The 144179-nt window shown below is 37.6% G+C and overlaps 7 protein-coding genes, 1 non-coding gene and 1 pseudogene across 13 annotated transcripts in view; 2 read left to right on the top strand and 7 right to left on the bottom strand.

Annotated features, from left to right (window-relative positions):
- The window catches only part of LOC131326580 (laccase-7-like), a 7455-nt gene extending 3934 nt beyond the window's left edge, over positions 1–3521 (bottom strand). The window contains exons 1-3 of one of the 2 annotated variants that reach the window (XM_058359411.1): positions 3116–3521; positions 2161–2312; positions 297–541 (exon numbers count right to left, since the gene is read on the bottom strand). In XM_058359411.1, coding sequence (XP_058215394.1) covers positions 297–541; positions 2161–2312; positions 3116–3214 — 496 coding nt within the window. In that variant the 5' untranslated portion in view covers positions 3215–3521. The remainder of the gene's footprint in view (positions 1–296; positions 542–2160; positions 2313–3115) is intronic. The other variant, XM_058359412.1, reaches the window with a different exon arrangement.
- Positions 3522–13917: 10396 nt separating this feature from the next.
- Positions 13918–24263, bottom strand: LOC131326581 (laccase-7-like). Its single transcript, XM_058359413.1, has 6 exons — positions 24098–24263; positions 23758–23909; positions 21929–22173; positions 17199–17327; positions 15993–16943; positions 13918–14241 (listed from the first exon to the last, which is right to left on the bottom strand). The coding sequence occupies exons 1-6, from the start codon at positions 24194–24196 to the stop codon at positions 13922–13924; spliced, it is 1896 nt and encodes a 631-aa protein (XP_058215396.1). The 5' UTR covers positions 24197–24263; the 3' UTR covers positions 13918–13921.
- Positions 24264–40476: 16213 nt separating this feature from the next.
- On the bottom strand, positions 40477–53425 carry LOC131326582 (laccase-7-like). Its single transcript, XM_058359414.1, has 6 exons — positions 53037–53425; positions 49387–49538; positions 43525–43769; positions 42955–43083; positions 41848–42798; positions 40477–40855 (listed from the first exon to the last, which is right to left on the bottom strand). Exons 1-6 carry the CDS (start codon positions 53127–53129, stop codon positions 40536–40538), a joined length of 1890 nt encoding a protein of 629 aa, XP_058215397.1. The 5' UTR covers positions 53130–53425; the 3' UTR covers positions 40477–40535.
- Positions 53426–57396: 3971 nt separating this feature from the next.
- Positions 57397–65644, bottom strand: LOC131327901 (laccase-7-like; annotated as a pseudogene).
- Positions 65645–70418: 4774 nt separating this feature from the next.
- On the bottom strand, positions 70419–119603 carry LOC131326583 (laccase-7-like). 2 transcript variants are annotated; one of them, XM_058359416.1, is made up of 6 exons: positions 119477–119603; positions 118921–119072; positions 73806–74050; positions 73213–73341; positions 71843–72790; positions 70419–71235 (listed from the first exon to the last, which is right to left on the bottom strand). In XM_058359416.1, exons 1-6 carry the CDS (start codon positions 119567–119569, stop codon positions 70997–70999), a joined length of 1806 nt encoding a protein of 601 aa, XP_058215399.1. In that variant the 5' UTR covers positions 119570–119603; the 3' UTR covers positions 70419–70996. The 2 variants fall into 2 exon arrangements, with proteins under 2 accessions (XP_058215399.1, XP_058215398.1); XM_058359415.1 differs by lacking the exons at positions 118921–119072; positions 119477–119603 and adding exons at positions 77033–77184; positions 77442–77551.
- On the bottom strand, positions 84388–119566 carry LOC131326586 (laccase-7-like). Of its 2 annotated transcripts, XM_058359419.1 has the most exons (7): positions 119549–119566; positions 89488–89556; positions 88329–88480; positions 86581–86825; positions 86043–86168; positions 84880–85833; positions 84388–84750 (listed from the first exon to the last, which is right to left on the bottom strand). In XM_058359419.1, exons 1-7 carry the CDS (start codon positions 119555–119557, stop codon positions 84620–84622), a joined length of 1686 nt encoding a protein of 561 aa, XP_058215402.1. In that variant the 5' UTR covers positions 119558–119566; the 3' UTR covers positions 84388–84619. The 2 variants fall into 2 exon arrangements, with proteins under 2 accessions (XP_058215402.1, XP_058215401.1); XM_058359418.1 differs by lacking the exon at positions 119549–119566 and having other exon boundaries at positions 89488–89631.
- On the top strand, positions 113107–113213 carry LOC131328099 (small nucleolar RNA R71). The gene has a single exon (XR_009200381.1). It is a non-coding gene; the product is annotated as a small nucleolar RNA R71 (small nucleolar RNA).
- Positions 119604–126270: 6667 nt separating the features above from the next.
- LOC131326593 (uncharacterized) lies at positions 126271–128023 on the bottom strand. The gene is made up of 2 exons (XM_058359427.1): positions 127309–128023; positions 126271–126486 (listed from the first exon to the last, which is right to left on the bottom strand). Exons 1-2 carry the CDS (start codon positions 127546–127548, stop codon positions 126385–126387), a joined length of 342 nt encoding a protein of 113 aa, XP_058215410.1. The 5' UTR covers positions 127549–128023; the 3' UTR covers positions 126271–126384.
- Positions 128024–132670: 4647 nt separating this feature from the next.
- On the top strand, positions 132671–140407 carry LOC131326589 (transcription factor MYB1). Of its 3 annotated transcripts, XR_009200057.1 has the most exons (5): positions 132671–133106; positions 134591–135469; positions 135560–135660; positions 139389–139462; positions 140262–140407. XR_009200057.1 is itself a non-coding variant. In XM_058359423.1 (3 exons), the coding sequence occupies exons 1-3, from the start codon at positions 132752–132754 to the stop codon at positions 135568–135570; spliced, it is 1245 nt and encodes a 414-aa protein (XP_058215406.1). In that variant the 5' UTR covers positions 132671–132751; the 3' UTR covers positions 135571–135791. The 3 variants fall into 3 exon arrangements, 2 of the variants coding, with proteins under 2 accessions (XP_058215406.1, XP_058215405.1); XM_058359423.1 differs by lacking the exons at positions 139389–139462; positions 140262–140407 and having other exon boundaries at positions 135560–135791; XM_058359422.1 differs by lacking the exons at positions 139389–139462; positions 140262–140407 and having other exon boundaries at positions 134591–135791.
- The last annotated feature ends 3772 nt before the right edge of the window (positions 140408–144179 follow it).

Raw genomic sequence — 144179 nt, 5'->3', positions numbered from 1 at the left:
GCCCACTCCTTTTATTTGTCTTCATTCCGGCATTGTTCATCTGTGGGGACTACTTTATTAATATTTAATCGAAAAAAGAGTCAAATTAAAAAGCCTAATACAGTAGATATTTTAAAAGTGAATAACTTAAATAATAAATTCATTTTTTAATATGTAAATTTGTCCAAAATATAAATAGTCTAATGCGGAAGCTCTAATAGACTAGTTAATTACTACTGTATGTGAACTTTCATGGATATATACCATGAAGTTTGATAACTTTTGGCTGGAAATAAATAGAAGGGTTTGGAATGTACCCAAAAGAATTGGGAATTCTTCGACGGGTTTTGGGAACGGGTACAAGTGACCCTTTCTCGGTTGGATGATCAACGCCCCATGTACAGTTGCGCGAAGCCAATTGGAGTGAGCATGCCACCAAAGAGTCCCTTCTTGACCTGTAATGGTAAATCTGTATGTGTAATTATTTCCAGGGACTATTGGGCATTGAGTTACAAATTCAGGTCCATCGGCCCATCCACTCTGTAGCTGGAAAACCCCGTGCCTACAAAGATTATCAGGATAAGAAATATAGACCACAGTCGAAAAAAAGTTCATATAAGATGACAAAAAGACCCTTCTAGAGTTCCACTTCTTAAATTTTACTTTTTAGTGAGACATCATCATTACACTCTAAAAGTTACAACTCTTCGTATTTACCCTCTATAAAAATATCATCATAATACTTTTATCCAATAGTAACTTTCAAAATGAAATCTACTTTTAATTAGAAATAAAATAGAAATGCATCAACTTTTACTCACTAACTTTAAAAAATGGACTCTTAATACTGGACTTTTAAAAGAGGATGGAGGGAGCAAGAATTAAGAGAAATCAGAAAAAACAGCTTGATGGCTACTTTTAGCATTTTTCTTCCCAATCATTATAAGCATTTTCTATATATATAGATGGGTCTGTTCGTGAATGGGGGAGACTTATTAAAGCCGGAGCAAAGTCTAGACTGATTCTACAAGTTTTCATAGCACCTATGAAGTTACGAAACTAGAAAGAAAAACAAATACTGCACTTGGGCTTAAGCCCAAATTAGGACAAAATTGATATATATATTTTTTTTTTGGGTGCTTATTTTGACCTATGTAAAGTTGTAAACTTTTGTAAGTGAAGAACGTTCTAATCCTTCTTTTTATTTTCTATTACTCTTTTATATGTAACTGGAGACTTTCATGTACAGGAGCACTTCTCTCATCCTAAAATTGAACCGTTCCTTACACGACCGAATCCATCACACCTGTGAGTCACAACAGATCCTCTTTTAAATAAGGGTGAACAAAATTATTCTACTCACAACTGGTCTAGTTGAAATGGACATGAACATTACTCTTTGGAATTGTTTCATTTACCAATGTGCCCTTGACAAAACTTTTTACGTTTAGGCGTACGTAGCAAGTAAGGGGGTGTTTCTGGTAGTAAATAGTTTGTAGATTTTTATTTGTGGTTGAGAAGTTACGTATTTCTGGTAGTGAATAAGTTATTGAGAAATGTCAAGTTGTTTTCAGTAATTAATAAGTTGTTGATGTGTTTGTGAGTAGATTTATTGTAATAAAAAAAGTTGTTAACTAAATGGTAAAATACTAAAAAAAATTTGTTATTAAAAACGAGATGATAAAATACGTTAAATTTTTAGTATTTTTTTTAATGGAAACACCCCTGAATATAGTCGAGATCTCTTGAGTGGTTCGCTTGCCGAGGCAAAACATCTTTAGAAAAGTGGAAAGGATTTGTGTTGATACCGGTAAAGGTTTGCTAATTGAAGGGAAATTTCAGTCACAAAATAATAAACAGAAGAAATCATTACAAATATTTTGAATAAGTGGGAAACTGGATTTATTTCGAACTTTGATTTTGAAATCAATAATGCTACTCACATAATAATCCAAACACAACAATTCATACAATCTCTCACATGCATGTGGGGTCCATACATAATAGTGTGTGTGGAGCCCATATGTATGTGAGATGTTGTGTTTGAATTATTGTGTGAATATCATTTTTATTTTGAAATATTGGGCAATCACTCGCGTGCGCATTGAACGCGATCTAATCGCTAGTAACAGAAACATGTGGTAGCTAGTGTATATATAGTCGTAGTATAGTAATACTCACCAATGAATCGTAAGGTTGTAAGGAGATTTATTAAAGACATGAACAATCAGTGTGTCCCCCTCATGAACCTGTATAGTTGGGCCGGGAAGGCTTCCATTCGCGGCGGTGATAACTTGTTGCTTGCATAACGGGCTGATAGTTAGATTTTGCACCTGGAAGAAAATATAAATTTATAAGAAAAATACTTATTATTGAACATTACATGAACACTACATTTCCAAAATATGCATACGTGCATGCTAGGCACGTAAGTGTATGTACTTGTGGGTGTTTATAGTTGGGCGGGGAAGGTTTCTGATCCTTTTTTTTTTTTTTTTTTGAACTTGTATTTTCTTGAATAAAAAAGTGTATTTCATGGCTAATTTGTCAAAAAATTGGAACAAGTTGAACTAGTTTAATAAAAATTAATTTCCAATTTATGGGAAAAAAAGTAAAAAGATTCAAGAAAATATATTATCCATAAACTCCTTAAAAAAATGCATTAACAACAGACATAAGATTATAAATATATTGGATTAGTGACATAAGATTTCTTGTGATGTAAAACACAGTTCACTTCATATAAGGTGGCCTCAAGATGCAGATGCAATAGACGGATTTACACCAAATCAATGCATGCATCCCAGAATTTGATGTTTTTCTATATTACCCAAAAAAAAAAAACACGAAGAATTTGGCAATGAGAAATAGATCCGGCTTTTATGCAGTTAACTGTAGAGAAGAATGTGCAGTTTAATTTAAACTATTCATATTGATAATCAATTGTTCAAATTTGTTGAATTTTTTTTTACCAATAAAAGTTTTTTGTTACCAGTAAATGATTGAAAACAAATATGAACCATTAAAAATACTATCCGACAGTTGCGATCACTTCGACCGCACATGGATTGCAGACAAGCCAGATTCATGAGAAATTACGAAAACTGAAAGCCACAAGTGATTCAAATTCGTTTACATGAAGAGAGTGCTCCACGATTTCGGCGGAGGCCACCAAAGAATAAGCAAACAGGGCCAAAGCAAATGCCAACAACAACAACAACATAGGATGAGCCATATGGCAAATAAATATGAAGTACGCAGAAGAACAATCTTCTATGGCCAAATCAGAACAAGAGAGGCATTCTCTTAATAGAGGTTGTAGCTGTTACGCCAAACACGCAATCACACACGACACAAAGATATATGTGGTTTTCCGACTTCGGGTACGGAGGAAATACAGATTAATCGCACAATCTCAGGCTCGCTATCTCACTCTGTAGTTGCTTAACGGTTTTCCAACACTTCACAAAGGAGCCAGAGGCTCAATTTATAGGGAGGATTGAGAATGAGATGAATTCCTCACAAAGAAAGGGACATTAATTCGGGTTGTGCCAGAGTATAATTTTTTTTTTTAAAGGGTAAATTAACTTTCCAAATTTGGGAAAATGGTAGGGATAGAGAAGGGAAGTGGTCCTGACGAGGGTTTAACTTGCCAAACATGTGGAGAGAGAGAGAGGCGGTAGTCCGGTTGGTTGGTGAGTTTGTTCCGCACGTGATTGACGAGGGTTTAATTCTTGAGATCAGGTAGCAAGAAAATAATTTCTCATGAATTCTTAATCCAAACATAGATGATCTGCTTTTGACCGGACTGAAAAGAGAATTAATTGAGGTGCACATAAGCTGACTCATACATCCATTACCATCGAGAAGAGAGAGAATTAAACAGAGTACCATTCAAATGTGATTAACTTCTCACAATGATTTATAGCCAAATATAGCCAAGTATAATTTTTTTTTTTTAAAGGGTAAATTAACTTTCCAAATTTGGGAAAATGGTAGGGATAGAGAAGGGAAGTGGTCCTGACGAGGGTTTAACTTGCCAAACATGTGGAGAGAGAGAGAGAGGCGGTAGTCCGGTTGGTTGGTGAGTTTGCTCCGCACGTGATTGACGAGGGTTTAATTCTTGAGATCAGGTGGCAAGAAAATAATTTCTCATGAATTCTTAATCCAGACATAGATGATCTGCTTTTGATCGGACTGAAAAAAAAATTAATTGAGGTGCACATAAGCCGACTCAGACACTCATTACCATCGAAAAGAGAGAGAATTAAACAGAGTACCATTCAAATGTGATTGACTTCTTACAATGATTTATAGCCAAATATAGCCAATTTCTTTGTTTGCTTCTGTAGCTAGCAGGAGCTCCGTTCATAAGCCATTCCAGACCGGAAGATGATAGCACAATGAAAGCTCAATCTGTGACTCTGTGAGTAGTGGATTGGCAGCCGCAAAGGCCCCAAAGCTAACCCAAGAAGCAAAGCATCTTCAATGAGAGATGTCAATTCTTACGTGGACATTCTAACGGTAAAAATTGACACCAAAATTCAATCCAACTTAACAGCCTTTTTTTATGCCAATTCCTACGTGGATTTGAAGGCAAGTCTTCTCATACCAATTTTGACAACCTCCCTCCTCCATGCCAAATTTCAAAAAATGACCATTTGTATTTTGACCCTCAAAATCCAAACTGAACAGGGTCAGTTCCAAACTTGGCAACTTCTTGGAAACACGTCATAAGAGAGAAATCTTTTGTAAATCTTCCTCGCGTGGATCGTTTGTCTTTGACCGAATTGGTGAGGGAAATAATTAAGGTGCACGTAAAGCTAGCTCTGGCGTGCATGGGACCCCAAAGTGGGCCCTACAATCGGTAAATTTTAAAATATTTTTTCAATTGGCCTCACATAAAATCAGTTTAATTAAATATATGTAAGTACTTAATCTAATCATCTAACTTTTTATTAAGAAATTAGGCCAACTTTTCATTTACAAGTTACGCCTAATTTCTGAAAGAAAAGTTAAAAGATTCAATTAAATACTTACACATTTAATGGAGCTGATTTTTGCAAAGGGCCACTTGAATTTAAAAAACAAAAAAATTATCAACGGTTCCGCAGTGGATTCCACAATACCCAATTGGTCGGTACCCTCCGCATTTTCGGATGGTGAAACGTGGGGTGCATGGGTAGTTGTGGTCCTTGTGGATTGTCTGGTTTTGTAACTGCCGCGTACTTGACCTCAAAGTCTCAAACACGTGCTCGCCCTATTCATGCATCCAGGCTTAGACTTTATCCTGCACCGCTCATCTAAACTATCCAAAACTTAGTTAATATAATATAGAGACTACCACATCTAACCAATTGGTTATTGGAATCTTACCAGAAATCTAACAGATATCAATAATTTGAATTCTTTGATTATTGTGAAATATATTTGTTGTATTCGGAGCTACTACTCCCTCTGTCCTAATTCTATAGTCATTTTTAAAAGTTCGTGTCACTTTTCAATTGATTATATTTTGCAATTTATAATCTTTTAGATGATTTTGAAAATATCGTTTAGAAGAATTCATTGAGATCTATCAAACAAGATCTATATTGCACATAAACAATATTACCAATTCAAAGTTATAATTAATTTTTTATCCGATTGAGATAGGACGAGTGATAAAAGAATAGAGACGGTGGAGCATTAATATTATTCATAAGGTTCAATAGTCATTATGGAAAATGTACTCCAACATCATTTATGGGCCTTCAAAGGGTAATTGAACCAGGGTTTGCAAAAGCGGATCAAAAAAAAAAAAAAACCAGGGTTTGCGAAAAAGAAGGGTAGTTGAGCCACGAAATGCATTTTGAATTCAAACCTGGTTAGGAGAGTGTCCTTCTGATCAGTAGGAGAGTGTCCTTTTCTATTGGTAATTTCCAGGGGCAAATCTCTTTGCGCGTCCCCTGACACGCGCACCCCCCCGGACCCCACCCCCCCTTGACCAAAATACGTTGAGCCACGAAATGCATTTTGAATTCAAACCTGGTTAGGAGAGTGTCCTTCTGATCAGTAGGAGAGTGTCCTTTTCTATTGGTAATTTCCAGGGGCAAATCTCTTTGCGCGTCCCCTGACACGCGCACCCCCCCGGACCCCACCCCCCCTTGACCAAAATACCCCCGCCAATAATTCAACCCACGGCAATAATTCACTAATTTTCTTATTTCTCATTTTTTACTTAATAACTTTTATATCTTTTTTCATTTTTATTTATTTAATATTATTTAAGTGTTCCAATTTTCAATCCGGTTGAATCGATGCAAAGATCTTTTTTTTTATCATTTTATCTTCAATGGTCATAATGAATTTTTGGCTCGAAGGCCGTTCAACAAGTATCCTAAGGTTCCTTATTTAGTTTCAGGTCTTTCTTAAGGTGCTCATTGAAAGACCTTAGAGCCAAAAATTCATTACGACCAATTAGGATGAAATTATAAGAAAAATAAGATCTTCGCACCGGTTCAAACGAATTAAAAATCGGAACATTTATTTTTTTACTCTTTATATGTATTTTTAAATTATTTAATATTATATACATGAGTAATCAACCAATTTTTTATTTCTCATTTATTTACTTAATAACTTTTATATTTTTTTCATTTTTATTAATTTAATATTATTTAAGTGTTCCAATTTTCAATCCGGTTGAATCGGTGCAAAGATATTATTTTTTTTTATCATTTTATCTTTAATGGTCGTAATGAATTTTTGGTTCGAAAGCCGTTCAACAAGTATTTTAAGGTTCCTTATTTAGTTTCAGATTTCTCTTATGGTACTCGTTGAAAGGTCTTAGAACCAAAAATTCATTACGATCATTTAGGATGAAATGATAAGAAAAATAAGATTTTCGCACCGGTTCCAACGAATTAAAAATCGGAACACTTATTTTTTTACTCTTTATATGTATTTTTAAATTATTTAATATTATATACGTGAATAAATTTCTTTATGTTATTGAAATTTTACTCTTATTTTTTTACTCTTATTAAAATTTTATAATTCTTTTATGTTATTGAATTTATTAATTTTGTATTTATTTATATCTTTTATCTATTTTATTTCTAACCACTTGTTCAGATTTTTTCTTATCTTCAACTATAACCACTCATTTAAATTTTTTTTTATCTTCAATTACAACCACACATTCAGTAAAACAAAAAACTACTAAAAGTAAAACAAAAAAAAACTAGTAAAAGTTAAAAGTTAAAAAAAACAAAAACAAAAACAAAAACAGTAATTAAAGTTTTTAAAAGAAAAAAACTAGTAAAAGTTAAAAAAAATAAAACGGTAATTAAAGTACTTTAAAAGTATAAAAAAAATTAGTAAAAGTAAAAAAAAAAACAGTAATTATTTACTTTTGAAAAATAAAAAAAATTAGACAAAGTAAAAAGAAAAAAAATCGAAAAAGGAGGGGAGGAGGGGCAAGGGGGAAAGGTGGTGGGACCGGGGGGAGGGGGTGTGTCAGGGGGTGCGAGAAGAGGCTCTCTTTCCAAGGGCCTGTGGTGACTCAGGTCATTATTGATATATTCTTCTTGGGGGCGGTCCCTACTCCCTACCCCTCCCTCAATCCATTCATCTTGCCCGGCGGAAAGGCTTATCTACGTTTATGTTTTCCCGTTACAGAATCATTACTATTGGTAAAGATTTTGATTCATAAACTCCATCTTGTTTGTTTTTTGTTTTTTGTTTTGAATTTTTTTGGATTGAACTCCCTTATTATAAATTTAGTTACAATAATATTACACACACACACACACACACACACACACATATTTGTAAAGTAACTTATTGGTTTGTATCTATTTACAAAAAAAAAAAAATTGTATTTGGTACTTTTGAGCCAACCTTTTATGAATTATTAATTCGTCTCGACAGAAGAAATCAAAAAAATAAAAAATTATGATCGAAACTCATTTTATTTTTATTTTTATCTTTATTTAAAAAAATCAAAATTTGATGATAATTTTTTATTTTTTCGATTTCTTTCGCTGAGAAGAAACAATAATCCACAAAAATTTGATGCAAAACTAACAAATACGAATCTTTTTTGAACAAAGACAAACTAACATGTCACTTTGACTTATTGGTTCAAAGCGACCTTTTGTTATCCATACATTACTAGAAAGTAGGAACCAAGGGCCAATGAATTTGAGGCATAGTCGCGTGATGCCCTAAAATTATTATTATCCACTACACATTTTATAAGGTACGCACAATTAATAATGGGTTTCAAAAAAATGTATAGTGGATAAAGTTACCGGGGCAAGACCACCATGTAATTTTTCCCAGTTCTGTCTCAAGATATAGCACGACATTGTGCCCATTACACAAAGGGACATAGCTACTTGGAGAGGGGAGTGTCACGTGTCATTTCTGGTTTCAATAAAAAAGTTATATCTACATAAATGGATTAGGCCCTTATTGATATTCTGACAACTTATTTTCCCACAATTAAGGAAAAGATAGCTATTTAAAAGATAAATGATTTGGATCACCGAACAAGTATCTCGAAGGCTTTCATTTCAAGACCACCGTAGAATAGTACTCTTTCCGTCTCTAAATAAGTGTCCGACACGCAAAATTAGGATTTACAAAATATGCATATTTTTCATTAAAATTTTTAATTTTTTTCACAATCTAATAGAACTCATTGCTATCTATTGATTTGTAAAAAAAAATTGATTCTTTTAACCAAACAAATGCATTTTTTTGAAGACCTAAGTTTGCGCGTCGGACACTTATTTAGGGACGGAAGGAATAGTAAGCATATATTTTTTATTAACAAAAAATCACTGGACAAAAGCCTGACTTTACATTTAGTTCATTCCTCTCCATATTTTTATGAAAAATATATATATATACCAATACAAATGGACAACCATTAACTAGTGCCATCCATGCTCCACAACTGATTACACGGACACAGTCTCTCGAGTCTCAAAACGTAATCAGACTTTGTAGAACTTGATGCATAGAATAGACCTCCAACGAATCAAATCAATCGGATCTTAGTAGGCCAGGGTTCGATCAAAACTCATTTACTATGTATGTCCCACTATATTGCCAATTATATGGACTGAACATAAGGCCCCACATTTTATCATATTTAATCGTAATGCCCCTAATTTTATGGGATTTATTTAAGTTCTTTGGATTTTTATAATTTCAACTTGCACATTAACCGAATAGGATTTGTTGGGCCCGGACTTGTAAGGCTGTAAACGAGCCGAGTCGAGTTTTGTTGAGTTCGAGCTCAGTTTGAGCCTTAACGAGTTGAGTCCTTATCGAGCCAAGCTGAGTTATTTACTAATCGAGCCGAGTCACTCTTAACGAGCCGAACCGAACTGAGCCTTAACGAGCTGAGTCGAGCTCGCGAGCTGCTCGGTTCATTTGTAGCCCTAGCCCGAAATGCCTCATAGATTTTGTTACATAATGTCACTCTCTGTGACCGCTCTAAAAACAGACTTACGGGTACATGAAATGTTTGTACCACTGATTAATCAATAGAATGTTTGTAGTAAGGAGGGAGTAAAAGAAAAAGAATGAACAGTAAAAGAAAACGAATGAACAGTGTGTCAAACAGTAACACAACCTAGGCACGAAAGACAAATGATAACTAATTGCAAAGCATTTATCAAGTACTCCCTCCGTCTCATTTTCATTGTCTATTATTGTGTTCGTCTTTTTTATGTCTTTTGCTTATATTTTTTAGTGTGAATCTTGACAAATATGTAATATGAATTTTGTTTGATATATCTTGATTAGTTCTACAATGTAAAGTTTTCAAAATTATAAAAAATATTATAAAAGGAAAGATATAAGTAATTAAAAAATGGCAAGCAATTCAAAAATTAATGGACAATAAAAATGAGATGGAGGGAGTATTAAGCAGGATTCATCAAAGTGGGAAAAGGTGTTACACGATCTCGAATTGTATATTTGGGGTTTCGCTTTTTAGATAACACACAAAATTATTTTACGGATAATTAAGTTATTATGTGAGAACTGTTTCCATTGCGAGGATTTTAATTTGTGAAGGATTTTATTTCTGGTGGATTTATTTGTTTTGAAAGATTTAATTCCTTAGGCCTATTCAGTTGCATAGTGTAGACACTCTATTTTGGACTGTCCAAAACAGCTTATTTACGATCTTTTGATGCCCCAATGATGATTAAAAATCGAGAACATTACAAGGTCGATGGCAGGTCTTGAGCTTTGAGTTTTAGACATTGCTCATTTTAACCTTTTCGAATTTCATCCTCAAACCCTTCGAGCCAGATGGGCCCAGCAAAACCCTACTTGCTTACGCCAGTATTCTCTTGGCGTGCGCTACTGAACTGCCACGTGTCAGTCATCGGCCGTTGACTCTATTATCACTGGCGCACGCAGGTCAAAACATGGCGTACGCTGGTCAAAGCCAATCAAATCACCACTTTTCAACCACGTGCTCGAGACTTTGGTAGCCACCCTGACGTAGGCTACAGTTCCCCTGATGATTGTATTCTGTAAGGACGTTCCCCTCTCTCTCCTACACACCCCATCACCTAGTCACATGCATTAAATGCATGAGAGACTCCTCTCCCTAACCCAACCAACCCTTAACCCCAGCTGACTGCTCTCTCTCAGTCCACTCTTGTGCTATAAATACCCCCCCTTGCATTCATTTGCAAATGGGTTAACCACATTAAAGAGAAAAAGCCTTTTCTTCTTTCCCTTTCTCTCTCTTCTCCTCTATTGAAAGAGGAAAGAAAGGAGCTTTTCAGTCATACACTCCACTGATATACACCCCACATTGTCATCATCCATTATCTACCTCCCCAAGCCAAAGCTCAAGTCATCCTTTCATCCCAACCAAAGGTATACCACCTTTGTGGCCCTTTCTGTTTTCGACCCCTAAGGGGAACCAGTAAGGTCCAGGCCAGTAGTCAATACTATTCCTGGCCTTAAACTAGTAAAATGTAACAATCGTGTGAAATGAGAAATGACGCACGCCAGTACTATCATGCCGTACGCCGGTCACGGTAGTATGTGCACTACTGGCGTGGGGATCATTGATCATCGCTTTTACTTACTCACATTTCTGTCATCACCTTAGCATGCTAATAACTGGTCGTATAGCTTTCTATATTCTAGAACTGTTTAGATATAGTGTTCAATATTTGCTTTTACCTGCTTTGGGAGGCTCTTGGGATCTCTCTGGTCATATTCCAGAACCTAGATGATGCAAAGCCAAACACTGGGTAAGAAGAATAACTGGCGTACGGTCATATTTGGCTGGCGTACGACAGTTATAGCAAGATCCAGTGGCTGGCCCTTGCATCTCAGCTTAGTCTTGGCCTCTTTTATGTTCCCACACTGTTTTATGGGGTATTCTATTTGTTTTGATGGCTTAAAGCCATCTCATTTGTCTGTAACTGTATATAAGTTGCTCTATAAACCGTGTGGTTTGTCCTGGGTGTGCACTGGTCCATTCCAGAGCCCAGAGGGTTACAAACAAAGACTATGAGTTCATGGTAAGTGGAGTACGCCAGTGATGAGGTGGCGTGCGCAGGTTGTGTTAGTACGCAGTGACCTGGCCGGTGCATACTGGTGCAATACCTGCTCACATCCCTTCAGAGCAGCGTACTCCACCTTACTCAAACTACTCTCGGTGTTTGTTCTCAATCTATGTTTATTAATTGCAAGCAAATCATCCATAAACATTTTGTCACATAACTGCAGTTTGTCACAGTTTTAATCCCCATTAACTGTTCCCCCGCCCTAATTGGCTGAAAAATGATCAATGAGAGAAAAATACAAAAGTTTTATAAAATGCCTGAGTAGAGACCGATCTCCGGATTGGGCGAGAGGGGTGCCATAAAACCCTTCTCCTCTCGTAACATGGCTCCCGAACCCTAGATATCGAAGGTGACGACGGACCAGTCTACGCCTTTTTCAAAATCAAACAAACATGGCAAACGTTTTTTGAGTTCGGTTCCTTGGGTGTTTCACCGCTAAAACCCGAGTGGCGACTCTAAATCGAAGCATTTCGCCGTGCTTTTCCAAGGAGGGCCACACCCTACCTTAAGACCAAAATTGAGAATTTTCGGGGCGCGTGTCCACACATAGAAATAATGAAAAACGGATGGGAAATCAATTTTCTTGTAAATTTCTATGTGTTTAGTTATCAGGAAAGTTGCAGGACCCATAACTTCAACTTTCTCATTGAGAAACATTTCACTACAAAATAGGTCTTGCAAAAAAAAAAAAGGAATTCTAGTTTTCTTGCACAATTCTTTTCAAGAGAACACACATGAAAAAATAAATTTTATTTTCTTTCTACTTTTCCTCACTTCATTTTTCTCTTAAATGTATTTTTAACACAACATTTCCGACAGCTTAACAGAGACTTAGTGTCGAACCACTCCGGGCCCAACACTTACATTTGTTTTGGGTGAACATATTTGGCAATGTATGGCGGTGACATAACCATGGCTGCATCAGACTTTTCATGTGGTCAACGCCTCACATATCAGAGTTTGCTTCCTTTTAAGGTTTTATGTTCGAAATCTCTAAGGTGTTATCAATTCCTATGGGACTGGTTAATACTGAGCATTTGTACCGGCTTTAAGAGGGGCACGTACTAGTAGATAGTGGGTTTATGATTTCCAAAATTAATCGATCGAGGTACGCATAAGTTGTCCGGACAACTTTTTTTATCAAAGAAAGGGAAAAAAAGTTTGGTGCAAGGAAATTTAATGGAAAAACACAACAGGAGCTACTACCAGCAGCACAACACGAAACACGAGGGAAGCTACCACCAACTACTCCCATCTCGGTAGCTGAAAGTCTGAAACCATGGAGAGAAGAAAATAACAAGGTAATGCTTGGAAAAAAGATCTGATCAGAAAAGAAAAAAAAATGTTTGGAAAAAAGAAAAACCTATGGGTACACCATTCGGTGTACATTGGATTTTGCAAGGCCTATCTCGATGCTTCACACAAATTGTCGGAGACGTTCAATCTGTTTAGAACATATTTTTTCAAGGAGTAATTATTGAGTGGTTTTGGGGCATCGCCATGTGGTGTCCCGACTTTTCTCTACCACACATTCATGTGGAATCCATACATTTTGTACTGGAGCCACAAGAATGCGTGGTACCCCAAGACCATTGAATTTTATTTTTTTTCGTTTTTACGAGGCACTAAAATCAGTTTATTAGGACATCGGTAGGAGATGATTTATTTTCGCTCCTGATTTCGCAAGGACAAAAATTAAATAAACTAATCAAGTTCTTATCGATATTCGAATAAACAATTTTTTTTTTTGTGTTGCACGGGTCCTTAAAATAATATTTTTCAACAAATTAAATAGCTTTGGTCATTTGCATCGAACTTAAAAATGAGTCTCACGCAATTTGATGTAAATTTTAGTATACACCAAATGATGTAGTACTATTTTGGTTTGTAGTTGGGCATTTACAAACCAAATGGTAGTTTCGTATTCTGTTACCCGTTCAAGTGAGTGAGGAAATGCCTATAATGTGGGCTCGACATTATAGGCCCAAGACATGCAGCAGTTACCATTCTAGTGTTGGGCCTCTTCTTGTCTGCATTCCAAGTGTTTGACAAAATGCCCAACCTGAGCTTGTGGTGGTGGCAACTGAAGTTGTGACAGTACGAGGGAAACACTGGGTAATTAATTGTTGCTGGGTAGAACGATGAGAATAATTCTCAGAATTCGCTTAACATGAAACTATGCACCCTTGTTGGATAAAACGGCTTTGGCAACCTCAGCCCAGGAGGTAGTGGATAATCCAAATTTAGAGTTTCAATCTACTTTTCACAGACATAACACATTTTCTCGGATATCTATACACGTATCATTGAACCTTTTGCACATCAACATTGCTCCTAGACTGAGGTTAACATTTTCCTTGATAAAAGTGTTGTACTTTGCACATGGTACAAGAAAACCACACAAATACAATAAAACATGGTACAAGAAAAGCAGACAAGGAGCCAAACCTATGCACTAAGGTTTTGACCTTATCAAAAACAGTTTTGGCGTTATCACCACCCGTGGTAAAAAATCTTGTTTGGTTAGCATACAACGAACAACGGGGTAGATCTGGCGGAGGAATAGGCAAAGAAGTTGATGGGTTGAGTCCGTCCTCGACAACAAAAGCAGTTGCTAGCCCCCACGACAAGTGCGTATCGAAGTGACAATGAATCAACCATACACCTGCTCTTGCCATCAAAATTTCAAAACTTATGAACAAGAGTATCTGTTTTGCAATCCACACACGCTATTCTAATAGTTTGTAAGGGCCAATTTATTTCACATCGATCAATTTATTTCTTACAACCGATTAACTAAAAATAGTTAAAATTATAAATAATTGGAATCGGTGGATCGTGAATTACCTACTTTTAATTAGACAGTCCATAACTAAATTAAGTCTCACAGAGTCGCTTAAACAAAAAATAGTTAGCTAGGGAATTCAGTTATTGAGATAGGAGGTAGGTGATATCTGTATTTATCACCGCGTAATTGTAATTAGTAACAAAGATCATTAGAGGGGGATGAGTGCTTACGAGAATTGTCCCCTAAGATAGAGTATATTAGGTTTAACGAGTGGCAAAAAAAAATCAGTAGAAAAATTAAATTCTTTTCTTCCATTTCTTATCTTCTTCACTTATTAGTAATTATTATTTGAAAGAGATAATCAATGAAATATAAACACTCTGCTACCTTTGGTACGAACTCTGCTACCTTTGGTACGAATTTATTAAGTTACTCTTTCTTAGAGCATCTCCAATGGATGTAAAGGGTGTTAATGGTATCTGTAAAGAATGAACAAATAAAAATGAGTTTTAGGTGCTCCAATTATTGTGTTATCTTATACTGTATGAGCTAGAGGGTTAAAGCTTAGGATGTGTGGCAATTTTGGCCTTGTAGCTGCCAAACAATAAATGGGCCTACTTGTTTAAGTCCCAAGTGGTTTGTTTTTTTTTTTTTAACGAAAGAAGCATACCTATGTATAAAAGTCATACGATATCTACAGATTATCACCTGAATACAGATCAAGCCATATGACAGTAACAGATTCCCATCTGAATACAGAGATACAGAGACATAGCCAAACTCTAAAGCTAACGATATACAAGAAAAACAATGAGACGAAACTGATGTCTAACGCCTAAGCAAGAGTCATCACTCATTCCACACCATTATCAACAAAGATCGACATAAGTGGAGCTATAGTACCGAGACACTAGATGCTTCGGGATAGCAGATCTCCATATCAAAGACATCATAAAAAACTGATGGAAATCAACAACCCACCGGATTAAATCCGGATAGAAATCAGACTAAATTCGGATAGAAACCAGACTGAATCCGGACAAAATAATAAAATGTTGTTTTTCTTCTTGACATTTGTTGTACGGGATTTTGGAATTTTTTTTTGTACAGAGATAACAATCTTTACAAATAACCCATTGGAGTACTCACCTACACAATAAACCAATACTGTCTTAACAAATAAATGTGGAATCTGGGTACACTATTTACCATGTATTTTAACAGAGAGTGGCCCATTGGAGCTGCTCGTATTACTTAATTAAGCTTCTTTTTTTGGAGTGGACTAGTGCTTATCGATCGCTTATTCTCCTTATAAAGGAAGCTCAATAAAATCATTAATAAACAGTAACCAAGTAAGTACGTGTTAGGTAGCCAAACGGTTTTATTTGTTTATCTCATTACAGGCTACTTTTTTCGTCCCATTTTGTTTGCTCTATAGCCACGGGAAATTCAACCTCGTAACAAGACATGCAATTTACTCTTTGATCTCTATCTTTTCAAAGAGAACGTTTTGTGACATCCTAAAATTTAAAACCAAGTCAACGATATGGGACGGAGAGAGTATTCTATATAAAATATAAATAAACTAATAAGTCAACGGGCTAAAAGATACAAGAGTGAAAACATACCAGGATTATTTGCCGTGAATCTGATGACGGTCCATCCTCCAATGGGCACTCCAACAGTATTGCGTATTTGTGGATTAACGAGATTGAACATTTTTGGCCTTGTCACGGGGTCATAATTGCCAAATCCTTGGGCCAAAACATAAAAGTTAAACCCGTGCAAATGTATCGGGTGACTTTGTTGACCCACCAATGCCGTGTTCTGAAATACAATCTGAACCGTAGAATTATACTTCAATTTCGTAACCTTTGTTGACCTTGATGTCATCACGAGCGCCTTATTCAAGTTGTTGCTTAGACTCGTGTAGTCGAATACCACTGGCGGATATTTAGGAAAATCGGTGGTGTAGATCCCAGCCGTCAGATTGTAGTAAAACGCTTCTAACATAGATAACTTGGTAGGGAGCTCGAAAGATTCGTTGTTCATGCTCGCAGCAAATTGTAGTCCTAAAGGAGCCCCACAAGTATTGTTTGCTCCGCAAGGGACCAGCCCCAAGCCTTCCGTCACAAGCATGTGTTCATCGATTTCGAGTGGGACTGGTGCCCAGTGAGGCCCGTTCACAAGACTCGTCAGGCTGGAAAAGAATTCGAAGGCCGCAGAAGTGTCGTCAACGGCGGGTAGGTTCGGCATCAGTGGGGATGATGGTGTGGCATTTTCATACGTAATGATCCCGGTGGTGGTGGTTGCATCATAAGCATCTCCCAAGCTGTCGTAGCAATGTGCCGCCATGTAATAGGAGGCTAATGGTTGGTCGGCGGTGAGTAGCACGTCTATGGTCTGGCCCGGGGATATGACAATGACGTCAGTGACCATTGGATTGGTGTAACAAGCATCGACGGCGACGATCGTCATGTTATGGCTTGCTATCTTAAAGAAGAGCTCACTATAGAGCGCAACGTTGATGATGCGCAAGAGATACGTTTCTCCTTGTACAACCTTCAGCTTATACGTGCCTAACCACAGGAAAATGCGAATATGTTCAAAATGTGAAGGGTTCTTAATCTAGATAGATGATAACTAACCAATTTGATTCCCACCTTTGAGTATAAACGTCATATGTAATGGTACATTTACGTTTTGTTTACATGTTAGTTTCCCTCTTTGGAGTATTTTCTCACTCTCTCACTTTGCAATTTCAAATATGTGATTAGCATATCAATGTGAATAAAATATCTGTCTGTTAATCAATTTTTGTTGATATCACTCACCGGTTGATGAGCAATTATACAAATCACCAGGCCAACCGTTGATGGTGAAAGCATTAGAAATGTTAGGCCCATGCCCATCAGCTAGTGCTTGCTCCTCGATCTCGATAATATTAGCATTCCACCACTCTCCTGCAATTGCAATTTAATTGATCATTACTGTTAAAATTTAAATGTTTTCTTGCAATCTCAAGGTGTTTATTTCAGATAGAAACCTTTTATTCTGTTAAAACTAGACTGGTTAATTTCAACCGTGCGAAAATACAGATTTTATACTTAATTGGAGCAATGCTAAAAAGACTTATGCACACGGATGTATTCGGAATCATCCGATTCACGTCTCCAATTATTTCATCAACCAGTCAGAGGTATTGTGTTTTTGGTTGGGGCTGTGTCGGGTCTGCCTTGTGTCTTGCTCTTTCAACTCTAATTTTTGGAGGGCTAAGAGCAGTGGTTAGGCCTCTTGTTTCTTGGTTGGAGGCCTGTTGATGGTTCAGTGGTGCTGATGTCGTCATTATATGGAGGCCCTGCTTGATTGCTGTGAGGTGGCTATATATCTTGTTTCCTCTTTTCAACTCCCTCATGGAGGGCTAAGAGGTCATATGGATACTTTTTTTGTTTGTTTTCTATTTGCTGAATCCTACCTAGTGTTAATTTTGGCCTGCAGTTTCTCAACTCTTAAGTAGTACTGGAGGGTTTCTGTTGCTGTCTTGAACTGTCTAGCTGTAAAGACCTCAAGGAGTTTGTTGAATTCTCTTTTCCTGATGCTAACCCTGCTGATTCCTCAAGCATGAAGAGAACTCAATCTAAGTGGTTCCTTATATGTTGATAGCTATGTTTCAATACTCTTTCAACTCCAGATCGAATTCGGAGGGCTAATTAAGAGCTATGTTTTCAGCCTATCTGTTCGATCTTGCTATGAAGGTTTTGATGTCAGTCCAATGCTGAGACTGTCAGAGGACAACTTTGGTTCTTTCTACTACGATCGAGGATGTGCTGTCAAGCCATTGTTATGGATGTCAAAGGTCAAAAGCTGGGGCTGTGATGATTCATGGTGCCTATTTGGGCGTATTTGATCAATGGAGGGCTAAGAGATCTAGTAACTGGATGGGTCTTGTAGTTTTTGGGCTGGCTTCTCGTTGAACTCTTTCAATTTTCATTGAAACTTCGTTTGTTTTGATATAAAATATTTTTCCAGAAAACTAACTTTCAACTTTTATTTTCTAGTGTTTGGTTGACACATGAAAAATATTTTCCAAAACAATCGTTTTCCGTCTTTTGGTTGTCAAAATGATTTTCCACTCAAATTGTTCTGCAAATATTGCACCAATAATACTTGTGTATTTTCCGATTGAAATGCTCAAGTTCCATAAAATTCATGACCCAAAACACACTAGGCCAAGTTTTGGCTTTAGCGGCATTATATTATATAACCGCCGGTAAAAGCCCCAAAACCGTTCCATAAAAGTATTTTCAACGGTAATAACATCAGAATCGGAACCAACAAAAGTATTTCCGGAGGTAATAATTAACGTCAGAATTCAAACCGACATCGAATTAGGCTCTGTTTCTAACCTCCTTATACCCGACACCCTTATCTATCACACATATCTGTGAGACTTGGTACTAAGTGTATGAATACCCCAAAATATATGGTGAAAAAAAAGTATTGGGACTCCATGTGGCGCTACCCAAAGATCACTGAATAATTACTGCTTTTATTTCTATTGATCATGGAGCCAATAATGCCACTCTTCTTCTGATTTTGTGTAAAGTGTTTATACTTCACATATAGTGGAGGTTCTCTCCTTTTTGCTTCAAACTCTCGTTTCTCTGGCATTGCTTTTGAGGTTTTCATTTTTCTTTTCAGGCACGAGTCATATTTGATGTCCTTTGGGTTATGTTTTGGGTCATGGATTGGAAGAGGAAAATGGTAGGAGAAATTTTTCAGTGTCGGGTGGGTACGGCTGATGTGGTGTCTAACACCTCGGCGTATTTAGGCAGTCCAAAATTTTTTTGGACGATCTAGATTAAAAACCGTTAATAGATGATTTTTAATGCAGATTGTCCAAAAAACTTTTGAACGGCCCGAATACGTCGAGCGGCACCACGTGGTATCCATGCGGCACTGAAAAATTCCTCAAACGGTAGGGAAGAATAACTTTCTTTCTTGTTGGGATTGCACGCATACAGAAGCGCCCAAGCACTGAGATTGAAACACAACCGTAATGTTAACAATGAAAGAGAGACATGGTCCTTGAGGAAATCTAATTTTCAGCGCTACTCACGGACTTTTTTGAACTAGTTATTTATTTCTATCGAATCACATATGGGAGAAGGGGATGGGTACACCTGTTTTGAGAAGGGGGACGGGATACGTCATACGTGGAGTAAGACCATCGGGCACCAAAAACAAAAACAACTTACCGAGAGAAGAAGAGAGTAAAACATTTTCACCCCTTTCATGCAAAATATTTTACCTGGAAAATATTTTCCTCTTCTTTCTATCAGCCAAACAGCGGAAAATCGGTAAAATATTCTACCCCAAAATATTTTACGTCCAAATAAAAGAAGCCTGAATGTTTTTTGTTTCTCTTTTTTTTTTCCTTTTTTTGTAGGCCTCTTATGGTACCTCAATCTCTGTTGTCTATAATTGGTCTTCCCTCCATGTACCATTTGTCGAGTTTGTAATAAAATTTTGTTGCCTATAAAAAATAAAAAAAAAACCCCTCTTTATTTTGTGAGACCAACGTAGATCGAATTGTTAGGGACACGAGGTCCAAATCTATGGACACAAATATGTGCGTGCAGACTTTTTCATTTTTAAATTCGAAACTTGAGTTACATGCTATAACTATTTAGTACACTAATGCTAACTGCACAGACAATGGAGTACATACTCCATGCACAGATCGTTTTGGGACCCATTTTGGGTTTCACAAGCATGATCGGAGCTGCTCATTTTGTTCAAAATATTTTGTTTAGGGCCTACGTAAAAAATCATTTCAACCGAATACTGGTAGGGGCCTTTACGAAACAACCAACTTTGTCTCAGAATTCAGGCCAAATTCTGGGACAAAGTTGGATGTTTTGTAAAGGCTTTTACCGGTATCTGGTAAAACTTATTTTTTGCAGGACTGTAAACCAAATATTTTAAGCAAAATGAGTGACTCCGATCATGCTTGTGGGACCCGAAATGGGTCCCAAAACGATCTGTGCATGGAGTATGTACTCCATTGTCTGTGCAGCTAGCGGATAGTTTAGTCAAGGGAATTGATTTTCTCACTTTTCAAATTGATAGCTGCACTATGTACCCAGGAGATTGCCAAAATCAATTCCATATAGGGATTGATTTTGGCACTTTGCCGAATTGATTTTGACTCTCTATTTTGGGAGTGCGATAATCAATTTGGAGATTGCCAAAATCAATTCCATATAGGGATTGATTTAGACCATCCACAGTAGTATAACCAAAAGATAATTGTTGTTAAAGTTAACAATATTTGTGCAAAAAATGGCTCACAATGGTATAATCAAACTTAGCAACATTCTTAGAAATAATCAAATTTTGGACTTTGGATAACCAAAACTAGCAATCTTTTTCAATAATCAAAATTTGTGAGCCCCACACTACATAAGTTAACTAGTTCCAAAATTTATATACACACATATTTCAACTACTATTTTATTCTTCTCTTCTTCACTTGCTTTATATCTTCTTCACTTTAACCACAAACTGTTTCTCTTTCTTTTCCTCCAAAAGTGAAGCTCATATTGCTCGATCATCTATAATTTAACTCATCGTTGCTAGATTAAGGTATTTTACTCTTCTTTTACGTTTCTATTTTAGGCTGTATTCTTATGAATTTAACTTAAATCTGAAAATTGTCTTTATTTGAATTTTTTTCGCATTTTTTAGTTTTGCGCCAAACTTTTATAGGTTATTGATCTCAACGAGAGGAATCCGGAAAAGTTTTTTTTTTTTTTTTTTACTTTTACCCAAGTATTTTGATAAATAATCACTTTTTAGCAAAAAAAATTGATTTTTTCGACTAAAAAGTGGTTATTCAATTTTTTGTTCCTCTCCCTATGGTTGAGTAAACAAAGAACCTTGCAAAAAAAGAAGGAAGAACCTTGCATTCTTTTCCAACTTTAAGAACACATTTGATTTTTTTTTGAAAGATTAAGAGAGTGGTGGATTTGTGATATAGGCTATAGGGATAGGAAGAAAAAAAAATCGGTGTTGTTTTGATAGATAACACTAGGAAGAACACCATATATTCGATATATTTTTGCCCAAAAAAAAAAACGTAATGGAAAGAAGTGAATGGCGGGAAACAAAAGAGGAGAGAGAGATTGTGTGAAATTGTAGTGGACCCCTTATTTTGGTTGTGGACTAGAAGTGACCATTGTGAACCTCAACATTGTTAAGCTTAGCAATCTCTTAAGTGAATAATCAAAAGCTGATATGTTAACTTTTGATTATCCATTTTTGATTATACCATTGTAGATGGCCTTAGGCACTCCCCAAATTGATTTTGACACTCCATTTTAATTGGGAGTGCGATAATTAATTTGAAGAGTGCCAAAATCACTCCCCTTAGTTAATTACTATCTGTGAACTATCATGGATTCATGAAATATGAAGCTTGATAAAATTTATAATAATAATAATAAAAAAGGCTTGATAAAATTTGACTGAGAATAAATTAATAGAAGGATTTGGAATGTACCCAAAAGAATTGGGAATTCTTCAAAGGGTTTCCGGAAAGGATAAGAGTAACCTTTTCTTGGTCGGATGATCAGCGCGCCATAAACAGTTGCACGAAGCCACTGGGCGTGGGCATGCCACCAAAGGGTCCCTTCTTGACCTGTGATGGCGAATCTGTATGTGTATTTATTTCCAGGGAGTATTGGGCATTGAGTTACATATTCAGGTCCATCCGCCCATGCACTGTGTAACTGGAAAATCCCGTGCCTACAAGAATATCAGGACATTGAAGTTGTTAGGCCCTCCCTGGCCTAATTTTTTCAAGACGCCGTCCTTTCTGTTGTTTTCCTTCAATTCTTAGTAGATTTAGATCAAATCTATATATCACATTAGTGGTCTTTATGAAATGAAATAAACAAAATACAAATTTATAAAAATCCCTCCAAAAAAGGCTGATGTAAAAATCTGACTGAAATTAAGTACTACAGATTTAGAGAAAAAAATAAGCTCAATCCGGTATCGGTAAGGGCGTTTACAAATCATCCAACTTTGTTTCAGAATTCAGGTAAGAATTCTGAAACAAAGTTGGATAATTTGTGAATGCACTTACCGATACCAGATTGAGCTTGTTTTTTATAAAGACCATAAGCAAATTATTTTAAACAAAATGAGTGATTCCGATCATTTTTTTACACCTGAAATGGAGGTTTGTACGCGCTGGTACAAATTCAATATCTGTACCAGTAGCACCAGTGCTATGTTAATGCTACTAAACATGCTTTGGAATAACAAATAGAAAAATAAAAGCAAGGGCCGTTAGTTAGGAGTGGCAGCTGATTTTCAGTTAAGAAATTTTGTTAGGTGGTAAACTGTTCTATAAACATACTTTTGGTCTATATGAACAGTTTGATGGCTACTTTTAGCACCTTTTCTTCCCAACTATTATAAGCATTTTGTTTTAAAATAGAATGTTTGAGTCAGATTACGCGCACATCGATTTATCCTATACAATCAATCATGTTGTCTGTAAATGGGGGGTCGATTTAAAAATCGAGCAAAATCCTATATTAGACTGGCCCTATAAGAATTCATAACATGCACCTGAGAGGTTGCAATCCAAGACCTAAAAAGAAAGCAAATCCTCAAGTCTCAAGCCTTGCAGTAGTACTAAAATTAATATAATAGTTACAAGGACGATGCGTGCACTTGTGGTTAAGCCTATGTTATGACTAAATTCAATTTATGCTTATTTTTTCCCTTGTTCGATTCATCTTGTCTGCAAAATCTACAAAGTACACTATATGATCGAAAGCTAGACTAAGTTTACAAAAACGAAAAAAAAATTTTCAAATCAAATTGATTTTTAAATATGAGAAATAGGGAATGGAAAATGATTTTGCCACTCCCTTTTTTGTTAACGCCACTCCCTTGCAAGTGTATTTTTGCACCAAAAATAAACTTACAGGAAGTGGCGTTAACAAAAAAAGGAGTGACAAAATCAGTAGCCTCATAGTGAATTTATAAATATAAGTTACTTTTGGCTCATTTAGCACGTGCTCAGCTAGAAAATTGTTGATTGGTGGGCTTGGTGAAACGCACGTAGAAACCACAAGAGATTCATTAATTTCTATTTCTCATACATGAAGGGAATATCTGTCATATAGGTAGACCTTAGCATAGTCAATGAAATTTACCCATTATTAAAACTTACAAAAATGTACTATCAAATATTCAAAGAACCAAATAACTATAATTATTCAAATACCAGCTGGAAATATATGCTACGTTATATTATATACAGACAAGGGAGTTCTAGTAATTGATCAAAAATGTGGTAGTAGTAATACTTACCAATGAATTGTAAGGTTATAAGGAGATTTATTGAAGACATGAATGATCAGTGCGTCACCCTCATGAACTTGTATAGTTGGGCCGGGAAGGCTTCCATTCACGACGGTGATAACTTGTTGTTTGCACAACCGGCTCATGGTTAAATCTTGCACCTAACAAAAAAATTAACTTCATCAGAAACAAGCTGTATTGAACATTGCATTTCCAAACATGCATAAATGCCTAGTAGGCATGTATGTTTATGTATTTGTATTGAACATTACATTTCCAAACATGCATGAACGAAGATCGAAAACTAAAAACCAAGTGCTCCAAATTAATTCGTTTAGGAAAGACTTACCTGAAAAGAATGCTCCACGATTTCGGCGGAGGCCACCGAAGAATAAACCAAAAGGGCTAAAGCAGATGCCAACAAGTACAACAACATAGGGCGAGCCATGTATGGAAAATTAGAAACAACCTTCTATGGCAAAATCAAACCAAGATATACGCGGAGCCGATACTGATACTTTACAAATGAGCCAGCTGAGGCTCAATTTATAGGGAGGATTGAGAATGAGAATAAGTTTTAAGAAAGATCATGACGTTTTTCTGGGTACGTGGTTGTGTTAGGATATTTTTCTTTTTGTATTTTTTAAGGTACAACAACTTGCCCACTGAGCAAGTTTTGTGGGGTTGGGTGGCAATTATATATTTGAAGACGAAAAATGCTAGGGATAGGGAGGGGAAGTGGTCCTGATTCTAAGAAAGACGGCTCTCTATTGGACGTACCACTCTATGCGACCTGGACTACTACTGGACTAAAATTTGTTCTCAATAGAACCACTTTTTTTTTGTCATACTTTATACATTAGCTAGTTGGCGAGGTGTTAATATATTAGTCAAGAGAGGGTTCAGAGGCTATTCATAGTCCTGAATTCCAACCACGCCCCTCGTGGGGCTCAAACTCCTGCCTCCACTGAAGGAGAGGGTAGGGCAAACCAACCGCGCGGGCTTGGTTTCCTTATTAGAACCACACAATTAATAACATAACCATTTAGTGTGGTCCCTGCACACATTAGATGGGTAGTGTGTTGTGATAAGTGCCAAAATATACATATTTTGGCCCTCCAAACTTCATTTGTTATTCATTTATTTATGTTAATTGATATTTATTTTGTTCTTTTGTTGTTTAATTATAGGTTGTTCGAGCTCGTCGTTCGAGATTTTGGATTAAAGCGAAAGATACAAAAAACTTGGGGTCTAAATGAAAAGTGTTTAAAAAAGGATTATTGGTTTATTATTTCATGAAGTCCAAAAATCTTTGTGTGATTAAACTTTTCAATCCATATAAAAACAAATTACCCTACCGACTTTCAGAAGCTTTGGATTAAAGCTGCGCATCTCTTCATAGCATCACTGTTTCCCACGGACGACAGTGGACAAAAGGACAGAGCTGTGCACATCATCAGTACCCATTTCGAAACATTAGAAGCAGTTTTTTTTACTTGCGAGATTTAAATTTTTCTTTCAGAGCTTTTTAGGGTTCGTTCTATTATTTGCATCCCGATAACTTGTTTTAATTTATGTTCTTTATAAAAGTTGTTCTTTATTTCTTGTCTAACTTAAATGTTTTATTTATTTTTCATCTCACGTATTAAAAAGCATGATTAATTCTAGGGTTTTATTCCTTTTATTTCTAATAATGAGTGAGTAGTTTTTCTGAGGTTTGATCGTTGGGTAAAGACGCGTCGCGACCCATTTAGGATTTGTCTCGCAATTTTTTTCGTACATTAATTTAATTAAATAATTTTAGTTGGTGAAAACTACGTCTGTTGAACGAATCCGAGGCATTATCGGGACTCATGTGAGCGGGAACGGGAGACCAAAACTTGTTCGCCGCTGTGTACGGGACCGGCAACCTTAGGATTCGCATTCATCGGAGTTTCCAATTTTCCCTAAAATTTAACCGTTTTTAGAACCTTGAAAAGCGAGTAGATTCTGATTGGGTAGCGAGCGCTGAATTTCCTACGACCATGCCTCTTTTTTTTATCATTTGAGCAAGTTATCTGTTAGTATTAGTTAATTAATCAACTAAAAGACAAGAGGTGGTTACCTAAGAGCTAATTTTAATACTACAACCCGAGGATCCACAGCACACACTTCACCGTCCTTAGTAGATTCGACTCCGGTCTTACCGGGTATTGTGCTACATCGGTCTCAACCCTACGCTTGGGGCAACCCATTATTTTAGGTCTAGGAATCGGTCAAGCATGTTGAGCCCACATACTTATGGGTGTGACTATATAAAGAGATTAAATTTTTTCACCGCGGTGGAAAACTCTACTTTTCTACCACCACCTTTTTGGTCCTACCATGTATTTATTGTTAATCTAAACCGTTCATTTTGTAAACCCACATAGTAGTGTATTCATTCAAAAAATAAACTTGATCGGACATCGATAGGAGTATAAAAATTGAATTTTGCTTTGTAAAATAAATAATTTATCTTTATTATTATTGACAGAAATTAGATCGTCCATTTTATAAATCAAAATTCAAATTTTGATATATCTATTGACATCCGATCAAGCTGATTTTTTACATAGCAATATATTACGAGTCTTAAAATATGAACTGTTAGACCACAACATTAAACACTCGGTGGGACCTATAATAGGCAATGGTGAAAATGTTGGGTTTAACATCGGAAGTAAATAGAGTTTATTCTCCTATATAAATGGGTGTGTGATTCAGGTTAATGTGTAGAGCCCAAACACATGTAAATGAATGTATAAATGGCCAGTCGTGCTACAGGTATAGAAAACGCTGTATAGTAGCTACACACATACCGATTTTGGGACCATCTTGGGTCACGTAGAAAGATGATGGAAGCCAAATTCTGATATCGGATTGAGATGATTTTTTTTTTTTTTTGAAAATGGGATTGAGATAATTTTTTACCGGGACCTTAAACAAAACGAGCAATTTCGATCATTTTTATGAGATCCAGAACGGACACAAAGTCAATCTGTGCCCCGATGCTGTACAGCCTAAATGGCTGTCTAGAGCTTATTCATTTGACACTGTTTTTCAAACGAGAGAGAGAGAGAGTTACGTTGCCCCGTTCCGCTAAATAAGCCACTTTGGATTATTTTTTTGTCCTTATTCAATTTTTTTCGAATTTGTTAGTTTCTTGTCAATTTTTTAGGAATTATTGCATCATCATGACGAGCAGAATCTAAAAAGTAAAAAAATTTGATCGAAATCTAATTTTTTTTAATAAAGACAAAAATAAGCTATTAAGTCAATTTTTTCGTCTTTATTCAAAAAAAAATTGGATTTCGATCATAATTTTTAATTTTTAGATTCCTCTCGTCATGATGATGCAATAATCCGCAAAAAAATGACGAGAAACTAACAAATACGAAAAAAATTTAAATAAAGACAAAAAATAAGCCAAAGTGATCTGTTCAGCTAATTAAGCCAACTAACTTATTTTTTTGTCCTTATTCAATTTTTTTTCGTATTTGTTAGTTTTCGTCAATTTTTTGAAGATTATTGTATAGTCATGATGGAAGGAATCTAAAAGGTAAAAAATTACGATCGAAACCTAATTTTTTTTAATAAAGACAAAAATAAGCCAATAAGCCAATTTTTTCGTCTTTATTTAAAAAAAATTAGATTGCAATCATAATTTTTTACCTTTTAGATTCCTCTTATTTTGATGATGCAATAATCTCTAAAAAATTGATGAAAAACTAATAAATACAAATTTTTTTTGTATAAAAATAAAAAAATAAGCCAATTGACTTATTTAACTGAACGGAGCAGCGAACGGTCATGCCGCGCCTTATGGGCAACAAATTAACCTTTGACAAAGACCACGTGGCGCCTGGATTACAGCGCAATGGGGGCTTTATTTTTCAACGGAGTAGGAGTTCAGCTGAAGTAAGAATCTGTGAGTGGTGGACTGGGAGCATTTTTTACAGCAGTGCTACAGACACCGACCGGGGGTCGGTGACCGGCAACTGACCACATGTGAGGTCCACTCCGGGCCCCTCACGAATGATCCGAGCCGCTCAATAATTTTAAAAAAAAAACTGAGTGGGCTGCGCGAGAAATAAGCTCAATCCGATGTGTGTACATGCTCGTTCCAAACTTTTATTTTTGAACGGCTCGGATCATCTGATTTTAGAACAGCTCGGATCGAGCACGTACACACATCGGATTGAGCTTATTTCCTAAGTGGCCCACTCAGTTTTTTTTTTAAAATTATTGAACGGCTCGGATCATTCGTGCGGAGCCCGGAGTGGACCCCACACGGGGTTGGTGACTGTAGCGTTTCTGCATTTTTTATACTAGAATTGGCTGCCCATATCTGTGACGGTTGCGTGAGAATATGCACCAAAGTGGTGGTCAGGGTGAGGACCAAAGTGGTGGGTTTTTTAAGAATATTTGCCCATTTTTCTTCGTCGTGTACCTTTCCAACATTCAAATCAATGTTTACAATTTTTTTTTTCTATGAAGGAAATCGAAAAAATATAAAAATATAAGCCAGAGTAGAAAAAAATTCACATAAAGACTTATATAATTTTTTTTTCAACTTTTCCTATACACGTTTTTATATCTTTTTGATGTCTCTTGTCGAGACGAAAATATGATGCAATAATTAGCCCGAATATTTAAACATTAAGAGAAAACAATCAAAAAAAATCATGAAAAAAAAAACCCATAAAAATTAAGTTAAGTCAAGCTCGCTGTTAATTACGGCCGGGCTTACCCTATTGTCTAAACGGAAATCCTATGTGTACCGACCAAAAGTGTAGAGAAACCGTACCGATCGCCGCGCGCGGCCGTCTCCGGCCACCGGATGGCCGATCCGAGCCGTCCAAAATTTTTTTTAAAAAAACCGAGAGGCCTAACTCGGGAATCAACGGCATCCGATGTGTGTAGGGTGCTTGATCTAAATGACCTAATCAACCTAAAGGCTAAAGCCCACGATAACATGGATTTTGGGACAGGTTATTCTTGTCAAATACATCAACTAAGATCATGTTCAGTTTGGATTTTTGGAAGTAATGAGTAAAGACAGATAGAGAAAATTTAGTGGGGACCATGCACAAAGGTTTTGAGAACCAACTTGTCTAAAGTCCTTAGACAAACTTTTAGGTGAAACTCACCATAGTTATCTAATACTCTCTTCGTCCCAATTTGTTCGTCCCCTTTTTGACTCATACGTGTCCCAAATTGACTGTCTAATTTCAAAATCAATGGATCAGATTATATAAATTTTCGAATCAATAGATAAATTTTGGTTTTCTTAATAAGTTAAAAATTTGAGTTTGGACAAACAAAACGGGACGGAGGGAGTATATAGCAAGGGTTTGGATTGGGGAGTTGATAGGCGCGGATATTGCATATATTAGCATCTTGTTAGGGCATACTAGCGCATTAGATGCGCGGTTTATCTCATTTTCCACTTGATGCCATTGTTTCCTTGTTTTTTTTTGGGTTAATTTCAGGAAATAAGGCGGTTTTGTCGCCAAGTTTGGTTGGCGAGGTGTGGGAATCATTGGACAAGCATGCAAGGGCTTGGAATCCCACGAAAAGAACGCGTATCGATACAAGGAATGTTAGTATCGATACGGTTGAGCTTAAAATTGGTCCGAAACAAATCAGAGGAATTCATATCGATACAGTACTTGTTGGTATCGATACTGTTGTTAGCATATGCGTATCATTACAGAGTTTGTTAGTATCGATACGTGTCTATTAACTCCGGAGTTTCCTTTATCCATTTCTTTATTTTGGAATTACTTTGTTTTTAGGAAAGATTAGTATAAATACTTTAAAGTTTTAGTTTATTAGGGTTACGAATTTTACTTAGCACTGTTTAGTTTTTGGAGATTCTGGATTCGAAGTTTTGTTCTTGAGCTTTCTCGTTCTTCCGTTCAGAATACATCATTCGGAGATTCGTTTAAGGTTTTCTTATTTATTAAAGTCTTTTGTTTTCTTTAATTTGTTTTGAATCTTTGGTTCCCTTTATTTAATTTTATAAATTTTAAAAAGCATGATTAATTCTAGGATTTTATTCCTTTTATTTTTAATAATGAGTGAGTAGTTTTTTTGAGGTTGGTCGCTGGATAAAGGCGAGCCACGACCCAATTAGGATTCGTCTCGCAATTTTTCCATACATTAATTTAATTAAATAATTTTAGTTGGTGAAAACTACGTCCGTTGGACGAATCCGAGGCATTGCCGGAACTCATGTGAGCGTGAACGGGGGACCAAACCCTGTTTGTCGTTTTGTATGGGACCGGCAACCTTAGGATTCGCATCCTTCGGAGTTTCTATTTCTCCCTAAATTTAACTGTTATTAGAACCTTGAAAAGTGAGCAGATTCTGATTGGGTAGCGAGCGCCAGATTCTCTACGACCGTGCCTCTCTTTTTAATTATTTGAGCAAATTTTCTGTTAGTATTAGTTAATTAATCAACTAAAAGACAAGAGGTGGTTACCTAAGAGCAAATTTTAATACTATAATCCGAGGTTCCACAACACACACTTCATCGTTCTTAGTGGATTCGACTCCGGTCTTACCGGGTATTGTGCTACATCGTTCTCAGCCCTACGCTTGGGACAACCCATTATTTTAGGACTAGAAAACCGTCAAGCAGGAGTCTATTGTGATTGGTGATTAACCGCTAGCTTGGCTTTAAAATTGGAGATGCCAAAGTTTTTGAAAGTTTTTTGGCATCTCAAAATTTGACGTTAACAAACCTTCATCTCCAATCTTGATGGCAAATTCTAGATGTTAAAGTACAAAACACCTCCAACAAAAAAAAGTACAAAACACCAACTTCTTAAATTCAAAAATGCCCAAACTTTTTGATGGCAAATGGTGTTGAGCCAAATTCATGTTCGATCCATTTGACATCAGAGTTAGATCAAATGAGGATTCCAAAAGTTATCATTTCTACACCACGTAGGATTTGAAATCATGGGTTAAAGATCGGTGCTTTGTAACTAATTAAGAGCAATTTTGGTTTTTCGTTGGATATCATCATTTGCCAAGGCCTGCATTGATTTAATTGCAAGTCGGTTTTTTAAAACTTTTTAACTACTGTATAACACAGGTGCGTACACGCGACTCAATTAATTTTGAAAACTAATATCACCATCTACTTGCTGGGTCCCAATTAAACCATGTATGAATTGGTAGAACATGTTTGTCAAAAAAATGAATTGGACGTTGTCAACTGCTGTCAGTATCTTAAATTTGTCCTTTGTTATCTCTAAAGCTTTAAATAAAGGGAGCAACAGCTGATGGGAACGCTTGCCAAAAATTGAACGCTTGCAAAATTGGAACGCTTGCCATTTTTTGGCCAATTTTTCCAATTGTGCCCCTCAATTGGGGACCCACTGGTTTTGGTGCCGAGGGTAGTTTCGTCCATTCACCTATGCCACGAACGTGGCCCAAATCAAGCCATGTCTCCCCTATTCCTTTTTCCTTTCCTTCGTCTGGTTTGGAGCAGAGAGAGAGAGGAGGCAGTCTTGGACGCCGGCAAAATGGTGACTACTCGCATCTCCTCCGTCTCTGCCGACTTCCACCGCATCTCTCTGTAGACCATGTCCACGGTTAATTAGTACCGAGGGTGAAGTCTAATGGAAAACGACGCAACAGAATGATCGAGTTTTGTAATCGATTTGATTGAGAATAGAGCTAAGGACCGTAAGGAGGTACCCCTCTCTCTCTCTCTCTCTCTCTCTCTCTTTCTCTCTATACACACGCATAAAAATATTTGTGCGCTCGTGCTCGCCTTAATTCTTTGCTCCGTACGGGGCTCAAATCTACGGTTCCTGTTCCTACTCGCAAGATTTTGGTTCTATCTTGGGTGGATTTGTATGATTTAGGTTCATCGGGTTTGAGTTTTGTTTGGTTTGACTAATGTACCTGCAAAATGGTCATTCCCACGGTTTATTGCTTAACGATCCAAGATTTAGGTGGTTTTGGGGTGCTTATTTGCCTCTCGTGTGTAGTTTTTTAAACTTGCTCTCGTGTTTGAGGAATCCCACGGTTTGCGATCATTATGTTATTCATTGCAACGCTGTGGCTGGACCTGTTTTGTTTGGGCTTTTGCGCTTTCCTATGAATTTTTTGTGCCAGACCTGTGTGTTTGTCGAGTAATAGTCATACATGTGTACTTTGTTCCGACTATAGATTAGGTGTATTTGGAGTTCTTTTTCCATGAAAATTGTTGGCTAGAGTTTTTCCCTCTATTGAGAGAATCGGAGTTCTTAGGCATCCTATTTCAGGAGCATCATGTTTAATCTTGCTACCCTTCTTATGGATGACTTGCATTCAGTTAAAAGTAATTAGTAGATCCGTTTAAGGAATGTTTCTTAAAGGAAAGAGTGCAGTACTTCGTGTCCTAGCCATTGTGGTTTTACGTTGCTGATTTGCTTCCTCATGGTTTTGACCTAAAATGCTACGTGACCGTCAAAACTAGAATGCACATGCTCTCACTCACACACACACACACACTCTTAAATATGCATTGCTGGATGTCCTTCATGACTCAGATGAACCGTTCAAAACATACAAGGGCTCATATTTATGGTCTCTTACTTCTGGCAAATGTTGATCATAACTTGTAATCACTCTTCAGGACCTTGAGAAGTATGCAAGTCTTAATGCTGTTCAAGAATGGAGAGAACTTCTTGTGAGTATCATACATACCTCTGAATATCCATATGTATTTGCTTTTCATTGTCTTTCGTATCTTTATTCTTTCTTCTTTATATGCGCTGAAGTAACATTAGTAAAAGATTACTTGGAAAAAAAGGAAAATGGTGCTATGATTTTTTTACTCTCAAAATTACAATGAGCCTAAACACTTGCTACATTTTTAATTCATCGCAAATGAGAAGTATGGTTGACTAATTGAACTAAAAAGGTACAGTTGGATGTACTATATCTGTTTAAGTATGTCTTCGGAATTGAACGAATACTAAAGGAGTTTCTTGTGACACTTTGTTTGTCTTGTCACTTGTGCCATGTATAGGAATGTAGAAGTTATTTTTGTTTGTTCCAAATTCTTCATTTTCGATGTCAAAACCAAGATATTTTATGAAAAGAGTGGTTTTGGAGGCTAATCAAAACACAATTCTTCATTCCGTAGTTTGAAAATAGATTATCCGTTGGAGGAACTTCGTCCCCATCTGGAGAAATAGAGAATTGTTGCAGGTACTTGTACCTTGCTTCTGTGGAACTATTTTTCAGCTTGAGTTTTCTGCTTCAGAATCGACTCAGTTTTCTGCTTCAGAATCGACTCAGTTTTCTGCTTCAGAATCGACTCAATTTCCTTTGCATTGACTTGTCTACTACTTGCTCTCATCTTGAATCTGAAGCCCTCTAACAACTTTGAAGGTGAATGTTAGCCCAAATAATTTTTATACATATAAGTGGGCCGTCTGGACAAATCACTTCAATTCGAGGACTGAAATGTGTTGAAGGAAGGAAGATGACTGAAATTGTTGACAATAGGTTTTCCATGCTTAACTACAATCTTGTGTTGCAGTTTCCTTCAATGAGGGGACGATAATAAGAATGCTATGTTATTATATCCCTGATAATTGCTTGTGTCCAATGAATTCTGTAAAACACTAATAGCACTATGGGACAATTTATTTTATGAAATACTTCTTTTTATTTTCCAGCTTGCAGATAGACATATAAGAAGGCCATAAAAGATGAAACGAGCCTTAGAATAGCTTAGTATAGTGTTTTCTTGCTTGTCACTTCAGTTAGTGCTCCACTTGGTGTGCACAATTTGCTTTCTAAATACTTTTGCTTTATCTAACGTCCATAAACTTTATAAAAATGGCAAAGTCTTTTGAACTTGTACATATAAGCCTGTATACTTTGCACCAGACCAACTGCAACAAACGAACTTCTATGACTATTTCTGTATTTGCAATCCGCTTACATTACTTCCAACTGTACATAAAGACAATTGTTATTCCTGAATGCGAATGTTATGAGCACATGAGATTGGACATAAAGAGTATTGTTATCATTGACATGTAGCATTAGGTTTTTGAATTTCGTTTACTACTTCATCTATTATCTCAAGGAGTCTTAATTTTGTTCCCTTCCTAATTATTTTCTTGATTTTTTTTATAATGATTTTGACAAATTTTGCTTAGTTTTATCACTCTCCTATTTCTAAAAATCTATTTACCTGTGTTATTAAATTAGCTAATTTTATAACCATTGCATATAAGAACAACTTTGATAAAAACCACTTTAGATAGGTGAGCCATTTTCAATTTTGCAAACTGCTACACTCGTTCCTAACTACTTAGATTGATTTAAACTAATAAATGGAAAATGTACTTGCTTCTGCTGTTTCTCTTTGGCAGTATTGAACACTAAAAATAAAATGCATTCAACATGATCATAGAAGACATTGTGAGGTTTCTGGACTACCAAATACAATTTTTCATCCATATAATATATGAAAGATGCCATTGACAGAGTCAAGATTTGGTTTTATAATTGGTAATACTCCCTACAACTACTGAAAAGAAAAATTGGCAAGTGACATTATCTTCCCATGCTTATTAATTCTTTTTGAACATTTGCAAATTTGCCAGTGTAGTTCCCAATGGTTTTCCTCCATATTTGTTCGTTCTACTTTTTCCTTCTTTTTCAAAAAATGGAATTTTTTTCGTTTGTTATCTTTGCTTTATCATGATTGGGGGATTGGATCATCAAGTTGCAGACGAGAAATTGAGAATCATACAAGGAGACAGATTGAGCCATTGAATGGATGTGGGTCGCGAAAAGCTAAACACCTTTGTTAGGTATGGGAATATGGCTACAGATACTAATTATGAGGATACACCGCATTAAATTCTTGATACTAGCATTTTGCAACAATATGTTGGAGGTACTAAACTTAATATTATCAACTAAGTCTAATAAAATCTAAGAACTACAGCTAGATGGGCACACTAAAGAGTTAAATCATTCCCATGTTTGTTAATAAGATAATTAACTTCTTGAGGTCTCAAGGGTATCTGTTTTTTCGGTAAATCCAATATTTGTGTGCCTTTTTCTGTAAATGTCTCTTCTGTTCTACGTAGCCCTTCGTGTTATAGCTCTTATTGCTCTATTAGCATCTAACAGGTACATTTTGATAGATATATCATACCATCAATAACGATCTTAAGATTTTACTAGCATTTGGAGATTTCTCATCCCATTTCTCTTTGTTTGCTCTTATTCCGTAGTTGCTATGCTACTAATTATTTTTTGTGCTTTTTGTTCTAAGAATCAACAGAAAATAAATGGAGAGCAAAGTTTGGAAAAGAATGAATGAGACAAGACGAGACAAATAAAATAAGAACTTGGGGACAAGTTGTTTGCACATACAAGGTAAATTAATGGGCAAGAGCAATTATACTTTATTTTTGCCTACTATTTTTAGCCATAAAATTGGGACGACATACTGCTGAATTTCACTTTTGGATAATGTGCTGAATTTCATCGGCTGTTATAATGTGCTGATGTCGTGCACGCGTGTAGATATTTGGTTTCTCTCTGTCTCTTAAAGCGTAGATGGTTCCAGATGAGACCAAGAGCTGTTCAGGGTTTCTTGGCGGTCAAAATTCTGATTGGCTATTGTACGTTCCTGTTTTCTTCTTCCTTTCCAGTGTCGTCGGCAACTGTGACCTATTGCGCGAGGTTGGATTTTTCCCTTTCTTTGAGTTTCCTTTTTTTGGGGGTTCTTGTTTCTTCCTCTCAGCTTGTTTGACTTATCCGATTAGTGTTTTGCGTATTTTATTGCTTGAATGGTGTTTTCTAGAGTCTGGTTTGGTTGTGTGGATATCACTGATTGAGTTCCTGAATTGAAGTTTCTGTGTTGATGATGAAATTCCAGCCAATATGTATAGAGTAATAGTGCTGATCTTGAGAAACATATTTGGTAGTTTGTAATAATTAATGATAGACCATACTTTGGAATGGAAGGTACCTAGAAGCATTTTGTTTTTGCAAATTCAGTAATGTGACTATATTTGTAGCTATAGTTACAGTTTTAGTTGTTCCATTGCTTTCAAAAATTATGCTCGCTTCTTTCATTAGTTTTGCCGCCTTTTGTTTTATAATTACAAATAAATTCCATTAGTATTGAGATTGTAGTCAAACCTCAATTTACAATACGAATGCTCCAAACACAAAAATACCAGGCATGAGGCACCTCGTGCTGGCACGGGCCGCTCACCTAGGAAGAATTTAAGTTGTCACTATCTAATTTGGTCATGTCCCAAATAGTCGGAAGCTATCATTATAACAGGGAAACACCGCAACAGAGAAATGGAAAAGAGTAATGTCAGGTAAAAAAAAAATTTACCTGGAATGTATAAGAAAAACAATTATTGATTGAGATTTACTTTGATCTGTGGGACCCAATCATCAATTCTAAGATTCCAACCCATAAGATCCTGAAAATGCCCCGAAAAAAGCTATCATTACGAGGGGATCTACCAGCACAATAGAAATTGTGATACACCTTACGGGGTTGGCCTGGTGAACTAGGCCGTTACGGGTTTGTACCCTTTTAAAGTCTCGGTTTCAAAATTTTCACAAGTGTTATTAACTCTTTTGGGATTAGTCCATAAAAACTTAATTAACTCCAGTTATAGATTATAGTTCTTGTTTAAACCAACTAATGACCAATCCCTCCTCCATGTTACAGATTACAGTTCTTGTTTTATTGGGTTCCATTAAACACGAAAGAATAGCTAACTCCATATAGATTAGGTTTGTTACTATTACTGATATATAGGTTAGATTTGTTACTAACTGTTCGGTATATCTACGAAATTTCCATCTGCTTAATTTTTTTTTTTCAAAAGTATTTGTTTATGTTGTGATAGTTTTCTGGAAAATTGGTTTGAGCTGAAAAATATTCATCTAGGTTTGAGTTGGTTTGATTAGGTATTGAATAAATCAGTTTTGCATAGGGGCAAAAATGAAAATTTATACTATCAATCAAATCTTATCCCATGTAAAACAAATATGATATTAATAATCCTATTATCTAATCTCATCTCAAATAAAAATACTCATTATCAATCCATTCTCATTATCAAATCCAATCATAATCTCATCTCATTGTACAAATATCTTAACCACCCGAGGGAGGACCCAACTCCTCATATAGCATTATACGTCATAACCCATCATAATGAGAAAACATGCATTATCGGACCAGACTAGGTGTAACTGTGTAAGTACATCATACAAACGTAACAAACCAATCATCTATTGGTCATAGAAGTATGCACATGGCCATTCACCATCTAGGCCTAGGTCTTTTGGGATTGTTCCCTTTTACATTCTCGGGTTCAAAACCTCCGGTGTAATCAAGTCTTTTGAGGCAGTTCATACAAAACTTAATTGGGAAAATGACGGTCAAGGACATGTTTGATAATTAATACCCTCTAAGGATATTTTTAGCATTAAAAAATGTTTTCAGCATTTTCTTGGCGGGTATTAATTATCAAAACATGTTATGGGCCGTCATTTTCCCAACTTAATTTGCTCCGATTTTCATTGGGTTCTCCATCACTCCATGAGTGGGCAGTTGGATTGAGCTTCTAGAATTAATCGAAGTGTGCATGAACTAGCTGATTCGGACACCTAAATTATCCACACGCACAAAAAAATACTAGAAATTGTGACTTGGTTTGAAGTCGAAACATCAGCACATCCACGAGGGAAGCTACCAGCAACTACTACCCGCCAACGGTTTTATGTTTACTACTCTCATCTAGGTAGGTGAAACCACGGACAATTAATAAAACAAGGTTCTACTTACAAGTCAATCCCCACCCAAAAAAAAAAAAAAAGAATTAAAAAAAACTTTACAACGGAGCTACTAAGGCCCTCCAAATATCTTTCCTTTTTTTTTTTCAACGTAAGAACATCTGCAATGGATTTTATATACATTTGTGTATCAAAATGTTCATTAAAATATGAATTAGGATAAAAATGGGTCCCACAAGTGTGTTAAATATTGCAAACTCAAGAGTGTGTTAAGAGCATTCCATAATGGGTTTGATATATTTGTGTGTTAAAATGTGTATTAGGATACAAATGGGTCCTACAAGTGTTTTTTTGAGCGGCGAAAAAATTTCATTAATCTTGAAATTGTTACAAGATTAATAGGAGTAAGGAAATAGCATCATGCTCAAAGAACAATCATTTGCCGAATTCGAGACCAAAAACCTATAATTGGCAAGAAGCCAATCAAGGCCACTCATTTGGCCAAAACCCGCCTAAAAAGGCTAAAGCCCAAACCCTTGTGGGTCTAAGAAATCCAGATATTACAATCAGCACAAACAAAACAGCCCTAACATCCCCTGTAGTCCGAAAGACGTGTCCCTGCCACCACCGCGACCCGAGAAACCAGCCCCTGTTGCTGCCTGGAGGGGCACGGACGCCAACACACCTCAGACCGCACACCATCGCCGCTGCACCAAGCCGCTGCCTTTGCCGAGAAACCCCTGATCGCCGTCAAAGAGCCCAACACCTAGAAGGGAAAAAAAAAAAACCTAATACAAAATCACTGCCTTGCTGATCCAGCCTCCGCGCAGACGCCTCATGGCTGTTGAAACAGCAACCCATAGAACCCAGCCACCATCAACCCACAAGTGTGTATTAAGTGTCTGTTTGGGCGCCTATTTTTCACCTTTTCAATTTTTCCTTTTTGTAGTTTTGGGTGTTTGGCTGATGGAAGAAAATGAGTTTTGGCAAAGTGATTTTTCCAATTTTGAAGATCTAGAGCAAAAGTCAAAAAGAAGGCCGGAGGCCCTTTTCCACTTTTGATGAGCTAAGAAAAGACCAAATTATCTTCTATATTTGGTTCTAAAACCATTTAGAATAAAATGATTAGAAAAATAAAATCTTCCCATCGATTTCAAATGGATTGAAAATTTGAGTAATTAATTTTTTAATCATATTTTTTAATATATAAAGGGTGTAAAAGGTTTTTTTTTTTTTAGGAGAAAGGTATAAAAAGTTTTGTGTGTGCTGATACAATTAAAAATGAAAAAAATTTAAAAAAATTGATTAAACCATTATTTATACACAGTATATCCCATAATAAATAAACAAAGGCAATATGGTAAAAAATCAGGTCATAATTCATTTTCATCACATATCTCTTAAACACTATCAAGTTGCAAAATGCATTTTGCACATATCATCCAAACACTCTACTAGATTGAAACTACATTCTGACCAAAAAGCCAAAAAACCAAAAATTTGAAAATGAAAAGCCAAAAAGTAGGCTCCCAAACACTCCCTAAGAGTAGTGAGCATTTATGTTTTATGGTCGACTGTTGTATTTATAGAGATGAGACCCACTTATTATTTGCTAGCTTCTTTGCTAAACTTAATATACATACTAGCACATTATTAGATTTACCACACTTTAGTACACAAACTAATACAAGTATTGTGGCGCAAAAAAAAAAAATTTTTGTTTGCTAATTGTCTTAATACACATAATTAAAACACGAGGTATTAAATTCTCCTTCCTGATTGGGTCGAGGGCATGCCATCCACATTGGGATTAGGGAATTCACAAGAAATCCCTCTTGCGGCCTAGCCCCAAATTAATATTTATCTTCTTGTATTTCTGGACTAATCTTTCTTATTCATATACATTTTATATTTCATGTGGATCAATTAATTATTGAGGAGGCTTTGAACACCAACATTTTATAGGTCAACTATGTAAAATTTTGAATACCAGCATTTTGCATTCTAAGAATCATAAACTTTTGTTAGAGTTTAAACTTCATTTTTTCATAGCTCTATAAATTAACAAATGCTAATCCATAGGTTTGCATAGTTTAATAGTTTGTTAGAATCAGGAGTTACCAACTGGACTACAAGCCCATTGTTGTTTGAGAGTTAGTTAGGGAATAGTTTAATGATGCTAAGCGTGTATGTGTTACCATGTGCGCAATTGTACACAGTAAGAAAGAACATTAATGACAGAATCAGATTCTTTTCATCTTCACTTAGTAGTAATTTCATTTTTTTTTTTTTACCACTATTGTATACATTAGTGAAGGTAAGCAGAGGAGTTAGTTAGTTAGTCAATAGGGGATTCAGAAGTTGTCAATAGACCTAAACTCCGAACGCCTGTGGCGAGACTCGAACCCTAATCTCCCCTGTGGGATTACCAGGAGGTAACCGCTGGGCTAAGTTAGAGTCACCTATAAGTACTAGGAAAATCGGTGGTTTAGATCCCACTAGAAAGTACTCGAACCCTGATCTCCCTTATTGGATAAAACAGTTTTGGCAACCTCAGCCCAGTAGGTAGTGGATAATCCACACTTAATACCAAACAAATTAGAGTTTCAATCTACTTCCCACAGACATCAACACATTTTTTCGGATATCTATACACATTTCATAAATATCATTGAACTTTTCGCACATTAATTACCATTGTCACTAGACCTAGGTTAACATTTTCCTTGATAAATAGTAAAACAAAACTCTTAACAATAGGGTACGTAGATCTTTTAGTACCCTTGTTCCCCTTTTTTGTGGGGGAGTAATTGATTTTATACGAAACACTCGAACCACAATCTCACAAAGAAGAGCCAAAGCAAAACAAGAAAAGCCAACAGAGCCATACCTCACGGAAAATACTTGGAAATTTGTTTTCATTGATTAAGAAAAGGAAAATGATAATAGGCAAATTGCTTCTATTTATACCAAAACTTTTGAGCATAAGAGTGTTGTACCTTGTACATGGTACAAGAAAACCACACAAATACAATAAAACATGGTATAAGAAAAGCAGGCCAAGAGCCAAAAACAATTTTGACATCATCAAAAATAGTTTTGGCGTTATCACCATCCTTAATAAAAGATCTTGTTTGCTCAGCATAAAACGAACAACGGGGTAGATCTGGTGGAGGAAGAGGCAAAGAAGTCGATGGCGTGGGCCCGTCCTCAACAAGAAAAGCAGTCGCTAGTCCCCACGTTAAGTGCGTATCGAAGTGACAATGAATCAACCATACACCTGCTCTTGTCATCAAATTTTCAAAACTTACGAATAAGCATCCATTTTGCAATCCACACACACTATTCTCATAATTTAAGGGCCAATTTATTTCACATCACTTTTTTTTTTCTTTCTAACCGATTAACTAAAAATAGTTAAAATTATAGGAGTAAATAATTGGTATCAGTTAAAAAATAAGTTTTAGGTGCTCCATTTATTGTGTTATCTTATGAGCTAGAGGGTTATAGCTTAGGATGTGTGCCAATTTTGGCCTTGTAGCTGCCAAACAATAAATGGCCCACTTATTTAAGTCCCAAGTTCAGCCTATGAGAAAATGAAATGACCGACTGTTTTTCTTTTTGACATTTATTGTAAGGGATTTTGAATTTTTTTTTTTTTATAGAGATAACAATCTTTTCAAAGAACCCATTGGAGTAGTAACCTATATATACAATAAACCAAAAATTGACTTAACATACAAATGTGGAACCTATTGTTATCTTGATACACTATTTTACACATATTTTAACACACAAATAGAGAGAATCCCATTGGAGATACTCTTAGTACTTAATTAAGCTCTTTTTGTATGTGTATGTGAGGATTGGTGCTTATCGACCGGTTATTCATCTTATTAAGGAAGCTAAATCATTAATAAACAGTAAGTAAGTGTTACGTAGCCAAACAGTTTTATTTGTTTATCTCATTATTAGCTACTCTTTTTGTCCCATTTTGTTTGCTTCACGGAAGAACTTAACTTTGTAATAAGGCATGCAATTAACTTTTTGATCCCCATCTTTAAAACTACTTTTAATCATTTATAAGTGTAAATTTGTGGAAATTACACATGTTTTTCTTTGACTTTTCAAAGAGCAAACGTTTTGTGAAATCCTAAAAAAGAAAACCAAGTAAACGAAATGGGACAAACAGATTATTCTATAGAAAATATAAATAAAAAATATAAGTCATAGAAATTAAATCGGTCTAAAGATACGATAGCGAAAACATACCCGGATTAGTTGCCGTGAATCTAATGACAGTCCATCCTCCAACAGGCACTCCAACAGTATTGCGTATTTGTGGATTAACGAGATTGAACATTTTTGGCCCCGTTACGGGGTCGTAATTGCCAAACCCTTGAGCCAAAACATAAAAGTTAAACCCGTGCAAATGTATTGGGTGGCTCTGTTGGCCCACCAATGCCGTGTTCTGAAATACAATCTGAACGGTAGAATTATACTTCAATTTCGTAACCCTTGTTGACCTTGGTGTCATTATGAGCGCTGTATTCAAGACATTGATTGTGTTCGTATAATCAAACACCACTGGTGGATATTTAGGAAAATCCGCGGTGTAGATCCCAGCAGTCAGATTGTAGTAAAACGCTTCCAGCATTGATAACTTGGTAGGGAGCTCGAAAGACTCGTTGTTCATGCTCGCTGCAAATTGTAGCCCCAAAGGAGCCCCACAAGTGTTGTTTGCTCCGCAAGGGACCATGCCCAAGCCTTCCGTCACAAACATGTGTTCATCGACTTTGAGTGGGACTGGTGCCCAGTGAGGCCCGTTCACGAGACTCGTTAGACTGGAAAAGAATTCGAACGCTGTAGGAGTGTCGTTGAAGGCCGGCAGGGCCGGCATTGGAGGGGTTGACGATGAGGCATTTTCATACGTAATGATACCTCTGGTGGTTGTTTTATCATATTCCATTCCCAGGCTGTCGTAGGAATGTGCTGCCATGTAATAGGAGGATAGCGGTTGGTCGGCGGTGAGCAGGACATCGATGGTCTGGCCAGGACCTATGACGATGGTTTCAGAGACCATTGGATTGGTGTAACAAGCGTCGATGGCGACGACTGTCATTGTGTGGTTTGCTATCTTGAAGAAGAGCTCGTTATTGAGCGCAACATTGATGATACGCAAGAGATACGTTTCTCCTCGTACAACCTTCAGTTTATATGTGCCTAATCACAGAAAAATTCGAATGTACATGTTCAAAATGTGAAGGGTTCTTAACCCAAAGTAGTCACTCTATCATTTTGCAATTTCAAAAATGCCATTAGCATTTCATTGTGAATAAAACATTGGGTTGTTTATCAATTTTTGTTAATATCACTCACCGGTTGATGAGCAATTATATAAATCACCAGGGCAACCATTGATGGTGAAAGCATCGGAAATGTTAGGCCCATGCCCCTCGGCTAGTGCTTGCTCCTCGATCTCAATAATATTACCATTCCACCACTCTCCTGCAATTGCAATTTAATTGATCATTACTTTTAAATTTTCAAATGTTTTCTTGCAATCTCAAGGTGTTTATTTTAGGCAGAAACTTTTTAATCTGTTAAAAGAAGACAGGTTAATTTCGACCATGTAGAAATACAGATTTAATACATGGAGCAATGCTAAAAAGAGTTATGCTCACAGATGTGTTCGAAATTGTCTGATTCATGTCAACCTCTCATTATTTTGTGGGACCAACGTACATCGAATTGTTAGGGACACGATAATCTACAATCTATGGACACAAATCTATGCTTGCAGACTACCATTTTTTAATTCGAAACTCGAGTTACATCTATAATTGCTTAATAGATTAGTTAATTACTGTGTGTCAACCTTCATGGATTTATGAACTATGAAGCTTGATAAAATTTTACTGAAAATAAATAGAAGGGTTTGGAATTTACCCAAAAGAATGGGGAACTCTTCGAAGGGTTTTGGGAACGGGTACGAGTAACCCTTTCTTGGTCGAATGATCAGTGCCCCATGTACAGTTGCGCGAAGCCATTGGGCATGGGCATGCCACCAAAGGGTCCCTTCTTGACCTGTGATGGTGAATCTGTATGTGTATTTATTTCCAGGGAGTATTGGGCATTGAGTTACATATTCAGGCCCATCCGCCCATGCACTGTGTAGCTGGAAAATCCCGTGCCTACAAGATTATCAGGACATTGAAGTTGTTAGGTCCTCTTTGGCCTAACTTTATGAAGACTTTTTGATGCCATCATTTTTGTTGTTTTCCTTTAATTCTTACTAGATTTGGATCAAATCTATATATCACACCAAATGTATGTACTCTATGAAATAAATTGGAAATACAAATTTATCGACCCAAGTAAAAAAGAAAAGAAAAGAAAAGAAGTCATATAAGACTGCGAAAAAGACCAAAAAAACTGATGTAAAAATTAGACTCAAATCTAGTATAAATTAAGAGAAAACAACATAAAAGACCGCGAAAAAAAGTTCTAAAAAATTAAGCTTGCTTTCGAAATAAGCTTTGGAAATATTCCACCTGATTGAGCTGAAGTTCTGTAAACAATAAAACTCAAAGTCGTTTTTTGGGTTAGAAGTTAGAACTAAATGGGGATCCAATATCTACTATGTGGATGACTTTTTGTTCAAACTTTTTTTTTTTAATCGGTAAAAGATGAAATTTTATTAAAAAAGGAGAAAGGAAAAGGGGATCCAACAAAGAATTGGATGATACATCACAAGGGCAAAACCCAAACCACTCAAAGGTCTACAAGGATCCAAAATAAATAAAACAATAAAGCTCAACCTAACACCCAAATAAAATAGATAAAAGCCAAATACCCTAACCCGGTCCACCCAACGACCGGCCCACCCAAACCCTAACCACTTCAATCTCCACCACCAGAAAACTAACCACTTTTTGTTCAAACTTGACTATGTCTTAGCCTCTATCTAAATTTCTTCTTTGTGTCTGTCTGTCCCTCCAGGGCCGGCTCAAGGTATTTGGATGCTCTAAGCCAAGTGCTGGAAAAGTGCTCTACATAAATTTCCTAATTTAAAAAAAATTAACTGCAATACTTATCTATATATCATTACTATTAAACATGGTAAATAGTTCAGCCACAACAGCCCCAATTTGTATGACAAGAGAAATTTTTTTTGGCAAAAAGACACTACAAAAAAGTACTTTACTAGGATTTGAACCCAAGCATCGTATGAGAAAAAGCAAACCCTTTACCATTGGACCAACAAATGAGTTTGTATTATAATTGCGCGTAGAAAATATATATACTTATTTAGAAAGGAATGCCCCATTTTTTATCCAAAATATGAAAATTCAAGGCGACGGCCTCTTGGCCCTTGTTCTTGAGCCGGCCCTGTGTCTGTCTGGTGTTCTGTGGGGTCTCTTGTTCTTTTGGTCTTCTTTGGTTTGTCTGTGGTTGGAGGCTTGGAGCTGGTTCTTCTTGTTGCAAGTTGGGTGAGTGGCTTTTGTGTCTGGAAATATTGGTGGGTCTGAGTCTGTGGGGCAGGGTGGTGCTGCACCTCTAGTGTTGCTAATCCGACCGTCCATTTCGGTAATAAACGATTCAGATTTTTACTCAAACAATAGATGATTTGAATTAATAGAAATTCGAATTAAATTCGAATCCATCATATCGAGATGGATTGACTGCAACTCCCAATCCGGGGCAGAGTGTTTGTTGAGTGTTCTGTGGGTCCGGGTGGTTTTCTGAGTTGTCTGTACTTTGGTCGGTGTTTTTTCTGTTTGGGTCTCTGTTGTTCACTCCCTATGTTTCACTTGCTGCTCAATCATGAGGCTGTACTGCATTCTTGCACCATTTCGTTAAAGTTCTTATTTTTTTAGATCATTTTTTATAATACATCACATTTAATTTAAAAATTAGGTACTCCTCCCGTCCCATTATGCTTGTTCGGTTTGCAAAAACGAAGACGTAAAAATAATATAATTTTTGCAAGAAAAACTCCAAATTTTTTCAACAATTCACTAGATATCAATGAGTTCTTTAAATTTATGAAAAAAATTTTGAACATTTTCTTGAAAGAAATGCATTATTTTTGAGTCTTCGTTTTACGGACCAGACAAGCTTTTTGAGATAGAGAGAGTATTTATTAAAAAAATAAATATTTATTTTAGTTAGCAGAACACGCCATGTCTACTTCTGATGAGCTGTTTTGTGACTCGTGGAAACAATCTTTCTACAACAAACATTCACACAAACTCACTCACATTCACAATGGGGCTCACACATACTACACTTCCAATATGTATGAGACCCATCAAAAAAAATGTGTGTGTAAAGTATTTGTGTAAGTATTTGTGATTATAAAATTATTGCTCGTGGAAACTTGGAAATCCCTTTGTTGCTTCTGCTGCTGTTTTGCTGATTTTTTTGGTTGCTGGTGCTGAAATTCCCCTGATCCTAGTAAGGGTTGAAAGGTGATTCGTTGCTTCTTGGAATTTTGCTTTGGATCTTTTGTTCTCGGATTGGTTGACTTCTTATCAACCTTTTTCGTTGTGGTCTTGAGTGGCATATGATTGTCGCTTGGGTTGGGTGTCAACTTCGTTGGGATGTGGCCCTCTCGTGTTGTGATGTTGTTCTCTCCTGTCCTTTTGAGCTGATCATCTTAATCTTACTTACTTTTGATTAATAAAATCTTCTTTTCGCCGTTTAAAAATAATATGTTGATGCTATTTATTAGATTGTTAACTGCCAACTTATTTAAAAATTTAAACTGTTAGAGAGTAGAGCAACTTTACTATTTATATCTTCAAACACGTCCCCTTACGTGTACCCATGCTCTTCTTCATAAGCATACTAAACACGTGTAAATATTTTAATATTAGGTAGGCAGTGAGATTCGAATACATGATCTGTTATCTGCTCTGATACTATATTAGATTGTTGACCACCAACACATTTAAAAATTTATATGTTCACCACTACTAAACGTGCTTTGGAATAGAAAATAGAAAAATAATGCAATTGCGATGAACATGTCATATACGGAGTATTTAATTTGGTGTACTTATAAATTCTTTTAATGTTAGAATTGTAAGCAAGGGGCATTAGTTAATGGGTAAATTTCACTTTCCTCCACTGAGGTTTCTGACAATCACAGACACCTCCCCTTAGGTTTCTAAAATTTCACTTACCTCCCCTGTCAGAGTTATAAGCTAACAGACTTTAACAGGGAAAGCAAATTTACTTTTTTACCCCTTTGTTGACCTCCCCTAGAGTTTCTAATAATAATAGATACCTCCCCTCATATTTAGTGAAATATTTATGTTGTCTTTATTTATGCTAAGTATATTTATAGCATCTAAAATTTTATTCTAACACCCAAATAAGTGAATCCATTACGGAGTATTAAAGATATATCATACATGTGTTTGAGCTTTAAAATGGCAAACAAAATTGAATAAAGATAAAGGATTGCTTTTATGTTTAGCAATTTTTTATGATTTTGATCATAATTTTATATCTATTAGATTCCTCTTGTCGAGACAGCCCTATAATTCAATCAAACTAAATAAAAAATAAACACAAAACTAACGAAAGGATTGACACAACAATAAAAAACAAGAATGGTAATATTTCAAATTCTCACATTTTTATTTGTTACAATTATGTTGTAAAATAGTTAACATAGTTGTAAAAGAATTTAGACATTTATAAAAATATTAGACGGTAATAAATTCATAATTGAGGACCTAAGGTGAAAATGCGGAAAAAAAAACTTAAGACTTTTTTTTTTTTTTTTTTGCTTTTTTTTTTTCCACTTATGATCACTGTGAGACTTAGTTCTATAGTGTAATAATTATAAGTTGAAAGATAAAGGACTGTAGCGTGGAAGATAACATTAAAACTATTATTTTTTTCAATGTTTCTTAGTTAGACAATTGGTTTAGTTTAGAGGAGTAATTGATTATTTATAACATGTATTCACTAGCTAAACATTAAATTAGTATATAAGAAAAAAAATATTTTGGACAAGAATTTCAATTAACGTATATCTATCTATCATGATATTTATAACTAAATACAAATAAAGATATTGGTATTTACAAAAATCTTGAAGTTTCATATAAAAAAAAGAAGAAGAAAGGGAAACTAATTCTTTTTTACGTTAGACATATGTAATGGCTTCAAAAAAAATTTAAAATTTTACCTAAAGCTTCATCAAAACTTAGTATTGGTTAGTTTGAAGATAAAAGTAATTTCATATTAAATTATATTTTGAAATGACTTAAGCAAAATTGTTGACTCAAGGGTAAAATGGGTAGTATCATAGATGTAATGGATGATGTCAGCAATTTCCGTCATACTTAGTGACGGTCAACTAACGGATGGGGGAATCTGCAGCCGACAACCAAAGTAGAGGGGAGGTAACTGTAATTTTAAAAACCTGAGGGGAGGTGTCTGTAATTATCAGAAACCTCAGGGGAGGTAAGTGAAATTTACCCTTAGTTAATCAAGAAGTGGCAGCTGATTTTCAGTTAAGAACGTTGGTTGAGAAATTTAGTTAGATGGTATGAACAATTTGATGGCTTTAGTCTTTGCTTCCCAAATAAGCATTTCTTTAAAAATTAAGATGTTTGGGTCAGTTTACGCGCACTTCGACTAATCCCTAACTATAGGATCAATTACGTTGCTATGAACAGGGGACCGATTAAAGCTAGAGGAAAATACTATATAATTAGACTGGTCCTACAAGAATTCATAACACGTGAAAAGTTACAAACGAAAAACCTAAAAAAGAGAGCAATTCCTAAAGTCTCAAGCCTTACCGCAGTACTAAAATCAATACTAGTATATAGGACAATGTGTGCACTTGTGGGTAAGCCCACGTATTGATTTTTTGCTCTCTTTTTTTTTTCTATTTACTTTTATAAGTAGTGCATCATTTTTTTTCTTTTTCGATTAGTCTTGTTTTCAAAATCTACAAAGGACACAATATGATCGAAAGCTAGATTAGGTTTAAAAAAAAAAAATCGAATTAGACAAATTTTTAAATATGAGGAATGGTGAATTTATAAATACACGGTTAGTCTCAAATGAGGTGGTCCTCATTTTAGTTAAAATGCAGACCCCCTTTTTCGATCGAATTTTGTCTGCTCAATGTGTTCAAAACGTGATTTTAAGGGTACCTGCGAGAAATCGGCAAAAAAAAAAAAAAACGATCAGGAAGGGCTTCATCCAAACAGTTCCGAACAATTTTTTATTGAACGGTTCAAATAAAAACTGCTCAAATCAAGCCCTTCGCGGTCTTTTTTTTTTTGTATGTTTTCTTGTAGACACCCTTAAAATCACGTTCTGATCACATTGAGCAGCCAAGATTATCGAAATTCGATCAGAAAATGAAAGAAAAGAAATGGGGAGGTCCGCATTTTTAACTAAAATGAGGTGATCCTTAAGAGAGAAGGACTATATAAATATATATAAGTCAGTTATGGCTCAATTTATCATGTGTTTGGACAAAAAATTGTTGATTGGTGGGCTTGGTCAAATGCACATAGAAACCACATGAGATTCATTACTATTTCTCATGGGGATATCTGTCATATAGGTAAACCTCAGTGGTGTTAATGAAATTTACCCTTTATTATACTAACATGTATGTAATAAATATTCCAATAGCCATTTAACTATATATATTCAAATACCAGCTGGAAATATATCCTACGTTATATGTACTATTTATAGACAAGGGAGTTCTAGTAGTTGAAAAATGTGGCAGTGGTATATATAAAGTTGTAGACTCGTAATACTTACCAATGAATCGTCAGGTTGTAGGGACATTTATTGAAGACATGAATGATCAGTGTGTCACCTTCATGAACTTGTATAGTTGGGCCGGGAAGGCTTCCATTCACAGTGTTGATAACTTGTTGCTTGCACAACCGGTTCAGAGTTATATTTTGCACCTAAAAAAACTTAATTTTATGAGAAAATTACATTACAATTCCAAACATGCATAATAGGCGTGTATGTGTATGTGTATGTATTTGTGTGGTATGTTTTTTTTTTTTTTTTGAACAGGGAACTATTTGTGTGTATGTGTTGAATATATATTTTTGGCAAAAACAAAAGTACTACTTGCTCCATTCCTTTTGCATATAGTAATTAAAAAAAGTCTATTCGGTGGATAATTTGTCAAAAAATTTTGCACGAAAAATTAAATGAGTTCAATTAAAATTAATAATAGACATAAGGTCAACAGGTTCGGCTCTGAATTTTTCGGGGCACGATGCAAATTTCTTAAAATGAACCCCTATATATAATTAAAAAGAAAATACAATTGGTTTTAGAAACCGTAATAACATCCGATTAATTCAAAATGTATTATTTAAACATCACTATTCTAGCACTTTTTGCTGCAAAAGTAGTAATTAAGTTCTCATAATTAAATTTAGCCTGATAAAAAAAATCCAAGTTTAGCCACCATATCTTTTTTGTGAAAGCCAATCCATTCCATATTCTTGCGACTTAGGTGACCAAAGGTAAGATTAGACTTGTTTTTCTGGAGGCAATAGTTAGTCAGGTTGTCAACTGCATGTATTTTACAAGCAATCTATGCATTTTGTTCCTTTGTTTGGTTGTTAGTTTTGAGATAATTTTATTTATTTATAGATTTGAGTATTTTTTTTCATCTTTAGTCAATTTTTTAAACATTTTAACAAAAAAAAATTAGCTTTTGAATAGGTACGCTATATACATCCAAAAAGAAAAAAAATTAAATAAAAAAATGCTAAAGACGAAAAACACAAAAGACGAAGCACTCAAAAATTTTGGAGAAAATATTTTTGAGAGAGAACAAAACAACGCGTATGAAATACAATTATCACTTTTGTTTACCACCAAAATTTTTATTGTATTTCTTATCATAAAATTTAGAGAATAAATTATATACATCGGCTAGGGGTGATACCGGTCTGGTTTCGATCGGTTTTGGCGTATTTTTCGGCCGAAATAGGTTATCCGGTTTGAGAGTTTTAGAAACTGGAACCGGTTGAGATAATACGGTCCGGTTTTGACCGGCTCAACCGGTTTCGATCCGATTTATCCGGTTTTCATTCATGGGCCATATTTTAGGACCAACACATCAAAAAAGCCATAATTCAACACACAAAATATCAACTAAAAACCCATAATTCAACCCTTTTTTTTTTTGCCCATGAAAATTAAAGTATCAATTTTGAGCTCAATACATAAAACAAAACCCATAAAAACATAATTAAGCCTATAAAAATAGTTATATATATATATATATATATATGATTGATTTTATATAATAAATATATTTATTAGACCAATATACACCAAAAGGGTGGATAGCCTAGTGGTAAAGAGAGGGGAGATCCTTCTAGCCTTCTTGGATTCGATTTCCCTCCCCTATGTTTATATATATATAACCGGTTCAGTTTTGACCGGTCTTTAAAATACATAAACCGGATTGAAATTATTTTTTCGGTTTATAAAATTTTATAAACCAGAACCGGATGGAAATTATTCGACCGGTTTGAAAATTTTGGTTCGATCCGGTTTTTTCGATTTCGATCGATTTTCCGGTCTCAGCTAACAGCCCTAACATCGACGGTATAAATATTTATTTCCTTCAAATCAATTATATTACGCTACATCATCAAAATAATGATCCCAATTAATAGAACATGGTGACATGACGTAATGTAATTAATTTAAAGGAAATAAATGTTTACACCGATAGTGTAAATAATTTAATCTCTAAATGTTAACCCACATACTTTTAAAATTACATGCACCTTTACCACCATTTGTTTGGGCCTTTTGTCTTGAACTTTTACTTAAATTGGGCCCCAATTTTCATGCAGATATTTTCCTGCTAATTATATATTTATGTACATAATGTAAGTGTATAAAAGTTTGGAGCTCCAAAAAATTGGAAAAAATTGGTGGTCCGATGTGCTGCATCCTCAGCGTATGCCCAAAGCCGGTTTGAAAAGAGGAGTTAATTACATTGAAATTGAGACTCTTTGACAAATTTTAAGATTGAGAGCAAGAATGAATAAAATAAAAGAGGAGTTAATTACTTTCATGCGAAGATTAAATGAAGTAATTATGTTATTGATTAATTGAAACCCCAAATAAGAACATAAATATCGGGGAACAAAGCGATCACCTGTGTTTTTTTTTTTTTTTAATCGGCAAAAGGAAGCTTTTATTAATCTTTGTAGATAATTAGAAAGATTAAAAGGATCACGGGTATACCGGCAAAAGCTATCGGAGAACCTCACCCGGAGAAAAGCAAGAAGCCAACCAAAAACATCACAAGAAACATGAAAGTCTCAAAACAACCCAACAGGCTAACACCAAAACAGCAGCTGTGTTTGGATTTGGATTTAAAATTTTTTTTGAAAAATAGTAGAAGTAATAAGTAAAAAGAGATAGATAGAGAAATGTTAAAAGTAGGAAGAATTTTTGGAAAAATGCTTTTTGAAAAGCAAAGAGAACAAGGCAAAGAAAACAATCCTAAATCCAAACAAACCAAAAGATATAGAATCAACAACTCAAGTCCAATTCCTAGGCATAGTGTTCAATAAATTTTTTCTATTTATATCTTTTCACTAATTACTCTAAAAAAACCTCAATCAAAATCCCGAACGAACAAGGTTAGTTTCAAATAACGTCCCCCAGCACAATGATGCAATAGAAGGATTTACCCCAATCGACGGTGGTGATGGCGGTGGAGGAGAATGGTATGGGTAGGCCATGTAATCAATGTTTTTCAGAAGCGGCATATTTTTTGTGAACGATAGTCTTAAAATTAATCGTTCTGGACTTGGTGGATTAGGGATGCAGAAAAGAGTCCTGCTACTGGTACAGATTTTTGTGCACAGATTGTGCACAGATTTTGTGGTGGGACCCACCACGGATTCCACATAAATGATCCGAGCCGTTCATTAAATGTAAAATATTTTTTCAAGAGTTTCCGTAAAAAATTAGCTTAATCTAATACCTATAAGTGCTCAATCTAATCATCTAAATTTTCATTCGGATTTTCGGGTAATGAAAAGTTAGATAATTAGATCAAGCATCTATAAGTATTGAATTGAGCTGATTTTTTTCAGGAACCCTTGAAAAATTGTTTTACATTTAATGAACGGTTCGGATCATTTGTGTAGGACCCGTGGTGGGTCCTACAAAAAAATCTGTGTACAATCTGTACCAGTAGCATTTTTGTGCAGAAAATGGCAATGGGGGAACAGACCATATATATATACACACACCCCACCCAAAGCCTTACTTATTCAACATAAGTATACGTTTGCTCTCTATTGAAGAATTTGACATATTTCCTCTCTCGAAAAAAGAAGCAGCGCAGAATGAGGGAACAAAAACTACTAAAAACCATAGTGCATCAAATTCGTTTAGGAAAGACTTACATAAAATGAATGCTCCACGATTTCGGCAGAGGCCACTGAAGAATAAACCAAAAGGGCTAAAGCAAATGCCAACAACAACAGAGGACGAGCCATATATGTATGGAAAATCAGAAACAAACTTGTATGGCAATATCAAACCAAGATTGGTGTTTATGTAGAGGTGGTAGCTGTTACGCCTAGGAAAGATATGAACCAAACACAACAAACATCCAATCACGCACAACACAAAGATAGACGTGTTTTCTCCAAATTTGATTAGGTAGTCCCGGGAGGAGCAGCCGAGACTTATAATTTTGTAAGGAGGAGCTACGTACGTATTATTCACACACTCTCTGCAGCCTCACCAGCTCTCTGTAATTCCTCACTGGTTTCTAATACTACTACACAAATGAGCCAGAAGCTCAATTTATAGGGAGGATTGAAAATGAGAATAAGTTTGCAGAAAGGTCATGACGTTTTTCTGGGAACGTGGTTGCGTTAGAAATTAGTATTATTTTTTGTTTTTTTTAAGGTATAAAATAACTTACCCAATATCAAGTTTTGTGGGGTTGGGTGGAAATCTGCATTAGTTATTTTGAATATGAAAAATGATAGGGATAGGGAAGGGAAGTGGTCCTGATTCTAAGAAGGACGAATCTCTATTGGACCACTCTATGCGAGTTGGACTAAACTTTGTCCTCTTATAATTTGACATCAAGAATGCTACAACCATACTTAAATAACACACTTGCACTCAAAAATGTGTGGGCTCTTCACACATTGAATGTGTAGTACAAGTGTGGAGCCCACCCACAAATTTGTGGGTGTGACTGTATAAATGGGTGTGTGATTCGGCTACAGAGTGTGTAAATGATGGGGTGTTTCCACTACGGAAAAACTTGGAGAATTTTTTTTAGAAGTTGTTAGTTGTTTTCGGCAGTGAATTAGCAGTTGGTAAAAATGTCAAGTTGTTTTGTATCCACTAGTGAATGAGTTGTTGATTAGTATGTTGAGTGGAAAATTTATTGTGAAAGAAGTCGTTATCGAAAACTTTTTTGTTAGTGTAAACAATATAATAAACTGCTTAAACTTGTTGATTCGTATGAACAATTTGCAAAAAAATGCAATTTTCTTCCGTTTTTCTTTAGTGGAAACACGGCCAAGGTGTGTGATTTTGGTGTGGTTCTAGACTTCATTCATCTCACGATCTGTTTTTCAAACACGTGGAGAGAGAGAGAGAGAGAGAGAGAGAGAGAGTGAGTTGCGTGCTTCTTTAGCTATCTTGTTTTGGTTCATGAACCGTGGCCCAGATTGGGCAACAAACTCCGGACGTTGTCGACTTGTGTTGAGAAGACCAGTGGCGCTTGGATTACAGGCTACAGCACAGTGGGGGGTTAATATTTTCAACGAAGTACAGTTGAAGCAATCTCTGAGCGTCTGAGCAGCTGTTCGAGCGGTTCAAAAGTGTGTTAGATATTTTAAATTAAAACACTTTCTTCTCTTCCCCATCACTCTCTCTCTTTTTTATTTCTCTAAATCCGAACCGTTTTAAAACCGAAATGGATTGCCCAAAGACTGTTCAACTATCACATAGTGTCGACTCACCACCCAAAAGTTTCTCGGTGGGACATAGAACGGTCAAAAGTAGCAGTCTAGAAAAAGCCTAAAACTTCTTAACGCGATTGCGTTGGAATTTGCACAAAACTGGTGGTCAGGGTGAAGACCCAGCTCCACTGGTGGAAGAAAAGAAAAAAAACCCTTTTGTACAAAACGCCCTGCTAAAGTGGGCGGCACGGTTTTGAAGTTGAGTTTACCTAACTTTTTAAGAATATTTGGCAACCATTCTTTGTCCTGAATCTTTACACAAGATTCAGATCAAATTTTTGCGTACGACGCTATCCGTCCCGATTAGTTTCTCCTTTTTTTGACATATATATGTTTTAAATTGACTATCCAATTTCAAAATCAATAATTAGGTTATGTAAATTTCCAAACTAATGGATCAGATTTGATTTTCTTAATAAATTAGAAACTGGAGATTGGACAAATAAATCAGGACCCATTATTTTTTTTGTCTCAATCTTGATGAGAAGAATCGAAAAAATATGAAAATATAGACTAAATTTGAAAAAAATCCTTATAAGATCCAAGAATGGGGGATTTTCAGTTAAAACGGCATATTTTTTTTAGCGGTATCTTGTGTTTTGCGGAATCAGGAGGAAGATGTGATGGAGGGTTTTTGGAGAAAGGTGTGTGGTCTAAATTTGTCCCCTAAATTTGCGTTATTCCTGTGGAAAATGGTGCATAGGATTTTGCCGGTTAAGGTGGCATGCACTGGCTAGGAGAGGTGTGGTGTGGTGCAGGAGGATGTTTGTCAAAGTGTGAGGCGGCTAGCGAGTCGGTGGAGCATGTGTTTTTTGAGTGTGAGGCGGCTAGCGAGCCGGGGGGGCGGGGGGCAAGAGCAGGATATTGGGCCTGCTGTGAAGATGGTTGTTGAAGTTGCTTGGAAGAGGGATGCGACTCAGGGAGCGGTGGCTTGGTGAGGGTGGGATTGTTCGTAATGAAAGGGTGCGGAAGGTTTTTGCGTCATCTGCACTTATGACGGAAGCGTTGGCGGTGTTTTATGCGCTTGCCTGGGCGAAGGAGAAAATTTGGGATGTGATTCATGTTTGCTCGGATAGTTTGCAGCTTGTGGCCGGGCTTCGGCGTGTGGAAGATGCTCATGTGTTGGTTCAACCGGTTTTTGTTGATATTTTGAATTTGGCTTGAAATTTTAGGTTTGTAGCTGTGTCTAAGGTCCCAAGAACTGAAGTCAAGGCTGCTCATGACTTGGCTAAATCAATAAATGTTTAATCCATATATATATGTTAAGTTTGTGTTTCTAAATAATAAAAAAAAAATCCTTTTGTCTATATATGTTTTTACTTTTTTTTTGAATTTTTTTTCTCTGTCGATACGAAAATATGATGTAACAATCTAACACGAATGAGGTACACACAATTCAATTAATTTTGGGGAACAAATCTCACCGTTCACCTGCAAGTTCCAGTTAAGCTATGTATGAATTGATAGAACACTTTTTTCAAAGAATAGATAGGACATTAATTGTCAACTGCTGTCAATATCTTATATATTCGTCCTATTTTTATAAGAATCACACTGAGTTACGCTGTCGCTATCAATTTCTAGTTTAGTCTCCTGTCCCAAGTAGAGTTGAAAAAATAACAAAAAAAGGCAAGCTAGCTACCATTACAACAGGAAAACACCACAACAGAGAAATGGAAAAACACGAGGGAATCTACCAGCACAACAGAAATTGTGGTAAACCCTACGGAAGATTTCGGGTTCGAAGCCTCAAGGTATTATCAATTCTTTTAGAGTCAGTTCATACAAAATTTAATCCGCTCTCTACGAGTACAGTGGTTGGATTGGGTTCATAAAATTAATCAAGATATGTATGAGTTGATCCGAAAATATGAGCACATCCGAAAAGCACGAGGGAGGCTATCACCAACTACTACCGGCCACCGGTTTTATGTTTACTTACAAGTCAAGTCAGTGCCCTTTGGGCATTTTTCAAACCAAAAAAAGAATAAACAAAAAAAAGCACAAGATCCGAAATCGCGTAAATTCACTTGGAAATAATTGAGGATCTGAAAAATTCATAATATTAGCTCACCCCAAGAAATACGGATCTAACATCAGGGTTCAAACAACACATATATATGTATTACATACACCCAATTGGCGGCCGATCTACTAAGGGGCCCGGCCGGACACCCCACAATATTTTTTTTCTTCATATGATACATATTTTTTTTTCAATGTAAGGGTTGTTCGAGCCAGCTTAAACGTACAGCTCGATTATTCACTTCCCCGATCGGGTTGAGGGCAGTCCATCCATACTATGGCTAGGAAATTCACAATAAATCACTCTTGCGGCCTGGTCCCAAATTAATATTTACCTTCTTGTATTTCTGGACTAATCATTCTTATTCACACAAGTTTTATATTTCATGTATGTCAATTAATTATTGAGGAAGTTTTGAACACCAATATTTTATTGGCTGACTACTTAAAGCTCTAAATACCAACTTTTTTCATTCAGGAATCATAAACTATGGCTAAAGTAAGTTTCAACTTCATTCTTTCGTAGCTCTAAGAATTAATAAATGGTAGTCCATAAAATCCAATTTCTTTTATTATCTAAATGAGATCGTGCGATAATGACGCTGCATATTTTCGAACGATATGATAGCAACAATACTTGAGATTAATTTCCATTTAGCAAAATCGTTCAAAAAAAACTTGAATGACTGGAATTATAGTCTTGAAAAATCACCGAACAAAAATTCTTTTCATAGTTTGGCCCCCTCTGATTTCATTTGTTGGCTGCATCACTGATTACACCACAAGCTACCAGGAAGAATCAAAGCAACTTAAAAATGAAAAAAAGGCCAAGAGCCAAACCGGCCAGAAAAAATAATAATTTTGTAGCTTTTATTTTTTTTCACTAATCAGCCAAAACTTTTTTTTCATGCAAAAACTTTAGTGCATAAGAGTATTGTACCTTGCACATGATACATGTCTTTCATGCACTGAAGCTTTGGCATTAACAAAAACAGATTTGGCATCATCCTCCCTCTTAGGCCCCGTTCCGAAAACGGAAATAAGTACTTATTTTTTAAGAAGGCAATTTCAAGCTCAAAAATCATTTGTTTACGTAAATAATTTTCCTATCAATATGGATCTTGTTTGATAGATCTCATTGAGATCTTTTATACGGTGAAAAAAAAATTGAAAAATAATTTTTTATTTATATTATTTTTGAGTTTGAAAATATAAAATAAGTACTTATTTTTTAAGAAGGTATTCTGGAACGGAGCCTTAGTAAATTTTCTTCTTTGCTGAGCATAAAACAAACAAAGGGGTAAATCTGGTGGAGGAGGCAAAGAAGTCGACGGTGTGGGCCCGTTCTCAACAACAAAAGCAGTGAGTAAACCCCACGGCAAGTGCACATCCAAGTGACAATGCATGAGCCATACACCTGCACTTGGCATCAAAAACCCATGATTAAGTATCCAATTCGCAATCCATATATATAAGCTATTCTCATAAAGTTAAGGACCAATTCGTTTAACATTAATTACTTCTTGTAGTTGACGTATAAAAAATAAGTGTTATTTAGAATAAAAAAAAATTCCTTAGTGAATTACTTATTGTTAGACAATCCATCACTTATAAAGCTAATGCTTCACATTCAGCAGCAATGGTATTTCTTTCGAAGGGTCTGTGGATGCTATATATATATATATATATATATATATATATTGCTGCTACTATTTCTATCGAAGGGTCAGTGAGTTAGATTACTATAAGAGGGGACCTCTGCTCCGTTAACTCGAACCCCCAACCTCACCCTCGGGACTCTAACCCAAGGGGCAAGACCACCGAGCCAAGGCACAAGTTCTAGGGGAAAAGGGGGAAAAAAAGAAGAAGAAAAGACTATGATTATCAATTTGTTGACAGTTTGCCAACTAGTTTTGTTTTTTTTCTTTTTCGGGTTCGGAGTGAAATATGGTTGGGACATAAGGTTATTTTCACTGAAGCTACTGCTCCACTTTCAACTGCAGAGGCAATGGTTAGTCATCAGTATGTATCGTAGGATTGTTGTTCTGAATAAAGTAGTATTAAAGAGTCGATTGGTTGGAGAGTTAGGTGGTGTTCCAACTGCCCAGTAAAAAGAAATTTTGAAAAAAAAAGGTTTTTTAAATTCAAAAATTATGTGTTCATGCAAATAATTTTTTTACCAATATGGATCTTGTTTGATAGATCTCATCGAGATCTTTTAAACGGTGCAAAAAAAATTAAAAAATTATTTTTCATTTTCATTATATTTAAACTTGAAAAACTTTTTTTTTCAAAATTTTTTTTTACTGCGCAGTTGGAACACCACTTTAGTTAGCTAAGGAAGTTAGTCAGTAACATGATGTTTCACGTGTTTGTGTTAGGTGATGCCTATTTATACGTACCATGTGCGCAGTTGTACTCCGATCCGTAATTAAGAAAGATCAATGATAGAATCAGATTAATTTCTTCTTCACTTAAGTAGTAATCTAGCTATTAGGGTAATTAATTACTCTGACTTAGTACTTAATTAAGCTTGGCTGGTGAGGAGAAGTGCTTATCGCTTATAATAGTTATTACTCTGACTTAGTACTTAAGTAAGTAATGAAGAGGTTCCTAATACTATTAAGTAATCACTCATTCCACTCTCAAACAAGTCCGGCCCTGAGTTTTCCGGGGCCCTAGGTGACCAACTAATTTGGGGCCCCTTCACATCTACAAATAAAATATTTTTCAAAAGATACAAATTGTCCCAAATATAAGACTTGCAAATACTTATATTGCTAGATCACAAAAATTACAATACAATAACTAATAAGTATCACTTGAACATTGCAAGACTTGCAAATATTTCTGAAGGAATAAAAAACAAGAGCATAACTCCACAAAATCACAAATCACACTGCTAATGGCTTTAACCCTATTTTCGAGCAATTAAACAAATAGTTCTCAACTTCCTGCAAGACTTGCAAATATTTCTGAATGAATAAAAAACAAGAGCAAAACTCCACAAAATCACAAATCACATTGCTGATGGCTTTAACCCTATTTTCGAGCAATTAAACAAATAGTTCTCAACTTCCCAAATGCATAAACAAATACTACTTGCAAAACACAAAAGCATAAACAAATGCCCAAAGCCCATATATGTTAGATTGATTTCTTGCCGCGAAAATCGATTCTTGTATTCACGTTTTTACCTCTTCAAAGGCAGGGGCTAAAAGTATTTTGGGGCTTTATTGGGTTAGGGCTAGCTATAAGTACGATTGTAGCTTGTAGGAGATGAAATTTGAAGGTGAGAGACAGAGAAAGACTAGAGAAGGCGAAAGGAGGGGTGAGAGTCTGAGAGACAGGGATAGACTAGAGAAGGCGAGAGGAGAAGCCGATTGGGTTGGGTGGGTTTTTTTTTTCCCTTTTGGAGTTGTCATAGGAATTTACGAATTGGGCTGAAAAATTCTTTTGGGCCTTGTTTTATAATGGGGTCTCACTCAGTTAATTTTAGGGAAAATGACGGCTCAGGACATGTTTTGATAATTTATACCCATCAAGGACAAGTTAAAAACATTTGTTAATACTGAAAATGTCCTTGACGGATATTAATTATCAAAACACGTATTTGGCCGTTATTTTCTCTTAATTTTACTTTGGTTACAAATTTAGGGCCTAAGGACTCTTAGTGTAGTATACTAACTTATAATTGGTGGGGGCCCTAATTTTGGGCCCGGGGGGGGGGGGGGGGGGGGGGGTCACCGTCTGGTGGGGCCTAGGCTCAAGGCTGGCCCTGCTCCCAAGCAGCAATGTGAAACTTTATTTTCTTAATAGTAAGAAACCAAGTGTGAGAGACAGGGATAGACTAGAGAAGGCGAGAGGAGAAGCCGATTGGGTTGGGTGGGTTTTTTTTTTCCCTTTTGGAGTTGTCATAGGAATTTACGAATTGGGCTGAAAAATTCTTTTGGGCCTTGTTTTATAATGGGGTCTCACTCAGTTAATTTTAGGGAAAATGACAGCTCAGGACATGTTTTGATAATTTATACCCATCAAGGACAAGTTAAGAACATTTGTTAATACTGAAAATGTCCTTGACGGATATTAATTATCAAAACACGTATTTGGCCGTTATTTTCTCTTAATTTTGCTTTGGTTACAAATTTAGGGCCTAAGGACTCTTAGTGTAGTATACTAACTTATAATTGGTGGGGGCCCTAATTTTGGGGCCGGGGGGGGGGGGGGGGGGGGGTCACCGTCTGGTGGGGCCTAGGCTCAAGGCTGGCCCTGCTCCCAAGCAGCAATGTGAAACTTTATTTTCTTAATATATAGTAAGAAACCAAGTGCGATATACACACACACACACACACACACACACACACACAGTCCGTCTCTCGTAAGGACCATCTCATTTTAATAAAATACGAACCTCCCTTTTCCGATTAAATTTCAATGATCCGAACCGCTCAATGTGTTCAGAACGTAATTTTAAGGATAACTATGAGAAATCAGCAAAAAAAAATGACCGGGAAGGGCTTCATCCAAACAGTTTTTTTTTATCGAACGATTCAAACAAAAACTGCTCGGATGAAACCTTTCCTGGTTTTTTTTTTTTGCCGATTTATTATGAGTACCCTTAAAATCACGTTCTGAACATATTAAGCGGCTCGGATCATCGAAATTCGATCGAAGAATGAGAGAAATGAGAACTAAAATGCGGACCACTTCATTTGAGACTGACTAAATAGTTTCATTTGTTTATTTTATTTTTATTTGCTACTACTTCCATCCCATTTTGTACTTTGCTATGTAGAGGAACTCAATTTGAAAGGGGACATGCATTCTCCCTCCAATGAGATTTCCATTATCTCCCCTTGTTCTCTATCTTGAAAACTACTTTAACGGAATTTTTTTTTTTTATCTCTTCGACTTTGACCAAAAATTCATTTTGGTCCTTCACCTTTTAATTTCGGCATAAAAATACTTCGACTTTCAAATTTTTTTCAATGTCATCTTTTAGAAGGAATCCGTTTTCTTTGAGTCCTGCTATAGGAACCAACGGCCCCGCCGGAAAGTCTCCGGCCACCGGACGGCCGATCCGAGTTGTCCAAAAATTCTATAAAAAAAAACGAGGGGGCTGACGCGGGAATCAACGGCATCCGACACCCTATTTTTCATGTATATATGTATATATTCCTAAAGGATAACATTGAAAAAAATTGAAAAGTCGACGTATTTTTATGCCGAAATTAAAAGATGAATAACCAAAATAAATTTTTGGTCAAAATCGAAGGGATATAAAAGAAATTTTCTCCTACTTTAATTACTCATGGTGAGGGTTAATTGGTGGAAACTTACCCACTTCTTCTTGGACTTTCCAAAGAGGGCAAAGAATTTTTGAATCCAAAGATGTAACACCAAGCAAACAAAATAGGACAAAGGAATTATTTAATATAACAGTACAATAAATAATTAAGTTATGGAAACTAAATCGGTCTAAAGATCCAATAGCGAAAAATATATCAGGATTATTTGTCACAAATCTAATGACGGCCCACCCTCCAACATGCACTCCAATGGTATTGCGTTTTTGTGGATTGACGAGATTGAACAATTCAGGCCCAGTTACGGAGTCATAATTGCCAAACCCTTGGGCCAAAACATAAAAGTCAAACCCGTGCAAATGTATCGGGTGGTTAATTCTCTTTCCCCACGAATGCTGTGTTCTGAAACACAATCTGAACCATAGAATTGTACTTCAAATACGTAGCCCTCGTCGACTTTGTTGTCATCACGAGCGATGCATTCAAAGCGTTGCCTGCGTCCGTGTAGTCGAACTCCAACAGTGGATTACTAGGAAAATCGGTGGTGTATATCCCACTAATATTGTAGAAAAACGCTTGTAACATCGATAACTTAGTAGGGATCTCGAAAGATTCATTGTTCATGCTCGCAGCAAATCCAAGCCCTAAAGGACTCTTACAAGTCGCATTCGATTCGCAAGAGACGAGGCCCAAGCCTTCCGTCACAAACATGTGTTTGTCGATTGTGAGTGGGACTGGCTCCCAATAAGGCCCGCTCATTAGGCTCGTCAAATTGGAATAGAATTGGAAGGCCAAAGAAGTGTCATCGAAGTTGGGTAAGGTCGGCATCAATGGGGTTGATGATGTCGCATTTTCGTACACGATAATTCCTGTGGCGTTTGTGGAATCGTATAAAGCTCCCACGCTGTTGTAGGCATGTGCCGCCATGTAATAGGAGGCTAGTTGTTGGTCGGCGGTGAGTAGTGCATCGACCGTCTAGCCAGGAGCTATGACGATGGTGTCGGTGACCATTGGGTTGGTGTAACAGGCATCCACAGCAACGACCATCATTGTTGTGGTTTGCTATCTTGAAGAGGAGCAGGGTATTGAGCACAGCGTTGATGATGCGCAAGAGATATATTTCTCCTTGTACAACTTTCAGCTTTGCCTAACCGCAGAAAAAAATCCACATACGTTAGAAAAGGAAAGTGGTTCTTAATCTTGCTAGATGATCACTAAACAATTTAATTCCCATCATTGAGTATAAACCTCATGTGTATTGGGACATATCACGTACGTATTGTTTACTTAGTATTTTGCTCCTTTGGAGTATCTTCTCATTTTAAACAAAAGTGGCCACTTGCAATTTCAAAACTGTCATTATCTTATCCATGTGAATAAATGTTTGTAATTCATTTTCTGTTAATAATAATATCAATATTATCACTCACCTTCCGATGAGCATGAATACAGATCACCAGGTTGACCGTTGATGGTGAAAGCATTGGAAATGTTTGGCCCACCACCATAGGCAAGTGCTTGGTTCTCGACGTCATAAACACTAGTATTCCACCACTCTCCTGCATGCAATTGCAATTTAATTGATCGATACTGTAAAATTTTCCAATACTTTCTTGAAATCCAAATTAAGGTGTTTATTGTGGTAGATTCAGTTAATACGTACCAGACTGGTTAATTCCGAATACATTTTTTATCCATGGAGCAATGCTACAAAACTTATGTGCATATGGATGTGAATGGATTCACCCGATTAACGTGAACCCCTCACTATTTTGTGGGAGTCACGTATGTTGAACGGTTAGGGGCACAGTATCGTCCGAATCTATGGACACACATCTATATGTGCAGACTTTCTCGTTTTTCTAATTCTAAATAAATATGAGTTACGTCCGAATCGATGGACACACATCTATATGTGCAGACTTTCTCGTTTTTCTAATTCTAAATAAATATGAGTTACATCCGCAAGGACTACGTGTTAGACTAGTTATATTATGTTTTTCTATAAAATTTGACTTGGAATAACAAGGGTTTGGAATGCACACCTAAAAGAATTGGGAATTCTTCCGAAGGTTTAGGGAATGCGTACGAGTTACCCAATCTCGGTCGAATGATTAGCGCCCCATATACAGTTGCACGAAGCCACTGGTAGTGGGTGCCACCAAAGGGTCCCTTCTTGGCCTGTGATGGTGAATTTGTATATGTATTTATTTCCAGGGAGTATCGGGTATTGGGTTACATATTCAGGCCCATCCGCCCATCCACTTTGTAGCTGAAAAATCCCGTGCCTATAAGAATATCAGGACAAATGAAGTTGTTACGACGTTAATCCTACTAAATGCTCTTCGCAGGCTGTAGGGAAGAGCTGTAGGGCTTGGTCCATGGTGCGCACAAGCTGGCCTAGGACACTCTCTATAACCCGAAAAGAAGAAGTTGAAAGAGCCAGTTGTCTATAATATTCAAATACCAGCTGGAACTATATGCCTAGTTAAATTAATTATAGTCAAGGGCGGTAAATAATTCAAATAGTCATAGACTCCTGATACTTACCAATGAATGGTAATGTTGTAGGGAGATTAGAAAGCCCTTCATTCACAGCGGTGATGACAGTCAGGTGATAGTTAGATTTCCCACCTGAAGGGGGTGGGTGCATTCACAGCGGTGATGACTTGTTCTTGGCACAGTCGGGTGATAATTAGATTTCCCACCTGAAGGGGGGGGGGGGGGGGGGGGGGCGGCATTCACAGCGGTGATGACTTGTTCTTGGCACAGTCAGGTGATAATTAGATTTCCCACCTGAAGAGGGGGGGGCGGGGGGGCGCGGCATTCACAGCGGTGATGACTTGTTCTTGGCACAGTCGGGTGATAATTAGATTTCCCACCTGAAGGGGGGGGAAGGAAATCATTTTATAAGAAACTTACTGACTGTATTGATCATTACATTTCCAAACATGCCTAAATGCGTGTATAATATGCATGTGTGTGTTAATATGTACTCCCTCCGTCCCAATTTACTCGTTCCAATTTTATTTTAACTGGATAAAAAAATTAGTAATATTTTTAAAATGGTAGTAAATTTTATATTCAATATGGATCTTATTTGATAGATCTCAATTTGTTCAATAATACAATGTTTTCAAAATCATCTAAAACATTATAAATTACAAGTTATAATCAATTGAAAAATGGCACGAACTCCCAAAAATGACAATTAAATTGGGACGGAGGTATTTGTCTGTGTCTGATATTTTGGAAGAAAATAAAAGTACTACACAACTACTCGCTACATTTCCCTCTTGCTGTTTCCTTTAAAAGTGTATTTTCCGGAATTTGAAAGTGTATTCGCTGGCTAAATATTTTTCAAAAAAATGTCTTCCAATCCAATACATTTCTAGTCGCAAAATCATATCTCAAGATTCGTATGCTCCAAGATTTTCACTTTGCGACTATAAACAAACTTGCATTGAAGACACAAGATCGATTTCTTAATTATTATGATTTAAAAACACTTTACATCAAATAAAATAAATAAAAACGAAGAACGAGGGAATGAGAAATTACAAGAATTAAAAATAAAGCCAAAAGTGATTGGATTTACATGAAAGCAATGCTCAACGATTTCAGCAGAGGCCACTGAAGAACAATAAGCCGAAAGGGCCAAAGCAAATCCCAACAGCAACATAGGGCGTCCCATGTATGGGAAAATCAAACAATCTAATTAACTTGTACGCCAAAATCGAAGCAAGAGAGGTGTTTATATATTTAGAGGTTGTAAACTACCAAGAAAAAACCTAAGTTATTTGAACGAGCTAGCATATGGGCGCCCTGCATTTTGGGAGTTCTTTTAATAATGTAAATTTTGTAAATATATGGTTTAAAATCGGAAGACATCATAGTATTTATCAAGAAATTTACTTGCTCTTCATTCGGGTATGTAATTAATATTGAGTACTCCCGGTGTATACTCTCTCACCTCTCACATAACATATGGGTCCCGTGTAGACCCCAAATGTTACGTGAGGGGAAGGAGTATACACCGAAAGTATTGAATAATTTTCCCTTCATTTCGGCATGGACTTTACTTGTTAAACATAACTCCTATAGACAGACTATTGAGAGAGCGTTTTAACTGTGAATCATGTGAAATATCCATAACGCAAATGAATGGGTGAATAACTTATGAGGGATGGATGACATCTATGTAGCACAGACACGTACGGACACCGAAGTTCTTAATTAAAGCACGGAGACATCGACATGGCGGGAGAAAGACATTCACGTGTGTGTGTGTGTCGGGGAGTGATTTTCACACTCCACAAATTGTTAACCACATTTTAAAGGGGAGTGCGAAAATCAAAACCATATTGATACGGCCTGTATAATAGAAACGCCATGCGACGGGTCACATACGTATTTCGGCATGTCCCCATATCTCGACACATAATTGGATGATCAATAAGCTAGTTAGCATTTGCATTGGGGGGGGGGGGATTCTATTCTGGTTTTTGAGGAATTTTTTCATTGTGTTTGCCTTGTCGGTTTTATTCCTGATGACGGCACTGAATGTTAATAGAGACGACGAATGCTGCAATAGACCACATTTTGAAACTCTCTAATGTGTGACAAAAGCATTTTGATCATAATCTGGCATTGTAGAGAGAGAGAGAGAGATGAATATGTTATTTGACCTCAATGCATGCATTGTGATTAAAGAACGACATCTTTTTTGCTGTTCAAAAAAAAAATAGATAAAAAGAATGTCAGGTTTGATCCGCAAAAAAAGTACTATAACTAGCAACGTTGGGCGATTTCAAAAAAATACTCTACATTTCTTTCTAAATGCTAACTAAGCTAGTCAACGATTGGCCAATCTTAGCTAGAATGTTTCACCACATAATCTCGAACTTAGTATTAGAAATATTGCATTTAAAAATTTGGACCGAGTTTCATGTTTGTATATATACTACTGTACATAAGTCTCAGATCTCTTTTCATCGCAAATAATATTAGAGAGAGAGAGAGAGAGAGAGAGAGAGAGAGAGAGAGAGGGGGGGGGACCAGGTCTGCCAAGGATTAGGAAATTCACCAGCCCAGCTGTCTAAGCACAGGCAGTGATTTGTTTGATAGCCAGAGTCAGTAATCTCAAACTAAAAAATGTATTAACGAGGTTTGACAATAACACATGTTAGACCTACAGTATTTGATGATTTGTTTGATAGTATTATAGTAGTAACTAGGTTTTCTTTTTGGGTGAATCCCACATGCCTCCCATGTTGTTTGTCTTCAACACAATACCTCCCTCACCTTTTGAAAATCACAGTGACCTCCCTTGTCAGCAGAGGGGCGGGAGCTATGTTGTGACCCTGTCTCCCTGAGCTCTCCGAGTTTTTTAATCTTTTATATTGTATATATATATATATATATATATATATATATATATATATATATATCTGATTTTGAATATTGTTCATAATTATTCGTGTATAGCTACTTATAATCTTAAAAATTTTGGTTTGATTTAATTTAATAAAAACCAGTTATTTTATATTTTCATTTCTCAATTTCTTCCATATGCTTACTGCCACAACCTCGCCTTCAAATATAACGTTGAGAAAATCCCAAGCGTAGGGCTAGATCGTCGGTAGCATAGTAAACCGGTAAGACCGGGATCGTACCACAGGAAATTCGGAAATAGCTTAATCGGATTGTTGGTGTTGAATGGTGGATTTTGGCGTTTAAGACAGCCAACTTGATTTTTTGCTTTAAACGGTGAAAATGTTAAAAACGAAAGACTAGAAATGAGATTAACTTTTAAAAGAGGCAAGTCTAGGGATTGTCTATCCCTTAACAAAGGCATTTACTGGTTCTCAATTATAACTCAGGCAAGGGTCACGACCGCGTGCTCTCGCCCGGAAGATTTAACTTTAAAAGATTACGTTTATCGTAACGTGTGATTTGCCGGAGACGAGCTAACTTGTTTCTAACATTTATCAATACCATAGGAGGCCACGAGCCCTCGATAAAGCACTTGCCAAGACTGCTTGGCTAAACGCCTTACCAAGGAGTTAACACCCCTTTGTTTAGACCAAAAATGCAAGTTAAGCTCTATTCCGAAAAGTCTTGCTTTTAAGCTCGAGGGCTTGAGAACCAAGTAACCACCTAAGTCCTCGGGAAAGATTACCCTGAGACTTAGCCTATCGACTACTCGCACATAGCTAAAGCATAAAAAAAGCATAAAAACGAGACATGATTTTTAACCGATAAAAACGAAAACAAACTTAATATTATAAAGGATCTAATCCGTACGAACAACTTTAATAAACGAGAAAACAATAAACGATAAAGACTTACTTGAGTTCTAAGGAAATTACACTTGAAAAAACTTAAAGAGCATTAATAGAGGAAACACTAAAATTAATAATGTGCTAGCTATCAAAAGAGGGAGATGAAGCCCCTATTTATACAAAATGGGTTTCGCTCTCATCAAATATTTAGAAAGCATACCAATAAAGGCAACTCTTCCAAAAGTGAAAAGTCCAGAAAGCAACAAATATCTAGTCGAAGACTCTTGGTATCGATACGGATTAAGCAAAGTATCGATACCACGCTGCTAAGTTGAAAAGGGCTATTTCCCCGTAGTGATCCCGTATCGATACGGATTAAGGCCGTATCGATACAACCTTTTCTGATCTCCCACTAAACAAACGTGTATTGATACAGCTTAAAGCTGTATCGATACGGGAAGCTTATCTCCAGGTCTTAAGGCCAGCCTCTCAGACTTGACACCCGACGCCTCAACGGCTTGCCCAACGCCTCACGCCTTCGCTCTTAGGCCATCCTGGCAGAAGTGCCACCGGGCTCGGATACTTGAACTTTCTTGAGAATTAGGCTCGTGATCAAAATACGCCTTTTGAGGGCATTTTATCTGAAACACTTAACAAACTACCTTACGAGTAAAATCACATAAAAACGATGACAATAAATAAAAACGCCACAAGCTGGGGAACTTTTAACACCACGATCTTACAATCTTAGGTGCTAATCACCATACATAAAAAATGACAAATGCTAAATGCTCCTGGGGAACAAATTAAGATGTAATAAATATGGAATATATATGCGCAATTGTTAAGGTGCAATAAATATGGAATATGCACAAAAGAATAAGGAAAGTAGGTAAGATGATCAAAACCAGAGTTGCGATGTGAATTAAGGTGAAGTTCGATATTAAGGTGTACACAGTGGAGGATTTTAAGGGCTTCCTTGATAGAATTAGAAAGGTGAATGAGTAGTGTATGACTGAGGAGTGGTTCCATTTCGAACTCCCTATTGGATGTTTGTTTTGTTCTGTCTTGCTCCCTTTACTCTTCTTTTGTTTAACCTCATAAGCATTGTCTACTTTTGATGTTCCACCTCGATGTATCCCTTTCGAGTTTTTTATAAAAAGTTTTGTTTGCCGAAAAAAAAAAACATGCAAAACATTGATCAATGAGTAGTATTTCTACAAAGTACCTTTTATGCTTATATGTCCAATGTCAATGCCATATTGATTTGATCTAAGCCATATATATAATTAATTTCGTTTATTTAGGTGTTAATTTATCCATTTCATCTTTTGTATTAAAAACGCTAAAAAGATTGACACTACAATACTCTGCTCATTTGTTGCTTGGAAACCCCTTTATTCGTTTATTTTCCTCAAAATATATCTTATGTACCAAGAGTTCTTTGTTAAAAGGGAACCCATCTATTTCGTGATTTTTAGGTTATTTTGAACTCACATGGCTGTCGCAAGAATTGATGTAAGCTTAGAACTATTCAGATGTGATGACACTATTTACACAGTGATTTATTTTTTGAAAGTAAAAGGTTAAAACGTTGGATGAGGTACAAGGAACATTTTTTTACAGTAGAATTTAACCTCACAAGCAACATTTTTTAGAATTTAACCTCTCCGTTCTTACTTTATTCAGTTGAATCAAATTCTTAGTTGTTGCACATAAAGGTTTAAAGTTTGATGGTTATTTTCCCAAAGAAAGGAAAACTAACTATATTTAAAAACAGGGACGAAAAAAACCCCTCAGTGTTCCACACTTCTATAAACTTACGTGATACCTCTGTGCATAACACGGGTCTTTGCTAGTTTCATATTTATTACACCTTAACTTGTGCACCAGGACACTTGTTAGCAGAACCGATTAAAAATAAGCACGTGACTATTAAGGTAGTCTAAGGAAGAAGAAAAAAAACAAAATGATTGGTATTCTTTAACTTCTTTTTTTCGATCAAACGGAAATTTATAAAAACTTACGAAACAAAGTACCACATCAAGAGTATCAACATAATATTCTTTTAACTACATTAGACAATAATCATTTCAATGTACAAATGTAATGCATCAGAAAGAAAAAACTTTATGATATAATAAGTATACGTTACGATAACAAAAATCTGTTTACTAAGCCAACCCCATATTAAAATCCTTTCTTCGCCACTGCTTGCCAGTGTTTTGTCCCTTGGCAGGGGAAACGAAAAAAACTAAAATTACATCATTGCTTTCACATATTATTAGCATCTCCTTCCACAATCAAGATATCAACGCATCCATGTGGTCACACCAAAATCACCAGGTTGCCGCAGCCTTGCAGTTTACCTCTCTTAGGCCTCCATGTCCCAAATGTGCTCCCCTCCGTCAAACAAAGTCGATTGTTGCTCGGTGATTGCAAAACAATCAACGGGCAACGGTTGAGTAATGGGTTTGGGTCTCAATACGGAAAGATCGATGTAGATACATGGTAATGAAGATCTTAACAATTGGGTAGATCTTTTAATCCATGTAACTTCTTTTTTTTATGGATATTTGATTTTATACAAAAAAAAAAACCCAAAACCACATATTTTACAATCACACCACAAGCTCCCAGGGAGAACCATAGCAACTTTGGGGGGGGGAAAAAAATGGCCAAGAGCTAAATCGGCCACACACACACAAAAAAAAAAGGGTATTTCACTAATCAGCCAAAACTTGTTTTTAATGCCCAAACTCTAGTGCATAAGAGTGTTGTACCTTGCACAGGGTACAAGTCTTTCATGCACTGAAGTTTTGGCATCATCCTCCCTCTTGGCAAATTGTCTTCTTTGCTTAGCATAAAACGAACAAAGGGGTAAATCTGGTGGAGGAGGAGGCAAAGATGTCGACAATGTGGGCCCGTTCTCAACAACAAAAGCAGTCGCCAGGCCCCACGACAAGTGCGCATCCAAGTGACAATGCATAATCCATACACCTACAGTAGCCATCAAAATTTCAAAACCTATGAATAAGTATATCCAATTAATTCGCAATCCATATAAGCTATTCTCATAAGTTACTGACTAATTAGTTTAATTAACATTACTTATTTTATTGTAGTTGACAAATTAAAAATAACTAAAATTAAGAGTAATAAAAATCGCTAGTGAATTACTTATTGTTAGACAGTCCATCACTAATTAATGCTGGGCTATTTATACCCTTCCCTATTTTGGGCCTTTTCTAAGGAGGGATAGCGGATGTATTTGTATTGTATTCCTCTGTGATCTCGTTGACAACTACTTGCCAACGAGTTTTGTTTGTTTTTGTCTTTTTCGAGTCCGGAGTGACATACGATGTCAAGAGGTTGGGACACAAGGCTCACTTTTCATTGAAGCTATTGCTTCATTTTCTACTGGTTCATGAGCATGTACCATAGGCGTTTGTGACAGTAGATGATCGATGTCTATTTATAATTTTATACAATGTGCGCAATTGTACTCCGTGAGAAAGATCAAGCAAACAATATAGGGCAGACGAATTATTCAATGTAACCGTACAGTAAATAATCCAGTTATGAAAATTAAATAGTGAAAACGTACCAGGATTATTTGCCACAAATCTAATGACGGCCCACCCTCCAACAGGCACTCCAATGGTATTGCGTTTTTGCGGATTGATGAGATTGAATGATTCAGGCCCAGTTACATCGTTGTAATTGTCAAACCCTTGTGCCAGAACATAAAAGTTAAACCCGTGCAAATGTATCGGGTGGTTCTCCGTCCCCACCAACGCCGTGTTCTGAAACACAATCTGAACCGTAGAATTATACTTCAATTTCATAACCCTCGTCGACTTAGTCGTCATCACGAGCGATGTATTCAAAGCGTTGCTTGAGTCCGTGTAGTTGAACTCCAACGGTGGATTACTAGGAAAATCGGTGGTGTAGATCCCACTGACATTGTAGAAAAACGCTTGTAACATTGATAACTTAGTAGGAAGCTCGAAAGATTCGTTGTTCATGCTCGCGGCAAATTCGAGCCCTAAAGGACCCTCACAAGCACTGTTCGATCCGCAAGGTGCAAGGCCCAAGCCTTCCGTCACAAACATGTACTGGTCGATTTCGACTGGGACGGGGTCCCAATAAGGCCCACTCATTAGGCTCGTCAAATTTGAATAGAATTGGAAGGCCAAAGAAGTGTCGTCAAAGTCAGGTAAGGTAGGCATCAATGGGGTTGACGATGTCGCATTTTCATACACGATAATCCCGGTGGTGTTTGTGGAATCGTATACACCTCCCACGCTGTCGTAGGCATGTGCCGCCATGTAATAGGAGGCTAGTGGTTGGTCGGCGGTGAGTAGTGCATCGACGGTCTGGCCGGGAGCCATGACGATGGTGTCGGTGACCATCGGGTTGGTGTAACAGGCATCCACGGCAACAACTGTCATTGTGTGGTTCGCTATCTTGAAGAAGAGCTGGGTATTGAGCGCAGCGTTGATGATGCGCAAGAGATATGTTTCTCCTTGTACAACTTTCAGCTTATATGTGTCTAAACACAGGAAAAAAAAAATCCACATATGTTCAAAATGTAATTTGTTCTTAATCTTGCTAGATAATCAATACGCAATTTGATTCTCGTCATTGAGTATAAATGTCATGTGTACTGGTACATATCACGTTGAGCAATGCTAGGTACATAGGAAATGTATCCCGAAAAGTTACATATGCGGTCCACATTCATTTTAGAAAATAAATCAACGCTACAGATTCACTTTTTGGATAATTTCGGGGTACATTTTTTGTGTACTTAGATTTATCGTACATATTATTTTGCTCCTTTGGAGTACTTTTTTTTTCTTTCCTTATTTGAAACAAAAGTAACCACTTGCAATTTCTAAAATGTCATTATCTTATCTGTGTGAATAAATATATGTTTGTAATTCATTTTCTGTTAATATCATTATCAATTACCTTCTGATGAGCATGAATATAGATCACCAGGCTGACCGTTGATGGTGAAAGCATTGGAAATGTTAGGCGCTCCACCAGTGGCAAGTGCTTCGTTCTCGACGTCAATAACACTAGTATTCCACCACTCTCCTGCAGTTGCAATTTAATTGATAAATACTGTAAAATTTTCCAATACTTTCTTGAAATCTAAAGGTATTTATTGAGGTAGAAAACTTTTATTCATTTAATACCAGTTAATACTAGACTGGTTAATTTCGATCGTATAGAAACACATTTTATCAAGGGTGCAATACTACACGTGCAGCTACAATACTTATGTGCATGGATGTGATCAGAATTGTCCGACTAACGTGAATCCCTCATTATTTTGTGGGGCTACGTACATTGAACGGTTAGAGGCACAGTATCGTCGGAATCTATGGACACAAATGTATGTGTGCAGACTTTCTCATTCTTTTAATTCTGAATTGAGTTACATCGTAAGTACTATTACGTGTTAGACTAGTTAATTATTATGTGTTCTGTCATGGATTCATAAACTACGAAGCTTAATAAAATTTGACTCGGAATAAATAGAAGGGTTTGCAAAGCACCTAAAATAATTGGGAATTCTTCGGAAGGTTTTGGGAACGCGTACAAGTTACCCATTCTCGGTCGGATGATTAGCGCCCCATATACAGTTGCACGAAGGTACCCATAGTGGGCATGCCACCAAAGGGTCCCTTCTTGTCCTATGATGGTGAATTTGTATGTGTATTTGTTTCCAGGGAATATCGGACATTGTGTTACATATGCAGGCCCATCCGCCCATCCACTCTGTAGTTGGAAAATCCCGTGCCTATAAGAATATCAGGACAATGAAGTTGTTACTACGTTAATCCCACTAAACGCTCTTTGGAGGAAAAAATTGATAGGATGCAATTACGATAAACATGTCATATATTTTGGTGTACTTAATTAATACTCGTACTAAATTTTTTCATATGTTAGAACTCATACTTTTTAAACCTTATGAACAGTTTGATGGCTACTTTAGCATTTTTCTTCCCAATTATTATAAGCACTTTTTTAATTCGGAGTGTTTTAGTCAATTTACGTGCACCTTAACTAATCTTCAAATGATGGATGATACCGCCCGCCAAGGAAGTCCAATTAAAACCAAAGTACAATCCTACATTAATAGGATTACGATACAAACAACGAATTGGGTGAAACTGCACATTTCTTTCTAAAATACTCATCAAGTCAATGAATTAATATAATACCAACAATTACCCAATTTAGAATGTTTCACAATATAATTTCGTATTTAGTATTACAGAGATTATAGAGATTTGAGATTGTTTATTCAAGAGTAGTGTTTCCTGTAAAAGCTGGAAAATAATATTTTTGTTGGGAAAGAGTCTATTTTGTCCTTGACAAGGTTAATTTTATTAGAAGGGCAATGAATATTTTTGTCTGTTCACTAATCACAGCTTCTTAAAAGGACATGTTAAAAAGCTGGTGATTTTTAGAAGTTGCTTCAAGAATCTGCAGCAAATACTCCACTGCAGATTTTTAGAAGCTAGAATTTCATAATCTGTTCTTAAAATTTTTCGGAAATAGGAACAATATGCACTTAAAAAACTGGACTAGTTTCGTGTGTGTGTGTGTGTATATATATATATATAGTTTGTCGCTCGTGAGGGGGTCCTTATTTTATGCGGACCTCCTCATTTTTCTTATTTTCAGATCAAATTTCAATGATCCGAGCTGCTCAATGTAATCAGAACGTGATTTACAAGGCCTTTGTAAAAAATCACCCAAAAAAAAGACCAGGAAGGGCTTGATTTGAGCAATTTTTATTTGAATCGTTCAATAAAAAACTATTCGGAACTGATCGGATGAATCCTTTTCCGGTCATTTTTTTTGTTGATTTCTCGAGGGTACTCTTAAAATTACGTTCTGAACACATTGAGCGGCTTGGATCATCAAAATTCAATGGGGAAATGAGGTCCGTATTTTAACTAAAACGAGGACCCTCTCACGGGAGAAGAACTGTATATGTATGTGTGTGTGTATATATATATCGGGATGGTTCAAGGGACACCCCAAAAAATACCTAAAAAAATACCCCAAATCTCAATCTCATAGTTCCCGATCAAATTTTTATGATCCAAACTGTTCAATGTGTGCAGAATGTGATTTTAAGGATGCCCGCGAGAAATTAGCAAAAAATATGACATGGAAATGCTTGATTTGAACAGTTTTTATTTAAATCGTTTAATAAAAAACTGTTCGAAACTGTTCGGATCAAGCCTTTCCCGGTCATTTTTTTTGCTGATTTCTCGCGAGTACCCTTAAAATCACGTTCTGATCACATTGAGTGGCTCGGATCATCAAAATTTGGTCGGGAGCTATGGGGTGTTTTTTTGGGTGTCCCCGGAACCATTTCGTATATATTTATATACACACACACACACATACACAGAGTCCGTCTCCCGTAAGGACCATCTCATTTTAATAAAATGCGGATCTCTCTTTCCCGATTGAATTTCGATGATCCGAGCCGCTCAATGTGTTCAGAACAGTTTTTGTTTATTTTTTATCAAACGGTTCAAACAAAAACTGCTCGGATGAAGCCATTTCCCGTCATTTTTTTTGCCGATTTCTCACATGTACACTTAAAATCACATTTTGAAGACATTAAGCGGCTCGGATCATTGAAATTCGATCAGAAAATGAGGAGGTCCGCATTTTAACTAAAATGCGGATCACCTCATTTGAGACTGACTGTATGTGTGTGTGTATATATGCGTGTGCTCGCGCGTGCGGGCTAAAATTTGATCTTATTCCCATGTTAACGAAATATAATCTCACATTACTTGAGAGTGAAATGAGTGATCACATGGTATAATGTTGGAAACTTTCTACTCATTCTACTCATAGTCAATTGGTTATGTACATGTTAGAAATAAGATTTCCTCCTAGTACCGAGCATGGCTCATTTTACCCCCACATTTTAAAAATTTATAATCTACACACTATGATGACAGACCAGTAAAACGGATGCGCATTGATAGACTAAAAAAGAGGTTGCAAGTGACTTACCTCAAATGCAGTTGTTTGTGAGAGCAGATGTTAAGGAAATATTATAGTCTCACATTGCTTGTAAGTGAAATAGGTGATCTCTTAATGTGAATGTGTGTACGCGCGCGCACGCCTCAACATTAATGGCCTAAGACTTGGGCTGCCTCTGCAGAGGGTGTTGTGGCAAATGCCAACCGGCCCCAGTTCTTATTACTCCCTCTGTTCCAAAAAAAAGAGTTTCACACTCTCTCTCTCTTACCATTTTTCAAATAAAAAAATCAACTACTTTCGTGTATAATTTTTTGAATTTTTTCGTACCGTATTAAAGATCTCGATGCGAAAAAATTCAAAAAATTATACACGGAAGTAGTTGATTTTTTTATTTGAAAAATGACACGACTTTTCATGATGGACTCTTTTTTTGGAACGGAGGGAGTAAAAGATTATTTTACACTAATAGAGTCCAATTACTATCACTTACCGCAGTAATTGAAAAAAAAAACGTATATATATCTAAATACTACTATATGTGTAAGCGCGTGAAACAAATGTGGGAGGAGCTGTAAGGTTTAGTCTAAAGTGCGCACAAGCTGACCTAGGACATCATGCATTACATCATGCATTACGTGTAAAAGAAAAGATAGATATTCAAAGAGCCAGTTGACTATAATATAAATTAATTATAGTCAACGGCGTAAATAATTCAAAAATGTGGTTGTCCTATATCTAGTTGTAGACTCATGATACTTACCAATGAATGGAGAGGTTGTAGGGAGATTCATTGAAAACATGAACGATCAGTGTGTCACCCTCATGAACCTCTAGGGTTGGGCCGGGAAGGCCTCCATTCACAGCGATGATGACTTGTTCTTTGCATAGTCGGGTGATAGTTAGATTTTCCACCTAAAAAAAATCATTGTATAAGAAACATAGTGTAGAAATAAATATAAGAAAACAGCATCCGTTAATTGCATTGTCTGCAGAAATAAATATAGTTGTTCCGGGAATACATGGATCGTCGGTTTCCAAATATTCATGTCTTCAAATAATTTGCATTCAATAATTTGAAATATTTTTCTATCTCAAAATAAATAAATAAAAGAAGAATGAGAGGGAATGAGAAATTACAAAGAAATAAAACCAAAAGTGATTGGATTTACATGAAAGCAATGCTCGACGATTTCGGCAGAGGCCACTGAAGAACAATAAGCTGAAAGGGCCAAAGCAAATGCCAACAACAACAGCATTGGGTGTCCCATGTATATATACATGGGAAATCAAACAATGTTGTAGGCCAAAATCAAAGCAAGAGAGGTGTTTATATATATAGATCAGATAGAGGTTGTAAACTATCAAGAAAAAGCCTAAAGTTTTTGCCCTGCATTTTGGGATTGTGTTTCGTACAGGATACTCTATATTTCTTCCTAAATACGCTAATTAAAGTCAATGATTGACCAATCTAGCTACAAGGATCCGGGGACCCTGCAATTAGCGAAATCACTACAGGGTTGCAGTGAGCGAATTCTAACCGTCTAAAAGTGTTTTTAACGGCTTCGGATTAAAATAAAAATAAAAAACTCTTCACAGAAGAGAACTCTTCCCTGAATGAGTTTGTTTTAAATCCAGACCGTTAATTGTTGAGATAGACTGCTGAATTGCTCACTGCAACCCTTTTAGTGACTTTGCTCACTACAAGGTCCCCATCCTGGCTAGAATGTTTCACCGTATGATTTCCTACTAGTATTAGAGTATTGCATTTAAAAATTTGGACCAGTTTCTTGTGCGTGCACATAATTTTGTTGAAAGTTTACTTTTGAAATGGTTCTCCTTTCTCAAATCTCTCTTCATTCCAAATAATATTGTTTTTGAGGGGACCAGATCTGGCAAAGGATTAGGAATTTTTCAGCACATCTGTATAACCGCAGGGAGTGATTTGTTAATTGATAACCACAGGTAGTCTTATTGATTTGTTTGATGGTAAGGTTTTTCTTTTTGGGTGAATCCCACATGCCTCCCTCTGGTTTGTCTTCAACACAATACCTCCCTCACCTTCTGAAAATTACACTTACCTCCGTTGTCAGTGTTTTGTCCCTTGGCAGGGGAAGCAGAAAAACTAAAAGTACATCATTGCTCTCACATAGTATTAGCATCTCTCTCTCTTTCCAAAATCCAAATGTCAACGCATCCATGTCTTCGCACCAAAATCACCGGGTTGTTGCAACCAGTGTCCCAAATGTGCTCCCCTTCGTCATATATACAAAATCGATTGTTGCTGGGTGATTGGGGAACAATAAATGGGCAATGGGTTGAGTAATGAGTTTGGGTCTCCATATGGAATGATCGATGTGGATGGTGAACTTTTGCTAAAGTCTAGTGATTGTGGCTGGAGATCAAGAAGTGGCTCACCTATTTGGAATTAGCGTTTGGTTTGTGATTTTGTAAAGCTCCGTTGGTTGATTCAGAGCAGACTTTATTGTCTGTGTGTATATATAATATTAGAATGTATATTTACGTATATGTATGGCTACTGATATGATACGATGCAAATACAAAGATACAAAAAACATTTACAAAGTACATAATATATATATATATATATATATATATATATATATATATATGTGTGTGTTTTAGATTATAAGGCATTTTTATAGCTTTTTAGCATTTTATTACCCTTAACAACTAAGAATGAAAAATAGAACTATTGTATTTTTCGTTTTGCAATATCGTTGGAACTCAATTTACCCCTCAAAGTCCATATTCTCTCTCTCTCTCTCTCTCTCTCTCTCTCTCTCTCTCTCTCTCTCTCTCTCTCTCTCTCTCTCTCTCTCTCTCTCTCTCTCTCTCTCTCTCTCAGAGCCACTGCCCCAACCGATTAGGGTTTCTGGCTTGGGGGGGGAGGCGTCGCTTCCCTCCTCCCCCTGAGCGTCCTCTTCCCTTGCTCTCTCTTCCCCTCTCTCTTTTTTCTTTTCTTTCTACCCCTCTTCTTTGTGGGGGGTTTTTCTTTTTTTGATTGGCAAAAGAAACATTTTATTAAGGAAAGGGGAAAAAGAAATCCAACAAAAAGTTAAAAAATACAGTCATTGGGACAAAGCCCAAACACTTAAAGGCCTAAAATGCCCAAATATACAATAAACAGCTCAACAAACCCTGAAGGCCTAAAAAGCCCAGATCTTACAATACAAAGCACGCACAAAAGAACCCAACCCATGAAAGCCCAAAACCTACACTGCCGATCAGAGATATTCAGCCACCACCGATAGCCACCAATATCAGACAGCCACAGCCTACCACCATCGGAATGCCACCTCCAAACACCACCACCAGCAAACCTATGGAGATACGAACCGACGACAAAACCCCCCCACTGCCGCGGATGCACATCGTAGCCGTTAGGCAATAACCATGGCATCCAACAACGCAAAACACGGCAGGAGCCACGCCAATCTGCCTCCCCCAACCGCATTAACTCCATGCCGTTAGGCAAAATCTAGTTACCCAACAGAAAACCAAACGGAAGAAAATAGGGATATGCAAAAACAGATTGTGAAACCAAAACGGAAAATGGACTTGTGAAGAGGAATATCACTGAGAAACAGAATAGGAGGTTGAAAAACAAAAGGAGGAGATGGAGAGAGACAAAGGAAACCGAAGACCTTACCGACGTTAAAAACACTAAACGGGCAACGGGTTGAGTAATGAGTTTTGTCGTCGGTTGAGTAATGGGCAACGTTGAAAACACTAAAGGAATATTTTCTTTTTGGTTTTGTAAGGCTCCAATTGGTTGATTCAGAGCAGACTTCCTTGTGTGTGTATATGTATTAGAATGTATATTTACATATATGTATGGATATTTATACAGGATACTGAAATGATACAATGCAAATACTAAGATACGAAAACCATCTACAAAGTACATATTTATATATGTTAGATTATAAGGCATTTTTATAGCTTTTTAGCATTGTATTACCCTTACCAACCAAGAATAAAAAATAGAACTATTGTATTTTTCATTGGAATATTGTTGGAACTCAATTTACCCCTCAAATTCTCTCTCTCTCTCTCTCTCTCTCTCTCTCTCTCTCTCTCTCTCTCTCTCTCGATAGAACCGAAGAGCCACTACCCCAACCGATTAGAGTTTCTGGCTTGGGGGAGGCGCCACTTCCCTCCTCCCCCCCAGGCATCCTCTTCCCTTGCTCTCTTTTCCCCCTCTCTTTTCTCTTTTCTCTTTTCTTTTCTTCCCCTCTTCTTTGCGGTATCTTGCGACCATGTTGCCGTCTCTCTCTCTCTCGCCGGTCTCGCCTCTTTCCCGTCGCCGAGCGCCCATTGGACTGCCTTCTTAGGGTTTTTGGTTTCCTATTGGGTAGGTGTTGTTGGCGGTGCCGTGAGCTTCTCCAACCGATTTCGACTTCTAAGTGAACTCAGGTGGGCCTAACAGTGGTGGAGATCTCGATCTGCGATTTTCCCTCTTCTTCGACATCTTCTCTCAGTCCAGTGATCCGATCATTGGTTGTTTGGTGGTTGGGTGCGAGCGTGCATCGCCGTCACCAAGCTTTGGTTCTGTTTCGGCTTTGGTGGCTGCTGATGGAGGTGGGTTGTGGGCAGTGCCGGCTCTGGGCTAAGGCCTAAGAGGCCGGCGCCTTAAGCCCCTCAAGAATGTGTAAAAATTAGGGCCTCCTATTATTTTAGGTACCCATTATATATGTCCAATCTTTTTGGGTATAGCAGCATTAGAGGCCCATTTTAATACCCAAACCACCTATTTTACACTTAAGAGACACAGGCCCAATAGTTGGGCCCAACCTAACTTGCTCAATCAAAGGAAACAAAAAAGGAAAAAGAAAATGCGGATCACGGGCAGTTATCTTCATATAGAGCCCTTTAGAAAATGATTCCATGTGGTGGGTTCCTATATAAGTTTTGTGCATATTCTACCATTAACAGCTCTAATCTCCTAAACACACAATAAAATGGAAGAAAATGAATTAGAGATCAAAGAAGAGAAAACAGGATCAGAAATTAGTATTTGTATGGGTTTTTTCCTAGTCGAATACATGCATTTGGCTTTGAAAAAATCATTTAACTACTTGTTATTTTATTGTCGTAAATTTTATTAAGGGCCTCATTATCTACGTCCGTCTTAGGCCCCTAAAATCTCAGAGCCGGCCCTGGTTGTGGGTGTTCTGGTGCTGGGCTGAGATGGATGTTTGGATTTTGAATGGGTTAATGTTGCAGATGTCGAGGAGTTGGGGTTTAGCGACGATCTGGGTGGTGTAGGTTGTGCATAGATTAGAGTTTTGTTTTGTAGGTTTTGATCTTTGGATGGATTTTCGGATGCGAGCAATGATGGATCTGGCAGTGGTGGAGTTTTCTGTGGTCTTCGAATGAAAGGAGTATGGCGGTTGTGGAGTTTCTGGTGGCAGTCCATGGCGGTGGTGTTTGCCATATGTTGTGACCGGAGGCAGGTCGGTGATCAGAGTGTAGGGCGGCAGCAGTTTCAGTTGGTTTCACAGCGGAGGGGCTTGGCTAGTGGAGGTGAGGGGAGCTAGGCTGTTCGGAAGTTGGGTTGCGAGGTGCTTGTGGCTAATGTCTCTCGGATTGGTTTTTGGGACCGGCGACATACGGCGAGCTCACGGCCATCCTCGCGGCGGCGGCGGCGGAGCGTTTCATATTCAATCATTCGCGGTGTTACGCGACAATTAGGGTTTGTTTTTCGGATTTGAGGTGTTTTGGGTTTTGTTGGTCTTTGACCATCGTTTAGGTCGCAGGTACCTATGGAGAACAAGTAATTTTAATTTTCTTGTGTCTCTGTCCTTTTAATCTTTGTAATTTTCGAATTCGGAGATTAATAAACTTTTTGCTGATAAAAAAAAATGTTGTATATAAGTCTTCTTGGTTACATATATAATTGTTGAAGTTTGACTTTATCGAACACATCTATGATATACAATACAAATGTTCAAAAAACTATTAAAAAGCAGATGCACTAAAGTTGTCTCCTTGCTATCGTATTTGATGGTGTCAGAGGTCTCTCAAATTAATCAGTAGTGAAATTTCAACTATCCTCCATCTTCCTTGTCTTGTCTTTTTTAGTAGTTTCTTATTCTCTTGCATCTTCTCTCGATTTTTTTACTTATTTCGTTTAAAAAAATCATAACATGCATACTTGTGATTTTAATACCCCTCTGCTAATTTCCTTTTTCTATACATATTGCGTATTTTTCTATGGAAATAAGGAAATCTGTTGGGCACTCCATGGATTTTGTTACACAATGTCACTCCCTTCGACCACTCCAAAAACAGACTTGCGGATGCAATGTCGGATGCCATAAAAGATTGGGTGTTCCGGTTTCCAGAAAAAGGAACTTTTAGAAAAAGAAGGTAATTTCGAGCTCAAATATAATGAAAATGAGAAATATTTTTTTAATTTTTTTTGCACCTTTTAAAAGATCTCAATGAGATCTATCAAACAAAATCTATATTGGTAGGAAAATTATTTGCGTAAACACATAATTTTTGAGCTTGAAATTACCTTCTTTTTCTAAAAATTACTTTTTTCAAAAAGCGGAACACCCTTAAGAAGCCCTTCCTAACTAACACCAATTGATTTTAGAAAAGATGATGAAAATTAAAGCGGTCCGACAAAATCAATAGCCCATTTGGTTTTTTGATAAGCAAAACAGCCCTTTTGTCGATTTTCTAGAGTTGTATTTCTTTTATAACCGTAGGCATGTGGAAGATACCACTAGAGAGGGTGCTTTGGAAGTAGTTGGAGAGTCAATAATGAATTTTGAATTTTACAATATTGAACCGGTGGCTCAAATTAATGAGGAGGTGGTAGTGGGCTAGCATAACTTAATTCATTGATCCAAATGAGGATGGACTTTTGTTTGTTGGGCCAGTCCAAGATACCTACGAAACTTCAGTTCATGGGCCTACATCTGTTTCAGAGGGAAGCTAGAATAAAAAGGAGAAGTTTTATACTCCCTCCGCCCATTTTTTTAGAGTCCATTATTTTATTTTGGTTGTTTCTTAATAAGTGTCTACTTTGTAAAATTAGTTGGTAACAGTTGGTATATTTTCCATTTTGCCGCTAAAAGTAGATTCCATTTTGAAAAATTAATAAGTAAAAATGTAATGATAATCTCTCTATAGAGGATAAGTATGAAAATTGGAGGTAAAAATTGATGTGAAATATGTAATGTGATGTCTCCTTAATAAGTTGGAATTACGAAGTTTGACATTTAAAAATGGACGAAGAGATTATAAGATTTGCTAGAACTATGTGAAACTGGTGTCATTATATCTTCGATCTTCTTTTTAATTTGTTTAATTTGTCAGCAACAAATTTATTGAAGAAAACTTGAACTGGTGTCAATCTTGAGGACAGATTAGAGGATCCTATCTTTCGATCTCCGGGTGCAGTAACCATAATGCCTTGGTAAACACAGAAAGATATTACGAGGAAGTCAACCATCATCAATGAACTTAAAGATGCAGTGGAGGTAAGCAACAGCCTGGGAGTCCATTACTATGACAATGATGAAGATGACCTCAGGAATCAACTGGTTCAAGTGGAATTGGAGGAGCAAAGGTCTCTGGGTCCATTATTGTCTTTTGTCATCGGCTAGCACTTTCTCTCTTTTGAAATTGCTAATTATAGATATGAATTTTCGCCAGAATGTGCATCAGGTGTAAATCTAAATTGGGGTGAAAGACATCAACTACTTTATATGTGTTTTTCCCATTTTTCGTTAGTTAGATGTTTGGTTTGATTTTGTCAAAGATATTTGTAACAGACTCCGTAGTGTATTAGCCACCGATCTTTCATTACTATATTCTTACTTGTTGACCCAAAAAAACTCAGCTTAAAGCAACCACCAAAACCAAAGTCTCGAACAAAAAATTCTCAAAAAAAAAAAACACTCAAGCATGCATAACCAAAAAAAAAAGGATTTGATATATGCCAATCAGCAATCAACAACTTTTTAGCATAAGCATCCAACATTAGTTTGAGTTGCGTAAATCATTTAGTCACAGGATGAAATATAGAATGTGAAGCACAAGATATAAAATTGGGTAATTAATTTCACCTGCCAACAGTTGAGGATCTAAAAATTCATAAATATTAATTTTCCCCAAGGAATGTGGACTTATAACATCATCAAATTCAAAAGAACATAAATATATGAACTCCAAGGTTGCTGTACCAACCAATAGGAAGAATACAATTAAAATTAAATTAAATGAACTTATTAGCAATCATATATATATATAGCAATCGTAGGAAAAGACGACAAAAACAACAGCTGATATATAGTACACAATGAAGATCTTAACAATGGGGTAGATCAGGTGGTGGAGGAGGCAAAGAAGTACATGCCGTGGGCCCGTTCTCAACAACAAAAGCAGTCCCCAAGCCCACCGCTAAGTGTGCATCCAAGTGACAATGCATAAACCAGACACCTGCATTTGTCATCAAATCAAATAATCAAACCCTATGAATAAATATTCATTTATTGTTCGAGAAAAGAGTAAACAAGCAGGTTATGGAAACTAAAGTGGACGTCTGAAAATCTAATATCGAAATCGTACCTGGATTATTTGCTGTAAATCTAATGACGGCCCAACCTCCAACAGGCACTCCGATCGTATTGCGTTTTTGTGGATTGACGAGATTGAACTTTTTTGGCCCATTTACAGCATCGTAATTGCCAAACCCTTGGGCCAAGACATAAAAGTTAAACCCGTGCAAATGTATCGGGTGGTTCTCTATCCCCACCAATGCCGTGTTCTGGAACACAATCTGAACCGTAGAATTATACTTCAATTTCGTAACCTTTGTTGACTTCGACGTGATCACGAGCGATGTGTTGAACGCGTTGCTTGAATCCGTGTAGTTAAACACCAACGGCGGATTTTTAGGAAAATCGGTGGTGTATATCCCGGTAGCATTATTAGAGAAAAATGCTTGTAACATAGATAACTTGGTAGGGAGCACGAAAGATGCGTTGTTCATGCTCGCAGCAAATATGAGACCTAAAGGGCCCTCACAAGTCTGGTTCGCTCCACAAGGGACAAGGCCCAAGCCTTCCGTCACAAACATGTGCTTGTCGATTTTGAGCGGGACCGGAGCCCAGAAAGGACCATTCACAAGGCTCGTCAGGTTGGAATAGAATTTGAAGGCCGTCGGAGTGTCGTTGTTGGCGGGCAGGGTCGGCATCAGTGGGGTCGACGATATGGCATTTTCATACGTAATGATTCCGGTGGTGGTTGTGTTATCGAACGGCACACCGGCAGCGCTGGCGTAGGGATGTGCCGCCATGTAATAGGAGGCTATCGGTTGGTCGGCAGTGAGCAGTGCATCGACGGTCTGGCCGGGAGCTATGACGATGACGTCGGTGACCATTGGATTGGTGTAACTGGCATCGACGGCGACGACTTTCATTGTGTGGTTGGCTATCTTGAAGAAGAGTTGGGTATTGAGTGCAGCATTGATGATACGCAGGAGATATGTTTTTCCTTGTACAACCTTGATCTTATGTGTTCCTATATAAGCAGAGAAAAATCACAACTTGAGTATAAAATGTGATGAGGGGTTCTTGTTTAGCTAGCTAGCTAGCTAGAAGAGTATACTAAAGCATTTTAATTCCCAACTTTGATTAGTAGGTTTTTTTTACAGATTACTATAACACTTTTACCATATCATTGAGGGAAAAAATTCTGTTTATAAATCATTTTTCAAAAATATGACTCACCATCTGAGCAATTATACAAATCACCAGGCCGACCGTTGATGGTGAAAGCATTGGAATTGTTAGGCGCACCCCCGACGGCTAGTGCTTGATTCTCGACGTCAATAATATTAGCATTCCACCACTCTCCTGCAATCGCAATTTAATGGATCTTTCAGTTAAGTTTTCAACTATTTTCTTGCAATCATAAGGTATTTATTTGAGGTAAAAACAATTTATACAGTTAATAGGGGGCTAGTTAATTTTGATCCTATAGAAATAAAGATTACATGGAAAGAGCAATGCTACATGCACGGATCGGATCGATATGTTTGGAATCATCCAGTTCAAGTGAACTATGGTCCCACGTACATTGAACGATTGCAGTATTCGAATCTATAGAAATAAATATAAGCATCTCATTCTTCTATTCTATTCTAAACATGAGTTACATCAATTAGTATTGCTTAATAGACTAGTTGATTATTATGTATCAACTATCACGACTGTAAATAAAGCATTTGATAAAAATATGCAAGCATTAGAAGGGTTTGGAATGTACCCAAAAGAATTGGGAATTCTCTGTGGGGTTTTGGGAATGGGTACGAGTGACCCTTTCTCGGGCGGATGATTAGCGCCCCATATACAGTTTCTCGGAGCGTTTGGACATGAGCATGCCACCAGAGGGTCCCTTCTTGTTCGGTGATGGTGAAGTTGTACGTGTAGTTATTTCCAGGACGTATCGGGCACTGTGTCACATAAACAGGCCCATCGGACCATCCACTTCGTAGCTGGAAAATTCCGTGCCTGCATGAATGTCATGACATTGAACTTGTTAATAGGTTAATGCCATTGAACGACCTTTGGAGTCTGGACATTGAATGAAAGACTGATAATTAAGGAAATTTCAATAAACATTAATTTGATTTCTTTTATCGGCAAAGTATATATAATAATACTAAAAAGAGAAGAGATAAGTGCAGGCCAAAACAGCCTAAACCGAATAAGATCTTCATCAAACAGCATATATAGCAGCAGAGAAGCAGACTCGCCAGCTCATGAAACTTTTTTCTTTCCTAGAAATTGTAAGTAATTTTTTCTTTTGCTAAGTCGGATTGTTTAGGCCAGCTTACACGCGCCTGGACTAATTCATGGTCGTTCGATCAATGGCATTGTCCTACAAGGGTTTATAGCGCAAAGGAAGTTTAGATCTAAAATGGAGCAAAGCTGTAAGTTTTAGGACTCAGAAATGTACTTAAGGTAATAATAGTTAACAGAAAAAACTCGTGCACTTGATGGCCGTTATGTTTGGTTTGGGACTAAATGGATTGGGGGATGGTGCCTATGCATATCCAGACCATTGATTGCACCATGCACAGCACCATCCCCCAGTTTGGACTAAGGGTGGGTTTGGATTAAAAAGAATTGAGTGACTTTTTTTTTTTTTGTCCTTATTCAAAAAAAATTTGCATTTGTTTATTTTGCGTCAAACTTTTGTAATTTATTTATTCGTCTTGACGAGATGAATCGGAAAAGTAAAAAAAATTTGATCGAAACTCATAATTTTTTAAATAAAGACAAAAAGAAATCAATAAGTCAATTTTTTTTTACTTATTCTTGTCTTTTTGAGAAAAAATTATGAGTTTCGATCAAAAATTTTTACTTTTCCGATTCTTCTCGCCGAGACGAATCAATAAATCACAAAAGTTTGACGCAAAACTAACAAATTCAATTTTTTTTGAATAAAGACAAAAAAGTTATTGCTCCACTTTTAAAGCCAAATAAGGCCTAAATTGACTCTTCGCTCTTCTTTTTCTTTTCTAAGTTTTTGTCGGTTTTGCACCAAATATTTTTCCTTTACCTAATCAACTTGGAGAGATATGAATAGGAATCAACAAAGTATAAAACTATGATCGGAAGGTTGAACAAGTTTACCGCAGTAAAATTATAATTCAAAAGTACTGGTAGAGTTTTAGAGTAATTTTGACTTTTTTCAATTTCGATCAATTCTTTACTTTTTTGATTTCTATTTTCGAAACGAGTCAAAAAAATCAGTGTAAAGATTAGTCCAAACTAACTCTAAATATCCTTATCGTAAAGTGGTTGGAAAATCATAACATATTGCTAAATAATTTACTAGCGTGTTTGTGCCTAAGAAAAATATTCAAAGAGCCAGTTGACTATAAATATTCAAATACGAGCTGGAAATAGAAGATATGCTAAAGTATTTACAGTTAAGGGCGGTCAAATAAGTAATTCAAAAAAAGGTTGTATAGTGGCATATAGTGGTAGACTTGTAATAGTACATACCAATGAATGGTAAGGTTGTAGGGAGATTTATTGAAGACATGAACAATCAGTCTGTCACCCTCATGAACTTCTATAATTGGGCCGGGAAGAGTACCATTCACTGCGGTGACGACTTGTTGCTGGCACAGCGGGCTGATAGTTAAATTTTGCACCTGAAAAAAAAAAACTTTATAAGAAGCATACTGCAATATTGAATATTACATTTCCAAACATGCATAATAGGAATGTGTGAGTGTGTGTTTTTAATATGTTTGGAGAAAACAAAAATAGGAGTACTACTAGCTCCGTTCCATTTTTGTTGTTTTTATAAAACGTGTATTTTTTGGAATAAAGTCGTGTATTCCGGGGCTATTTTTCTTTTGAAAAATTGGCACGAACCAAACAAGTTCAATTAATTTTTTTCAATTCATTGAAATAATCCATTTAAGAACATATGTTAGCCATAAACCAAAAAAAAAAAAAAAGCTTTCATAATAGCCATGCATACGCTCAAGGGCTTAGTAGCGGATTGCCATTTGAAAAGTTCAAATTTGAGACTCTTTGACAAATTTTCACAGAGAACATAAATAGTTAAAAGAAAATATGGAGTTGCATTGTACGCAAAAATAAAATACAGTTATTCTATTATTGACCAATCGTAACCCCAAATAAGAATATACGATTGGTCAATAATAGAATGCAATCAGTCAATAAGAACACATCTCGAGATTCGTATGTTTCAAAATTTTCACTTTTCGACTACAAATATTTTGGATTAGCGATAGTTGATCACTTGCGATGTAAAAAAACATGTTACTTCAACTAATGTGCGTGCCCTCGGCACGAAGACTGGGGAATGGTGTTGTGCACATCTGAACCGTCCATTTCGACAGTAAATGGTCAGGATTGCAGAGACAGTTGGACGGTTGAGATTACGCACAACACCAAGTAATCCGGACTATCGATTGCCGAGACCGACGTCGGTCCGGATGTCCACAGCACCATCCCCCAATCCCGTCACGGAGGTGCACTATACGAACTTACCCAACACCATGCATGCACCCTATCTCACAAAAAAGACTAAAAACGAAGAATGAGGGATTGAGAGATTTAAAAAAAGAAAAAGAAAAAGAAATGAAAAACCCAAGTGATTCAAATTGCTTTAAGAAGAAGTATTTACATGAAAAGAATGCTCCACGATATGGGCGGAGGCCAGTGAAGAATAAGCCAAAAGGGCTAAAGCAAATGATGACAACAACAACATAGGACGAGCCATTTCTGGAAAATCAGAAACAATATTCTAGCTAGCTTGTCTGGCAAAATCAAAGCAAGAGATGGAGGTGTTTATATAGAGGTTGTACTTTGTAGGTAGGTATATAGAAAGAGCCCAAGTTTTTTGCGTGAAGAATTAATAAGCCTAAAGCACCAATGGGGTTTAGGTAAGGGCTTGAATTTAATAATTAATTTGGTTAGTCCAAAAAATGAATTAATTTAGTGATATCTAACAGCACATGCCGGTTCGGACTGGGGCTGTGATTGGAGGATAAAATAACGTAAATTAATTCCCTCGTTCGTGCACGTCTAGAAAGACATTTCTCGAATCATGACTTTTGAACCGTGTTGTACCTTTTTCTCGGTCGTCCGTTCTGGCAATTAATTAACAGTAATGCTACACACACAGATTTTGTGTACAGATTTTTTGTGGGGCCTCCTACGGGTTCCACACAAATAATCCAAGCCGTTCATTAAATGTAAAACATTTTTTCAAGGGCCCCCGCAAAAAATCAGCTCAATCCGATAACTATAAGTGTTTGATTCAATCATTTACCTTTTCATTATCCTGAGATTCGAATGAAAAGTTAAATGATTGAATCAAGCATCTATGAGTATCGGATTGAGCTGATTTTTCGCGGAGGCCCTTGAAAAAATGTTTTACATTTAATGAACGGCTCGGATTATTTGTGTGGGACCCGTAGTGGGCCGTACAAAAAATCTGTGCACAAAATCTGTGTGTGTAGCATTACTGATTAATTCATCCACTACTCCTGATTTTGTCGCACAACACTGTGCTGTGCCGTGCCTCCCTCGGCACAGCACCTCCCTGGTTCGAAAGTCTTAACGTTGTATTTTTGTATCATCGAGCTAACGTTGAAAAGTCTCCGTCCGTTCGTGGCGATCAAAGAAGGGAAACACATGCAGTAGCCCTCTGTTGGAACCAGTCATGGAAATTCGGTAAAAATGACTCTCCAAACCTAATGGCCAAGAAATTATAACTTCTCAATTTATTTGACATATATATGCTACTGGTGGACTTGGTAAAGAGAGATGCTAATGGTACAGCAGTGAGGGTACAGCAGCCCCGTACAGATGGATGATTCGTAAACGCTTTTTTCGATATCGGATTGAGATGATTTTTTACAGGGACCGTAAACAATATGTTTTGAACAAAATGAGCGGCTCCGATCATCTTTACGGGACCCGAGATAGGCGCAAAATCCATCTGTACGGGGCTGCTGTACCCCCACTGCTGTACCTCAATCTTTACTGCTTGGTAAATACTTACTATCGAGGAAATTAAGCAGCAAAATTAAAAAGAATGGTTATTTGTTGGACCCAAGGATGGGATTAAGGAGTCTAGTGGCAGCGACCGCTACGACAAGAATTTTAAAAAATGTAATTATTATATGTAAAAAAAAAAAAAATTTATGCCCAACTTATATAGTCTCGCCACCACTAAATTTTTTTACTATGCATTTCGCCACTGCTAGGGTAAAATCCTGGTTCCGTCCTTGGTTGGACCTTATTATTTGCTAATTAGACCCCTGCACAAAGGTGATTGCTAGGTAATTGTTTCCCTTCCAATATTTTTCGAATGGAGTTTCTCTCATTCCTATAAATTATTGCCTTTTTTATTCTTCTCTCTACCTTGACATGAGCTTTTTAAAGTGAGGCGGATATTGAGTAGGTTATTTAAGTTCCTTTTTTTTTTTGAAACGGAAAATTTTTTTATTATAAACTCGACAAAGGGTACATCAAGATAGCAGTAGGTTGTTTAAGTTGGGATTGTATTTAGTTTAGATGTGCCTTTTTTATTTCTTCTCTCTACCTTGACATGAGCTTTTTAAAGTGAGGCAAAGAGTGAGTAGATTATTTAAGTTGAGATTGTATTTCGTTTGGACGTGCCTTTAGACACGGACATTCGCTAGCGCAATAATAAAATAACATCAAGTATGATTCGGGAAAAAAAAATTATTGTTTTTAGACCTTATCCCAAATAAGAATCTGTTTCAATGATTCGCAAAATGTCAACTACTATATATAACAACCTAGGATGAGTTTTCGTACAAGAAACTCTACATTTTTTTTTTCCTAAAATACTCATTAAGTAATCAATATTAATCCCAGACTAGGGTATACAAAACTGAGATGTAATTGTATATTCGGTAATGTATTTTGGGTTCCATTCAACGCTTGGTTCTTTTTGCTTTTTAGTCCGAGATAGGTATACATGACGGCTTTAAGGTTTAGGTGCCAACACTGTTGGAATGATTGCCTCAGTGATGATGCATGCTTTGTGCTCTCTGAATGCACCCTTTCGAGTTTTAATATATAAAATTCTTTTTTCGCCGACAATATTTGGTTTGTGATGATGCATGCTTTGTACTCTCTGAATGCACCCTTTCAAGTTTTAATATATAAAATTCTTTTTTCGCCGACAATATTTGGTTTTAGAACATTGCATATAAAAAGTTGTTTAAATTTTGCTTTCATATTCTGTTCAAAAAAAATTTGCTTTCATATCTCTCCTAATTATTCTAGAGAGAGAAGATTAGAGCTGGCGAGGATTAGGAAATTCATCAGCCCAGCTGTATATCCTGTATAACCACAGGCAATAACCAATATTGAAAGAAAAAAGAAAAGTGGAGTATTTGACCCTTGCACATGTTAGATCTGGAGTTGAGATTTGTTTGGTGAGATATATTCTCCTTTTCATTTATAGTTTTTAGTGAAATATTAATATTCAAAAGCTCTAAGTTAGACTTTATTCCACGTCATTACTTTTTTAGATTCAAATCGCAAAAATACTAGAACGTACCACACCCATATACATACTTACACTCATAAGTGTGTGGGCCCTATACATACGACACAGATCCTATTAGATTTCTTGGAGGGTTCCAACCTAAAACTAATTGGCAATAGGTGGAGTAACCTCTAGAATATATTAACCAAACTTAGATGGCTTAGATGAGCGATATGGGATTAAGTCTAACACTCTTCCTCACGTGCAGCCTGGATGCACGTGGAGGTACGAATTGAGGAAACCAAGAGATTTGACTCGGGCGACTCCTCACATGCAGCCCGGATGCACGTGGAGGTATGAATTGACGAGATGAGTGACTCGGGCGACTTGACCACGCAAGATGAGGCCATCCAATACCTAACTATGATACTATGTTAGATTATTTGGAGGATTCCAACCTAAAACCAATTGGCAATAGGTAAAGTAACCTCTAAAATATATTAACCAAGCTTGGATGACTTAGATGAGCGATATGGGATTAAGTCTAACAGATCCAATGTGTGTGGAGCCCATATGCAATTTTTGTAGAGCTCACATGCACACTTGTGAGTGTGTATATGTGGATGTGCTTCTAGCATTGCTCTTCAAATGATTATTTTTGCAGAATAGGTACACATTTTGGAGAACCCCTTGGGGGTTGGTGATAATTTTCAACACAACGGTTCGGTGGGACTCACCACATCATGTGAAAAGTTGTTACAAGTAACCGTTGCATTGAAACTTTTTTCAATGGCTTAGATATATAAATGGGACTTAGGAATTTAATTTCTACTAATTTTCATATTCGAAATCCCGTAGATACCATCCATCATTGTGGAGCTAGTTCTTGCAAATTTTTGTCTTAACTTTAATTAAGCCTTCCCGCCAATTTACAGTAGAATTGGTTTCTCAAAAATTAATCGAGGTAGGAGGTTTCGGAGGGGCCGGGGTTCCCACAAAAAAGTTATGTTATACTGACATATGTAGATTTTGTACTTACCAGTATTGCACAACATGATTTTTTTACACAAGTTGTAGAAAGAGCGATTTAAATAAGAAATATTTTGTGTTTTGCATGTCAGTACTCCGTGCTCTATTCCTTAGACTTTTGTTTGTCATTCGCTCGTCACTAGCGTGTCTTATTATTATAACGGCGACAGCACAGTTGTACTTTTCTTGCTATCACCGATAGCGCGTTCATTCCAAAAAAAATAAAAAATTTTGAAGAAACGTTTGGATAATGAAATAATATCTCGATGACAATGACCTTCATTAAGTATTACAAGATAGTTGAACCAAGACTTAATTATTTAATTTACAAAAATAGAATTTCTCTCCAACCCAGAGCACCTCTCTCAAAAAACCCTAGCCACTTATCTTCCTTTCCCTACGTCCCCCTAGGTTTGTCATCAATACTCTTATTGGATGTCTTTCTTTTTTCTTCCTTCGGGATTGTGATATGCACATGGTAGTACTAGGACATAGGTGTCAACTTTGTTGGGATATATGTTTTCTAGAAGTGATGCATCCTTTTTCTTTCCCTTGCCCGATGTTTTCTTTCGAGTTTTGAATAAAATTTCTTTTTTGCCAACCAAAAAAAAATACTCTTAATTATGCAGCAACGGGAGGGGAGGGTTTTGCCCTTCGTAGATGTTTCCTCCTCCGTAGTGATGCATTTTCTCACTTTCTATATCCGCTCCATTTCAATGAGGTTTTTTTTTTCTCAATCTCATCAAATCAGAGTTTTTTTTTTGTGGTATTCCCTCTTTTCTTTTCTCTTGGCTTCCCCATTCGTCACTGAGGTGCTGGTTGAAATTCTCACATTAATGGTGATGATGGTTCTCTAACGAGAAGGAAGGCATTGATGGTGGTGGGTCAAATGACACATAAGATCGATTGGCTTGGCAATCGATTTCACTACTGCTTTAGGAGTGCGAATAGAGCAGCCCATTATTTGGCTAGCATAAATAGTAATGGTCTGGGTGTATGTACGTACCTGTGTTCGCTTTCAACATAGTTATAGACCTGGACATGTAGCCTAACTTAATTTACACTTAATCTTTCTCTTTGCATTTTTACGAACAAAATGCAACAAATACTAATGGACTCCAATTGAACAGCACTACCCCCTTATCCAAATTCTTACTTTCGCCGCTGAAGATGGGCGTAAGTTGGTCTGAACAATGCCAATAAAAAATGAAATTTGCTGGCTTGAACAACTTAAGTTGTTAAAAAATTGTACGTGGTTTCAAATGTCTAAAAGTTGTTATTATATGTTAGGCAGCTCGTTAATTTACTTTATTTTTTCCTCAACGACAAAGGGTTTAGATTTGACTTTTCCGAAAACCAAATATTCTCACATCTCTGATTATTTTTGCCAAGTACAAGGGGGGCTTTTTTTGCTCTTCTCTTGTACGTAATAAATTAAACGAAACGAGAATATTATTATATTAATTAGCCTAGAGAGTTTTTTTTTTTAAATAATTATTAATGGTAGAGCTTATTGATCTGGCAATGTTATCTTATTAATTTGTTTGTTTATCAGGATTATCTCTGCACGTTCCATCTTTTTCCTTGTAATTAATTAGAGAATCATAGACTTCTCTTTATTGATGTTAATTTTTTATCTTTAAAAAAATGTATTAATTGCTTCTTTTCTGGTCTTCATCTTTTGATGTTTTGGCTTCAAGTTTCTGTCCAAATTAAAGTCATACACTAACCAATATATAAAATAGGACTTCCGTGTAGTCCTAATTTGGATTTTGGTTTTCTTGTAGTCTTACGCGTGTTTTTTGTTGGTTTCTATAGATGAGATTTGAACCGTTGGATTGCCGAACGGACGGCATTCGAGCCGTGCAGCACGGGCACCAACCCCCAATCCTGTTTGGATTCAGGGTTTCTGTGTTTTTGCATACATCCCAAACTTCATGTTGATTGGTTGGCGTCTTGCCTCCCTGGCTTTCGGGTCTTGGGTGGCGCTTGTCTTGTCGTTGTGCCCCTTGCTTCGTTAATTAATCTTTGTTTTCTTCTTTCAAAGATTAATAACTTTCTTTTGCCAATTAAAAATAAATAACTAGGACTTCCGCGTAAAATCGTAGAGGAATCAGCTACCATGTTTCCGCACTTCCGATGGCCTGAAGCAAGAAATGCAGGTAAAAATTGCAGATTATGAGAAATTCTTACACAAATTCTGTGCGCATACACATTAATGGTGCATAGGTCCACACGTACCCCGAAGACCGTCTGATGCTCACGAAGCCCTCTTAATGATCCGTTTGCGCATTGATAGTCACCCACACAACATACTAGTGACCTCAGAAGGTCTTTGATCAACTCTCACCCGTGTGCTAATAATTTTTTGTGCGCGGATGGTGTACACGGCTTTACATACCCACCTCATGAAGTCTTTGATAAACTCTCACATATACGTGCGCTAATAATTTTTTGTGTGCGGACAGTATACACGCACGGCTTTACATACGTACCTTGATGCTAATTGGACCATCGATATTGATCCTTTTTTTTTTAATGAACACGGCCTAATCTATTGGGGGAAATTGCGGCGTCCTCACCGTGTAACTTGAGCTAATCAATATTGAATGAACTTAGACGCATTTAAAAACTTAATAAGCGTGTGAATGATGATTTGATGAGTCATCAAACTATATATTATGATTTAAGATCGACCAACTTTGTACCCTTTATATTTGATCAATGAATATATTCATGTAGGTCTAACGAGATTGGGTCCCCGAATAATTCGATATGTTGCGTCCGCTACCAAGTTATAAATAGTAGTAATTTTTCATACACCAATGATAACCACCCGGAACAATGAATTAATACTGATAAACAAAAGTAAAAATAATCAATGGATTTGCTTTGACTCAACCATTGGATCGCATGAATTAAACAATCAATTAAAGGAAAATTAGGGTACTGATTAATTGAGTGTTAAAAGTGGTTGTGGATGTAGACATACGTAGCTACGTACGTACTGTAGGCGGAACTACCCTTAGGCTTAAGAGGGCCAGCCTCCCGCGTAGTTTCGGGTTTTTTCTTTTAATATTAATATTAGTGGTTTTTCATTTGTTAATTAAGAACGCGTAGCTATTGTGTTTTGTATTGGGTGTTATTTAGACATTTAAATACTTTAAGAATGTGTTTGCTTTGGATCCCAAATCCAACCCCTCTCTCTGCGCAAGGTCTCTCATAAATTTTTCATTCAATTATTAACCTCATTTCTCTTCCTATATATCTCTTTTCACTCGTTACCCAAAAGAACTACCTCAAAACCAAAACCAAACAAACTATATCCTTGTAATTTCAAAATCTAGTTGCTCAAAGTTCTGTCCCCATACTTACCAAAATCCCGGTTCTGTCTCTGCGTACTGTAGTATTTAATGATAGTTGACCACCAACAGTTTTTCTTAAATAACACTTCACTTTTTGTTTTATTTTCTCACATGATCAAGACACAAAGTAAAGTGCTAATAGCTAAAATTGGAGTGTCAAAATCAATTCCATTTTACGAATAAAATGCAACAAATACTAATGGACTGATCTAATCGAACAGCGCTGCCCGGCCCCTTATTCAAATTCTTACTCTTGCCGTTGAAAATACGCGTAAGCTGGCTGAACAACTTAAGTTGTTAACAAACTATACGCGGTTTGAAAAGATCTAAAAGTTGTTATATGTTAGGTAGCTCATTAATTTACTTTAATGTTACTTCAACGACAACGAGAGTAACGAGATATACATTAAGGCTGGTCTAATTGCCTTGGCCTTCAAGAGAATCTCCCTTGAATTTCAACTACCTTGACTTTCCCGAAAACTACTAATATTCTCTCTCTCTCTCTCTCTCTCTCTCTCTCTCTCTCTCTCTCTCTCTCTCTCTCTCTCTCTCTCTCTCTCTCTCTCTCTCTCTCTCTCATCCGATTAATTTTGCAAGTCCACGGGGGGCTATCTTTTCTCTTCTCTTGTACGTAATAAAAGGAGAATATTATACATGAATTAGGATAGAGAGTTTTTTTTTTTTTGGTAAGTATCAATGGTAGAGCTTATTTAAAAGCTACCCAGTTGCACATCTGACAATGTTATCTTATTAATTTTCTTGTTTATCAGGATTATCTCTGCACGTTCCATCGATCTGTTTCCTTGTAATTAATTAGAGAATCATTGACTTTTGTTTATTGATGTTAATTTTTTTATCTTAAAAAATTCCTTAATTGCATCTTTTTTGGTCTTGATCTTGATTTATTGGCTTTCAAGTTTCTGTTCTAATTAAAGTCGTACACTCACCAATCTAAAATGGGACTTCCGTGTACTCCTAATTTGGTTTTTTGGTTTTCTATGTAATCTTATGCGTGTTTTTTGTTGGTTTCTAAGGATTGTAGGGTACGTCATACGTGTTTGGATTTTAGGTTTCGGTGTTTTTTTCATACGTCCTTGATGATTGATTGGCGCCTTGTCTTCTTGACTTTCGGGTCATGGGTGGCGCTTGTCTTGTCGTTATGCCCTTGGTTCGTTAATTAATTAATTAATCTTTGTTTTCTTGTTTCAAATATTATTTTCTTTCTTTTGCCAATCAAAAACAAATAAGACTTCCGTGTAAAATTGTATAGGAATTAGCTACTATGTTTCCTCACTTCCGATAGCCTGAAACAAGAAATGCTTGGTAAAAAATTGCAGTCTATGAGAAATTATTACACAAAGTCTGTGATACGTTGGCCCTCAATGTATCATTATCAAGTTAATAAAATATTTTGTTTTGCCTATATCAAGAAAATAATAATTTGTCCCCACTCTTATAATGTGATTTGCGTAATGTAAAGTGTTAGTATACAAGATGGTATCAAATGTGTCAATAATGTGTGATAACTGATCTAGCATTCTTATCATTTTCTGCATATAAACTATATGAGCAAATAGAGTCAGTTTTCTCCTTCTCCCTTTTGATAATAGGGTGTCTGATGAGATTTGAATCGTTGGATTGCCAAACGGATGAATCCATAAACTAGGAAATTAACTTGCCTTGTTCGGATTCAAATTTAAGTTTTTTTGAGTTTGGTTTTTGGGATAATGAGTGGAGAGAATGGAGAGAGAAATTAAGGTAACAATTTGAGACAGGAGTAATGAGTAGAGAAAGATAAAGAGAAATGAGAACAATGATTGGAGATAGGAGTAATGGGGGTGGAGAGGGAAATGAGAATAATGATTGAAAGTTTGGGTAATGAGTATTTTTTGAGATGAAATTTTTTTTTCAAGTTTCAATCCAAACAATAATAATTCTAGCGAATCTTGACCAAAAATAAAAAATTCCTAGATTTCTAGATTAATTAGAATATTGACCTGCATCATTCTCCCCAGCTTGAAAAAACTTGTCCTCGAATTTATATAGTTGAATTTGCCGAAACTTATCCGCATCAAGCTTGTATGTACTTCAAATTGATTTTTCCCAATCCAAATTGTAAACAAGAGTTTGAAAAGTGTGGAGAAATAATTTTCATCAGTAAAACAAATCTACCTTCCTCCCGGATCGAAACACAAGGACTCTTCCGTGTAGTGTTTTTAATAAACTCCCAAAATGAATCAATAAATTCATTACTTTACTCAACTTCACCATTTTCAAGCATTGTAACTTCTTCTTTTGCAATATTTTTTGATTTCTTTTTGCAATATTAGTGTAGTGATGGTCAACCTCACAACTAGTGACCTCTGGAATTCTTGTATCAAGTGCTAATAATTTTTGTGCACGGATAGTCTACACGGCTTCACGTACCCTGACGTTAATTGGACCCCACTAATAAAACATAAGACATGTAATCGATATTGATCCATTTTTTTAATGTGCCAGGCCTAATCTACCGGGGAAAATCGCGAAGCCCTTACCGTGTAACTTGAGCTAATCGATATTGAATGAATTCAGACGCATTTAAAAGCTTAATAAGCATGTGAATGACGTGTCATTATTTAACTTTATAATTTATATATTAAGATCGACCAACTTTGCACCCTTTCTATCCGATATTAGATTCCATGAATTATTCGATATATTGCGTCCGATACCAAGTTATATATATTAGTAATTTTTGATACACCCATGATAACCACCCGGAACAAGTAACAATGACAAATTAACAAAAGTAGTAAAAAATAATTAATGGATTTGCTTTTGACTAAACCATGTGGATCACACGAATCAAATTAACAAACAATTAAGAGAAAATGATGGTACATTGGTACTGGTTAATGTAGTGTTGAAGTGGTTGTGGATGTAGACATACGTAGTTATGTACCACCGATAATTTTTTCTTCTTAAATAAAAAAGACCAAGTGGTACATACAGGGGCGGAGCTGTGTATGGGAGGGCCAGGGTGGCAACAGCCCCCGACTTTGGACTTTCTTTCTTTTTTAATTTAGTTTAGCATGCGTGCGAGTTTCTTTTTCGACAAGACAAATCATATTTACTACTACTACTAATCCAGGGAAAAGGGGATGAGACTCGTGGGGTTTGAACCCTCACCTAATGCGAGTATAAGACGTCCACCACTTGACTGTACTTAGTCCATTTGCCACATGCGAACTGAAAAAACACTCCCGATTTTAAAAAATGGAATAACGTACGCTCTCATAGTCACTTTAAAATTTTTCTTTTTAAGACAAAACAGTAACACCACATTTTTTTACTTTAATAGTCAGGAATTTTTTTTAGTATACTTAATTAAATTCTGAACTCTATTTTTTATACACTTAATAAATAATCAAAAGTTTATTTTTATCACATTTTTTTCTTTTCTTAGTTCGGCCCCTCCCAGGTACAAATCCTGGCACTGCCGCTGGGCACATATATGTGGTTAGTTAAATCTCCACCTATTTTTTCCACGCCAAAAGAAATTTTCTTGTATGATCGATCAATACAGTAACCACTCGATGATCTAACATTCGCTGTGAGAAGGCATAACATGTTACAGTTGGGGGACACCGTAAGAGGGGATATACTAAAATTTTCCAAGAAAAAAAAATGAAAATACAATTGAGAATCCTCTAGCTAGGCACGAGCAATCTACTAGCCACTAGGATTGATGGGATTATTTTCCTTATCAATGATGGATGCTTAATTACTTTTCCTTGGTTGGTAGAACTATTGTATTGAATTAGTTTACAAACCTAATTAAAATAAAAAGATGATCAATAATTGACATATTAGCTTAAGCTTTAAAAAAATTAATTTATGAAGTTACTCTCATTGGACCTGAGATGTTAGATTTGTGAAGCTGCTACAAAGCTTAGGCTTTGTTTGGAACTTATGGAAAAGAAAAAAAAATTTTAAAAAAAATTCCTTCCATTGTTTGGTTGGAAGAGAAAGAGAGATGAAAATATAATTTTTAAGTTCAATAAATAGTAAATTTTCCTTCCCATTTTCCTTCCGTTTTCTTTCTTTTTTTTAGGTTCCAAACAGATACTTAAAGCTTAGAAAAGTGAGCTGGGCTAGAGTTATTACTTATTCTTAATGGGCTGGGTTGAGGTTGGACATTGCAGATCCATCATGAATTCATGGTGACCATACAAAGCATTCCCTTTTGACACCTAGGCCCCACTCCTCTAAGCCTTTTGGGGTTTTTTTTTTCTTGTTTTATATTTATTTATTTAAAAAAATTCGTGTTTGTTAGCTTCGCGTAAAATTTTTTACGAATTATTGATTCTTGAGGAATCGAAAAAGTAAAACAATTTTACTTTCACCCAAATATTTTTGAAAATATCCAAACTGGGCTTTTAGGGCTTTTCTTGGATATTTCCAAAGAAGTTTGGATAAATGTCATAATTTTTTACTTTTCAATAAGTCACAAAAAAAAATGCAAATTAACAAACTTTAAAAAAAATTGAATAAGAACAAAATAAAAAATAAAAACCCAGAAAGCTAAGGAGAATAACACCCTAATGTTGACAACAACACCCTCAACAATCAAGCAACACAAAAACAATGGCCAAACCCCAGAAAACAAAAGTCTCAAAACAAAAACAAAAAAAATCTCATATAAGAAAAAAAAAATGCATCTGTTTTCTTTTTATCAGCAAAAGAGATTTTATAAATCTTTGAAAAGGATTACAAAGATTTAAAGAATCTTAGGCACACTGGAATAAGCCATCCGAGAACCAAACCTAAAGGAAGACTTTGCTATAAAAAATAATAATATGCATCTGATATGTGCCAATCAGCACACAACTTCTTTTTAGCATAGGCATCTAACATTATTATTGGATAATGAACTACAAGCTTGAGTTGCGTAAATCATTTAGTCACAGGATGAAATAAAATTGGGTAATTTCACTTGCCAACAGCTGAGGATCTAACAATGGGGTAGATCTGGTGGAGGAGGAGGCAAAGAAGTCGACGGCCTGGGCCCGTTCTCGACAACAAAAGCAGTCGCGAGCCCCCACGGCAAATGTGTATCCAAGTGACAATGCATAAACCATACACCTGCACTCACCATCAAAATTTCAAAACCTATGAATAAGTACACATTTAATATTGTTCAAAAACAAAAAAAGTACCCATTTTGCAATCCATACACGCTTATTTTCTTGTAATTGATCAATTAAAAATAAGTAAAATAAGGGTAAAATCTTTTGGTAGTGAATTACTTATCAGTTGTTATTTTTAAGTAATTTTTTTTTATCATCTGTTATTTTTAAGTATATTCAGTAAAAACAAACACTCTGCCAACTCTCCTGCAAATTTATTAAGATGTTAGGTAAGGACTAGCACTAATCACTTATTCTGCTCAACAAAATTATTGTATGTCTCTCTATAAAGTTTAAAGAGATTTCAACTATTAGCCCTTGTTCGCTATCTTTAAAATTACTTTTAATTTCATTTACAAGGGTTATTTTGTGGGAATTTACACACTTTTTCTTTGAATTTGACTTTTCAAGGAGAGCAAAACATCCCAAAATAAAACGGTAAGCAAACAAAATGAAATTCGGGGCGGTATTATATACAAAAAGTAAAAAGTTACGGAAACTAAACTAGTCTAAAGATCCAATAGCAAAATCGTACCTGGATTATCTGCCGTAAATCTAATGACGGCCCACCCTCCTACAGAAACTGCGATTGTATTGCGTTTCTGTGGATTGACGAGATTGAACATTTTGGGCCCGGTTGTGGCATCGTAATTGCCAAACCCTTGGGCCAAAACATAGAAGTTGAACCCGTGCAAATGTATCGGGTGGCTCGCCACCCCCACCAACGCCGTGTTCTGAAGCACAATCTGAACCGTAGAATTAAACTTCAGTTTCATAACCTTTGTCGACTTCGATGTCATCACAAGTGAGGTATTGAAACTGATGCTTGAATCCGTGTAGTTAAACACCAACGGTGGATTTTTAGGGAAATCGGTGGTGTAGATCCCATCAATGCTTGCGACCATAATGTGTATTGCAATAGGAATACCCCAAGCGTAGGGCTAGGTCGGTTGAAAGCATAATAATACCCGGAAGTCCGGGGTCAAATCCACAGGGAGCGCATCCATATACTTGCTTCGGAGATTGGCTAACGTAGAGAATGTTTGGCGTTAGGACCGCCAACCAGAATTTGGCGTTGAGACGGCCAACTGATCGATTTAGAAGGTGGCTACTTAACCTAACTACGGCTTTTAACTGGAGATTAAACTAAAAGCTAAGTTTAGGGATAATCAACACCCGTAACGTAAGGATGAACTCGATTCTTCTCTTCTTAAAAACGGTGTTAAACATGACCCGGGCTCTTTTGATTCATTTTGACAAACACAAAGAGGGACATAGCTCTAGGTATCAAATGTGGCACGAGGATCAACCCTTGCCTACATTCGATCCAAGAGAGTAACACCTCGAAGTTTTGATTCGTAAAATAAGTCATGATCATGTTTAAGCTGGAAAACAAGAATTTTCAAGAAAAGAACGAGCTCACCTCTGGTTACGGGATGTTAATCATCCCATAACCCAGCCTTGCTACACTACTCACGCATGACGACAGGAGAAATGGTATGCATTAGGATTTGGATGAGAGAACTCGAAGTCATGCTGAAAACAGAAATAACGACTAAATTAATAAGGATCCCAATGGAACTTACAACATTAATGGAAGAAATCACCCTCCAAATCCCCAAATCAATGCTCCATTTATGAGGGAGAAAAGAGTTGGTGAGAAGAGGCGGTAGAGAGAGAAGGAGCTCAGTTCTCCTCTATAATAAATGACCTAAAAACGTGCAAAAGGGATATTTATAGCACCCCTTTAAAGTTACAAAAGAAAAAGAAAAAGAAAATAGAAAACTGCAAAATCTGGGGATCCCTACCGGTAGGCATTGATCTCCTACCGGTAGAACGGCTTCGAGCAAGAAGGGGCACACTGAATCAGACTGACTTCCTACCGGTAGGCATTGATCTCCTACCGGTAGAACTTGGGTGGTGCAATTTGTGACCTTTCTGATCAAGGTTTGTACCGGTAGGCTCGACCTCCCTACCGGTAGGAATGGCTTTTCTACGAAATTAGATCAGCTTCTTCAGGACTTCTCCAAACTTTCCGGGGCTTCGACAGAGCTCCATTGGACTCCGCTATCGCTCCGTTTATACCCCATGGGTCCCCGAAGACCGAGAGATCAGCTCATGGCGTAAAATCCGCCTTATAAAAGAAAAGAGCCTGCAAACACCATAAAAAGCAACCTTTGCGCAATATCAATCAAAAACATAGAGTTATGCGCGCGCGCGAATCAAAATGAGCGAGATAAGCCCAAATATAACCACAATTGTGGGCTTATCACACCCCCCTACTTGGATTCTGCTAGTCCCTAGCAGAAAATGTGCACTACGGAAGCAACAACCAAATCTCCCCAACACAACAAGGTACGAAACATATGCTTGAACTTCAATATAGCAAGACTCAGACTAATTTTTCTCAAAAGTGTGCATCAATCATCACAAAAACAGGCCATGAACCCTATTCAACAACTCTCATGCAAGCGAACCACGTGAGGGGGAAAGCACGACCGAGCTTTGATTCCAGCACTCACAAGGGCAACACTCAAAAGCTCACAAGTCCGAACGAAGCGATGGCTATGCAAACATATCCCATGTTCAGAAACCAAAGGGCAGTGCGATAACGGAAACAAAAGAGTTACGCATGCAAACAAAGAAATGCTCGACAGGGAATTGAAGCTAAAAATGCAAAGTTTATTGAATTACAGAACAAGACAAAACTAAAGTAATGAAAAATTCCAACAATGCATTGCAAAAAGCACACCAGTGCACTCGAAATCAACTAAGGACTTTGTGGCTTATAACGAGTTAACGGAAACGAAAAACAGGTTAAACAAAGTGATTCCTGGTCTATGCTAGCTTGGTAAATTACCCATGACAGGAACCACAGCCTAGGCTACCCGGACCACCAGACCTCTGACAAACAACAATAACGAACAGAAAATAAACGACTGACTCAATAAACGAAGACTTGACTCAACCACCGACTCGACAGAAACTACGTCTAACACCTGCATCCTTCAAACACAACCAAACAGACTACCATCACTGAGCTCCCGGGCCAAAGGTACGCTCAAAATCCATCGGGTCAAGCTGCTGCTCCAACTCACGGATCTCATCCTCACCAAGTTCCTCCTCTTGGTACTCCGGGCTACGATGCTCCCCAATAGCGCGATCCGTTGCCAACTCAGCTGGGGGCTCATACCTCCTCCCCGATTGTTCGGCCATCACCTCATAATAAAAATTTGCCTTATGATCCGCCCTTCTTTGGTCCTCCTGAATTTCAGCCGCACAGCACAACAGCTTAGACAGGAGCTTCTTCAAATTTGACCCTCTTTTCTGAGGATTAGAACCTGAGGGGGCTTCGGAAGGGCCAGCTTGAGGACCTGCATGGCCTTGCCCTTGGGATTGGGCTTGAGCTAAGGCACGGGCTTCACGAGCCCTTGTCACATTAGTCTTGCTCTTATGCTCCGAAGTAGCGTTGATAATGCCCGGTGAGCTAGGGTCAAGCTTTTGGTTATCCAGGCGGAGACCGTGGGCTAGGCAAAACTGGGTGATCATAGCAGGAAACGGAAAATTTAACCCCCTCTTGAATGAATGCTTGAATTGCACCAATTGATCAAAAATCCATTTAGCATAGTCCATGGTCTCGTCCGGATTCATAAACACATACAACAATTCAAGTTCCAAATCTCCCGGTGTCTTCTCCGTCCCACGGGGATAAAGGTTGTAATGCAGGACCTTGTTCATGGTCCTATACTCATCTTTCAAATCACCTCCCGCCGCCCCGAGAACACCCCCCTCAAAAACCTCAGCATAAACTACAGTCATATCAATATCCTCCTCATCAGGTCGAGGATATGTGATGGTCTCAGCCGCCGGTCGTTCATAACCCAGGTATTCGGCAATGGTTTCCGGGGTTATTATCATGTCAACCCCTCCAACTGTGGTCTCAATTTCAGAATTCTCAATGTCATATTTCATACGTGAAAAGAAATCGACAACCCAGTTCTTAACGTAGCCCCTAACCTCCTTAAAGAAATGCTGCATACCTTTTTCCCGGATGATGCCAATGTACCTATTCTCCGCCAAACTATGCTCGCAAACTTGCCGCTCGCATGTGACTTTCCGCCCCTTAAGAGTGGCCACCCACTCCATGTGTTTCTTCCTCTCTCCCTCCTCTTTTCTTTTCTTCCTGCGTTCCTCCCCTTGCTCTTTCGACGGCCCACTGTCCCTCTTACGCGTACCCAAATCAACTCTCTTGCCGGATCGATCCCGAGAATACATCGCATCAGACATGGCAATTGGCAGGGATTTTCGAATCTAGGGCTAGGAAGTTTGAGAAATTGGGGATTACAGGACAAATGGGGGAATGATTATGACAGATTAGGGAGGAGAGAAGATGAGAGAATGGAAATTGGGGTGTTAATTTCGTGGGTTTCTAGGGAAAATTTCGAGTGGAGGGTGAGAGAGTTACCCTGGGTACATGCAATGGAGAGAGAGATGGATCCTGGAGTTTGAGAATGGGGAGAGTGTTTGGGATTAATGAAGATTGGTGGAGTTTGGAAGGGTTAGGGGTGGATTTCCATGGGTTTTGAAGAGGAGGAGAGGAGATGAGAAAATGGGTAACCGTCGGTTTGAAAAGGGGAGGGAGAGAAAGAGTTGGGTTTTAACACAAATGAACCGACGCCCCCTTTTATATTTTTTTTTTTTTTCTGGAAATCAGCCGACCTACCGGTAGGCACTGACCCCCTACCGGTAGAACTTTGTTGAACCGTGTGTGGACTTCCTTTCCTACCGGTATAAACTTATACCCTACCGGTAGAACCTCTGTTCCTACCGGTATAACATGATTCTCTACCGGTAGAACTGCTGTTGAAATTTCAGACGGCCCTTCTGATTACTGTTTATACCGGTAGGCTCGACCTCCCTACCGGTAGAAATTCTGGAAATCTGAAAGTTGCAGATTGACTCCCCAATGCAATTCTTCACCTCCAATCATCACCAACCACACCCAACATACACAAGTGCAACCCCAACTGCCCAATCACCAACAGGATTCCTAGGCTTTTCAAAAAAAAATTGGAATCGGACACAGCTCAATTATGGATCAAGAGTGACAATATGTGGTTTATTCACAAAAACAATGCCTTGCATCATCTTTCAAACACACCTTAGCCTCATTTGCAATGCACAATCGGAATAAAAATTACCAAAGTATGTACAAGAGAAGATGAAATCCTACTCTAAGGGTATGAAAAACAAAAGAAACATGGGATATGACAGAAATGATTCTCCGCCCTACATGCTCAACCGACTCAAATGCACTTAAAGATTTGTTCCACACGGTTCATGGCATGTTAACGAGAAGAGTTGCACAAATTACGAGAGATGTAATCACATCGAAGTTCTTGCTACATACGGAACCACAACGAGCATATGCTAAGTAACTTAGAACAAGGGGAGATTTCACAAAATTTTTTTTTTTACCATGTTCAAAAATTCTAAGTAAAAGCAATTAAAACAAATAGAAATGCAAGAATAATAAAAACCCCCCCCAACTTAAAATGAGCAGCGCCCTCGATGCAAAGAGATAGAAAATAAGGGAAGTGAGAACAAAAATGTACCGACGGGGTGGAATGTCAACCACCCGATACCTCGACCAAGTTGGAGGATTTTACGTCAATGCCACCGTTCGTCATCGGAACTGCTTCCAAGGCCCACTCTTTCGGCCCCGCCATCGGAACCATAGCTAGTCGCACAGAGCCATTGCCGGAGCTTTCTTTGGGCTTACAACCGCGACACATAGTCGCACCCATGCTTAGGGCTCCTGAATGCCTCACTCACCCCGGATTTTAGACCCAAACTACCAAGGCTGGTGCGGTAGCGTGTTACCCTGCAAAAGACTTAAGAACCAACTACCTAATAGGAGACAAACGACATTAGAACCGCCGGCTCTTGATAGCCCGGCACAAAAATCAATATGCACAAGTATTTAAATCCACCGAATCGTCACGTGATTAAACGGGTACTACTTTTCTGCCTATGGTTCGCGGAAGGTGTCGCAAAACAAAATAGACGACACCCTAAGCGAAACACAGGTGGCTATACCGGACCACAAAAGATATGCCCTTACTAACCGGAGCTGGGAACACGAACCTTGTTTGAATAGCGGCGTGCGAAGCTATAAACCCAAGTCAATGATGGGTACCTCCGAAAAGGCCGGGCCTGCCAGACAATTAAGTCCAGGAGTACGCAAAAGCTCCCCGTGAAAACATTGTTTCGAAAGTTAAACTAATGGACCATCCACATAAACCGGAGCGATCAAATCCTCCGTGATTTCATTACTTGCAAAATTTTCCAAAAACGGCTTAAGTCGCTGGCCGTTAACCTTGAAAACATTTCCATTCAAAGGGTTGACAACTTCAATTGCCCCATGGGGGAAAATGGTTTGTACGACATAAGGACCAACCCAACGGGACCGCAACTTGCCCGGAAAAAGATGAAGTTTTGAATTGTAAAGAAGAACTTTCTGACCAACATCAAAATTTTTCCGTTGAATGTTCTTATCATGGAAATCCTTCACCTTGGATTTGTAAATATCCGTATTATCATATGCATCCCGCCGGATTTCCTCCAGTTCATTAAGTTGAAGTTTGCGTTGCGCGCCAGCGGCGGGCAATCGAAAATTTAAAGCTTTGATGGCCCAATAGGCCTTATACTCCAACTCCACCGGAAGGTGGCATGCCTTACCGTATACAAGCCGATAAGGCGAAGCGCCTAAAACGGTCTTATATGCGGTACGGTATGCCCATAAGGCATCGGTCAGACGGAGTGACCAATCCTTACGATTTGGATTAACAGTTTTTTCTAGAATGCGTTTTACCTCACGGTTTGCAAGCTCGGCTTGGCCATTGGTCTGAGGGTGGTATGCGGTGGACACCTTGTGCGTGATCCCATATTTCTTCATGAGCGCTTCGAAAGGCCGATTACAAAAATGAGAACCTTGATCGCTTATAATGGCCTTTGGTGTGCCAAACCGAGACAAAATGTTCTCCTTGAGAAATTCCAGCACCACCTTGTGATCGCTGGTCTTAGTCGGGATGGCCTCCACCCATTTAGAGACATAGTCCACCGCAAGGAGAATGTAGAGAAACCCATACGACATGGGGAATGGCCCCATGAAATCAATCCCCCAGCAATCAAACACTTCAACGATAAGGATATTGGTGAGGGGCATCATATTCCTCCGAGTCACCGCACCCAATTTCTGACAAGCCTCACAAGTTCGACAAAAGGAGTATGCATCCTTGTGAAGTGTGGGCCAGTAAAAACCACATTGTAGCACCTTGGCAATGGTCTTGGTATGGGAAAAATGGCCACCACACTCCTTGGAATGGCAAAACTGCAAGATCCCTCGTTGATCCTCCTCCGGAACACAACGCCGGATAATGAGGTCCGGGCAAAATTTAAAAAGATAAGGGTCATCAAAGCCGAATCTTTTCACCTCTATGAGAAATCGCTTCTTATCTTGTGCACTCCAGTGGCTAGGAAGTTGCCCGGTTACAAGGTAGTTGACAATATCGGCGTACCAAGGGCTCGGAGAAACAGCAAACAGTTGCTCATCGGGAAATGTGTCGGCAATTGGGAGATAGGCCTTACGGTCGTCAAACTCAAGCCGAGACAGATGGTCGGCTACCACATTCTCCACGCCTTTCTTGTCTTTGATAGAGAGATTGAATTCCTGAAGCAACAAAATCCATCGGATTAACCGAGCCTTTGCATCCTGCTTGGCAAAGAGGTACTTGAGGGCTGCATGATCCGTGAAAACGGTGATGGGAGTGCCCACCAAGTATGATCGAAATTTATCCAAAGCGAAGACGACGGCGAGCAACTCCTTTTCAGTAGTCGAATAGTTCATTTGCGCGTCATTCAGCGTTTTGCTTGCATAGGAAATGACATAAGGATGCTTATCCTTTCTTTGGCCAAGAACGGCTCCCACAGCATAATCACTTGCATCGCACATCAACTCAAACGGGAGTTCCCAATCTGGAGTTCGCACAATTGGAGGAGAAGTAAGGCTCGACTTCAGTTTTTGAAAAGCCTCATTGCAAGCGCTGGTCCATTCGAAAGGAGCATCTTTAGAGAGAAGATGACACAAGGGACGCGATATGGCGGAGAAATCCTTAATGAACCGCCGGTAGAACCCTGCATGGCCTAGGAAGGATCGGATATCTTTCACGCACTTGGGCGTTGGAAGATTGGCAATCAAGTCGATTTTCGCTTTGTCCACCTCTATGCCTTTTTGCGATACAATATGCCCCAATACAATGCCTTGTGTAACCATGAAATGACATTTCTCCCAATTAAGCACAAGATTTTTCTCCTCACATCTCTTCAACACCTTGTCCAAATTCGATAAGCAATCCTCGAAAGAGTCCCCGAAGACCGAGAAATCATCCATGAAGACTTCGACAATGCGCTCCACCATATCACTGAATATACCCAACATACAACGGGCAAAAGTGCCCGGAGCATTGCACAATCCAAACGGCATCCGCCTATACGCAAACGTCCCATAGGGGCAAGTGAAGGTAGTCTTTTCCTGATCATCCAGAGAGACCGCGACTTGGTTGTACCCCGAATAGCCATCGAGAAAACAATAGAAAGCATGACCGGCAACACGCTCGAGGATTTGGTCAATAAACGGGAGAGGGAAATGATCCTTGCGAGTGCATGAGTTGAGCTTCCTATAATCAATGCAAACTCGCCAACCTGTGGGGACCCGCGTGGGCACTAGTTCATTAGCGGCATTGGCTACCACCGTGACTCCAGATTTCTTCGGAACAACTTGGATCGGGCTAACCCATTTGCTGTCAGCGATAGGATAGATAATGCCAACGTCTAACAATTTCAAGACCTCTGCTTTGACCACCTCTTTCATAATGGGATTTAGGCGGCGTTGGGGTTGACGGGAAGGTTTGATGTCGTCCTCAAGATAAATATGGTGAGTGCATACAGAAGGATCAATTCCTTGGATATCAGCAATAGACCACCCAATAGCTACACGACGCCGCTTCAAGACCTCTAAGAGTCGTGATTCTTGATGCGCATTCAATGAAGAAGAAATCACCACGGGAAACGTGGCATCGGGTCCAAGGAAAGCATACTTGAGAGTATCGGGCAAAACTTTTAACTCAAGTTTTGGAAATTGCACGCTTGAAGGGAGACTCTTGTTCGCTAAAGGCGGTAGCGCTTCAAATTTTTGGGACCAAACAGCCGTCTCACACACATCTTCCACGTCGAGCAAAGAATACAGGTCCTCCACCCCCGGTGAATCTAGAAATGTCACCTCATCAGCGGTAAGGCCAACTTCCGATGAATCCTTGTATAAGGAGGTATCAACGTGCTCTTGAACCAAAGAATCGATAAGATTGACTTCATGAATGCACTCGTCATCCCCCATTTGGCTTCCGATATTGAACACATTCACCTCCATCCTCATGTTGCCGAAAGTGAGGTTTAGCAAACCACTTCGACAATGGATAACGGCGTTGGAAGTGGCCAAGAATGGACGCCCAAGAATAACCGGAGTCGACGTTGACACTTGAGAGGAGGGCACAGGGCATGTATCCAACACGATAAAATCCACCGGATAGATGAAGTTATCTACCTGCACGAGTACGTCCTCCACCATCCCTCGGGGGACACGAATGCTTCTGTCGGCCAATTGAAGGGTTACTGATGTCGGCCTCATCTCCCCCAATCCAAGTTGCTCATAAACGGCATATGGAAGCAAGTTAACACTAGCCCCCAAATCAAGGAGAGCTTTCTCGATCTTTGTGCCGCCAATTGTAATGGAAATGGTAGGACAACCCGGATCTTTATACTTTGGAACCACGTTGGTTTGAATAATCGAACTCACTTGCTCTGTCAATAACACCCTTTTGTGAACATTTAACTTACGCTTCTGAGTGCACAAGTCTTTGAGAAATTTGGCATAAGTAGGGATTTGCTTGACCGCATCCACCAACGGAATATTGATCCTCACTTGCTTGAAAAGCTCATAGATCTCAGAGTTGTTGGCATGGGCCGGAGCTTTCAAACGTTGGGGAAACGGAGCCGGGATTTGAGGAATGGAAGCCTTGGGTTCTTCTGCCGGAGATTCTGCCGGTTGCTCACCAACGGGAGAAGGCTCCGAGGTTGGTGAGTCAATACAAACATCCGGCGCTTGCACAACGATTGGTGTAACCCGGGGCTTGCTCGGCTTGGGGAGAACGGCCGTATCAACTTCCTTGCCACTCCGCAGTGTTATAATAGACTTGGCTTGCTCGGGACTAGGCACCGAAGAGCTACCCAGAAAATGAGTTCCGTTTGGATTTGCTTGAGGTTGAGTCGGAAGCTTCCCCTTTTCTTGTTGAAGAACCCCCACCGTGTTAGTCAACTTTGCCATTTGATTCTTGATTTCCCCGAGCGTTTCTTTGGTTTGCTCGTTGAGGGAGGTTTGACTTTGCATAAAAGATGACATAATATCCTCCAAGGATCGCTTGTGAGGTTGAAATTGGTTTGGCCCTTGCGGAGGTCCCGCCGGTGCAAACCCCGGTGGTTGTTGATGCTGAGAAAACCTCGGCGCTCCTTGAGATTGAGAAGGCCGGAAAGCTTGGTGTTGTTGAGGCGGTGGAACCTGTGGAGGTCCGGGAGTTTGAGAGTCGCTCCACCGAAAATTAGGATGCATCTTCCACCCCGGATTGAAAGTTTGAGAATAAGGGTCAAACCGTTGATTAACGGCGTTGACCTCCGATGGCCCGGTTCCTTGGAGAATATCCTTGACGGCGGGGAGCATTTGACAATCCCCCGTAGCATGACCTGCAACTTCACACAAAACACAAATGTTTTCCGCCTTGGCCACAGAGGCCACCCCAGCAACCTTATTAAGTTGTAAAGTTTCAATTTGGCGGGAAAGCTGGGCGACCTTGTGGGCTAGCTCATTTTGCTCATTTAATTGAAATTTACCAGGATTGCTCGGAGCCGGATTAAACACATTCTTTTCAGAGGGGTCGGAGCAATCCCAGTTTTGAGTTTTTTCTGCCAATTCCTCAAAATAGTCCCACGCCGCGTCAGGGGTTTTTGCCATAACTCCACCGGCACACATGCTATCCATAAGGTGTCGAGTACTTTGAAAACATCCCTTCAACAAGTATTCGACCTTTTGAAAAGTTGGGAGGCCATGATGTGGGATGGAGTTTAGCAAATCCTTGTACCTCTCCCAATATTGGTAAAATGATTCCCCCTCTTTTTGTTTAAACGTTTGGATTTGGTGCATGAGTTCCTTTGTGAGATGAGGGGGAAAAAATTTCATGTAAAAGGCCTTTGATAAATCCGCCCAGTTTGCCAAGGATTGGGGACGCATGTTATTCAACCAAATCTTGGCCTTGTCTTTTACTGAAAATGGGAAGAGTTTAAGCTTTGCGGACTCAAGTTGAGCAGGCGTGGACACTATGGTGGATACCAACTCCTCGAATGCCCGCATATGAGTGTACGGGCATTCTTTGTCTTTGCCATAGAAAGATGGCATCATGTTAATGTGATGCATTTTCACGGTGAAAGTATTGGCCTCGGTTGCGGCCGGAAGGACTATAGTGGGCCTCGGAGTAGAACGGGCCGGATTCATGTAGTCACTCATAGTCCTTTCGGGCACAAACGGTGGCATTTCGCCTTCACCGTTTCCAGCCATTCTTTCTCGAGGAGGGGTTAGGTCTAAAAAAGGAGTTCGTGGAGGTGATGGTGTCCTCGCTCGTACCCGACGAGGTGTTTTGGGTCGAGGAGGAGAAAAAGATCTATGAAGCCTTTTGGAAGTTGGGCTTCGAAAGGCTCCACGATGACCACCACGCATACACTTGAAAAACCTTTCTCGAGAAACAATGGACAGCAAGAGTAAAGTAAAAGGACAAGAGGGGCTATGCCGCCTCCTCGATACGAACAGCACTAAAAGAAGAGGTGATTTGTAGTTACTCTAGCTTCGTTACACCTCACGTTTGAGAGACTCAGGTTAGAGGTATCCACTAGATTAATTACAAATCACACAAAGTAAAAATTAACGAGATACTTACAATGGGTTGGCGAACCTCCAGAAATAAGCTATAAAAGAAAGCGATCCCCGGCAACGGCGCCAAAAATGCTTGCGACCATAATGTGTATTGCAATAGGAATACCCCAAGCGTAGGGCTAGGTCGGTTGAAAGCATAATAATACCCGGAAGTCCGGGGTCAAATCCACAGGGAGCGCATCCATATACTTGCTTCGGAGATTGGCTAACGTAGAGAATGTTTGGCGTTAGGACCGCCAACCAGAATTTGGCGTTGAGACGGCCAACTGATCGATTTAGAAGGTGGCTACTTAACCTAACTACGGCTTTTAACTGGAGATTAAACTAAAAGCTAAGTTTAGGGATAATCAACACCCGTAACGTAAGGATGAACTCGATTCTTCTCTTCTTAAAAACGGTGTTAAACATGACCCGGGCTCTTTTGATTCATTTTGACAAACACAAAGAGGGACATAGCTCTAGGTATCAAATGTGGCACGAGGATCAACCCTTGCCTACATTCGATCCAAGAGAGTAACACCTCGAAGTTTTGATTCGTAAAATAAGTCATGATCATGTTTAAGCTGGAAAACAAGAATTTTCAAGAAAAGAACGAGCTCACCTCTGGTTACGGGATGTTAATCATCCCATAACCCAGCCTTGCTACACTACTCACGCATGACGACAGGAGAAATGGTATGCATTAGGATTTGGATGAGAGAACTCGAAGTCATGCTGAAAACAGAAATAACGACTAAATTAATAAGGATCCCAATGGAACTTACAACATTAATGGAAGAAATCACCCTCCAAATCCCCAAATCAATGCTCCATTTATGAGGGAGAAAAGAGTTGGTGAGAAGAGGCGGTAGAGAGAGAAGGAGCTCAGTTCTCCTCTATAATAAATGACCTAAAAACGTGCAAAAGGGATATTTATAGCACCCCTTTAAAGTTACAAAAGAAAAAGAAAAAGAAAATAGAAAACTGCAAAATCTGGGGATCCCTACCGGTAGGCATTGATCTCCTACCGGTAGAACGGCTTCGAGCAAGAAGGGGCACACTGAATCAGACTGACTTCCTACCGGTAGGCATTGATCTCCTACCGGTAGAACTTGGGTGGTGCAATTTGTGACCTTTCTGATCAAGGTTTGTACCGGTAGGCTCGACCTCCCTACCGGTAGGAATGGCTTTTCTACGAAATTAGATCAGCTTCTTCAGGACTTCTCCAAACTTTCCGGGGCTTCGACAGAGCTCCATTGGACTCCGCTATCGCTCCGTTTATACCCCATGGGTCCCCGAAGACCGAGAGATCAGCTCATGGCGTAAAATCCGCCTTATAAAAGAAAAGAGCCTGCAAACACCATAAAAAGCAACCTTTGCGCAATATCAATCAAAAACATAGAGTTATGCGCGCGCGCGAATCAAAATGAGCGAGATAAGCCCAAATATAACCACAATTGTGGGCTTATCAATCAACATTGTGGAAAAACGCCTGTAACATTGATAACTTGGTAGGGAGCTCGAAAGATGCGTTGTTCATGCTCGCAGCCATTTGTTGCCCTAAAAGACCCTTACAAGTCTTGTTCACTCCGCAAGGGGCCAGGCCCAAGCCTTCCGTCACGAACATGTGCTCATCGATTTTGAGCGGAACCGGAGCCCAATAAGGACCATTCACGAGACTCGTCAGATTTGAATAGAATCTGAAGGCCGTAGGAGTGTCGTTGAAGGCGGGTAGGGTCGGCATTACGGGGGTTGATGGTGTGGCATAGTCATACGTAATGATCCCGGTGGTGGTTACATCTCCCGCGCCGCCATAGGCGTGTGCTGCCATGTAATAGGAAGCTTGTGGTTGGTCAGCGGTGAGTAGTGCGTCGACTGTCTGACCGGGAGCTATGACGATGACGTCGGTGACCATTGGGTGGGTGTAACTGGCATCGACAGCGACGACTGTCATTGTGTGGTTGGCTATCTTGAAGAAGAGTTGGTTATTGAGTGCAGCGTTAATGATACGCAAGAGATATGTTTCCCCATGTACAACCTTCAGCTTATATGTGTCTAAGGAGAGAAAAACAATCATACGTTCAAAACGTGAGGGATTTCCAATAATACAAAGATTAGTCGGTTTGTTGACATTTTTAATTTGCCTCTTTGGAATATTTTCTCTTTCAACCAAAGTAGTCACTGTATTCTGTCCGTAAATTATTTGTGGTTAATATCACTCACCTCGTGATGAGCAATTATATAAATCACCAGGCTGACCATTGATGGTGAAAGCATTGGAACTGTTAGGAAAACCCCCGACGGCTAGTGCTTGGTTCTCGACATCAATAACATTAGCATTCCACCACTCTCCTGCAATCACAATTTAATGGATCTTACTATTAAATCTACAAATATTTTCTTGCAATCTTAAGGTATTTATTTGAGGTATAAACCTTTTATACTGCTAATACTTAATTTTGATTCTATAGCCATAAAGGTTACACAGACGGAACAATGCTACATAGACTTGTATGCACAGAGATGTTCGGAATTATTCGATTCACGCGATCGAACACCTTATTATTTTGTGGTCCTAAGTACATCACACGGCTGCAGTATCTATAGCTATAGAAATCTGTGCATTTAGATCGAACACCTTATTATTTTGGGGTCCTAATTACATCAAACGGCTGCAGTATCCATAGCTATAGAAATCTGTGCATTTAGACTTTCTGATTTTTCTATACTAAACATGAGTTATATCAAAAAGGTATTGCTTAATAGACTAGTTGATTACTATGTATCTCAACCATAATGAATGTATTAACTATAAAGCTTAATAAAATTTGGTGGGTATCAGAAGGGTTAATTTGGAATGTACCCAAAAGAATTGGAAATTCTTTGCAAGGTTTTGGGAACGGATATGAGTGACCCTTTCTCGGATGGATGATTAGCGCCCCATATACAGTTGCGCGAAGCCATTCGACATGAGCGTGCCACCAGAGGGTGCCTTCTTGTCCGGTGATGGTGAATTTGTATTTGTAATTATTTCCAGGGAGTATCGGACATTGAGTTACATAAACAGGCCCATCAGCCCATCCACTTCGTAGCTGGAAAATTCCGTGCCTACACGAATATCGTGACATGGAATTAATAGGTTAATCCCATTGAACAAACTGTGGACTCGCGGATAAAAAAAACTGTGGACTCTGAATAAAAAATAGATAAATAAGGTAATTCCAATAAACTTTTACAGAGGTTAATTGTTTGGGTGCATGTGCATTGGGGTAGCTAGCTAGTCCAATGCACACACCTTTTTCCCGACCCTTCCACGGCCATCGATGATGGCCATACCGACCTTGCACCGACAGTTAAGCGGGCCTCACTACAGATTTTACAAGGAAAATTCGAGTCGTTCAACAATTTTAAAAAAAATTCGAGTGGCCTCGGGAAAATTCAGCTCAGTTTGATGTGTGTCACTCAGTGTACGTGTTTGATCCAATTTTTTTTTATTTTTCGTTTAGATTACAGCTTTCTGTAATCTGAATGCAAAATGAAAAGATTGAATCGAGTATCTACACATATCGGATTGACTTGATTTTTCATGAGCCCACTCAATTTTTTTTTAATTATTGGATAGCTCAAATTTTTTGTGCGAGATCCGTAGAGGGCTCTACGTGACCATCAGTGTGAGCTCAGTATTGCCACCATCGGTGAGCATAGCATTTTCCCTTAATAAATTCGACCAACCCAAAGTGACGTTAGAGTGCCTTTCAGGCGAAAATCTTCCAGCGAACCTTGAAGTGTAAATCCACCCAAAATCAACCAAGATCAGACCCATATCAAAACACCAACCAACTCCCAAAAATTAGCTCTAGCAAGTATGGGTGCCGATCGAGCCAAATAAGTGAAGCATAGTATTGTTCAGGCTTGGTTCAATTCCATATTACATGTGCTCAAACTTGAAAATTTTTAAAGACTAATTGTTTAGCTTGGCTTACATTTGAAATTTTGTATTTATGATAAGTTTGGCTTGCCTCGTAGAATATGAAAATCAATCTCAAGCTTTTAAGCTTAGCTTAAGCTTGTGAAGTTTCAAACTCTCAAACTTGAGCTTAAGTTCCAAATTTGCATATCTCACATAGGAATATTCATATCTAGATGCAATGTACTATAAACTGGTGAAAATATTTATTTGATAGGTCGACACAAATTTGTGAAATTTATGGAATGATCCATTTGTTCACATGCTTATCGAGCCAAACACTCATTTATTTAAGCTTGGCTTGAATTCATTGACAAACAAAAAAATGTAATTGAGTTTGGCATATACTTTTTTTAAACGATCAAGTTAAGCCCAAAGTTGAGCTTGGCCAGCTTACATGCGTCTGGACTAATTCCTAGTCATTCAATGCCACAATCCAAGAACGGCCGGGGGCCATTAAAATCCAAAACAAAGCACCGTATAGACTGGTACTACAAATTAAGGAAGTTTAGACCTAAAATGGATCAAAGCTCCAAGTTTCGGGCTAAGTCTAGGTTAATTAATTATGACTATTGACTTTTGGCTCTTTTTTTCTGTTCTAAGTTCTTGTTAGTTTTTCGTCAAATTTTTTCTTTTGAATTTTTCACTTTCGATCAATTTTTTTTACTTTTCTTATTCTTCTTGTTCAGATCAGTTGAACAAGCTAGTGGATAGTTCAATTGCAAAACTAACTCTGAATTATAACGTTATCTTAAAGTGGTTGGACAATTATAACATATTGTTAAAAAATTTACTAGCTAGTGTAGTATATTATACATGTCTATGCATGTGTCTAAGAAAGATATTCAAACAGCCAGTTGACTATAAATATTCAAATACCAGCTGGATATATATGGTAAATTAATTAATTTACAGTTAAGGTTGGTCTAATAATTCAAAAACTAACGTGGGAGTTGTATATCATAGTAGACTTGTAATACATACCAATGAATGGTAAGATTGTAGGGAGATTTATTGAAGACATGAACGACGAGTGTGTCACCCTCATGAACCTTTATAGTTGGGCCGGGAAAGTCTCCGTTCACAGCAGTGATGACTTGCTGGTGGCACAGCCGGTTGATAGTTAAATTTTGCACCTGAAAAAAAAAATTATAAGAAACATACTGTTTTGGACATTACATCCCCAAGTTGGACAAAACATGCATGCATAAATGCATAATACGCACATACGTACGCGTATGTATTTGTGTAGTGTGTAGTAAATTTGGAGAAAACAAAAGTACTACTCGCTCCCAGAGACTCTTGTGGAAATTTGAGATTCTTTGACAAATTGCGACAATAAATATAATTTGAGATTCATATAATGTGCGCTCTGCACGGAGATGCAATAGACGAATTTACCCAAAACCATGCATGCATCCATGAATTTGGTATTTTTCCCATCTCACGAAGAACTAAAAACGAAGAATGAGGGAATGAGAAACTACGAAAACGAAAAACCAAGGGATTCATATTGTTTTTGACAAAGATTTAAACTCACATGAAAAGAATGCTCCACGATTTCGGCAGAGGCCACTGAAGAATAAGCCAAAAGGGCTAAATTAGCAAATGCCAACAACATAGGACGAGCCATATATGGGAAATCAGTATGAAATAAGCAAAAGAACAATCTTGTATGCCAAAGTCAAACCAGGAGAGGTGTTCAAATATATAGAGGTTGTAGCTAGGTAGCTAGAAAAGCCTAATGGGGTTTGACAAGGACTTTGGGTTTGAATTTGTTAATTAGAAATTAATTACTCCATCGGTTCCATTTTGTTTGTTCATTTCGTTATTTGCATCGTTCTTTAAACGCTTATATGTCCTAATCTATAATATTTTTTATAATTTTGAAAACTTTGTATTACAGACCCCGATCAAAAACTATCAAACAATGTACATATTGCACATTTTAGAAAATTCTTATTGGAAGATATAAGCGATTGAAAACTGACACAAATATCAAAAAAGAACAAACAAAATGGGACGAAGGAAGTACTATCTAATAGAACAGATTCAGATCGACTAGGGAGCCTGCTGTGGTTGGAGGATAATGGCAAATTAATTAATGTATTTCATGTTATGACAGAGTGTAGGGTACAATTTGGGATCATGAATTTTGTATTGAGATGAATGATCATGTTCTAAATACTTTGTTTTGATTCTGATATGGATGCACAAATCGTGTACACCATGATTACATTTGACTGTATTAAAAAAGTGTAAGCATTTTCAAGTTGTCTAGGTTGTTAATTGTTGGGTTTCAAGAAAAAAATAAAGATTGTTAATTAAAGTCACTTAAGTGGTAGGTAGCTTGTTAATTTACTTTTTTTGAAAAGCGTCAATCCAGTACACAATGGAGAAGCCCGAAGGCAATACAGATTACATCACAAAATAGGATTGAACCAAAACTAACACAAGCTAGACGCAAGTACATGCCAAAAGGACACCACTACTCTTGACACCCTTGCTGGAGCAGGCCTGCAACTCGATTGCCGAACTAAAAGCCAGTCATCTTAGTGATCGTAGAAGTCCCAAAGGACAATAGTCTAATCCCAAAGCTACGCTCAAGTCTACTTGTTAAGTAATTGTCTTGGCCTTCAAAAGAAAACTCCCTTGAAAACTCTGGCCTAGTTTGGCAATATAAGCTGAGTGACTCATTTTTTGGTCTTTATTCAAATTTTTTTCGCATTTGTAAGTTTTTCGTCGACCTTTTGAGGATTATTACTTCGTCATGACAATAGGAATCTAAAAGGTAAAAAATTATGATCGAAATCCTTTTTTTTTTTAATGAAAACAAAAATAAGCCAATTTTTTCCGCCTGTTAGTTACACTCTCACCTCAAACCCTCTGCTATCGAATCCCCTAACCCAGACAACTCTCTCTCCCTCTTATTTTGCCCAACATGTTTTGGGCATGCCAGAGTATTTTGCATTTCAACGCTCTTTTTTTTTTTTTTTTTGGTATTTTAAAGTAGTTTATGAAGTTATGCTTATGAGTAAGGGATAGCTCCCCTAGCGGTTGGGTTTATATGAATGACAAAGGGAGACACCGACTAGTTAGAGAGAGAAGCTAGCAAGAGCAAGATAAAGTATCAACCTTAAGGGTAGAAATGACCTAAGAACATATTTGTCGCATGGAAGGGACTGTATGAATTAGTTCGAGATGCGTGTAAATAGGGACGGACCGAGTAAGTGGCACGTGGGGTCACGTGCCCCCACCCCTTCCCCCCCTTTTTTTTAATTTATAGTTTATTTTTTATGTAAAAATGAGTGGGAGAACGAGAAACCCACACAGAAAACTCGACGAGGAGAACTCGCTCGACACTTGATTTACTTTGTCGTTGTCGGTCACTCACCTCTGTGGTCGTCGCCCGTCATTTCACTGTTTTCCTCACCAATCATCAATTAAATTTGAGGCTACACGGCAAAAGTAACATTTTATTAAAATGACTTTTAATTTGGGGCTACATAATTCAGGACTTTTTATTCTTTTCTTTTAAGATTCATAATATATATCTTGAATGTTTGGAAAAATTAGGCCTTCATTTCTTTACTTGGTTTTTACCTAATCAATGAAATTTATAATTCAATTTTCCATAGTTTGTGCCTTTGCGCTTAATTTCGATTTTTGCTTAAGGTTATTAGTATAATGTGCCCCCACGTGAGACAAATCCTGGGTCTGCCACTGCGTGCAAGTAATCCCAAAACACCCTGCATTAAAAAAAAAAAAACATATTTGTCGTGGCAATTTAAAAATTGGTCGTGGCTTTAATGCCACCCCTAGAAAAACCTCTCTAGATGTTTGAAATCTATCTTTTTCGATTTTTCTGTTAATTCCTCTCTTTTTGGCAATACCAATCAATAATGTAACAATTATTACACATTTAAATTTGAGTGATTCAACTGTATTGCATATTAAACCTAATTGACTAAAAACATAATCCGTTAATTTGTTATTCTATTAGGCACTTTAACTCAAAGCCACCCCGTTGGATATTTGGTCCAACCAATATTCTGTGGGCTTTCTATTAGGCACAGTGGTGGCTCCACCCTTTAGCAAGAGCAATCGCTCGAACGCTCCGAAAAGAAAAAAAAATTAAAATACATGTGAAATTTTAATAATTTTTTAATTTTTCCCTTCTTGAATACTGTACCCAAAAATAGTTGAATACCCTACCCAAACATATTTGAACATCCAAAAGTCTTGCGAAACTCCACCCGTTAGACTTTTCTGAGGTGTATTTAGTTACATTGGACATTCAACTTCAAAATTCGTTGTGTATGTGAGATTTGATGAAAAAATTTCAGAGCTCAGAGAGATCGGTGATCTTTCTGCAAAATTAGTAGAGACAGCTAAGTACGTCATATATGGATTGGTTTATTTGCTTGTGACATTGGTGTTAACTCTTTCTGTTGCCACTTCAACAATTGAAGAAGTTTTTTAGCAATAAACTACATGAAGAGGAATCTGCGCAATCGAATGAGAGATAAGTGGATGAATGATTGTTTGGTTACTTATATTGAGCGCGATGTATTTGATACCATTGGTAATGAAGCTATTATGTAACGGTTTCAAAATATGAAATCTCGTCAAGGGCAATTGTAATATCCTGTATACTTTGAAGTTTTTTTTTGGCATTGTAGATATTAATCGATGAATTTGTGTTTCATATATAATTATGATTTCTCGAGGTGGTAGAGATTTCTGAACACCCTTCTCAAAATATCTGGAGCCACCATTGATTAGGCACTTAATCACGGTATCACCTCCAACATACAGGGTGGCTTTGGTGGGTAGATAGCCAAGCAGAGAGTATAAAAGTGTAAAAAAGCGCGAGTTTTTTTCTTTTCTTTTTCTTGAAATTAGGACTCATTCGTTCAAAAATATTTTCAATGATCTAGATTTGTTAAAAACATCATACAACAAGATAAGTTAGCAAATCATTAATCATGCGTAAGATGAGTATCTTACTTGTAGGATACTTTCTTTCTACAATCTAGATCATTAATTGTCGAGATAAATAGTAGTGAATGACACCATTAATTGTCGAGATAAATAGTAGTGAACGACACCATAGATACATAAAGATTCACCAAAACATTAGCTGAGGCAACATCTTTTGTGCCGAAAATGTCTGTGCTTGTATGCCGAGGAATTTTTCGACTGTTGAATTTTGACACCCGAAAAATTGCTCAGCACAGAAATTTTTTGAAAAAATTTCAAAATGACACCTGAACTTTGGACTCAATGTCCCATAAGCACCTGAACTTCATTTTATTTCAATTAGGCACCTGTGCTTTAAACCCTCTAATTTTAACACCTGCCGTTATATTCCATCTGTTTTGTGGAGAAACGTGATGACGTGGTTTTTTTTCTGTCAAGTACCCCCATTGGCACATGACAATCAGTCTTTGCAACACACCGAATCAAAGCCCCTCCTCTCTCTCTCTCTCTCTCCCACGTCTCTCCCTCCTGCTTCCTCTCCCCCACTCCCTCTTTCGCCCACCCAAATCAGCAGCTTTTCCATGGGAGTTGGAAAATTGCAAACCCTTCTTTGAGGTTCTGTTTCGACTTCTTCCTGCTTAGATCGAATATACTCTCCACCACCAAATCACCCCAACAACAATCCACATAAACAATCCCAAACCAAAAATTTTGAAAAAAAGTGGAACAAAATTTACCCAAATCCCTCAGTTCCCATCAAATTTTCCCTCAAAAACAAAGGAAAAAAATCCACCTTTTCCACAACCCAAATCGTGATTAAAAGCTTCAAATTTCCTATCAAATTAACTCCAAATCCTAGAAAAATTCACCTACTCCGTAATTCCCCATTTACGTACTTTTCTACGTACAAATTGTATTTCTTAGTGGAAAAAAAAGTCATATCCAAAATGCTTCAAAAGTTCAACGTAACAAAGGAGAAAGAAGCCATACCCAAACTTGTACAAGATTTGTTATACTTTCTTGATCAACCCAAGCTTGAACTTCAGCCTCAATGGATGCAACAATGCGAGAAACCTCGTCATTTGCGATTTAGAGGCAAAAGAAGGATTTGAGGTTGTAATCTTGAAAGTTTTGGAGGTTACCAAGTTGGGTTGTTAGGTTGGTAAATGGATGAGATTTGAAAGTGTTGAGTCAGTGCTGTTGGTGTAGGTGTTTATTGGAAGGGATTTGGATGGTAGAGGCTCCGGCTCCCATGCCCCAATCCGGTTTTGGGGCATCATGCCTCACTTTTTTTTTAAACCGTTGGATCTTCTGATTCAATCTCAGCCCTTGATCCATCTCCCTCTCTTTCCTCTTAACCTTTTAAGCCGGTTAAACTCCTCTCACTCACTCTCTCTCTCTCTCTCTCTCTCTCTCTATCTTCTCTTCTCACGCCCACTGTACTGAGAGCTGGACATGGCCATGACTCTCTCCTCCTCCTGTCCTCCGCCATAGCAGTCCCTCCACACCAACTCCTCCACAGCATTCCCGGACGCTCTTCCACAGCATCACTCGAGGTACCTGCCCTCTCCCTCTCTCTCGCCAAAACACACACACAGTGTGGGTTCCGACCCCTCCCCCTCTCTCTCTCTGGGCCGAACATGCTTGGGAAAATGGGGAAGATTTAGGGTTTCACATGGGTTGCTTGGCTTGGGAAAATGGGGGAAGATTTTAGGGTTTTGTGAAAATCAGGGCTGATTTAGGGTTTTGTGAAAATAGAAACTTTTGGGGCATTCTCATCAAACATTTGTGTTGCGTGGTGGGTATTTATTGGGATTTTTGGTGGTGTTGTGTTGAATAGGAACTCTTTACCTTTTTTTACTTCTATAAGCAAAACAAAATGGGAAAAATTCGTTGGGCACGGTTTAAGAGTGTTATTGATTTATTGCAGTAAAGTGTCATTGTTGTTAGAAGAAATAGGTGATTTAAGTCAGTTCGCATGGGTCACCAAGAATTATGGGGAGGCGTATTCTGTAGGGGTTTTGACTGGGGATGCAATGGCCTTCTAGGTAGTTTAGTTTTGGATCCATTTAGACTGATACTCTAATAATTGCAGTTCAGTTTTGGATCCATTTAGATTGATAGTCTGATACTCTGATAGTATGCTCCGATTTGAAAGACTGAAATGGGTTCCAATTTAAGAAGCTGGTGATTATGGCGTGCACACCGCCAAGTACTTTAATTTGGAGCAATTTATTGAAGACGAATTGATTATGGTAACAAATTAACTAATTTTACATATAATGTCATTTCTACCGGTTTATATACTCAACACCTGTTCCTAATTTTTGGTTTAATTTCTTAATTGTAGCTGAAGTTCAGTTTTGCAGAGGGTAGGATTGGCTTAGTTTTGGACTTGATCATGTTTGAAGGGAACAACGTCAAAGAAAAGATTATGGAGAAGGCTAAAACGAAATATCCCAGCCCTAAAGAGAAAAACTGATGATATTGTGGAGGAAAAACTGACCATATTACTGCTGACCATGTAATATTTTGGATGTAAATGCATCTGCCTTTTTGTTAGTTAACATGGCTGCTGCCTTTCCGATGTATATTGTATATTATGGCTCATGTAGATTGATGACTTTTTGATAGTTAACATGCAGCTGCCTTTTTGTTAGTTAACATGGTTACTGACTGACCATGTAGATTGGTACTAATTGTGGCTGCCTTTTGTCATTCGGAATACCTAGAAACTTATGATATGTATTCAATGATATCGGGGTCTTTCTTTGTTTTGATGAATGTTGAGAAATTTTATGCCTGCTTGTTGTGAATGAAGGGATATCCTACCATCTTAGTGGCCATGTCATAAATCTGGAGGTGCTTATCATGACAAAGAACATACTTACCACGAATACAGGATGTACTTAACTAAAACTGGATATTCTTATCACAGATTTTGAAAGGAAAAAATAGTAACTGAAGGTACTTACCATGACAAAGAATATACTTACCACGAATACAGAATGTACTTAACTAAAACTGGACATTCTTACCACAGATTTTGGAAGGAAAAAATAGTGACTACAGGTATTTACCATGACAAAGAACATATTTACCACGAATACAGAATGTACTTAACTAAAATTGGACATTCTTACCACAAATTTCGGAAGGAAAAAATAGTGACTGAAGGTACTTATCATGACAAAGAATATATTTACCACGAATACAGAATGTACTTAACTAAAACTGGACATTCTTACCACAAATTTCGGAAGGAAAAAATAGTGACTGAAGGTACTTATCATGACAAAGAACCTACTTACCACAAATGCAGGGTGTTCATAACTAAAAACTGGGCATTCTTTTCACGAATACTGAATGTTCTTACAATTACAAATGAAAGACATTACATGAAACAAATGTCACGATTACATTTTCAAACTGCATACTACATTTTCAAACTACATACGATTACATTTACCCTTCAGAACCGTTGCCGGGAATTGTTGACCATCCTCCAAAGTTGCTGCTTAGGATCTGGGCCTGAACACTATTTGGATTTGTTGACCATCCAGCAGCCTGTATAGTTTAGTTATAATAATTAGTGAATGGACAAATGGATATTAGTCTATTAAATGACTACATAATAAAAGACTTACCAAATTAGGTTCGACATTAGATTCACAACTATTGGCAGTGAATGATTGTGGATAATATGCAGATGAGTCTCGCCCAGTAAATGATTGTGGGTAATATGTAGATGAGTTTCGCCCAGTGCATGATTGTGGGTGAACTATGCTCGAATCTGATTCATTTTCGTTGATGTTCCCCATATTATTTGGTACTAATTTCGAGCATTTCGTTTGCGAATGACCAGGTAGTCTATAGTGGCCACATTTTCTTACCTTTGGGATAAAGTCTTTTGCCAAATTTTGGCTCCCTTTACGCTTGATAATGACGGGATCGCCAATACCAAAATGCATAGATGTCCCCTCAACATTGTTCTCTTCTCCCGTTGCTTTTTGCTTGCTTTGAACATCTAACATATACAGCTCTCTCATTTTGAATGATAACCTTGCGATTCCTTCTCTTGCCTCATCATATGCATTGGTTGAGTGTGAAGCATAAAAAGCCATTTCGACACATGCAGTTGACAATGCACCATACCTTGTCGTTTGTGTTACCCATTCCGGCATGGGTGTGCGGCCATGAAGAGAGGAGGACTTGGCCATTTTTGTCCACCTTTGTGAGATCAGATAAGAGGGAATTTCTCTCAAGTGCTCCATTTTTTCGATCTTCTCTTCCCATATATTTAGCTTCTCGATATCCTTCTTTTGAGCAAACCCACTTTCTTGAAGTAACAATACCCTTATTGTCCTTATGAATATTATCCTTTCGGACACTAAAGCCTTTCACTTTGGCATATGCATTATAGAATCTTTCTCCATCCTCGTCCGAATCGAATATCATTTCATAAACATCTTCTTCCGTTAATTCATCCAACCGATAATCGTCAAGTCCGTCATCAACACCATATCCATCATCATCACCATATCTATCATCATCGCTATGTCCGTCATCATCACTAGCGCCATCACTAATGTCTATCACTACATTTTTCCCTTTCAAACTATCATCCATCTTTTTGAATCTGGTAAAATACGACCACAATCAGTGCTAAGTGTTTTCATATCTAGTGGTAAAAAACACAACATATTATGGAGATAATTCTAAATCTGCTCAAATAGGATCATAGTTTGTGGTAAGTATTTTCACATATCGTGGTAATCAATTGATATACATTATGGTCATTTTTATCTTAACAAACCAACAACAAACCAAAAACATAATCACTAACCATTTGCTAAAAATAATAAATTATGTTCAATATCTAAGAATCACAACTAAATAAAGACTACAGAATGTGGATAAACTTACTTGGTCAAATTCTCCAATTTATTGTTCTTCAAAGTTAAAGAGGTTCTTCAATATTCATTTCTTGAGACAAGAAGGAATATGTGTGAAAAAGTGAAAAGTCAAATAGATAAGTTTGAGGAGTTTAAGGTAGGTATGGAGGAATTTCGTATCTTTAATGAACTAATGTGGGGTAGGTAAGCATTTATTGCACAAGTTCGAAAGTAAGTGATTCATTTTCGAAAGTAAGTGAATCCTTTTTATAAGGTAAGTACTAGTAAGAATTGTGGTATATACACATATACCATAAACAACCGAATATTGTGATGGTAGCAAAAACCAGATGGCGTGGTATAGATAGCCTGATTTTGTGGTAAGTATAACATTAATGATAGGTTGGTACGTATTTATGTAACATAACTAATGTACCATAATGAGGGTAGTTAATAAGGTAATTACCACAATAAATCTGATGTTAGTTAGTTCTACTTAATTTGTATTACCTTGTAATTAAAACATAATACCTTAATGATTAATAAAACTAAATAATGTATTGAATGGGTCATCATAGATCAATAGTTAGTGGTTACTCTTACATTACCAATTGTATCATTCACTTATTGATTGCAACTAAGACTACTGTTAACTACTACTTCTACTAATAACATTGATCACTATTAACCTACATTAACCAATTTATTTTAGCCAAGTATATTAATACTCACTCATCACTATATCATCACTTATTGAATATGATCAATTAATTAAGTTCTCAGTCAAATGATTCTGACTACTATAGTAGATTGTAGAGATTAATCGCCACCTTACCACTAATTGAATAGTCTAATATCAATTATAACTATCAATTGTTGTAATATCACGTTAAACGATTGCGTATATCATTTCAAATAAATTATTTAAATATAATTAGGAGATTATTACAATTATATGGTTTATATTTATTATTTTTAGAAATTTATTATAAGAAACATATATACACAAAGTAAAATTTTAATGGAATATATCAACAATATTAATTGTAAGTTATTCAAAACAACAAATGAATAATGTTTTCTCAATAATATATGTAAAATATTTTTCAATTAAAAATAATTTAATGAAATATATTAACAAGATGAATCTAAAATCAAGGTAATTTTTTGGCTTAAATATTTAGTTTTCAAAGTTTGTTATAAAAAATTTGTTTACAAATTAAATATTATTAAATTAAATTCATATTTTCACCCAATATTTGATAGTCTATTACACAAATAATTAAGAAAATGAAAAAAAGGGTGAATATGACAAAAAGTGATGTGAACTTATAAATTTTTAATAATTAAAAAAATTCTTGCAAAAAGGTACATTTTTCCGCCAAAAAAAATTATTTTCCCGCCAAAAACCGGCTACCTAGAGAACAAGTTAGAGAGAAAAAGGGCAAAAACGTTAAAGTGTAGTCTGTTGTTGTGGTAAGTATACAATATTTTGTGGTAAGTGTCAGCATAAATTGTGGTAAGTAGAGCCAGTGTTCATGGTAAGTATAATAACGTTTTTTTCTGAAAAAATGGACAAAACCACCATACTTTTTGGGAGTGGTTTTCATCCAACGGCTGAGATTCATCCCAAACCTAATCTAAAGGCCCAGATTAAATGGGGGCATGATGCCCCAATACCACATTAGGGCATCATAGAAAAATTGGGATGGTAGATCTTTTAACGCTTTCTTTAGGAATTCTGGTAATTTTAACTTGTGTAGATTTTCTTGTTTGCCTGCCTTCGGGAATTTGGGTTGGAGAGAGACAGGGGTGGAGGAGGGAGACGAGGAGAGGGAGAGGGAGAGGGTGGGGGATGAGGAGTTTTGATTCTCTACAATTTTTGTGACTATCCTTATGTGCCAAAGTGCCACTAAACAGGAGAAAAACGCCACATCAGCAATTTCTATCACACAATAGACGGAACATAGGAAAATGCTACACACACAACCAACCCAGCACAACCAACCCACACAACCGCTGACGTCAGCGTAACTTAAGCACAAAACGACATTGTTTAATTTTTTTTTTTTTAAAAAAAACCCCCCGGTCCTGAACAGCGCACCCCTTTGCCCTTTCTCTCCACCTTCACAATCAGAAATTCAAAATCAGAGAGAACAGAAGAGAAGAGAGAGAGAGAGGGGCTCCTCGACTGACCCAATCCCGGCGCACTCCCCAAGCTTCAAGGCGACAGAGAGGGGCCTTCTCTTCAGAAAAAATTTACTTACGTTTTGGTTTCGGCGGCATAATGCTACATCTCTTTTAAGCATTTTCTCGAACAGCTATGGGACGAATTGTTCCAACTCCCCAAAACAGACACAGGAGAGATCAATGGACAAACCCAGTTCAATTAGCACATAATTAAGCTGTTACTCGTTTATATTTTGTCTGATCGAATCTTACAAAAGAAAAAATGTTGAACAAGATTTGCAAGCAAGCAATTCCATGTGGGTACCTAGGCTACCATTCATATTCTATACACACTGAAGACACACAGAGAGAGAGAACTTCGTGATGGGGTTAACAGCATCGGACTGGTGGTGGCGGTTGCCGGCGGTGGGTAGCGCCGTGGTTGGGTTCTGGTGGTGGAGGAGGTGAGAAGCGTGGTCGCTGGTGGAGATGGTAAGCATGGTCGCCGGTGGAGGTAGGAAGCGTCGTTGCCGGTGGTGGTGTGGGAGCCCCTCTCTCTCTTCTCTGAATTTTTTGAGCGTGAAAGTGGAGGCAGGAGAAGAGGAAAGGGAACTGGGTTTTTTTCTTTTGTATAAAACGACGTCGTTTTATGCTTAAGTCACGCTGACATCAGCAGTTGTGTGGGTTGGTTGTGCTGGGTTGGTTGTGTGTGTAGCATTTTCCCGAAACATAAGGCCAGATGCCTCAATTTGGGGTTTTGTAAAGAACAGGTGTGGCTAATTGAAATAAAGTGAAGTTCAAGTATTTATGAGACATTAGGTCTAAAGTTTAGGTGTCATTTTAAAAAATTTTAGATAGACACGATTGGACCCCACATTAGCACAGTGAATCTGCTACGACGATTATTTTAAAAAAAAAAAGGGGAAAAAATCTAAATGGTCATTGTAGTTAAGTGTTTGTGTCAACTTGGTCTCTGCAGTTTTAATTGGCTCGATTTACACACTGTACTTTCTCTTTTGTTTCAACTTGGTCCAATTACTAACTACCATTAGGCTCCGTTCCGGAAAAGAAAATAAGTACTTATTTTTTAAGAAGGTAATTTCAAGTTCAAAATTATGCGCTTATGCAAATAATTTTTCTATCAATATGGATCTTGTTTTATAAATCTCATTGAGATCTTTTATACAGTGCAAAAAGAATTGAAAAATTATTTTTCATTTACATTATTTTTAAATTTAAAAATGTGAAATAAGTACTTATTTTTTTAAAAAAGTATTCTGGAACGGGGTCTTAGCCTTTTTAACACCAAACGCGAATTGACCCCTTTTTTGGGGTTAAAACAGTAATTCTCTCATTTCCCTCTTTTGAACTACTCAAACTTTAACATCCCTAGTTAGGAATCAGTGCATGGGCCAAGTGTAGGAAAATGAATGGAATGACAGAACACTATTTTTTGTAACCACTTGTGTTGTTAAGTTAGGTTTAATGTAACCTAATTGAGTGGTTTGTTATGTCTATATATTACGTTATAACTTTCTAAAGTTGGAACTAAGTTTATATAATATTCTGATTTTTCTATATGGTTTATTTATCATGTTGTGACTTTTAGATCTGTATCATGTTGTGACTTTTAGACATGGTTCTATATGCATTTGAGGTTGCGTTCTTTTGAACTAAACTTAAATCTTGAAATTTTGTGCTTATTTGAATTGTTTTCGCATTTGTTAATTTTGCGCCAAATTTTTATAGGTTATTGATTTGTCTCGACGAGAGAAATCGGAAAATTTTTTTTTTTTTTACTTTTTACCTAAGTATTTCGAGAAATAATCACTTTTTAAAGTCAAAATTTTATGTTATTTTTTGCTAAAAAAATGGTTATTTCTCAAAATGTTTGGGTAAAAGTAAAAAAAAAAAATACTTTTCCGATTCCTCTCATCGAGGCGAATCAATAACCCCACAAAAGTTTGGTGCAAAACTAACAAATGCGAGAAAAATCAAATAAGGACAATTTTCAGATTTAAGTTAAGTTCAAAAGAATGGGTATGCAGAAAAAAAAAGGCATCTTAGTATTTGTACGAGTAGTTATGTTGCCTCATAACTGATCATGAAAATGCAGAATTGGAGGGCAACTTTTTTTTTTTAGAAAACTATAACTAAATTTTGCTCATTACCAAAATCCGAAATCCAAACTTAATACCAGTGATTAACATTATGAATGGAAGATTGAGCTGTATTTTGGTTTAGAGGTATATTAGGGTAAAAGGGAATGGAAAAATTATAGTTTTAACTCCATAAAAGGGATTCATTTGCGTTTAGCGTTAAAAAGGCTAACGGCAGTTAGTAATTGAACCAAGTTAGAATAAAATTGAAAGTACAGCATGTAAATCGAGCCAATTAAAACTGCAGGAACCAAGTTGGCGCAATCATTTAACTCCATGAACCATTTCGGTTTTTTTTCCAAAAAAAACATAGACTGCTGGGACATTGTTGCTCAACTTGAGAGATTTTTCAATGCCGTGCGGATATATTTCACGTGGTACCCGTTCGGCGCATTCAAACCGTCCAATACACTTTTGGGCGACTCAAATTGAAATTCTCTTTCTCCTCTCACCCCAACACTTTCTCTCTTTTTCTTTCTCCAAAACTGAGCCGTTAATGCGCCAACAGGTACCACGTGGTACCCGCTCGGCACTGAATTTTTTTTCCCAATTTGGGCGGGTAGCTACAATGCCAAAGAAACCGAAAAAGAGAAATTTAGAAGTATTCCAATGAGCAGCGACGCCGAAATGGACGATAACCCCGTCGTTCTCGCCGCCGCGGACGACAGCGGCGCTACTGCAGCTACTGCTGCTGGCGATGTTGAGGAGCAGGACGACGCCGTCGAGGCGGCGGCCGTTGGAGAGGGAAGCGGCGGCGGCCGCCGAGTGGGGAGGAAGTACGGGGACAGGGTGAAGGGGCCGTGGTCGCCGGAGGAGGACGCGGTGCTGAGTCGGCTGGTGAGCAACTTCGGGGCAAGGAACTGGAGCTTGATTGCCCGAGGAATCGAGGGGAGATCGGGGAAGTCGTGCCGGCTCAGGTGGTGTAATCAGCTCGATCCCAACGTCATGCGCATACCTTTTACTGGTAATTTCTTCTCCTCTTGTTGGGCGAATTTGGTTAGTCAATGCCACTCCCCTGGACCGCTCTGTGTGATGTCGAATGCCATGAAAAACTTAATCGAAACCTATGTTTTTTTACTTTCTGGAAAGTAACCTGTCTTTGCAATTTGGGTTTTGACTATTCAGATCGCTGGCTTATTGCAAGCTAAGATTTCGGGGTTCGGTGCCCGCCTTCCAGGGTCCAGGGTGAAGGCTGGCTAACACTTCGATGAAGATCTTTGCCTAAGTTTGAACCTCCGAATAGTAAATGAAAAACCAATGAAATGGTTTCTAAATGTCACCATGTGAAATTAAGACAAAGGAAATGGAGAAAGAACCAAAAAATGGGACAACCACAGATGAGGTACACTAGATTCTAATTTAGGATTGCAATATTCAGTATATCTGCGATACTTGTCTCGTGCAATTTGTCATGTAGACATTGGAATGCTTATGCTGGTTTAGAGCAACACACAGCCATTCCCAAGTGCTAATAGTGAGAGACTGAGAGTGTATGATTATTGCACTATATCCACTACCTTGTATGCATAGTTAGTATGTTCATGGTTGATTTTTGAACAACACTATAATCATGACCCGTGACTTAAAGTTGTTCTAACTTGAGCTTTGTTACATGGACTCGGGTGCGAGTATCGGTGCCGGTGCAAGTCCAAGTCCAAGCGTCGGACGTTCCAAAATCTAAATCTTAGGATACTGGGATATGTGTCCCCAAATTGGATATGGGTACGAGGACACGTCCTGAACACCTGTTTGTAGTATTTACATAATTTGAACCTGTAAATTATAACTAGAAATGTATTTAAACAAGAGGTTAAGAAAAATATGTATTTGCTATTTCATGTCCATGTGAAATACTTGTAAGCTAATTTGATATTCTTTTTCTGTAAATATAATAACAATTAGAGGATCCGAGTGTCAAAAGGATGTGTCGGACACATAGAACATGGGTACTTGAGCCAAAATGAAGGATCCATGTAACATAGAACTTGAGGTAGGTCCATATTTATGTTGCGGATAAAACGTACGCTAAGGATATACTCTCATATTTGTAAAGAACACAATATTATGTTGATTGGCAATCTTGTTTGGTCATGCCAGCACAAATTTATTGATCTCAAGGATATTCTTTTGTGCGATCTGATTAAGTAGTCTTTCGTCCTAGCTCAGTATCTACAAGCTTGGTCAGTTGAACATAGCTTCATTAATGTTGTAGTTTCATTACGTGCTTCCAAAACGCATAGTCTATCGTACTTTTGTTTTTATGTGAATGAGGTTAGCCCAAGGAAAGTGAATTTGTTATGGATGAAAATGATTCTATCGTAGTTCAACCTTCACATATATTTATGTTCTTGTGCAATGTTCAACAGTTGTCAGCATAAAGAAACAATCATTTTGTGTTAATGAAAGTTAAATCGTCAGTTTTTGTTGCATTGAATGAACTTGTTTCAGATGAAGAGGATCGCTTAATAGTTAAGGCCCACGCTATTCATGGAAACAAATGGGCATCAATTGCTAGGCTTCTGCCTGGTAGAACAGACAATGCGATCAAGAACCACTGGAATTCTACCCTCAGTCGGCGGGGCATGGGACGCTTCAACTCCAAGTTGGAACCTAGCAACGTGGCGGAAGACCTTAGCCTTGACAAATCCAAAGCATCATCTGAGGAAACTTTATCCTATGGAGATGTCAATTCATTAAAGCCCTTGGAAGGACAAGATGTCAGCTCTAGAGCAAGTGTGGAAGAACAGTTGGAAGACAAGGCTCAACCACAAGGTCAATCTACTAATAAAGTAAATGGTCCACCTACTCTTTTCCGCCCTATGGCACGTGTTAGTGCATTTAATGCATATAATCCTTTGGAGGGTCCAGAAACTGTCCCTCCGCTTCCACAGCCTATACCCATCCAAGAGCCTATGGTTCAAGCCTTGAGACCAGATGCTGGGGTCTACAAATTGCTTGAAGGAGCTTATCGAGAGCCATTAATACCTCACCAATGTGGCCATGGTTGCTGTGAGACGGAAAGTAGGGAAAAACCTCGAATTTCTTTGCTCGGGCCCGAGTTTGTTGACTTTGCAGAGCCTCCATTATTTCCAAGTCAGGAATTGGCTGCAATAGCTACAGATATAAGTAACATTGCTTGGCAGAAGAGTGGGTTGGAAAGTAGCAGTGTCAGAGCAGTTGAAAACCTCAATCTTAGGTTTTCTTCTGGAGGACCTCTTGTCCAAATGGATCATTTCGAAGAGAGGAGAAAGAAGGGCCAGTTTAATTTCGAAGAGGGGAAGAACAACTTAATGGGCATGATGACCGATGTGCTATCAACCTCTAATGGTAGGCAACGCCTTTCTGTATCAGCTAAAGTTGGAGGCTGGACTTGATATGAGCTTGCATTCTCATAACCATACTGAACTTCTATAACAGGAGTGCTATGATCTAGGTGAAAATGTGCAAGTCATTCTAGTGATGAGAGTTGAGCCTAAAGCTAGAAGTCATGGGAAAAGGAGATCCATCTGATGGATTAGGTATGAGATTGATTTGGTGGTTATTTTTCTATGACGGAACGGGGAAAACCTAACTGTTAAAGATGTATGTTGTATTGTACTTATATATTATTGCTTCCTTGGTTTATGCAATGGTGCACCAATATTTATTATTGCAGCTTCTTTTTCATGAGCATGTAGACACAAACTAGGACTTCTACTTCCTTGGTCTTCCAGGGAAGAGTTCTGGACCGTTGATTGGATTTCCTGGAGGGTTTCCTATTTTCTCTTTCCTGGACTGTACCAGGGCTGTTAATGGAAATCTTCCTTGCTTGCACTGTCAGTTTATTGAATCCCCTTAAAGGACCTATGCATGTGCAGTGTGAACATGAACATGTGGATGCACGTTTGCATGTGTGAACACATGGGTGTGCATCTTAAGAAACACGTACTCCTACACTTGTACTTTCTGCAACCATATCAGATTGGATTTTGGTTTAATTCAGGTACACTTTTTATGCAACCAATTAGAAGATAGGTCTATCTTCAAACAAAGTGCATCAATTGCATGTTTGAGAAATAAAATCGCTATCGTTGGCATTTCAAATTCAACTAGTAGAGGGGTACAGATGTCACTGCTTATAGTTTGTGTTCCATTACCTGGTATCTAAGCAGCACGGATACGGATACGGGATACAATACGATATGGATACGCGGATACGTTTTTTTTCCAAAAAGAAGGATACGATACGTTGGGAGATACATTGAATATAAAAGTAAATAAAAAATATATTATATATAATTTTTAATTCCTAAAATTCTATTAATGATTAAAAAATTTCCATTACACAAGTTCACCATTTCACATGCCGAGAGAGATATATTTTCATATGGTTTATATATATAAACACAACGAGAGAGAGAGAGAGAGAGAGAGAGAGACTTGCAAGGTTGTCGAGAGAGACGAGAGAGGATATCGTCGGTGTGTTTCTGGTGTCAATTGGTGGGGGAAAAAGAAAATATAGTCCTAATTGCAATTTAAACCCATTTATTATAATAAGTTAATAACATATTTACCCTCGTGCGTATCCAAAACGTATGCGAGCATATCCAACACATATCCGCACGTATCCGAAACATATCCAGATACCAAAAAATAATTCGAAAAGCAGGATACTTTAAAAAAAATGTATCGGATACGTATCTGGAGCACATCCGAGAGTATACTGATATGGATACGATACGTGATGCGGAGGCCAAAATAGAATATCCGTGCTTCATAGCCTGGTATCTGTGAGCAATTAACAAGATAGCTTTCCTGAACAGAATGGATTTTTCTTCTAATGGGGAAGAAGTGGAGGGCCTATTATTGATGGACATTTTAGAACACCTCTGAACTTATTTTTTCATCTGCTATTTACTACTGACTTCATAACAAGACACGCTTAGGCCTCCTTGGAGGCACATATGCACAATGCTTGGACACATAAAGTACCTTATAATGTTGAGGAAACTGGCTTAGGAACCAATTAGTAGAATTAAACCACTGTGGCATTATTCTTCACAACTCCACCTCCTTTAAGGTTTTTAGTTTTAGACATTGTAAGTCTAAACTTCCAGTTCATTTGTTCACAAACTTTGTTGGGTTGGATATTAGTACTTCTCTGCCAGTCTTAGTTTTCCAACATTTAGAATGTGGAAAAAGACATGTATTGTATCTGTAGCATTAAATTTTGAAGCAAGTATTGTTGTTTTCATGCATACGTGAAGTGTATATGTATATTTTGATCCATGTCCCTGATATGTGGTGTATAAACTTTTTAAGTGGGCGAATCCGTACTGTGGCATGCCTGCGTCACATTTTTGTTTGAGTGCTTCTTAGTACGAATTGGTTAAGAGCCCATGGTTGCAGAAGACATTGTGATAGTGAATCTGCTCGTTAGCATCTTTGGGGCTTAGATTGGGAGCTTGATAACCTAGGGAATTGCTGGGAGATTGAAAAGGTTTGTTGGCAGGGGTTATAATCACCTGGACCCATCCATGAAGTGCAAGCCTTTTACTGGTAATTCAGTTTATCTATCGTTGAAGAAACTTTTGTTTGGGATATTGATTCATATATATTGGTCTATGGATGTTTTAATTTGAGAACTGTTGTTTCTCTGGTTTGAGTTTCTTGCTCGAGGGTTGCACTTGGACATTAATATTTAGCAACTGGTATCCATAATCTCTTTCTGCGCAATATGATAGATGTTTTCATCTTCTATTATTTATTGCATGTGCTAATATTTATACATCGCCTTTTTTTTTTTTTGTTGAAAGTAACTTGTCTTTGTAATTAATTGGTTTATAAGGTCTAAGACATTGATCTATTTAATGTCTCTGAAGAGTAATAACTTGTTATAAACTTTGGTTTGGTATGGAGTAGTATTTTCAGGACACACAAATGAGAAGTTTTGAACATCTCTATGAAAAATTGAGACACGAGGGATAAGAAAGACATGAAGTAAGAAATAAGAGAATCCGGGGCAATCTGAAAGGGAGACATGTTCATATGCTTCCAATGGGAAAGTATCTACAAGATGGAATATTTGCAAAGCAGCCCAAAATTTTGGAGTTCATTGGTGTATAGTAAAAAACATGATTTGACCCCGCACCAGTCACCAGAGTTGCGCGAGGAGTATGTAGGTTGGCATATTTGTGTTTGACTTTTATGTTGTTTGCACTAATTGCCTTTTATCACCCTTTTCTGTTAATTTGAAACCTTTAGGTTCTCTGTTCTTCATCATACCTTCCTCAAGCAGATTTACTGCTTGGCTAAAATCCTGTCCTTGCCTGTTGGCATTGGTTACGCACACTCTCTAGATCACCAATTGTCCAAATAGCTTAAGCTTTATCCAAATCTCTTACATTGTTAATGGTCTATTTGCTATTTGACGAATAAAGAATTTAGAAATGCAACACTCAAGATCTAAATTTGGTATTATCGTTGGAGCTTTTACTTACGAGCTGGAAAACAGAGATGATATCTGTAGACAATGAAAGTTTCCTTAAATTTCATTGTTTCAGCCATTCAAGGACAACCGAAGATGCTGAAACTGCGTAGTACAGGAAGCTATGATGCATCAGAAATGTAGTTGTAATTTAGTCCCATCTTTCCTCAGTGATGTAGCGTTAAAATGTTTTAGTCAGTCCTATCTTTTGGTGAGTTGGCAAATTTGGAAACACCATCTAAGCAGGAGTTTGAAGCAAATGGATTATATGGCATTACATGTGTACCACCTTCTGTTGATCTGACTAAGTTTCGGTATCAAGGGTCAACAAAATGTTGGGCTCAGCTAGTTTTTAAGCCACTGTTTAATTTTCTCATGTTCTGCATGCGCTTTCGTGTAAGTATTGCTGTTTCTGGCTTCCACTAGCTGCTGGTTGGTGGTTCCTACTTGTGACATTTGTAAAAGAGACAGATCCCAACAAGTTGTGACGCCTTTGGAAAATGGTTGGAGAATGAATGAAGGCTCATTGTCACTTAGCTCATGTGTTGCCTCTTGAGGCCATCATGTGGCACCGATCATCCCCACTGGTGAGTTAATATGGAGATCATGGTGATGTAGTTGTGAGGGTGCATGTAGTGTGTACATCTCCATTGGTAAGTAATAATTCGCTTAGAAAACTTAATTTTATGCAACTACACAAATCTCTTTTCTGCATCTCAAGCATGTGAATGTGTGTGTGTTTTCTGACTGAATAAAGCTGAATGAAAATATTTGTTGAAGATAAAACAGATGTAGTTGAAGCCTCCATAGGAAGGGAATGGGAATGTTTCGAGGCTCCTATGATTGGAAAACAGGTAATTGGATTAGGAAGCAGTCATATTGAATTCTAGGGCCCTAATATTTGGAACTTGGCAATATGTTGGCGATATGATCAAAGCTTTAAGCTTGGACAGATCCATAAGAATCATCCGTAGAAACTCTTATCATGTGAGAATGTTAATCCCTTCATTCCTGTTCTCAAGTGTGAGCCTTTGATTAAACCTCAAGACCAGATGCAGGGACCTACAATTTCTTGAAGGACCTTGAAAGATATTGCTATGCAAAGAATTCAGTTTGGTACTGGAGGCATCGGAGCACTGGGTGATAAAAATGTCAGGGTAGCGTCTGGAGGTCCTTGCACAAATGGTAAATTTTGAGAAGGCTAGAAACAGACATTCGCTGTTTGAAGAGGGAAAGAACAACAAATTAATAAGCATGCAGTATGTTTATGAGAAAATCACTCGTTTAATTAGCCAATTGGATGGAGCTTTCGGAATTTTTCTCTCAAAAGCCTGTGGCAAAGAGGTTGATTCGGTGACAGCTTCAGGACACAAATTAGGGATATCTTCATCTGGTGTTGAAGTATAAAATCTGCATTTAATTCTTTTTATCACATTGACATCATTATATTACTGACAAAATATTGGTGCCTATCCTGTTTTAGTCATACATGAAACCTATTATATTTGTTACTCTACAAAATTCCCGACGAAGAGTACGGATGATCTTCTTCTCGTTAGGTCCCTTAAGAGCTATACAGTGTACACACAGAGACATTAGTTTCAGTTTATACCATACCACATTTTGCACTAATCTGCAATGTCTTTATTTCAGGTACACTCTTGTCTCCTTCGGATAAAACTAGAACAATGTTTAGCAGATAGCTTGTGTTTGAAAACAGATTGGTAGCTCTGGCCACCAGCTTACAAGCGTTCTTCTCCCACCCCTTGTCTGTTAGCTTGCAAGCGCCCTTCTCCACCCCTTTTCTGTTGTAAGGTAATCAATTCTTCTTCTCATGTATATACTGTATAGTACACTACAGTGTTTTGTTTTATTTTATTTTGGTTTGACGACAAGAGGTGTTCGGGCCAGCTTACGCACACCTCAACTAATTTCCTCTCCAGTCCAGTCAAAGGCAGACCATCCGCACCGGGATTAGGAAATTCACAAGAAATTACTTTCTTGCGGACCCTGGTCAATTGTGTGAGGAGCAAACCCACCAACCGGTTTACTACTACAATACAGTATACTACTTAGATTTAGTATAGACGTCGGATTCAATAATGGCTTATTAGCTAATACACTTTTCGGGAAACTGGGATGTGGGTTTGGGGTGGCGGTTGGCTTACAGCCCACCTAGCTTGATCTCCCAGCAATTATAAATTTACAAGTAAAGGGTTTGTTTGGATATTTTAAATTATCAACTGGGGGGGCTCCATCCACATGGAAATGTTTCTGTTAGGAGATGTATCTTGTGTTCAAGGATGGAACCAGTGGGTTTAGTGGCGGCAGCTGCAACGATAAAAATTTTAGAAAATGCAATTATCATATGTGAAATTTTTTTTTATCCCCAATTTATATAGTCCCGCCACTGCTAGGTTTTTTTTCTTAATTTTTATTATATACCGTCATAAATCTTCTTCTTTTTTTTTCAAAAAAGGAGACCCAAAAAAGTATTCCAAAACTAAATTCAGGGCCAAAGTGAAATAATGATGTGTAATTAAGAAAAAAAAAACCTCTACATAATGTCACTTCCCAAATTTATAATGTCACTCCCAAAAGGGAGTGCGGTTATTAATTTGGGAAATCCATATAGGGATCTGGAGTGTGACATTATAAATTTGGAGAGAGGCATTATCGATGCCCAAAATTAAAGTTAGTCATTTTCCATACTCCATGTGCAAATGACAAACATCATTTACTAAAGTTTTTGTTATATTATTCTAATTTTTTCTGGAACCGATGACTATTAATATTGTAATGCATCTTTTTATTTTTTTAGTATACATTTCGCCAGGTAAAATCTTGGTTCCGTCCCTGCTTGTCTTTTATCAATTTGCTGCCAAACCGGGGAAAAGAAAAATGGATAGTGGAAATGGCAATTCAGAAAACCCAAACAGAAGATTGTTCCGTACCTGTTCCCCTTTAGCCACACCACTCTTCACAACTCATCATATACTTGCTCCTCTTTCTTTTTCCTCTAATAATGAGATCCCACTATCAAAGTGCAACTGGTTCGCGCTTTAAAACTGCCTTCGTCTTTATGGCTTTGTTGGGTTTTTGTATTTGATAACTCGGGTATTCAATCATGCTTACACGTACCTCGATTAATCGTGAGGACTAATTTTATTGGCTATTTGCGGGGGTCTCAAATGAAAGCTAGAGCAAAACTCGGTATAGATTGCCCCAAAGGACCAAATAACACCTGAGAGGTTTCGAACTTGAGACCTTAGAAGGGATCAAACTCCCAAATCCCAAACCTTGACAACTAGGCCAATCCTCGGGGTTTATGAGTTTATTGATTTTACTTGACAAGTAGAGCAGTTCTGCTTTTTCGGTCTTCACGCAAAGCCATAGCGAAAAACGGAAGCCAGGTTTCTCCCATGCCTAACACAAGGCAGACTGCTGGGCCTTCAATACAGGACTCGTCCCGAGTACAATTTGGTCCGAGCCACAACTAAGTTGTCGAAGGAACATTGTTCCTGACAAAATAAATGGCAAATATGATTTTGAAAATGCTCTCCAAAATAAATTTCATTGGATCGTGAACTATCATTGTCCAATCGACTTAATTTTTCGCTAGGAGTAACATGAAGGAGTTGAATTTAGTTATTGAGTTTGGGACGGGACCTGTACTGAGGGCGCAACACAGCCTGCTATCTTTAGAGGTCCTCAAGTTAGGTGGTCCGCTTATGGTCACTGTCTTTAGTTGGTTTGCATATTTTTCCAGAGAGACACGGAGGGAGATTTCTTTCTGAATTATGAAATTCATATGCAGTTTGAATTAGAATTCTATTGTTAATTTCTAATTGTATTTTTCACTCAGTAGTTCCAAATTCTATGTTTCTTATCCTCGACTCGGTAAAGGCTCGTTCAAGTTCGATTTGGGTAGTAAACGAGTCGAACTTGGGTCTCAATTCTAGGCTCGTTAATTGAATGAGCTGAACCAAACCTGACAGTATTCGACTCGATTAGGCTCGTGAATCTGCAGTATATATAGATCTCATAAGAAATTCATATAACCTAAATACATACTCCCTCCGTCCCTTTATTACAGTCCAGTATTCCATTTTGGGCTGTCCCTTAATAAGTGTTCATTTTGTGAAGTTAGTGGGTAAAAGTTGGTGAATTGTCTATTTTATCCCTAAAAGTAAATTCCATTTTGAAAAGTTAGTGAATAAAAGTGTAATGATGATGGGTAAGTAGGAAAAGTGGAGGAAAAAGTTGATGTGAAAGGTATAATGATGATGTCTTTTTAATAAGTTGGAGTTACGAAGCAGGACATTTAAAAAGGGACGGAGGGAGTATAAACTTTTAAATGTGCATGATGAAAATTTTATAACATGTTTTAAAAGTACTACTTATAAATTTATATTTTAACATGTATTTATAATTTTATATATGTATAAATTTATTTATGTAAAAATTTATATGCAGTTTTAGATCTGTATAAAAACATAAATATCTAACAGTTTTTATTCGTTACAATTCGTGAACAAATTAGAGTTCGATTCAAACTTAAGCAAGCTTGGCTCGTCAAATTTTTATTGAGCTCGATCTTGGCTCGAGTTCACTAAAAAATCTAACGAACAACGAACAAATCTAAACATTTTAAAACTCGGGTTCATTCACGGCCCTAGTTCAAAGGGGGTAAAACGTAAATCCACTGAGATATTCCAAAATATCTTGATGCTTTTGCAAAAAGCAGGGGATTGCATCTCGGTACGGTCGACTCCGTCTCAATTCCTCCAAAAATTACGCAAATCACGAGCCCTATATCCCCATCCAACGGTGTAAAACAACAATGCACATCACAAAAGCTTCCAACACGCTTGGCCCATTTTATCAATGCCATCTCTCTCTCTCTCTCTCTCTCTCTCTGTGTCTCTCTCTCAATCAATGCAGTGTTTCACCCCAACTTCTACGAGAAAAGAGAAAATTATTGGGTGGTCCCAGTGTATAAAATCAAAATTCCAGTGCTCTTGGCCACTCTAACCCTCCCGACAACAATTTTTCCCTTTTCTAAGGCTGACAGACTCTGCATATTCGGTTGGGATTTTGAAGAGATTTTTGAGAATAATGAACGGAAAAAAATAGATAGAAAAAATTTATTAAACACCGTACGTACGTAGAGGTTTGTAGACCCGAAAAGAGCAAGGTCTTAACACTACACATTTCTATAGAGTTTACTACTGTATTACGTACGTGGACCTCACATAAATATATGATGTTGAGAGATATTGAGACCCTGCGTGGCTGTACACCAAGATCATTGAACAGTGTTTGCGAGCGTGAACCACTCAAGACTCAGCTCATTGTGGGCTCGGCTCAGCTTGATAGCAATAAGTTGAACTCGATGTCGAGTTTCAAGCTCCTGTTAGCGAATGAGCTGAGCTCCGTTTAGTTGTTATTCAGCTCGGTTATAAAATTGGGTTCAGTTCATGTCCAGTTTTTTAATGGTCCGGTCCGGTCCAGTTTTGGACCGTTGTGGGCCCCTCCCGGGCTCACAACAATAATCGGAATCGTTCATTT

The sequence above is a fragment of the Rhododendron vialii genome, chromosome 5a (assembly GCF_030253575.1).
Source record: "Rhododendron vialii isolate Sample 1 chromosome 5a, ASM3025357v1".
Taxonomy (NCBI): domain Eukaryota; kingdom Viridiplantae; phylum Streptophyta; class Magnoliopsida; order Ericales; family Ericaceae; genus Rhododendron; species Rhododendron vialii.
Note: the sequence above shows the minus strand (reverse complement) of the source record. Positions and strands in the feature narration are given on the sequence as shown.

Excerpts from the sequence above, each read along its gene's own strand:
- LOC131326581 (XM_058359413.1), bottom strand. The coding sequence starts at position 24,196 with ATGGCTCGCCCTATGTTGTTGTACTTGTTGGCATCTGCTTTAGCCCTT. Across the intron at positions 16,944-17,198 it reads GTATAATTGCTCATCAACCG|GCACGTATAAGCTGAAGGTT; the intron begins GTGAGTGATATC and ends TCCTGTGGTTAG. Across the intron at positions 14,242-15,992 it reads ATTCACGGCAAATAATCCTG|GTGTATGGTTGATTCATTGT; the intron begins GTATGTTTTCAC and ends TGGCAAGAGCAG.
- LOC131326582 (XM_058359414.1), bottom strand. The coding sequence starts at position 53,129 with ATGGCTCGTCCTCTGTTGTTGTTGGCATTTGCTTTAGCCCTTTTGGTT. Across the intron at positions 43,770-49,386 it reads TACAACCTGACGATTCATTG|GCACGGGATTTTCCAGCTAC; the intron begins GTAAGTATTACG and ends ATAATCTTGTAG. Across the intron at positions 43,084-43,524 it reads AGAGTTCCCCATTCTTTTGG|GAGAGTGGTGGAATGGTAAT; the intron begins GTAAATTCCAAA and ends TTGCAATTGCAG.
- LOC131326583 (XM_058359415.1), bottom strand. The coding sequence starts at position 77,540 with ATGGGACACCCAATGCTGTTGTTGTTGGCATTTGCTTTGGCCCTTTCA. Across the intron at positions 74,051-77,032 it reads TACAACCTCTCCATTCATTG|GCACGGGATTTTCCAACTAC; the intron begins GTAAGTATCATG and ends ATATTCTTATAG. Across the intron at positions 71,236-71,842 it reads ATTTGTGGCAAATAATCCTG|GTGTATGGATTATGCATTGT; the intron begins GTACGTTTTCAC and ends TGGCTACTGTAG.
- LOC131326586 (XM_058359418.1), bottom strand. The coding sequence starts at position 89,583 with ATGGCTCGTCCTATGTTGTTGTTGTCATCATTTGCTTTAGCCCTTTTG. Across the intron at positions 88,481-89,487 it reads TCGTGGAGCATTCTTTTCAT|GTGCAAAATTTAACTATCAG; the intron begins GTAAATACTTCT and ends TTTTTTTTTCAG. Across the intron at positions 86,826-88,328 it reads TACAACCTTACCATTCATTG|GCACGGAATTTTCCAGCTAC; the intron begins GTATGTACTATT and ends ACATTCATGCAG.
- LOC131326593 (XM_058359427.1), bottom strand. The coding sequence starts at position 127,548 with ATGGATGATAGTTTGAAAGGGAAAAATGTAGTGATAGACATTAGTGAT. Across the intron at positions 126,487-127,308 it reads CCAAAGTGAAAGGCTTTAGT|GCTGCTGGATGGTCAACAAA; the intron begins GTCCGAAAGGAT and ends TAAACTATACAG.
- LOC131326589 (XM_058359422.1), top strand. The coding sequence starts at position 132,752 with ATGAGCAGCGACGCCGAAATGGACGATAACCCCGTCGTTCTCGCCGCC. Across the intron at positions 133,107-134,590 it reads CATGCGCATACCTTTTACTG|ATGAAGAGGATCGCTTAATA; the intron begins GTAATTTCTTCT and ends AACTTGTTTCAG.